The sequence below is a fragment of the Anser anser genome, assembly GCF_964211835.1.
Source record: "Anser anser genome assembly, chromosome: Z".
In the NCBI taxonomy this organism is placed as follows: domain Eukaryota; kingdom Metazoa; phylum Chordata; class Aves; order Anseriformes; family Anatidae; genus Anser; species Anser anser.
Window position 1 is genome coordinate 3,964,291 of NC_139723.1, and position 144,179 is coordinate 4,108,469.

At 41.8% G+C, this 144,179-nt stretch overlaps 1 protein-coding gene and 5 long non-coding RNA genes across 10 annotated transcripts; 4 read left to right on the plus strand and 2 right to left on the minus strand.

Moving 5' to 3' along the window:
• The first annotated feature begins 15,582 nt into the window (after positions 1-15,582).
• On the plus strand, positions 15,583-33,119 carry LOC310889808. 2 transcript variants are annotated; one of them, XR_014576807.1, is made up of 3 exons: positions 15,583-16,322; positions 18,681-23,442; positions 27,783-33,119. It is a non-coding gene; the product is annotated as an uncharacterized lncRNA (long non-coding RNA). The 2 variants fall into 2 exon arrangements; XR_014576808.1 differs by lacking the exon at positions 18,681-23,442.
• A 3,442-nt stretch (positions 33,120-36,561) lies between these two features.
• Positions 36,562-60,948, plus strand: LOC310889809. Its single transcript, XR_014576809.1, has 2 exons — positions 36,562-37,809; positions 49,039-60,948. It is a non-coding gene; the product is annotated as an uncharacterized lncRNA (long non-coding RNA).
• On the minus strand, positions 60,806-74,098 carry ARRDC3 (arrestin domain containing 3). 3 transcript variants are annotated; one of them, XM_083817868.1, is made up of 8 exons: positions 73,575-74,097; positions 71,018-71,099; positions 68,407-68,554; positions 67,078-67,180; positions 66,464-66,720; positions 65,864-66,026; positions 64,998-65,152; positions 60,806-63,572 (listed from the first exon to the last, which is right to left on the minus strand). In XM_083817868.1, the coding sequence occupies exons 1-8, from the start codon at positions 73,852-73,854 to the stop codon at positions 63,516-63,518; spliced, it is 1,245 nt and encodes a 414-aa protein (XP_083673994.1). In that variant the 5' UTR covers positions 73,855-74,097; the 3' UTR covers positions 60,806-63,515. The 3 variants fall into 3 exon arrangements, with proteins under 3 accessions (XP_083673994.1, XP_083673996.1, XP_083673995.1); XM_083817870.1 differs by lacking the exon at positions 68,407-68,554 and having other exon boundaries at positions 73,575-74,096; XM_083817869.1 differs by lacking the exon at positions 60,806-63,572 and having other exon boundaries at positions 65,009-65,189; positions 73,575-74,098.
• Positions 74,099-74,306: 208 nt separating this feature from the next.
• Positions 74,307-77,892, plus strand: LOC310889186. The gene is made up of 2 exons (XR_014576428.1): positions 74,307-74,673; positions 76,704-77,892. It is a non-coding gene; the product is annotated as an uncharacterized lncRNA (long non-coding RNA).
• Positions 77,893-83,717: 5,825 nt separating this feature from the next.
• Positions 83,718-98,237, plus strand: LOC310889184. 2 transcript variants are annotated; one of them, XR_014576425.1, is made up of 5 exons: positions 83,718-85,380; positions 88,389-88,492; positions 91,349-91,480; positions 93,215-93,328; positions 95,975-98,237. It is a non-coding gene; the product is annotated as an uncharacterized lncRNA (long non-coding RNA). The 2 variants fall into 2 exon arrangements; XR_014576426.1 differs by lacking the exon at positions 88,389-88,492.
• A 5-nt stretch (positions 98,238-98,242) lies between these two features.
• On the minus strand, positions 98,243-101,989 carry LOC310889185. Its single transcript, XR_014576427.1, has 3 exons — positions 101,522-101,989; positions 99,752-99,966; positions 98,243-98,901 (listed from the first exon to the last, which is right to left on the minus strand). It is a non-coding gene; the product is annotated as an uncharacterized lncRNA (long non-coding RNA).
• Positions 101,990-144,179: the final 42,190 nt, after the last annotated feature.

Consider the following 144,179-nt stretch of genomic DNA (forward strand, 5'->3'; position numbering starts at 1 on the left):
AGGATGTTTCCTGGTACTACTTACTTTCTGTACAGACTTTATTTCTGAGGGTAGCCCTCAGTTCGTGAATGCACGTTTTTTGCAGCTTTAAACTGTTCATCAGCAAAATGATCATTGTCACCAAAGATGCTGGGTTACTTGCTGTTTTAAAAACTGGAGTTCGCTAGCTGCTGGCTAGAGTGCCTTGCAGAGAGGGTGCAAATAGCAGCCACGCACCCACGTCATCTGTGGGCATCAGAGGCAGGGGGAGCAGCCAGGTACTAGCCACAAGTGGCCTTCTCCTTCTCTTCCTCCTCATGGCTGGAGGTTGAGGGATAGGGAGGGTCAGCCCGACCTTAAAATCCCCCTGGCAGGACTTTGATGAGTCCCTGGGCCTCCCTGGTGGGGAGTCAGCCTCGAACCCTTGAGCTGGTTTCTTGGGGAAGAAGGATGCAGGAGCCATGTGCTCTCTGTGAAGAAGTGTGGCTGTGTTAGTGCACATGGTGGCTGCTCACAGCAACTCGTTTTTGCCTCTGGAGACAGGCTTTTGTTGTCCACTGGGGCTAGTGGGCACTGGAGGGAAGGAGAAAGGGAAGGACGTGCAGAAGTGCTGTCCCTGGGGGGACTTCTGTTGCTTTCCACTGCAGGTCTCCCTCACTCTCTCATTGACTTTTTGTACTCCAGCAGCCCCCTGAAGAATCTCCAGACCCTGCCCCTCTGGTCTAAGAAAGAGCTGGTGTTCTTAAATTTTAATTTATTTATATTTTGGCCTGCAGTTATTGCATTTTGTACCTTCTGCTGGATAAGGACCTAGCGAATCAACTCCTACTCCAGTAAAGGACACTTGAGGATGTCCTTGGAGCTAAATGTGTCCCTACTTTTGGCTATTCCGCTGGCATGATAGGCAGCTCGTTGGTTCATGTGTCTCCACCCACGAGTCCTGTATCCATCTGTTCTCTGTTATACATTTAATGAAGCTGGATTACAGCTGTAGAGCAAAATCAAGGGGGAGAAACTCCTCAGAGCTTCCTTAATTTTGTCTTATTTTCTGTCACCCAGTCACTTCCCACAATTTCCACATAAGTGCTCTCTGGCTGCTTTCTGGCACAGACTTCTCCTGCCAGCACTGCGTGCCAATGCAGAGCACCTCAGGCAAGCATTTCAGCTCTCCACCAAGGACCATGTGCCTACAGCTTTTAGGTTCTTCCATCTTTAGAGCCAGATTTAGGAAAAATTGGGCTATTTTGCTGGGCTATTCAGGGTTAAGAGTGCATCAACTCCTTAAATTCAGTGCCAGCAGAAGTCCTCTTCTGCACAGGGAGTTAAAGGTTAGGGTGATGCCTGAGTTACAGCAGCAGCGTAGAGCACTGCTGCCTTACCAGCTGGGACACAGCCTGCTCCCCCGACACAGCACGCTCTGCAGCGGAGAGCAGAGGAAGAACTAGCAGAGCAAATGCCGGCTTGCAAGCCTACTGACTTGCAGATGACATGGCTCGCTGCAAACGTTGAGAGATTAATGTTAAAGATAATCCTCTGAGCATGAAAAAGAATCCTATGTAGCCTCAGGAGATGGACAGCTAAATCCTTGCAGCCAGAGTACACAGTTATGCCATCTGACCCCAGGGACGCGGACCTTGTTTTTGAAAGCAGCATGCTCTAGAGGAGAAAGTAAATGGAAAAACAATATCGTCTTGCTTTTCTAACCCAGAAAAGGAGCCTTGACTGTTCATGAAAACATTCTTTTATTGCAAAGGAAACAGAAGTTGAGATTTTTCTTCTCCTCAAAAAGCTGAGCCTGACATGATTAAAAAATATATCTTAGCTTTCTGAAACAAAAGAAACAAAGTGTGCATTTCTATTCATGACTTCTCTGGTTATAGTCAAATATTCTGAGAAATATTGTTTGAATTACTCTGTTTTTTATTTGTTTGCTTGTTTGTTTTCAGAAGTGCTAGTCAACAAGAGGGAATGCTTTACATACCATATGAAGTGAGTTAACATCTAGATCATAAAACACAAAGTTACTGCTTGTAGACCACAAATCTTCAGAATTCATTAGTTCTGACTAATTGAACCACTTGCTACTTATTTTAATCTGGTATCTAGCTCTAGAAGGAAAATTGTTGTACTGAAACTAATTAAAGCTTTTTTTCTGTTTGTTTTCTATGAGTTTTATATTAGTGGTGGCAATACATGTTTTGCTCAAAATTAGGTCCATTATTTCTAGTTTTCCTTGGGGAGAGAGGAAGAAAGCCATGCTTAATTCCTTGTAATGGAGAGAGAGGACTTCTGCATTTTGAGTAGCTCAGTACTTTATGAGTTAATCCTGCACTTCAATAAATAATCCTTTTTGATTTGGGGGGAGGGAAAAATGATTGAAAAATTATATGTTTGCACTTCTACATGTTTGTAGACAGAACGATATGGAGAGCAGGAAAGGAAGTGGGATGTTTAACCTCATTAAGTGTGAAGAAGACAAAAATTGCCTTCCTGGTAAGATTCACACGAGGCCAAAACTGAAAACAAAGCTGAGATCAACGACAGTGGTTGTCATTGTCTTAGCCTGGTTATTAGCAACTGCAGGACTTAGCCTGCAGCGATCGTTTTCATTTGTGCTGGCAGTGTGCAGCAGCCGGTGACCGCTCTGCTGTTTCTCAAGGTCAGATGCTGATCCTTGCTGCTCTCACACAATGTCTCTTACCATTGAATTGCACCAACAGGGAATTATGTGTTATATGTGCAGGCTTAAAATCTGTTTTTGACTGACTTGTGTTGTGAACATAAATGTGACTTTTGGTTTGCAGATGGAGACATCGAATCTCCAGATCTCCCACAAAAACCTGAAATTCAGCTTTAGTTAATGCAGCACAAGTCTTAGGTGGGTGCAACCTCAGCAAAAACAGCTGAATGCCGTGACTGACGGGCTGGCTTTAGGAACACTTTGCCTGATCGTGGCAGGACACTTGCACTGGGATGTGAGCTGGTGCTCACACTCCATTTCTCAGCAGTCCACATATGGCTCAGTGTGTTGACAAATGCTTGATCTTCAGTTTGACTCCTGGTAGCGCTCAGCTGTTGAGAGTAGAGGTGAGAATTGCCACCTGGACATGCATACGGGGCTGTCAGAGGACCTGGCCTGCCCGTGCTCCTCTGCAGCATCCCAGTGCACTTAATCCTTGTCTTTCCACTGCGGAAGCCAGAGTAGGAGCTTGGTGCATCTGAGGCTTGTGGCTCCATCTGAGTTACTGAGGGAACCAGGACAACGCTGAGAACAAGCACATGCTAGGCCAGAAGTGTGATGATGGGAAGTATAACCTGAGGTGATTTAAGCCCCAGGGAGAATGGGGGCCCTGTTTTTTGAGAGCTGTGCAGCTAAAGGGGAGGGATGAGAGGGCAAGCGAGGGCAAAGCCTTGCACACACAGACTGACCTTCATCGTAGCTCATTTTTCAAGTCAGGCTGATTGGTGACAGCTACAGGTGAACACTGAGGCTCAACATATGTCTGCCTGCTCTAGGCTGGGTCAAGGCCTAGGCCAGGCCGCTGCCTTGGGAGTACCTTCAATACTGAGGACACCGAGGGCACTGTCCCAGCCTACAGCGACCGATGCCTAAGCCTGAAGTAGACATTCAGGGACCCCGTTCTTTCCCCGCACAGCCTCTGTCACCTGAAGGACATACATAAAAGGTGTATGCCAGTATGGAAAGCAGAGCAGGGTACACGATTTGGCACCTGACACAGCTCTGCAAGAAACAGGACAGTCAGGTCGTTGCCTGAAGCCATCGCTCCTGTTTCTCATGAGGACTTTATCGACATGAAATGCACAATCCACTCCCCACTTGTGTTAGATATGGGGAGCCACACACACTCCCTGCATGCAGCAGGAGTGCCTCTCTGTGAGGTATGAGCAGAGACAAAACAGATTCTGCTTCTGTCACCTGCTTTGCCCAGGGCCTTGCTTTGCCCTTCTCCTGGAGCCACAGCAACAGCCTTGGGCAATGCCCAGGGGACATCTCGGGTCTCCTGCCTCTCCTAATCCCTGGGCGTTTCTCTCAGCTGTAGGATCAGACTGTAGGGATGATCTTCTCTCAGAGGAATGCTGCTGGCATCCAGACCGCAGGCCTAGATGGGACAGAGATAAAACACTGTAAACAGTGCCCAGGCTTAGGGTAGCTTGAGGGTGAAATTCTTGAAGGAGTTGCACCTGAGAAAAGCCACCGTTGTGTCTTCAGTTTGAGTGGTGTCATGGACAATGCATGTTGCAGCTATGTTTTGGAAGAAAAAAGGCTTGTTGTCTGGATGTGCAGGGCATGCATATGACTAGTACTGTTAGGAAAGAGCTTTGGAAACTGGTCTGGCACAAGGTGAGAGAGAGGTGACAGGAGGCTACAGGTCCAGGCTCCTGGGGTTCAAGAGACCTTCCTGGGACTTTCCCAGAGCTCAGCTGCAGCCAGTGCCAAGGCTGCCAGGAGCTCTGTCTGGATATTGCCCCCTGTGGACCACCAGGGCAGCCCAGCCCACAGTCCTGCATCAGCAAAGTCAAGTCTGGCTTCCCCGTAAGCAGGACCTAGTGAGTACATGGGTGTAAAATTGCTGCACATCTGCTCAGCCAGATTAAATATTCAATAAAGGTGGGTTAAAACGTTGTGATACAAGACTTATCCTTGTTTGTTTTTTGGCCCATTTGTCTCCCAGGCCATAAAAGGAGCTCTGTTTGATGCCGAGGGGTCATTTCAGGCTTGGTTTAGTTTCTGGATTGATCTTTAACTCATTTCCAGGACTACTGTGAGGGCTGAAGAGAGCCATGCTCCTACTTGTGATTGACTGTCAAGTTTGGGGCAGAAAGTCTGCCTGTGGGCACACGGTCACCTGCTTCATTTTCTCGTCTCTTCCTTCAGGACAGCATACTCTGGTTGTCCCGTGTGACAGCACTTACTTTCCAGTGCTCACCTGCTTTGTTAGGGGATCAAGAGGGTACATACACGCTGGACGACCAGGGCCTGCACAAAGCAAGTCAAAGATGTGCAGCATCTGAGTTGCGAGGGCCGGTGGTGAAGGTGGGTGGTGAACTGGACTGAGCTCCTTGCCTGCTGTCGTGGGCTGCTGTAGGAAGGGCACATACGGTTTGAGCCCAATGGCTCAGTGAACTCAGACTTCAGCTTCTTCTAAAGACATTATTTTTGCTGAATTCCAATCTCAAAATATCTTAAGCTTTTGGCTTATTCATGCAGGAGCTGCAGAGTATTGGTGTTGTCAATTTGTATTGAAATGGTGAAAATTATTCATAATACATAAGAGTTTACTGTGATATTGCTTTGGTAACCAATACAAATGTGAAGTTTTTTTCTATGTTCAAGAAGTCGGAAAGACACAGCAAAGATACACATTTTATTAATGTCCATTTAAATCACTCTTGCTCTTACACTCATGCCTAGTACACTCTGTAATACCCGACATTGATTAAAAATAAACATGCTTCTCAGTGTTAAGGGAAGAGGAAAAGAAGTGTTAGGAAATGTTGTAGATAACATGCTGAATTCCCTTTGTGTGTATGTGCGTTTGGGTCTTTTTTTCCCCTCATTCTTTCACCTATAACTCTATCTTTGTTGAAATGAACACAGGACTGATGCATTTCATTTTATGCAAATACAAGGTCTTTAACATCATGTAAAGATCAAGGTTACACTGCTTGGAGATAATGATTTGTTGGGACTTGGTGACTGAATGGGAAAGTAGAGGGTACCTATGAATAGTGCATTTGACTGAAAGTGAATGCTTTTTCCCATGGAAACCAGCCGGAATATTCAGTCATTAATTAACAAAACAAACAAGCCAAAAGAACTTGGCTCGCACCTTCCATATGTATCTAAGAGGATTTAGGCAGAATTAGCTAGGTATACAGGCCCATCACGTGGGGCTCGGTTGCAGTTTCCATTTGACTGCAGACTTTCCGCTTTCAGCCCCGCATCCAGTGTCGCCTGGGGTGCTGTGACACTGCTGGAGAGCAAGACTCTGTGTGCCACCTCATCAGCCCCCCGCGCTCACCCAGTAGGTGACAGCACCGCGCCTCCAGGCTTTCAAGGCTAGGGCGCTGCTCTGCCAAATGCTCTTCCCTGAAGATTTTATTGAGAGCAGATGCTTGCTGAACATTGAGGTGACCAGTTTGCTGTGCCCAAAGAATTCTACTGAAAGCAACCAGCAATTGTTGGAGTGGGACATAGCACTCTTTCCAGGAATACAGACTCCCTTACCATTTTTTTTTTTCAGTTTCAGTAATGCTCGACATCAATTTCTGTAGAGTGTACCATGAACATTAGCATGGCATATGTGTATCATTAAGGATTTAAAACCATCTTATTTGGAAATGGGAGAACCAGAGTGATTTGGACCTCCTTACTCCATATAAGATATCAATAACACTACTGTTGAATTTTGAAATTGTAAGAAACTACCCAACTTCTATAAAGCCCACATTGAGACAAAAGTATTGCAATTTCCTACCTGCCTCAAATAGTCTTTCCGTGACGCCCATCACTCTAGTAATTAAGTGATTCCTTGTTTCTCAAACTGTACCAGCCACTGCCAAATAAAATATAACCATTTAATCATCTTAAATTAGAGCTATAATAATATTAGTCATTGCCTAATAGCTTTTTTTCTTCTTTCTATTTTTTTTAAGCCACTAGAGAAGTAAAGTCTTGCCAAGAATACTGTTACCCTTCCACAGTATAAATCAATACATCATAATTGTGCTGCGTACCTTGACCTCTTTTCTACCACAATGTGCAAAACAAATAACAGGAAGCCAGAGACTGGTTAAGTAATTTAAAACAATTTGTAACCTATAATTAAAGTGACTAGTTAAGCATATTGATTAGTAAATCATTCACAATGTCAAAAGTATACAAATACACTCCCTTTCAGTAAAATATTCTCAGTGCAGCTCTCTGATAATGTGCCTGCTACTGTCAGGGCTGTAAAGGACTGTGTTCTTTTTCACTGTTTCTGTTCAATGTTTGAATGTAGATTGGTGAACATATGCTAGAAGGTAATTAATCAATTTTAACTATTCCATCAAAGTTAGATGCGTCATAAATTATGGCTAGCTAGAAGTGCTTTATTTCTAACCACTAATTATGGATATTTTCATCAATATTCCCAAGCTCATATTTCTGCAGGCAAAGGTCAGAGCTTCTCCTGCCTTCATGGCTCTAAATCAGCTGCTTTCTGGCAGTGCTTCTTCACTGCTTTACCCTCATTTTACTAACAGTCAGTGGGGCAAACAGGCTTTGAATATTTCATCAAGGGGAGTATATGTGACTTTTGAGCTGTGTTTGCTCTGTGGAAGAAACATTATACTCTGATAACGCCCAGAGAAATTCCAGGCAAACCCTGTTCCAGGGAAACCTTGATCCTAGAAATTACCAGAAATTGTGTGTGAAGGAAAGGGAAGAGCAACCACCTCTCTCCTACCTGCATAGGTAGGGAGGGAGGGAGAGAGAAGCCAAAAGCTGCGATATTCTTCAAAGACATGGCATCTTCTGAAAGAATGGAAGTAGCCCTGTTTTTGTGAGCTTTCCTGCTGCATTGCCAGCTCTGGAGTCCTCAAACTGCTTCTGTGCTGCAGGGATTTACAGCAGGGCTGGGCATGTTCTCCCGGCCAGGCTCAGAAGTTTTAGGTGCCTAAGCAGGGATTTGGGAGGAATTTTTATGTGACCTTTGAAACACCAGCTGAAGCCCTGCTCCCTGCGGTGGCTCAGGTGGCTCAGTGCGCTTGCACCGCACTGGAGGATGATGAGGATCTGCAGGATCAGGGCTGTGGCACCTCTGCTGAAAAAAGAAAAAAAAAAAAAGAAAAAAAAAAAAAAAGATCCAAACCCTTTTGGAAATGGGCAATACAGGGAATGGGCACCAGGGGTTCAGGTCCAGGGCGAAAGGCCTTGCAGCAAGTCCCAAAAGATAGATGCGCCCGCTCCATTTTCCCCATCTGTAATGCCACTAACCTTTGTTTGGTTTAATACTGGAGATACACGTCTGAGACACCAAACGCAACTCCTAAACCACCAAACAATTTAATCCCTTCCCCAGCACGAGAGCTGTAAATGGTAAGGAATGATACTATCTAGGACTGGCAACCAGAGGAAGCGTCTCCCGCTGCTGGCTGCCTTTGATAAGTTGTCTGCAGGGAATAAAGGTGGTGAGATGAGCTCGGGGTGCCCGTGAGAGATCTCTCCATGGGCTGCAGAAGACAGGCCGGCACGCTGACTGAGATGTGGCGGGGTTGTGCCCATGTACGCAGTGCCCCTGGCCTCGCAGGAAGGCTGGCAAGAGAGCGCTGGCGAGCTCCGAATCAAGGCTGGAGCACTTATAAGGAGGAAATGTGTAAAAGAGATATATAAATACTTTCCAGGAATTATTATATTGTTTAGACGTTTCAAGGAAAAAAAAAATCAAAACAACAAAAAATAATAAATGCAAACCACAGGAAAGAATAACAACAGAGTTTCTGGAAAAAAATGTCTCAGAGTATTGTTTATTGAATGCTTCCTTACTGTTATTATCAACATGTTGTGTAACACTTGTGTACAAAAAATAAAGATTAAGTCCTCACTGAGGGAAGAAAAAAACTCTGACCTTCTAGGAAGAAACAGTCTGAGGGAAAGTGATGGGTTGGATTGGTATTACTTAAAAACAGTTTTAATAATATTTATACATTTTAGTGAATATTTATGTTATTTGCTTTTCCTAATGGCTCACTGGGTAAAGAAAATCTTATCTATTGCACTGTTATTTATTGGTTCACTGCTCATTTCCACACTAATAGCAGCAGGGCATGTTCTGCTTTCTGGCTGTGCTTTCCTTCTCCGAGGTGTTCAGCTCCTTGTAGAACTTCATTTGGGGTGGGAAGGCGGATATAAAGCTTTCAGCTTTATGCTAGAAACCCGAACGGTTTGGTTCAGCCAATTCTCTCTAATCTTATCAAAATTCCCTGACATCTAGAAACAGCACCTGTTGTTCCACTAATCCAAAGCGAGACCTCACATGACTCCGGTACTGGAGAAGGCCGCTGCAAGCATGGTTTCCATCTGTTCTTCACCACGGGGCCCCAGGAGTCATCGGCAACGAACAAAGAAGATGAAAGGGGGCACTCTGCAATTACAGGTTCATTGTTTTAAACTTCAGGAAGCTGCAGTCAGGAACCTGAGCAAGCCCTCGCTGTGGTATGAAGCCCTCAAAGCATGCCCAGGAGAGAAGGAAGGTGCACAGCTTGCTGCGCCCTGACAGCTCTGATCCCGACTGGGACAGAAGGATGCCTCTGGAAGGGCTGAAGCAACCATGCAGCTCTGGCCCAGTGTTTTTTGTTGTTGTTGTTGTTTTATTTGTAATTTAGCTGCATTCTGCTTTTGGAATTTGTGGTAAATAGGACATGTTGGTGCATTTATGTAAAGAGGCAGCTGTTGGAGATGTATGGCCTGAAGAAGTGTTTTTGCAAGCTAAAAAGGAATAAAATTTGAGTCTGCTGCACGCTATTCAAAAAAAAAAAAAGGAGCTTAAAAAAAGCACATATGTATCCAACTTCCCTCCTGTTTAGGCAGAGCCCACAGTGAAGCAGAATTTTGTTTTTTTCTTCTAAAGGAACATATTTTCCTCATTTTTCCAGCATCAGGTTGGATAGCAAAAAGCCACAATAGGCTAGGCAAGGCAAGGCAAGGCAAGGCAAGGAAATTAGCCCAGCTTTAGGTGAAGAATCCCTTTGAATTGCATGAGAATAGACCTGCTGATAGGAAGTCACTCTCACAGAAAGTCATTATGAAACTCCTGGACCCTTGCTCTGTCTGATCTGTTTCCTGTTTCAAATGGAGAGTGGGTTCTTGGTGCAGCACCAGCAAAGCAGATAATTAGCGTTCCTAGACCTGATCGCACCTCAAATATATTTTACATTATGGTTTTGGTTTTATTGAGGTATACATTTGCTTACGGCTATACATGCTTACTTTAGGAAAAAAGTATCAACTGCTGCATATTTCTGGAGACTTCATCTGGTGGTTGGGCAGGTAAAGCTCACGCATTCATCACATGCTATATCTCTTGTGTGTGCATTTAAATGAAAATATTGTATTTCCTTTAAAAAATAACCCAGGCAATAGGAATGACACTCGTAGTTGAGCTTAGATCCCAGTGTGCAGGTGTTCTGAGTTTCTTTTTAAAGAGTAATCATTGTTAACAAATTTTCCAAGAATTGTTTTTGTTATTGCAAGAAATTAGCTCACTGCCTAGAAGGAAGTAATCATTCAGTCAAGCATAACACCATTAATAAACAAATCAAACAGGCTGCTCATGAGTCACTTTGAGTGTCTTTCTCTGTGTTTTGTTGTTGTTGCTGGTTGGTTGTTTTTGTTGTTGTTTTTGACACATCATTAGTACGACTCTTAGCTGTATTGAGCTGCTTAATTTGGAAGGTTAACTTCATATGCATGTTTAATATGTGTATATGTAGCAGCAAATCCTTCATACGGAAGGTGTGCAGCACATTGATTTTACAGCCCACTAAGTGAAGAAATATGCAAGACTTCAGGGCCTGTTCTGAGGCAGCAGAACAGTTTGGCTAATGAGTTAGATAGGAGCAAGGTCTTGAGGTGGCTTTGTCTGGACTTACAGACCTCATGCTAGAGCTGGCCAAATGATAGTAAACTTGATTCATTCATCTTTAAATGGCTGGAAGGGACCTCCATTTTACTATCATATGCACAGAGCACATTTATTTGTCCAGGTTACTAAACATTCTTGTTTTGTGAAAATGAAAGGTTTATTACTTGCAAAACCAAGCCAAACCAAACCAAGCAAACAAAAAACAAATACTGTGGTTGTATCAGGGTGCTTGTAAATTTAAATTTACTCAGTCTTTTATACAACAGTTGTACTCCCACAAGTAACAAGTCGAAGCAAAACGTTCATGAACAACCCTTAGGCTAAAATATGTTTGCATTTGGTGAACGTAACGCACATTTATATAGATAGAAAGGTCAGTTAAGGAACAAATTAGTGTCAAATACAGCTCTGCTCACACAGGCTGTTACTTCAGTGATTACTTTAACCATTTTTTCCATATATCAGGAAAACTGCTTTATTCCAGAACAAAAATTTACCACCTAGAAACTAAGCTTCTGAATTTAAAGATTTCTACTGAATACGTTGTAAATAAAGACAACCATTTAGGGACCGAGCCAACAAAGGAAACCTTGCAGTTGTTGTTAACTAGAGGCCACCTGATCATGGGGAACCTGTTGACAAAGGCTTCTTACTCCAGGTACAGGAAGCATCATGCTCGCAGTGTCTCATCTTCCTGGGGGACTTCAACAATGCAGACATTTGCTGGAAAAGCAACACTGTGTGCTGTAAGCAACCAAGGAGACTCCTGCGTTGTATCAAGGATAACTTCTTAAGGCAGGCAATAGATAGCCCAACCAGTGGGGAAGCAGTACTGTAACTGGTGCTCACCAACGCAGATGAGATATTAGAGAGGTTGGGGCTGCAGTGATCATGTGATGATGGGGTTCGTGATTTTCAGAGATAGGGGCATGACGAAGAGTAAAGTCAGGACTCTGAATTTTAGAAGGACAAACTTCCAGTTCTTCGAAGAATTAGTGGGATTCTCTAGGAAACCATCCTTAGAGGTAAAGGAACTTATCAGAGCTGGGAGCTCTTTAAGGACACTTTTCGTAGAGCACAAGTGCTCTTGATGCCATGCGTAAGAAATCGAGCAAGGAAGGCAGGAAACTGGCATGGCTGAGTGGGGATCTGCTGGTCAAACTGAGGTGTAAGAAGGAAGCACGCAGGCAGTGGAAGCAGAGACATGTGGCATGGAAGAATATAGGGATGCCATTCAGATGTGTAGGGATGGGACCTGCAAAGCTTAAGGCAGAGTTGGAGCTGAAGTTGACAAAGCATGCAAAGAATAGTGTTTCTACAGGTACTTTAGACCTTCTGATAAACCGGGTGGGACAACTAGTGACAACAGACGTGGGGAGTGCTGAACTCAACATTTTTTTGCCTCAGTCCTCCCTTGCCATCTCTCTTCCAGTATCTCCCTATTCCCTGAACCTCAAGGCAGGGACTGGGTGAATGAGGTCCTTCCATCACAAGAGGAGACTGGGTTTGAGACCACCTGAGGAACCTGAACAAACAAAAGTCCACCAGACATGAGGCATCGCAGGGGCCTGAGGGAACTGGCAGAGGTAGTTCCACCAATTTTAAAAAGGTTTATAAGGAGGACCCTTCTGACCAGTTGGCCTTGGGAAAATCATGAAAGAAGTCCTCCTGGAAGCTATGTCAAGCCATATGGAAGAGAGGGAGGTGATCTGAGACAGCCAACACAGCACATCATCTACAGAGTGACTGCATAAGGCATGTTTTGGTGCTGAACACATTACATCTGATGAACTTGCAAGCGAAGCAGTATAATCAGCTGTATCTTTTTTATTTTCTTTCAAAATTTTCTGCTCAATTTTTTTTTTTTTGACTCAAGGGCTGGTGAGGCTAGTGGTCCATGAATGCTCTCTAGCATTTCGTTTTAAACTTACTAGTTTTTAAGATTAAGTCTTTCTGTTGACTTAAACCAGTCTTGAAGACCTATGTAATGAAACAATCTTAGCTGTAATGGCCTCCAGAGCACCAAATTATTTTATCTGTGTGAAGTTTATCATGTGTCCCTGCATACTTTAGCAATGGCAATGTGTCATCTCGGAATAAATGTGTCAGTGAGACAGCATGAGAGAGCATCTCTGATAGCAACATCAGCACGGCCAAATGACTACACTTCAGTGTAATCTGGAAGGATTTCACGGGATGCTCAGTGGTCTGTAGATGCTCAGTAGCATTCAGTGCTGTGTGGATGCCTCTTGGCATCTGGAGGTGTCTGTCCTGTGGTGATGCAGCCGTAATGTCATGCAGGAGTGTCTTAAGTAGACTGACATTTTTTGCCAAGCCATAAGCTCTGTTCCAAGGTCCTGTTCAGAGTGGTGGCTGTACCATTAGATGCAGCACAAGCTGTTACACTTCTACTGTTGCTTTCTCTGTTCTTCAACAAGAAATGATGTCCCAAAAATGTTTGGCCTCTGCTACTGGTGAGAGTTTGTCATGGTTGAATATAAACTCTTCTTGCCAGGGCTTTCCTCCTCATTGGGTTCTGGGAGGTGATTTGGGGGAATTGGTGGACAAAGAACTGAACATGAGCTGTCAAGGTGTGCTTGCAGCCCAGAAAGCCACTCGTACCCTGGGCTGCACCAACAGCAGCGTGGGCAGCAGGGCGAGGGAGGGGATTGTCCCCCTCTGCTCTGCTCTCGTCAGACCCCACCTGGAGCCCTGCGCTCAGCTCTGGGGCCCCCAGCACAAGAAGGACAGGGACCTGTTAGAGCGAGTCCAGAGGAGGGCCACAAGGATATCAGAGGGCTGGAGCACCTCTGCTATGGAACCAGGCTGAGGGAGTTGGGGTTGTTCAGCCTGGAGAAGAGAAGGCCCTGGGGAAACCTTAGTGAGGCCTTCCAGTGCCTAAAGGGGGCTGCAGGAAAGCTGGGGAGGGACTCTGTGTCAGGGGTGTAGGGATAGGGCAAGGGGAAATGGCTTTAAAGTAAAAGAGGGGAGATTTAGATTAGATGTGAGGAAGAAATTCTTCCCTCAGAGGGCGGTGAGGCCCAGGCCCAGGCTGCCCAGAGGAGCTGCGGCTGCCCCATCCCTGGCAGTGCCCAAGGCCAGGCTGGACGGGGCTGGGGGCAGCCTGGGCTGGTGGGAGGTGTCCGTGCCCATGGCAGGGGGCTGGAACTAGGTGATCTTTAAGGTCCCTTACAACCTAAGCCATTCTGTGATTTTATGATTCTATGATTAGTTGATGGCACAGAGTTTGGGGTTGTTTGGGGGGGGCAGTTGTTTGTTTGTTTTTGTTTGTTGTCGGTCATGGTTGCTGTTGTTATTATTAGTATTATTATTTTGACTCTACTTTTGCCATTCTGCTGAAGGAAGAGTCTGCATTTGTCAGGGTCGGCCTTAGAAAGGCAGCCAAACTTTCTATGGAAGCATGTATCCACTCGAGGTCTGATGCAAAGATACAATCTTATTTTTCCCCAGAAATCTATATTCCAAGAATTCACAGACCTTCTGAGATGGCCTCGTGCTGCTTCCTGTGGCCAGACATCCACTGCCCGCAGAAGGGAGTTCAGCATCTATGGCCTCATCCCACTGCAGAGGGACTGCTTGTGGGGGCTTTGTTCTGCACAGCATTGCCTCAGCTGTGCTGGCTTCAGGGGCACATCAGCAGGGTAGTTCCTGAAGGGATCAGATTCCTCCCAGATCAGTCTGTGTAGGATCAGGTGGAGCAGAACAGCAACCTCCAGTAACGTGGGCTTATGCTGTATTGATGGCATGAAGTTTTGCTAAAAGATGAGTCTGAGAGCATGATGCCTTGCCTTCCTCTTGCCGGGGGAAAATCCCAGCAGTGCCTTCAAGGAGAGGCTCTGCCACATGCGTGAAAAATACGGAGCCAGGCTGGAGAGTGCAGGTATGTCTGATTGCACCTGGAGTCATACCTCTCAGGAGGTGCAGAAGCTCACAGTTTCAATGGGCAGCTTCTGGATACTGAGGGCACAATTTTGATCACAGAGTTAACACATGAGAACGGAGGTAGAGAGGTGGGTGCATGTTGCTGCTGCTGCTGCTTCTCCTAAAGCCTGGGAAAAGTGCTGGTTTCGAGTGCTTTGTGGCATTCATTGAGGAGTGTGAATTTGTTGAAATAGTCATTGCCTTCTCACTTCCCGGTGGGCTCTCGATGGCACTTGCTCTGTTGTTTCATGCATCAATTGCCTATGCTTAATTGGTTTCTGCTGCGATAGAGATAACCCATATAAAGCCTCTACACGACTTCAAGATAGGTTCTAAATTTAAATATATGCAGCAATGCTGGCTCCCACCTCGCTGGAGCCAGGAGGGCACTTGATGGGGCAGAGTGCTTTGTGCTGGGAGCAGGAGGTAGTGCTGCTCCTGGAGAGACATGCACGGCCCCGGCAGCACTGCTGTGCCTGAGCCAAGCAAGCAGCCAGTCGTTTCTCCATGTGGCTTTTATGGGGTATTGATGTCAAAACAGAGCTTGATTTCTATGAGAGGACAGCACCTTATGTCCCTCACCATCTTTCTGTATTTTCCACATTTGTTCCCAGTGAGGGAGGATTTGTTTTGTGACTTCTGCCCTCAGTGATCTGGGTGGATGCTGCTGTGATGCAGACCGGCACAGATAAAGGGTTCAGTAATGAGTATGACTTTGTAATCAGTAGGTGAGCTTTTGGACAAAGGCATCCTATTATTTTTCACCAGGACTCGCAGGAATGTGCTGCAAAATCAGAAAACTGCTTTAAGGGCTTCGTGTTAATTAATCGATGTTGGATCTTACAATGGACTAGAGCCCTAACAAACACATTTATGCCCTGATTTAGGGGTAAATTTTTCTGCTGAAACCCCATTTAAAAGAAATAGTACGTGAACATCCAACTTCCAAACTTGATCTTCTGTGGCCAGCTTTCCGAAACAAGCCTCAACCTATTTTTAACGTCTTTTCTTTTTTTTTTTTTTTTTTTCCAGAATAAGGGTAAAAGACAATGATTTTCTTTCAGAGACACAAAACAGCAGGGGCTAAATGCTATTCTCCATTATTATGGTGTGGAACTGAAATAACAGTGAAGTTGCGTTGCACTTTTCGCAGCTTGGAGAGAAGAGCCTGTCCCCGGGAGCTTGGAAAATGCCTACTTCTTCCAAACTGCTAAAACTGTCAGTGCATTTTTTTTTGTTTGTTTGTTTTTTTTTTAAGAGAGGGAGAAGATAGTTGAGGAGATTGAGGTGGAAAGGAATGGACTCATCTAGAATGGCCTGTAGAAATATGCACTGACCAAACCTGTTTAGCCTTTATTTGAATAGTTTAAACAGATGGCAACACTCTTATTAATCAACAATATGAAGCTATTATCAACAATAAAACATTCTTGTAAGTGTCTGCCAAACCCTCCATCTTGGCCAGTGTGTTTCATTTGGAGCTTACAGCAGGAATCTGTTTCTTTTTCAAAAGGCCTGATATGATATCCCTCTCTCCTCTGGCACTTGCAGAGCACGGGTTGTCCCTGTGTATCCTGTCACCAGCCTGGTGGAGCCAGGAAGGTTGTTAGCCCTTTAGCATTGACTCCTCGGTGAAGGTCACTGGCAGCCTGTTCAGAGCCTACAAAGTCAGGATGTGCTCTCCCAGAGGATTAATGGATAAAGCTCTGGAAAACTTCATCTAGAGAAGATGTCACCAATTTGATGTATAAGGCAATTTAAGCAATTTTCTTAATCTGGCTGCCCAAATTATTTTGATGGAAATGGAACAGCAAGATAGCCACATGGTGCTGCTCCATGTGAAATGCCTTTTGTTATTTTGTAGTGAGGGTTGCAATCTTTTCTGTCTGTGATTCACTTTCCATATCATGCAGATGCAATGCTTTAGAAATACCGGACATGAAGCAGAAAGTTCAAGAAGGAGATACTTTTCTTCCCAAATCTCAGATAGCTAAATTTGAATGCTATACTAATCTTAGACTTTATAGAGAAGAAGTCTAAGCATGTGGTAAATGATATGTTCACCACAAGTACATGGTGAATTTATGTTCAAACCTTACTCATCTATTGCCTAAACCCCCTTGGTTTTGAGAAGCTTTTTAAAGAAGATGACTTGGAAGAGGGTACTTTGTAATTTGACCTTCATTATGCTACCAACTTTGATGGGGATGACTGTCTCTGGATAAGTAACAAACTTTAAGATGAAATTCACAAGGACTTAAGTCACCGGGATACAAAGGCATAGCAATCTGCCCCAATGCCTTTAAGTTTTGTCCCACAAGTGCTGCTACTGAACTGGGACTGCTGCTGCTAAATGTAAGCAGTAACAGAATCCTTTTTTTCTTCTCTTTCTTGATGCACTGTGGGAATAGCAGATGAGCTGTTCAGCATAGCCTGCGACGTTTAATGGGAAAATGATGGACCTCTGACAAGGACAAATTTAACATGAAAGAGTCAGGCAGAACATGGGTCACCACTTATGTTCTCCAAAGACTTCAACAAGATGTTTATTTTACCTCTATCTCCCTCATTTTCAAAACTTCAGAGCATTTCCAAAACAATGACAAGCTGTCCAAATTCCACTACCAAGCACAAGATAGCTTGAACTGGTTGCTTTTCATCCTTGGTCAAAATCACAAAGCGACTTTTGGTACAGTACGTGTTGTAGACACGTACTGGATAGCAGAAGAAAAAAGAAAAATTTGCTATATTTCCCCTATCTTAACACAAACAGAAAAACTAGTCAAAACAGCGACATGGGAGCTACTGTTTTTTAACACAGTGACAAGGTTCAGTGCCTACATCCATTTTTATCTAGCCTTCAGCTTAATCTAATGAGAAAGGACCACTTCCCCCCACAACAATTGCAACATATTTTTTGTCAGAATAGGTGGAATATGGTAACCAGTCTGTTGTCCTGATTTTCCTTTCTTTGGAGGATTAAAACACCTTCAGCTGATGATGCATCTAATGAGGGCTGTGAGGTCCATGTACCTTGGAGATGATCAGGCCACTGCTGTTTTGTAACTAGCTTTTGCTGACTCTCAATAGCAAAGCTTAACAAGAAAAATCAATACATTAAAGACTAAATCTACAAATATTTTGCAATCATGCAGCATTGGGCAAACTTCAGGCTAACAAACATGTGTGGTATTCAAATTTCCATTAGTCATTTAGAGTGGAAAAACTGACGTGATTGTCAGTTAGTGGAATAAGGGATTCAAGTTATTTAACCGCAAAGCCGTAGTGTAGCATTATGCTCCTTAGTAAACACAAATACCTCCTTACAAAGGCACTTTGATAATTCTTCTGTTTGCATAAGACCAGTTGTCACTCAGGGACTGAAAAGCTATAAAACTAAATGCATGTGCACATTACCAAAAGTAGGCTCTACTCCTTTCCAAGGTTTCATTACCTACGGCAGGCCTATACAGCACTGAAGGTTAATGATGAGGTAATACCTTCTTAAACCGTCTATTTAAAAAATACAGAGAGCAGCACACTGATCATCTCCCTGCTGCTTCAGCACATGGGATTTCTTTCTCTACCTGGCTCAGATGAATGATTTGCTGCTTCACAAACTGTGAGTCAAAATAGCTGCTTTTGACTTTCTTCACCATAGTCATGTTGCCAGCTTTTGGGGAACTAGTGTCGGCATGTATCTTATGCAAGAAGGGCTCAAAGGCTAACTGGTGCATTTTGACCTGCAGCACTTTTTTTTTTTTTTTTCCCCCACTTATTTGTTTTTCAGGGGCGTTGTTCAGAACTTTGTCAAGTTAGGGGCATTGTTTTACACTGCAATTTTTTTTTTATTTTTTATTTTTTTTGCATTGAAGGGCATGGGAAAAAATAAGCACTGGCTAGAAAAAAAAAATAATCTGGATATGTTCTGTCCCTATACTCTGCACTGACTAATGAAATGGTGACTGAGGGTGACTGAAGGTTGAAAAACTTTCATTTTCAGGAAGCTGCTAGGTACTAATTCATCAGAACACAGGTAAGCTCCACGCCCTGTAATATCTGCCGTGGCATTTTTTAATTACTTTCTTGTTGCCTGTTAACTTTTCCTAGATGCCCAGTTCTTGCACCAGTTAGGATCATGTTAGTACCAACCTTGAGACACAAATGGGTGGAAGATGTGTAAGATGGGCGCTTTTCTAGATGCAGCTACCTCCTGCTCAATGCACTTTCCTTGTTGGCTCCATGGCTGGGCAACGAATACCTCCGATAGCAGACGGCCCGTGTTTCGCTAAGAGGCCAGAAGTGTTTGGTTTGAAGGTGAGGGATCAGGATAAAGAACAGCCTGCTCTTGTGGAATTTTATCAGGAAAGGTGACTCACTCCTTTGGAGCTTGCTGTATCTGAGCCCATGCCGCAGGCAAGCCATTCTCTGCCCTGTATTGGTGTGGGCTGGTAGCACCCATGGGTGGTAGGCCTGGGGTCGGGCATCTGGAGTGTGTTTAACACCAACTGCTCTTCACAAGGATGCCCTGACTCTGCTAGAGCGCCTAGAAGAAGATAGCGTTGGGAAGAAACGTGCCATGGCTTCCGGGGGGACGTGCTCCCTCCTGCCTGCACCGAGAGAGCCAAGAGGGGAGCCCTTATCAGTGCAACGCCAAGCGCAAGCAACAGGGTCGGACCCTGCCACACGCCGAGGCGGGCTGACATCATCTCCGAGGCTGACAGGCCTCCTACTTCCTTAGCTTGTTTACGGATCACATGAGTCCCGTTCCTGCCCTTCACAGCCAGGAATTTTTTTTGGAAGAGTTAACTTGGCAGCCGTCCCCGTGGAAGAATGTAAAGCTAACTACTTTTGGTACATGTGTGGCTCGCTTTTATAGAAAGCACTGGATGTAACGGAGGGAGATACAATGAGCTTCTATCACAAACAAAATGCAGTTCGGTGTCCAAGTTTCTGCTGGCGCGCTGTGCCTTCACTGGATTTTGGATTTGAGAAGGAGCACCTGGAAAGGATCTTGCGAGGCTGAGAGGCTGAAAGCAAGCCTGCAACGTGCCTGGCTGCAGGAGCTCGAGCAGTCCTTGCTGATATGCATATCTGAGCAGAGAGCTGTCCCTCCCTTGTAGGTGTAAGGGCAAGCGTAACTACAGAATTTCTTCTTACTCAAAGTCCTCTGATCAACAGCACATGATGACGATTTTCTGACACTGGACTGCGATCAGGGCCAAATGAAACTGCTTTACTCTGAATTCTGAAATTCCCTCCAGGAAATTGAAGCAGGGAGGATATTCTGCTATAACACATTTGGTACATCAAAGAGAGATACTTCGTATATTGTGATAAAGGTGATCTTTTTGACAAAAAAAAAAATAAATCCTGGATGATTACTACTATTCTTTAATATTCCAAATGGCTCAACAGAACTGGCATAAAAAGATACTGGGTTATGCCTTCACATTGTTTCTGAAATGTGTACTATATGAAAGGGAGTTAATTGCCTATCTCCAGCAGCTGGACATGCCAATTATCTGCCAAATCACTTGCATAGTTGAGTGACTCCATGTAATTTTGCTGACATCCTATAAGGAGGTGTTTGCAATACCCTTTCAACATAAATAAAATCAAGAAACGTAATGAAATGACATGTTGTCCCTCAAAGGTGGTGGGGTTTATGTTTTTTTTTTTTTTTTTTTTTTTTTTTTAAGCCTATATGGCAGTCATACTTTTCAAGAGTGAAATAAGCTCTGAGTGCAGTTGGTTCTTGCTCTCCTGCCAGCTTTCCCCTTTTGCCGTCTGCCAAGCCCTGCACAGTCCATCAGACAGGTTGGAGAACCACTGTAAGACTGGGCCCTGCTCTCCCACTCGAGAGAACCCCTGCTTCTTTTGTGTGTGGTGAGGCGGGTGTCTCCTTCCTCGTTTGTTTCCTCTTCCTCCTAAGGCACTTACTCCTGCTGGCAGCTGGCTTACGTTTCGTACAGTTGGATCAAGTCTGCCCATTCAGCATCATTTGAGACTGCTGAATTCCTGATTAGTTATACGCACTGTTATTATATGGAGAGCTGGTTTCATTCTCAGCCAAACCATTTCTGTCTTTGTGGAAATCGGGCTCCTCATCAACATGGAAAGTCTGGGTAGGCAGAACCAATGTGAGAGCACAGCTGGAAAATAGTCATTATCATGAAGACAGACGGAACAAGGGAAAAAATGACTTTAAGAATAAGAGATTTATTTTGGTTGTATTAGAAAGCTTCTGAGGCACAAAGTCCTCCCTCATAACAAAGATTTTATGTTCACTTCTAAGTGGTTCCAGTAAAATTAACTTTAGGTTCAATTATCTTGCCAGGTCTGCGGGTGAAGGTGGGAGCTGGCATTTTCCCACATGAGAAGAAATTCCTGTGTTCTCCTGTTCAGTCCTTGTTAACTCCTTGCACACATTGTTGAAGGATGAATTTTCAGTCCAGTGATACTGGGCAGAGGATGGAAGCAGTTGTTAGCTCTGGCCTTAAATGGCACCAAACTGCATTGTTTACCATGGAGTTCTTTCCTGTAGGAATCCTTTTTAATTACTATTATTTTTTCCTACTTCTTCCCATGAGTAACACAGCATGGACTCACAACAGCAAGAAAACTTGTACTATTACCCAATAAAAGTTGCTTTTTGGGAAAGTCTGAAGAGCTAGCTCATTATCTACACCCCCACCCACATCTTCTAAAAGGAGCTGATTGTAGAGCTTAGTGATATGGTTTAGTGGAGGACTTGTTAGTGTTAGGTCAGAGGTTGGACTGGGTGATCTTGGAGGTCTCTTCCAACCTAGATGATTCTGTGATTCTGTGAAATGGATGCAATATTCAGCCATTTACATGAACTGAATCACTACAAGTTTCCAAAAGAAAGAAGGTTAACTCTGCATAGCCGTAGCATCAGCAATATGAGAGAGATTTGCTTGGTGACTGTGGCAGTGAGCTTTGACTAGATGGTTTCTGTGGAGTCTGTAAGAAGAAAGCTAGGAGATGAGAGATGAGCAATAGCCAACATATTGGCTATTTGTCAATAACAAATCATGTCTAACCGATTTAATTTCTCTCTTTGAAAATAAAGAAGGCTTTCTTAAAAGATAGAAAAAGGAGATGTTATACATTCTGCTTTTCATAAGAAGTTGTTGTATTGTTTCACTTGACACATTTTTGTCTAGGAATCATGGTTAGCTGTATGTGCTGAGGGGTTGATGCAACAGTAGCTGCAAAATGACTGAATGCAGTGGCTTAAGATCAGTGAATACGACCTGTGCTTGGTACAATGCTTTGTATTCGTGATTGGATGATGAAATAACAGTACAGTCATTAAATTTACAGGTAGAATTAAGCTGGAAGAGAATGAGAATGTGTGGACAGGCTTGAATTAAAATTGATCTTGGCAAGCTGCTGAATACTAGTCTACAAGGACAATTGCATGTCACTGCTTCTCTGTAGGAGCCACTACCTCTTCAAACGGAATGAAGAGCAACCAAGATAGCCACATTTTTGTGAAAAGGGACCCAGGAATTTATTGTGGTCTGCACGTTTCATTCTTGTGGTCTGCAGGTTTCATAAATCAACAGCGCAGTTTGGCTGAGAAATTAAGCACTCTCCTAGTACTGAAATTAGAAGACAGCCTGTGAAACTACGGTGAAAGAGTCTTTCCTCTTTGTGGTTCAGTGATGCAAGGTTTCCATGGTAGTGCTGTCTTTTAGATACCGTATATGGAGGAAAAATCATTTGGAGAGAGTCAAACAAACAACAACCTGGTCAAAGATCTAGAATAAAAAATCTTCACAGGAAAGATAAAAATTGTTAACATGTTTACCTAACCAAGAGAAAGTAAGCCTCCCAATAGATAAAGTTGCAAATGTGAAAGACAGTCTGTTCTCCCACACAGATGGCAAACACATCCGAAAACAATGAGTTGAACTTGTAGAAAGAAATCTTTGATTACTAGTTAAGGTTTTTCCTTAGGGATAAGGAAGCACCATGCAAGAAAGCTGTGGAGTACTGGCAGCATGATGTAGCTGTGAACAGGTTAGGCAAATACTGTTCAGGAATGACCAGTGTAATTAACTGTAGCTTTACACTAGATGCCCTCGTCAGGTTTCTTCACATCTTCTAGTCTATGACATTGACTAAGGAAAATTTTAAGCAAAGGTTCAAATTGTCTTGCAAGCCTCAGTGCGGGGACATAAATCAGAAAGGGGGCATCAGGGAGACACCACTAAAATGAGCCTGGACTTTAGATAAGGCTGTGTTCTGTCAAACCTTTTCTGCTCTGCTCTCATGTACAATAGGCAGTTTATGTCTTCTAATGGTTTTCAGCCTGGGCCCAGGTAATCAAGAGGAGGTATGTACCTGGAAGCCAAATCTCATCTGGCCTTGCTGAACTAACGTAACGAAATATTGTGATGTGAATGTTAAAGTACACAAAACTGTTGAATTCAGCATTGCCAGACTGGCATGGACAGCCTTTTTGTGTAACTGTTGTCCCTTTTAAAAATAGCATGCTTTGTTTAAGCAGTAAGTGAGAAACAAATAGCTCTTCATTTGTCATGGAATTGTTTACTTTAGATCCATCGTCCATATGCAGATGACTCAATTACTAATTTCAGTATCTTGGTGGCAAGACTTTATTAAATTTGGGGATTGTATCTCTTTGTCTTTTAGAGCACAAACAATGGGAATGGAAACTTGCTTAACCTCTAATTACGAACATTGCTATTTTCTGCAGTTTATTCATCTCCCTAACAATTCTGAGTGTTTACTGTATCTGCAGATGAACAGATAAATGTGTACTAGTCTCCTTGGAAAGCAACAGGATTTTGCTTTGTCTTCATGCATTTCCCTCAAGGTAATCTTTCCATGACAGATTAATATACAGTTCATGAGATTTTTCTTCATATAGAGAGAGCATGTATGTATGAAAATAAAAACACGACTGAAAACACCCATAGAGAATCTAAACAACATGAATATAAAAGCTGAATCTTCAAGGATGCTGCTTCCCTTTACCAATACTAAGACACAGAAATCTGACATTCAAGCTTCTTATTAACTGGAAAAGTGATCTGTATTTGGTTTCCTAAGGAATTAAGGGCTGCAACTGAGAACAAATATTATCCTCTGAGATGAATAAAATACAAAAATCTTGGCAGATAAAAGAAATAACCAGTAGAGAATCCAGATAAAGTTTTGTGTGCTTGTGTGCTCAAAAGATGAAAAAATTAACCTCACACATGTAAGAAGACCTTAACTAGAATAGATCTGAAGAATTCAAGAGAACTATTAGCACTAGAAAGGTGCTAATATCTTATAACTTATTTCCAGCCTATCTCTCTTTCTTGGCCAGAGGTCAGATGCAGTTAAATAAAAACATCCCTTCCATAAGAAATTAACAGAAAAGACCCTTTTACCATCACAAATTATGTAATGTTTTGGAATATTCATTTTGCTATGTAATGTTTTCTAAGACTTTGGGCAACGGCCTCTTATCTAAAATCTTATTAAAATCTTTTATCTAAAATCTTGAGGGATTTATCAAAAATCATATCAAATCATATCAAAATCTATGAGGGAGTGAGCACTGTCTGTAATGGAGGGAGTGGAGGGTATGGAACTTGCAGTTGGCAATGGCACAGTTGAGATCCTCTGGGTAAGGATTAAAGGACAAACAGATAAAGCAGATTTTGTTGTTTGAGTCTGCTATAGGCCACCCAGACAGGATGGCAACACTGATAAATTATTCTATAAGGAATTAAGTGGTATCTCTAGGTCAGCTGTCCTTGTCCTTATGGGTGACTTCAACTTCCCAGACATTAGCTGGGAATACCATTCAGCCAATACAAACAGGTCCAGGAAATTCCTGAGGCATGTTAGCAATAACTCCCTGGTACAGGCACTGAGGGAGGTGACTAACAAAGGTGCCCTCCAAGATTTGTTGCTTATAAACAGAGAGGGTCTTGTGGGTGAAGTAGCGATTTGTCCTGGACATAGTGACCATGAGGTGGTTGAGTTTAAAATCCTTGGTGACAGGCAGAAAGCTGCTAGCAAATATTTAGTCCTGACGATACAGAGGGCAGACTTAGGCTTTTGAAGGCATTGTGGCCCAGCAGTGCTGGTTAGTTAAGTAACACCTCTTAAGAGCACAGGAGCAGGTGATTCCAAAGAAGCTGGAAAAGCTGGGCAGAAGGCCAGCTTGGCTGAGCAGGGATCTTCTAGAACTTAGGTGGAAAAGGAAAGTGTATGGATATTGGAAGCAAGGTCAGTTGAACAAGGACTACAGAGGTGCTGTTCACTTCTGTATGGAGAAAATTCATGCAGCCAAAGCTCAGTTAGAATTGAAGCTGGCCAGTACTGTGGGGGACAACAAAAAGGGCTTTTTTTAAAGTATGCTAACAGCAAAAGGAGGAGCAGAGAAAACATTGATCCATTACTTGTTGAAGTTGGTCACCTCACAAATAGGGATGCCAATAAAGCAGAGAGGTTTAATGCCTTCTTTGCCTCTGTCTTTAACACCAATGATGGGCTCAGGGACACCCAGAGCTCTGAATTTCAGGACTGTGATGATGATAAACTCCCAGCCAACTTTGAACTTGTGCGGGATTTGCTGCTCCAGCTGGATGTATATCAGTATATGGGGTCCAATGGGATTCATCCCAGGGTACACAAACAGCTGGCTGATGTCATTGCAAGACCTTTCTTAATTTTTCAATGGTCTTGGGAATCTGGAAAAGTCACAGTCAACTGGAATCTGGCAAATGTTGTCCTGGTTTCCAAGAAAGGTAAGAAGGAAAACACTGGTCATTCCAGGCCTGTCAGTCTCACTTCAATACCTGGCAAAATTATGGAGAATTAATTAATATCCTTTTATGACAAGGTTACCCACATAGATGACCACAGGAAGCCAGTAAACGTGATTTTTTTATTTTTATTTTGTTTTAATATTTGCAAAGCTTTTCATAGTGTTTCTCACAGTATAATGTCTTCCAGACAAATTATCCAGTTTACAGCTAGACAAGTACACAGTTCTATGAGTGAACTATTGGCTTATGGGTCAGGCTGAAAGGTTTAAAGCACATGGGGCTACATCAGGCTGGCAGGCAGTCACTGGTGGGGTTCCACAGGGCTCCATTTTAGGCCCAGTGCTCTTTGATGTTTTTGTAAATCTCAATGCAGGACTCAAGTGCATAGTGAGAAAGTTTACAGATGATACTAAATTAGGAGGAGCTGTTGACTCCCTCAAGGTCAGAGAGGCCTTGCAGAGAGATCTTGACAAATGAGTCACCAGACACATGAAATTCAACAAGAGCAAGTGCTGGATTCTGCACCTGGGTTAGGGCAACCCTGGCTGTACGGACAGTCTGGGGGATGAGAGGCTGAAGCGCAGCCCTGCAGAAAGGGATCTGGGGGTTTTGGTTGAGGGCAAGTTGAATGTGAGCCAGCAGTGTGCTCTGGCAGCCAGAAAAAGAAGGGCCAGCCTTGTTCTGGGGTGCATCAGGCACAGCACTGCTGGATGGTCAAGGGAAGGGATTGTTCTACTCTGCTCTGCGCTGGTCTGGCCTCCCCTCGAGCACTGTGTGCAGTTTTAGTCACCACAATATAAGGGCATAAAACTGCTAGAGAGCATCCAAAGGAGGGCAACAAACATAAGGAAGGGTCTAGAGGGCAAGAAGTGTGGAGCAGCTGAGGTCCCTGGGTTTGTTGAGCCCAGAGCAGAGCAGGCCGAGGGGAGGCCTCATGGCGGCCTGCAGCTCCCTCACGAGGGGAGCGGAGGGGCAGGCGCTGAGCTCTGCTCTCTGGGGACAGCGACAGGACCCGAGGGGACGGCATGGAGCTGGGACAGGGGAGGGTCAGGCTGGGTGTTAGGGAAAGGTTCTGCACCCAGAGGTGGTCGGGCACTGGGACAGGCTGCCCAGGGCAGTGGTCACGGCATCGAGCTGCTGCAGTTCAAGAAACATTGGGACAGCGCTCTCAGACGTAGGGTCTGGTTTTTGGGTTGTCCAAAACCTCCTGTGTGGAGCCAGGAGTTGGACTAGATGATCCTTGCGGGTCCCTTTCAATTCAGGATATTCCATAATTCTGTGATTCTATTATTGTCATGGTATCAAGACTGCTGATAAATTATTTTGGATTTATAAGCACTGTATTATGACATGTCTAATGACAATATTAATATTTTAGTGCAATTACAATACATACAATTTATTGAAATTGTCAGAAAAAACTTAAATTTGCTTCTATATTCTTCTACGGACCTGTAGCACTTACAGTGTCTCCTTGAAACTGCTGCACTTTATTTTGTGAGAAAAATGAAGTTGAGCTTGCCAAAATAAAATATTCAGTGAGATTGGGTTTACTATTCGTAATCTACCTTCCTTTCTTTTTTGTCTGTTTGTTTGGTCAGAAAAGACTGAAAATAATTGTGAAACATGTTCTGTAAGGCTACAACTACAAATCTGGAAAAATACCAGCAGATATTCTTCTCTGACTTGTGCAGATATTTCGTAACTATCAAAGTTAGAGAAGCTCTAGAAAAAGCCTGTTGACGTTACCTTCCCCAGTTCTATACATCAGTTTGATTTAGTATGGTCATTGTACTGGAAATTCACTATAAGAACTGAGATTACTGAGATTATCTTTACAAAAATCACTGTAGTTTAGAGATTTTTTTTTTTTTTTCGCTGTCTAGCATGCTCCCTCACAGGTAAGCTTTCACATCAACCTGCACCATCATTTTTTTTCCATGTTTTCTTACAGAAGCATCAATAACAATGTTTTTAGTACATTGATTATTCTGTAGTATCAGCCCTATTTCAGGAGTGGAAGATTTTTTCAACTTAAAATGCAAAGACACTGCAATTATGCCAGGGTAGTTTACCAAAATTAAATATGTTTACAGCACTGCAGCACAGGATTTTCCCTGATTTAATGGCCTCGGTTTTTCTGCTGACTTAATCTTATTAACACAAAACAGTTCATATACACAAATCTGCAGCATAAGAGCAGCTCTCTTTCTGCTCCTAATGTATCTTTAGATGTTGGCATTATAAACATAAATATGTAATCCTTCTTGCCTCTAGCTGAGCCCTTAAATCTGGTGGCATTTTGTGTTTTAAAGGTTAATTAATCACTTTGCAAGCAAATGTTCTGTTACTAATTTAGAATTTACTTTTCATTATTGAATATAATCAGACCTCGAGTTCAAGGCTTCAGTTCTCCACTTTGAAGACGCCCACAGCTGTGAACATCCCTCCCCTCTCCCATCCCACCGCAGACGCAGCGCACTCCTGAGTATGGTGTCACTGCTACAGAAGACACTTAGCTACACCAGAAAGGAAGAAAAGTACACTACCATCTGCAAGGAGAGCTGATGGTTTTGTGTGCTCTCTAGAAAAGATTAGTCCTGTGCTGTGAAATCAAAATGTGTTGAGAGACTGTTCCCAGACAAACAGCTGCTGCATTAGATTTTCATCATCGTAAGACTGATGAGATTTACTTTGGGCTGCCTTTTTTTTTTTTTTTTTTCCATTGGCACTGAGACCCAGTGATAACAACTCTTGTCTTTCTGCTGGTTATATTTTAACCTACCTGCTGGTTTTCTTGTTTGAGGAGTTAAATGGTGTAGACTTTGGGGGCAGGTCTGAAATAATTTCATAGTGCTACTTCTGCTGTTAAACACCCAATCAGCTCGTGGTTACAACATTGTAATGCATGTACTTGACTTATGCCATGTAGAGAATTTAATTGACAGATGTTCTGGATACTGGGTTGTGTTTACTTACAACATTTAAATGCATTACTGTTATTAACTTTCTGTGTGCGGTGTGTTACAATGCAGGAGTACATAGACACATGATAATTCAATGTTTAAGGGTGAGCAGTATTGTTCCAGCAAGCCAGACATCTCTGAGAAAGGGCCAGGTCCAAAGCTTGAACTGGATTCTCACCAAGACCAATATTTCCAAACGGTTTTAACCTTTTTGGCCTCTAACTTCCCAGTTTCCATGTTAGGCTTCTGTTAAAAATGCATACATCAGGTAGGGCTGAGTTGCTTGGCACCTAAAATAATCTGGATCCAGAATTCAGTGCTTCTCTCTATGTGGCTCAAGGAGTGTGGTCCAACTGGCATCTAATAGGGAAATGCTGCCCAGAAATTGAGAGATTTTTAAGTATTTTTATTATGTGAATTAACTACCATGGATTTGCTTCTATACGTGTTTGGTTCTTTCACCAGCATAGCCTTTATCTCCCATAGTGTCCCTTAGGATATCTTAATTTATAATCTTACTAAGCTCTGTTCTCTCTTTTTCACAAACACAAAATGTTTGAGCAGAACAGAATAATGACTCATAAAGGTTGCTTCAGAAATCTGGAATGGTTTAGTAATCAATGTGACAAGGTTAGTTTGTCTCTTGAAAGCTTAAATAACCCACTTGAAATAAAGTGCATTGCTTGACATGATACTTCCTTTAGCAGTCTGCATCCAAAATATTCATTTTTTTGCATGGTACTGTACAAATTGCCCTGTACAAATCTGCCTTCACTTGGAAAGGGATAAAATATATGGATTTTTTATAAAACAAACAAAGAAAAAAACACCAAAAAACTTGCCCAAAGAACTCATCACAATTGTCAACCTTGATGGAAAAGCTAGAGGGTTTTTAAGAGCTAGAAAAGCTTTTACGTCTTCAGAGAAGGCAACTAGATTCTTATCCTCCCTTTTGCTCCAAAGCAGACTTCCACTCCCTCTGAAAACTTGAATTAAAATGTTGATGTGCCATTTCAGCTCTTCAGGACAAAAATCCAAAAATGACAGTGTTAATAGTGGAAAGTGCAGTTAGTGCTGAGTTTTGGGATCCTTCCTATAGTCTGTAAGTGTGCAAAAATGATTTACCAAATGGTCTATATGTAGATAATTAGCATGAATTCAGAAGTATGAGATACTAATATTAGCAAGGAAAGCACTTCTCTAAAGTATAAATTCGCAGTCACTCTAGGGCTTGTCTAGGAAACTTATTTTTGGCAGAATAGAGAAGTGCAGTTGTAACGCTGTATTCAAAACTCACCAGTTTCAAAATGAAGGTGCAGGAGGGAATACATTAATCTATGGATAATAAGCTGTTCTTTCCTCTTCCCTGTTGATTCTTTTCCTTCAGTAAATCCTTCTGAGATGAATATCCTGCCATTTGGGGAAAAAAAAAAAAAAGTACAAACCATTTGGGGGAAAACAAAAAGTACAAAATATCATTCTTAATTCTATGATTTCCAGAAACAGGAACAGTACAGACATGGTAAGCCTAGTTCTGGATAGACAGAAATGCTGTGGCAAACCATGTACTTTTAGAAGTGGGATTTAAAGATTTTCTAATTTAGTGTTTTCCACTTCTATGCACCTTGGGATGAAAGCGGAAAGTAGCAATATTGCATCCCATGGAGAAAAAACAAGTCATGAAAGAAATGTCTTGACTTAAAGATGTCTTAAAGAAATGTCTTGCCACGAGACAACTGTCTTGTGAGATCATTAGTTACACCACTAATCCCAAAATATTACTTCCAAGGAACTTCTGGATAAAGAAATTGTTGTGGAAGATCTCATATGAAAAGCAAAAATTAATTTGCAAATTATATAGATTTGTGACACCTTGTAAAATGATATTTCTTAACAGAAACAGTTGAAAATAGTCTGTGAAACTTGCATGTTTTCATTCTGCTTTTTGAAAGATCCTTAGGTAGAATGATTTTAATTCAAAATGTGTTTTGACTGGAAATGAAAAACAAAGTTCAAACTCCAGCACAAATTTTTTACTTTAATGTCTGGATCGGTACTGGAAAGCAAGAATTCCACCAGCACAGTTTGTTTTGTTTGTGCATTTCCTCACTTATGCACCCATTTGTTTGTGCAAGGGGCTTCAGCACAGCTTGCAGCAGATGGGTGTCCTCAGCAGAAGCACCCTAGGCTCTGCAGTGCAGCCTCCCAAGGCTTGTCCCAGGGGTGGAGAGAGGGGCACGGCTGTGTGAGCTTTGCCACGGTGCCAGGGCAGGAAAGATCCTTCGTCCTGCCTCAGTTTCCCCAGCACCCTTGTGTTTGATGCAGGGTGGGCTGGTGAAGGCTAACAGAGCCATACCCCTTTCTCTGGGGGCTGTTTGAGGGGGAAAGGTGGTTCGTTTCTGCCCTACGGGATTGCCTCCTACCCTCCCGAGTGCCAAAGCACCGAACAGGCGCTGTTGCAACTGTCCTGTAACTAGAAGAAAACAAGAGGGCAGCTCTCATCAGAGTAACCTGAGGCAACACCAGGAGCCTTGTGCAACTGCTGCCTGTTGTGCTTTCTCCGTGGGATGCCAGGAGCTATCTGTAGCTTTTTTTTTTCCTTTTTTTTTCCTTTTAGCTATTTTATAATGAAGGTCACGTGAGTCCAAAGAATAACAATAAAGTATGTTAGTTTCCCAGTAGTGATGACTTCTGGCAATGAGTTTCATATGTCCTAATCTGAAACAAAGGCAGCACAGGAAGAGTGAGTGACTCAGTCTCTGATGCAGAGTCCCAGAAAGTAAACACTGTCTAACTAGTCTTATCTGGTTTTTAGGAGCTTGAACCGAGCATTTCATTAGGCAGGGATTTCTTTTGTGTGTGGATATGTGTCAGGCACTGATGCAGACTGTGAAAATGTCTTTCTAAAATAATCGGTGCTTGAGGGTTTGGAGAGGGAGCTCCATGCATGCGGCCACTCCGGGAGGTGGGCAGACGCTAGGAGACTTCAGTGCTTTGTCTTCTAAACTGATTCCCCAGCAGTTTTTAGGGATGGTGTGAGGAAGACGGGGGGAACAAGATTTTTATTTTTTTTTTTTTTTTGGAAAGGAAATTTAGGGTGCCACGCACACACCGTCCAAGTCAGTGGAAGTGCCTGGGGCAGCCACCTTAACCTCCTGTCCTTCCAGAAGTAGGTGTCATGGCGTATTCCTCATGGAAAGACCTCTTGTTCTGGGGAAGAGGATGCTTCAGGGCTCAGCTTGGCCGAGCACACCCCTCATTACGCTGTCACGTAGGTGCCTTCTCCCTTCCTCCACCCAGAGGTGTCCCTGTAGGTGAGCCTCTACCTGTCGTTCATCCACCTGGAGGTCTGTGGAGCTCAGAGGACCGAGCTCCAGCTCCACTTCATCTGCTGCCAATGGTGGGCTGTGGAAAAACAAGAGCTGGGTACAGCACTCCTTTGAATGTCCTTGGAAGCTCTCGGGAGAAATAACACATCTCCTTTGCTTGCTCAAGTCTTCTGTCCCTTCCTCCTCGTTCACAGGGGAGCCCCACAAACCACAGGTCTTCCCGGAGAAGCAGGTGGAGCAAAGTGAGTGACTCCCCTCCAGCACTGAACAATGACCCCCAAGGAATGCAGCTGCACGTATACGGACCAGCGCCATGATTACAGGTTAATAACGTGCCGGCATGACCTTTGAATTAGTTGTCCTTCCAGTCATCCCAGGGAGATGTTGGCAGGCAGCATTTCGCGCAGCGCTTCCCAAAAATGCTGCCGCATTAGCTCCGTTTCACCGATGGAGGAGCTGCCAAGTGAGAAATCAAGTAACCAGCGCTGCTCAAGTGGCAGTGCAGAGCTGGGCACCGTGGGCAGACTTTTCTGTCGCCGCAGCTCAGGCCAGCATGCTCCAGGCATCCACCTGTCCATACCACCTCAGCGTTTAGCACCTGCACTTTGGGATTTTCAGGCATTTTTTCTGCGGCATCTTGTTAAATTCTCTCAAAGTTATTTAAAAGCCCGAAAGCAGTTCGCACGACCAGCGTTCCCTTATCACGTTCGGGGAAACGCTAGTGGCACCTCAGGAATAACAGTCCCAGAGGTACTATCTACCGCGATAGCGGCCCGGAGCAAACACATGCAGCTCGGTTATCGCCCCGAAACCCCCTTTGCTGCGCTTTATTCTGCCGCTGCAGCCAGCAGCCCGCGCCAAGCGCCGTCTCGATGTGCGTCACCGCTAATGTGATTAAGCACCGGCGCTAATTTCGCGATGTGTCGCCGAGATACCCTCCGGAGCCGGGGAGGCGAGGGCGAGGAGAGGTCCCCGCGGAGAGGATGCAGGGGACGCGTGCTTGCTGCGCGCCCATCCGCAGCCTCCTGCGCGGGGATTGCAGCGCAAGAGGGGCGCAGGAAGGCGAGCAGGAGCCGCGGGGAAGCCGCCACGGGAGTCCCCTGACTCAGCGCTGAGTCACCACCACCGGCAGAGACCGACCGGCCCCTCGCGGCCCCTCACGGCCATCCCGAGCCGTCCCGGGCCGCCCCGAGCCGGGCCGGCGGGCGGGGGGCGCCGCCGCGGGGTCCCCACAGGCGGGGGATGTCGTCGAGCCCTGGTTTTGCCCTCCGGTGTAAAAGGAAGCAAAAACGCACGCGAAAGGAACCGGGAAGAGAAAAAAAGGGAAGGAGAATAAATAAACAAATAGAGAAAAAAAAAAAGAAAAGAAAAAGAAAAGAAAAAGAAAAAGGAAAAGAAAAAGAAAAAGAAAAAGGAAAAGGAAAAGAAAAAGGAAAAGGAAAAGGAAAAGGAAAAGGAAAAGGAAAAGAAAAAGAAAAAGAAAAAGAAAAAGAAAAAGAAAAAGAAAAAGAAAAAGAAAAAGAAAAAGAAAAAGAAAAAGAAAAAGAAAAAGAAAAAGAAAAAGAAAAAGAAAAAGAAAAAGAAAAAGAAAAAGAAAAAGAAAAAGAAAAAGAAGAAAAAGAAAAAGAGTAGAAAAGGAAAATAAAGAAGAAGAAAAAAGAGGAGAAAGAAGAAAAAAGAAAGAAAAAAGTAAAAAAGAAAAAAAAACAGAAGAAAGAAGAAAAATGACAGAAAAATGAAAAAAATAAAGAAGAAAAAAGAGAGAAGAAAGAAGAAAAAGAAAAAAAGAGAAGAAAAGAAAGAAGAAAAGGAAAGGGAAAAAAAGAAAGTAGAGAAAAGAGAGAAGGAAGAAAAAGAAAAAAGAAAAAAATAAAAATAAAAATAAAAAGAAGAAAAATAAGAATAATAAGAAAAGAAAAAGAAAAAGAAAGAAAAAGAAAAGAAAAAGAAAAAGAAAAAGAAAAAGAAAAAGAAAAAGAAAAAGAAAAAGAAAAAGAAAAAGAAAAAGAAAAAGAAAAAGAAAAAGAAAAAGAAAAAGAAAAAGAAAAAGAAGAAAAACAAAAACAAAAACAAAAACAAAAACAAAAACAAAAAAAGAAAAAGAAGAAAAAGAAATGAAAAAAACAAAAAAGCAACCAATCAAAAAAAAAAAAGAACAAACAAAAACCCAACCAAACAAAAACCAAACCAAACAAAAAAAGAAACCAGTAAAACAAAATGCAGAAACAAGGAACAAAACAAAGCAACACAACAAACAAAAAAGACCCACAAGAAAACCTCCAAACCTACCCCAAACCTCCACCCCCCTACCCAGTGAAACAAAAAACTCATGCTCCTGCTGGTGCTGCTGCAGCATTTTTTAATTGTTTTTAATTTTAAATGAGTTATTGGGGGAATTGAATGCAACCTGGGAGCACTTCACATGCAACACAGATCTGGGGCCTAAAACCAAAAACGTATGCTTTCACATGAGTTAAAGACCTGCTGCAGTCCCAGCTGTTCCTTTGTATGGATTCGCATGGATTGCAGACAACAACAGCCCCTCCCTCCTCCGGCCCTCCCTGCCGCACAAGATTCCAAATTATGCACAGAGGTTCCGGTCATGGTTTAATGTTAAAGGTTAAAATCCTGGAGGTTACAGTATGGTTGTTTGCAATATTATCTGAGTACCCCAAACCCTTTGATTTAATCCGGGGAAGCTCCTGGTTTTACCATCAGTTTAGTGAATAACAGTATTTTTTTTCTATTAGAATTCTCTTTCCCATTGCAAAACCAGCTGCAGCTTGTTATCACTGACTCAATTAGCACAACCAGAGATCTGGACTTGTTTGATGTTCTTGGGGGGAGCTTACTGGTACATGAGTATGTGAACACACTTGTGCAAATTCCTACAGAGTGGAACTCATAAATTTCATAGAGCTTTGCTGGGAGAAACCATCAACTCCATGCATTGCAGAAAATCTTAGGCAAAAGCTAGTTAAATGGTACATTTCAAATCTTCCATGTGCAAGGCCAGGCCCTGAGCTTTGCTTGTCAGCATATCTGTAATTCTCCTAATACCTGGCATCACTGGGGGGGATGCATTTCAATTTATCTGGTTGCCTTCAGCATGCAGAGCTTGTGCTGCATCAGGCATGCCTGTCGTTACTTTACAGTGCGAGACACTTGGAAAGATACGTGCACAATGTGCGCAGCGCTGACTTGCATTACCATTTTTATGCAAGCAGTCTTGTTTTTGTTGCTGTGGTGGTGTTTTTTATTGGGGGGTGCTGGTGCTTGTTTGTTTTGTTTTGTTCTGTTAAGGAAAAGGGTATCTAAAAGGAACAGGTAGTTCAGGTACTTTTAAACTCCTTGATTTTTTGTTTGCCCAGACTGAAACAACTGCAGATGGCAATGCCCAAGATCCTTAGAGGTGACTAAACCAAAACTGTGATTCTGTGATTCAAAAACTATGATTCTATGATTCAAGAGAAAACAGAATTTTATTTTTTTTTATTGTTTTTATTTTTTTCTGGAAGGGTTTGGGGATAGAGGGAAATGACAAGCCATGTTTTGCTTTAAATTCAGTGTCTGATTTTTTTTTTTTTTGAGCTAAAAAAATAAATCTTAGATTGATGGTGAAAGAAAAAAAAAAAAAAAAAAGGAAGTGTAAAGTCAAAGTATTCAAATTCTCCGCAGCTTTTTAAGAATTAGATTGCTTTTAAGATGTGAAAAAAAATGTGTTGGAAATGACCGCTTTATTTTTTGTCTTAAAATCTCTGTGTTTTCAAAAAACATCACGGATGCAGTTCATTACTAATTTTCCTCATTAAAACTGCATTTCTTCAATGGCTTTTCTCTGCAGATGAGTGTTAATCTGCCTCTGCAAGGAAAATAACATTCTTTGATGTTCAAAGTCAATGATTCCTGTCTCCTTCTTAATTGATTCTTTTGTTTGGAGTCTAGGTTTTCTCTTATCTCCAACCAGGAATGTAGCCTCCCTTTGAGAACCCAGACCATCCTCTGGGTCTCAGTGACCCCACTGGACTCTCCATGCCGTTGTCCCTCCAGGTGGTGACGATTCCCCAGAAGAAACGCGTGGTCCTCCCCATCCAGCTGCGCCTGCTGGCCTTACAGATACTGAAGGTGCAGCCTTGGACCCAAACACGTGAGAGATGAGGCTCCTCAGCAGGATGAGAACGCACGTGAAGAAGCCACCCCAAGCTGGAGCCAGGCAGACTTCACGGCCTGCTCTTCGCCTCGCCGGAGGCGTGCGCGCTGGGCTCGCAGAGCGGACATGCCGCCTTCCTGCTCTGCTCCGTTCCCTTTGGCTCAGCAGCTGGAAGCAGGAGAGCCCGGCACACGGTGACCTGGTTTTCGCACTGTCCTTCAGGAACTTGACAGCAGTCCAGAGCGCATTCTGCAGATGGCAGCCTGGTGACACAGAGCCTCAACGCGAGCTGTGCGCAGGCTGCCTTTGTGCTATATTTACCGCTGCTCGCAGCGGAGCGGTTCTCCAGCCGTTTCTAGCACGCTCGGAAACTCGCAAGCCCCAGAAAATGGGTGTTACACAACAGAACGGGCCCGGCGTGAGCTGGCTCATGGTACCACCGCTTAACCTGACCCGCTGAATGCCAGCTGCGGAGTCGTCCTACCACCGTGCCCCTGATGCTCCCCGTGAGCCCGCAGGGAGCCAGCGGGCGAGCTGTGCCGGCAGAAAACTATTTTTGCATGCCGTGTTTTCTGCCAGCTTCAGTCCCCAAGCTGCCTCGCTGTCAGGTCAGTGCCAGCACCAGGGGGAACGGCGGGACGGCCGCCCCAGCGCTGAGCAGGGCATTGGAAATGGGATAAACCCGCTGGGGGGGGGGGGCGCGGGGGGGTGGGGGTGGGGATAGGGAGGAAAAATTATTTCGGTGTCTTTCAGCAGCACCCACAGAACATTCCTTCTATGAAGACCGAAAGGATATAATTAGCTGGAGTGTTTTTATTCTTTAAAAGGGAAAGTGAGATTTCAGGCCTCTGAAAGGCAAAACAACTGACAATTGCTGATTTTTTTTTTTCCCTTGTTCCCTTCTTTTCATAATATCCAACAGTCTGTGGTAACATTATGCTTACCTAAGAAGCTAAAATCCCCAGAAGTAAGCATTTGAAAATGGGCTCAAATTCAAACGGTGTGTAAGCTTGCATGTGCACACAAGCCATATAGCTGTACATTCAGAGATTCAATTTTCTTATCACGTCTTAATCAGTGAGCTCTACATACAGAAGACAGAGTGTGGTTTCTCCTCTTCCCTGACTTCCCTTCGGTTAGCCCCCAAAAAATCTCTCTGACTCATGCTGACATGCATTTTGTATGGGCCGTGATGGCCTTAGCTTCCAGCCCTAGCTTCCAGCCCCAGCTACGCTAGGACAAAGGGATGCAGAGCAGTGGCCTTAGCTCAGCCCCGGGTATGTGCTGCGTCCCCATGGAAAGGAAAGGGGGATCAATCTCACTAAATTTTTCCAATGCGTATCAAGTGGGGAGGAGAGCCAAGAAAGGAAACTTTCAAACTGAGATTTCTGCAAGTTATTCAACTATTTTTTCTTATTTTCTCTGTTAAGCTAACTTCGTTATAGTTCCAACTCTGAGACCTCAAGCTGTTTCAAACTTATAATCACAATTCCTTCAGAGTCCTTGAGGGTTCACCTTCCAGCTCTTCAAAACCACTTATGAAAGACTAATATATATATATATTTTTCCCTAAGAAATTGATTAAATTCAAAGCCTGTGCAGCCACTCTTCAATTTAAAAGCAGAATTACTGCTGCTGCGTACTTGCTGGCAGGGACCGGCATGGGAGGGGAGTGCTCGGGGAGAGTAAATCATTCTCTCACTCACGGGGCTAATGAGCTAGGAGTGCTGGGGAGATGCTGGGCCGCATTGCTGTGGTTACACTGCTGCACCGTACGAGGCCCGTCGGCCCAGTCACTTTCACTGCAACACTTGAGGACTGTAAAAACACTGCATCTGAAGAAAGAGGAATGCTTTGCAGAAACAGAAACTCATGTAAATCCCCTCTGAGCAGACGTCTTGAGCGGCGTTAGAGGATCAGCAGTTTGAGGTCAGCAGTAGCTTGCATAAAGCAAAACTCATAAACAAGTCGGTGAGTCAAGCTCATTTCCTTGACTAACAGGAATAGGATTTCATAAACATAGCAATCACTTTGTGCTCTCCAAACCGACTGCGGACTGTGCTAGCCAGTTGGAGTAGCATAGGAACAGGGGGCAGGCAGCTGCTTCCAGAAGCTCTTCTGGAGACGCTCTTGGAAAAGGGGCCCTTACAGAAAACATGATATAGGCTAGGCTTTGGGCAATGGGGTCCTTTTATCAGGACTTACAGAACCTGGTTACACTGCCTTGTTTCTGGTCTGGTCCGGGATGAGATAGTGCATTCTCTTTAATGTTTACTGTGTTATCTACCAGTGGCTTTATTGTCCATTCTTAATGTGTTTGTGTAATTAAATTATGCTTTAAAAAAAGATTCAGTGGGCAAAACCAGTCTACTCAAGGGCAGAGGCTCAAAAAAATTCTCCATCTTTCTAGGGAGGCAATAAGCATCATCAAATCCTGTTTACTTCCATGCAAATTCAGATACGCCAGACTTGCAGGGGGGTTTAGGACCTCACTGAAGCCAGTCATTTACATTTTAAATTCAGAATACTGCCTCTCTCTCTCTCTCTTTTCATTTTTACCAGCCTTGTAGAAATATTACGTTTCAGCTGATCAAACAGAAAATACATTGTGAGTATTCAGTTACAACTGTACTCCAAATGATATAGTTTAAAATATTTTAATACACAGAAAGCTGGCAACCCCTCCAGTCCTATTCACAAATATTTTGCCCTTGGTCCTCACTGCAGCTGCAGACTGACTGCAATCCATGAGTACACCTCCATGAACGTTTCGTGCATGGAGTCATGTACGAGGCTTGGGTGTGGGTCAGGGAATGCAAATAACATGCTGAGGCCCAAGCCTGGCCCACAGCTGCCTGTTGTGGACTGTAAAGACAGCTTTCACACACCCTGCTTCAGATCTCAGGCTGGAGCAGGGGCTGCAGAAATGTTCCTCCGTTGTTCTGTGGCCTTGAGAGCATCCCTGTTTTTTGTTGCCCACAATCCCATCTTTTATGATTAAAAAGGTATCACAATATCATGATGTAGCACTAAGCCTTCTTGGATAAGAGGTTGTTGGTAACCAAACTATAAGCCGTGAAGGAGGGAGATGCTTTTGTCCCCTTATCTCCCTGACATTACCTGCCTCTGTTTTCCCAGGGGGATTTAGCCTTGCTGGAGGGCCAAAACCACTCTGGTAAGCACAAGGCTGGTGTCATGGTCACTGAGAACATGTAACACATGTAGAACATGTAACATGAACAGTAATATGGTTACTGGTTACATGGTTACTGGGGGTGTGAAGCACCAGTTACGACAGGGACTGCTTCAAATCGTCATCGTACAGTGAGGTATGTCTGTCACCAAATGTCAAATTCCTCCCCTGGTACTCTGCTGTCCCACTGTCCAGGCAGCATTCATGCTATCAAGATTTTGGAGCATGGACTAGCCTTTGTTAGTTAGTTGGTTGATTGACGCTAATTTTGTGCAGTATAATTAGACGCCAGCAGTCTCCAACATTGTCGGTGGGGAATAGAAAGATTTCTTCTGCTAGATTTGTGTTATAATGTGCCAAAATGCATATTACATGGATTTTTTTTATTATTTTTTTATAATCCTGTGTGATATAGCCTAATATATATAAACTAGAGAGCAACCTCATGTTATTTCTTTGGGATCAACTCATTGTGCAAAGCAAGGTCTTCATACCTTGCTACTTCCTTTGAATTTCAGGGACTTCCTGCAAATTTCACACTTCTTTACAGAAGTTTAATTCACATTTTCCACTCGTTCAATGGCAAGGCTCTCTATGCACCCCCTCTCTACTGCTTTGAGATTTTAAAATATTTCTTTATTGGTTTGTGCCTTGTTACCTGTTCTTTCTTGCCTTTATGCTTCTCTGCCCTTCTACCAGTTTCACTCCCTTTTCCTCTTTCTCCTCCCCCTGTTTCACGATGCCAGTGTTTTCAGAAGTGTATTAGAAAGTTGTCAGAGCTGAAATGGAACAACTTTCTTGGAAGAAAGTCAAAGATTTTTAGTGTTTGCAGTTTGATGATCCCATTCCAGTAGACTCACGTCTCCACCCTGCCGGGTTTCTGGTTTTCTGACAACAGTGATAGTTTTGCCTTATTTTTTCCCCTTGATACTTTAGAATTGGTGAGTATGTGTGACGTTCGTAAGAAGTTGTGTAACAACCAAATGGAGCAATATCTTCAAGTTGAGTACAAGACCTTGCAAGTTTAGTCAACAATACCCAGGAGCTGACCTGGATAAGATCACTTTGTCAGTTGGGGGTAGATCCTGAAGACCTGGCAGCATTTTCATCCTGGGGCTTCCAGTGATCTGAGTGGTATACAGTGCAGAGCCCAGGGAGAGGACAGGCTATCTACGGACAAAGCTCTGAACAAGCAAAAAAAACCAAAAACAACAACAACAACAACAAAAAAAACCAACACAACCAAACAATCAAAACGACCAAAGAAAGAAAAAAAATCCCCAGCCCCCTAACATGTAAGTGAATGCAAACTGTGGAAGTGAAAGTTAACAAAAAAAAAAAAAAAAAGGATTGGCTAGCAAACTTCTGTGAATATTCATACATACAGTACTTTACTACATTGCAATTACCTTAGCTAGAAAATATTATGGCTGCAATTATTTTGGGAAAACATTTGGCAGAGAAACTTGGATTGGAAACCCAATAAAGTTAATATTCCTTTTGACATGTGGTTGCAATGAATCTGAAGATGAAACCTTATTGTACCTGTTATGTGTAACCCCCATGATGTAAATTTGAGAAACATTTAAACTCCTCTGTGGAACCAGAGAACTGAAACAGTGTGCGCCACTGCTGAAAACAGAAACATAGCAAGACAAATTTTAACCTTATAGCCCAAGAGATTTCCTTGGCATCGTGTAGTAAATACAAGGACTGGAGCAATAACTGCTAGAGCTATGGGACGGAGAAACATTATAATCTGCTGCTGACAAGCAAGTGGCAAGTAAATCTCAGAAACAACACAAGAATCCCCAATTAAACCAGAAGAAAAAGCTTAAAAAGCTTTGTAAGTGAAGTGCTGGTTTAGCTTAACAGCATCAAGCAGAAATGAGTGACATAGACAAGCTGATATTAAAGTTAATATGTAGATGATTTCTATATATTCCTTGACCAGGAATTCATAATGGTGCTGGGGGGTAACAGGAAAACTTTGCCGCTGAAAGATATCTCTTACAGCAAATATCAAACTGTGTTTCAGTCAACCCAGTATTCACATTTACATTAGGCTTTCCACATCTGTTTCATATGGATTTTATGTCAACAGTAATTGAAAGCTGTTACCATCTGGGTTTTGGGTGGGCTGCAAGGAATGAGTTATCATGAAATAAGTAACTTCTAGTATGAATTAAATATCGTTCTAAGCCCTCTGGTGACTTGTGGGAGCTGAGGGAAGAATGCAGAGTGTGGACTTGTATGGAGTTTGAAATTAAGGAAACAAATTCCACTGAATGAAAGGAAAACTGTCACCTTCAATCTGCAGAATGATGGGTTGAGGTATAGGACCCTGCATGTCGTGATATTTGGTTATTTGACAGAAATCTTGAAGAAGCACACACTTAATATATCTTATGCTATGCAGAATCTGTAACCAATTATTATTTTTGCTTTGTATCTGGTGCAAAATCTACTTCAGCCCTAACAATTCTACATTTATAAGCAAGAAATTGCTAAAGAAATACAAGATTTGGAGCAGATGCTAACCTCTTTGCTCTGGGAGAGCCAGATGCACGTTTACTGTGGGGGAGCAAATTTGGTAATTGGACTGCTGAACAAATTAGTTACCTAGCAAACATACACGTTCTTTCTTTTTACACAATAGCTTGCTTATCATTGAAATCTCCATGTTGCAAAGCAAAGATATTTTGTCATGGCTCCTATTCAGAAAAAAAAAAATGTGAAAAACAATGTGAATCTTCAAGTAAAAATTCAGTATTGCAGCCTTTGGCTTGGATGTTACATCAGTAGATACATACAGAACAAATGTATACAGATCACGTGTTTGTTTTCACATTCTAATTCTGTTTTCAGAGAAGTTTTATGTACTTTTGCTACTGGCAGGACGAAGGACTGGTTATAGACTACAAGAACAGCTGTCAATGTCAAAAGCTTCAGTATGTATGAAGAAAACTAGCTGTGGAGCTCTAAGATCTTCTCCACCAAGAGAATGGCATTTGGTCTGGGACCTCCAGAGGGCCCTTCCAATTTGTGTTATTCAATGATTCAATGACTATTTACAACGTATTACTGGAGGACTTCTGCTTTGAAGTACCTACTATATTAGAGATTCCCTACAGACTGAGAAAGGCCAATTTACATTTGAGCCCTGGTATCTTTGTAATCTTTTGAAAAGATCATAGCTTTAAGGCTGGATAATAACGCATGGCACAAGCAGTGAGGAGAAAAGAAAATGTTCCCAAAATATTTCTCTTTGGTTTGTTGCTGGAACTTGTAGTTGCATAAATGCTTCAGGTTTCTAAGGTTCAAATCTCCCTATATTTTCATACCATACCGAAAAAAAAATTCATGGTTTTGAGATCCTGTCCCTTTTATAGAGACCAATAAAGACAACAGGCGTTCTGATGAAATAACTGGCAAAAACTCCTAACTTTTAATTCAGAAATTTCAACAAACATGCAGCTTTTAATTAATCTTCAGAAATATCCACACCCGTTTAATCCTTGAAAACCATGCTCTTCCAGAGGGCAGAGCTCTAGTGATGTTTTGTGGCACAACTTCATGACATCATTAGCCAATTTTGGCCTGAGAAGAGGCACCTATGGTTGTAGTTTTTTTTTTTTTTTAATTCCGTAGTATATTTTTATTCCACAGACCAAGGACTGTGGTCATTTGCTATTAGCAGCAACCACCAGAGCTGTGGGTATTTGTTGGTGTGGGAGAGGGGTAGCTACTGTAACCATGACCCATGTCACGTCCTTTGAGCACAACCATCTTCTCACCAGCCTCAGAGCTGGGAGCGGAGCTTTCCTTCACCTGTGAGTGTTGTACAGTTGTTCACTTCTTGGTCACAGGTTCAGCGTGTTCTCCAGCTATTTCAGCTTCAAAATGAGTTACGGAAAAATGACAAGTAGAAGAAACACGCTGAGAAAACAGGAAGAAAGTATGATTAAAGTGGTATTGCATGGTGTTTAATGTCACGCTGTTCGATGGCTAACGTCCCATCTTAGTTTGTTTGCATACGTGCACAGATTGAGAGCTGGAGAAAGACAATAGCTGCTTCCTTGACTGTAAGTGCCCCTCTCTTCACTCGAACCCCAGTGTTTGTTAGATAGGTTTATCATCCTCAGGAAAATATGGGAAGAATGAGTCAGTAGATTTGATGCTTAGTGGACTTTTACTCTTCTGTTGGTCAGAAATGATGGTGCTGGTTGTTTGGATTTGAAGTTAACATCTCTGCCAAGGGTAAACACACAGTGGATGAAAGAAAATGGAGAGCAGCTGGCAGTGACTCAACAGACTCCTCCACCCCATCCCTTCAGAGAATATTTTCTTAGGCTTTGTAACTTGGTTCTCAGTAATGTTAAGTTCCATTTAAGATGGACGTAGAAATACGTAGTATACATTTTTTGAAGTCAAAGCAAACACTGAAGAACAAATTGTGAAATTTCGTTTGGCAGCAGGAGGTTGCATCATTGGCTTTCCTCTCAGCCTCAGGAGGTTTCATAACATCTGAAGACATCATCATGAGTGTGAGAAAGTTGACATTTAAGAAAGTCTAAGAATGGGAAAATTTATTAACCATTAAGTGTCATGAACGTGAAGGGATCGCACCAGTGATCGCAGGTTGCTTAAGGAAGTCATGATTGTGCACAAATTGGAAATAAAATGTGTTAGGCAAGATGAAATATACATTCTTATGCCCTGTAAAAAGACAGCCTCTGTATGCTCCCCATATACCTATACCCCTTGGCGGGGCCCCCGTGTGCCCTCACATTGCAAAATTTTAGGAGCATAGGCAGTTTGGGCTCTTACCTGGTGTCATCAGAGGGCTATGAACAAGCACAAGAGGCAAGATAAAGATGACTTAGTCTGTGAGATTGGGTTCTTTATAATAATAATAATAATAATAATAATAATAACTATAATTATAATTATAATTATAATTATTATTATTATTATCCTGAGTATCAAATGTACCTTTATCACATACAATCTCACCTTATCACATACAATCTCACCTACCATTTTGTTTCTTGATGATGTAATATCAAGAGGTCCTCTTGCAGAACTTTAAAATTTCCTTCATTTTGATTCTTCCAAATAATTTTGTGTTGTCAGAGGTTTCTGTCGTATCACCATTGATTCTTTTCTTTACATTGCTTATGAATACATTGAACAACACCGATCTTGCTGGTAGTTTTCTCCTATAATGAAAAACGGCTTTCTTCCCTCGGTGTAACTCCCATTTGCCAATGCTTCTGATATAAAATTGAATATTACATGAAACAAATTTTTCTAGGGTTATTTTTTATTTGCTTGTTTATGTGGGTATGTACATTTGTGTTTATATATGTGTGTGTGTGCATACCTATTTTAATGAGAAGTGTCTTAATTTTCTTGATTGGTAGCTTTATATTATGGTGCTACTTGAAAGAGGGAGCTGCAATAGCTGTATTAAAGTCTGTATGTCCAGAAAACTTTCTGCTAACGCTGATAACATATAAAAATAAAGACAGTATAACATTATTTGGCTGTGAAAATTTATACTTCTGGATTACCAGTACTCCAGTATGAAGCTAGTTTATCTTGGTTCACTTACTTTGTGTGATGTTTGGCAAGAGAGTGGCATTGTTTTGCAAATGTTTTCTCTTTTATTGTCTCTAGAAAATTCACACAGTTCATGAATTAACTTCAGCGCAGTCCTGACTGAACCCAGGAACCAGCAGATCTTCCTCTCATGAGACCAAGATATGTTTTTAAAAGGCTGTCTAAATGAGGTTATATACTGCAAAAACATTATTTAATTTTATCTATAACAAGAAGTCACGAAAAACAAGAAAAGGAACAGACTATGAATTTGACTAAGTTAACTGCTGTTTTTTGCAGACATGCAAGATATCGTATGTTGTAGATTTCCTTCCTTCCTTCCTTCCTTCCTTCCTTCCTTCCTTCCTTCCTTCCTTCCTTCCTTCCTTCCTTCCTTCCTTCCTTCCTTCCTTCCTTCCTTCCTTCCTTCCTCCTTCCCTCCTTCCTCCCTCCCTCCCTCCCTCCCTTTCCCTTTCCCTTTCCCTTTCCCTTTCCCTTTCCCTTTCCCTTTCCCTTTCCCTTTCCCTTTCCCTTTCCCTTTCCCTTTCCCTTTCCCTTTCCCTTTCCCTTTCCCTTTCCCTTTCCCTTTCCCTTTCCCTTTCCCTTTCCCTTTCCCTTTCCCTTTCCCTTCCCCTTCCCCTTCCCCTTCCCCTTCCCCTTCCCCTTCCCCTCCCCCTTCCCCTCCCCCTCCCCCTCCCCCTCCCCCCCTCCCCCCCTCCCCTCCCCCCCTCCCCTCCCCCCCCCTCCCCTCCCCCCCCTCCCCTCCCCTCCCCTCCCCTCCCCTCCCCTCCCCTCCCCTTCCCTTCCCTTCCCTTCCCTTCCCTTCCCTTCCCTTCCCTTCCCTTCCCTTCCCTTCCCTTCCCTTCCCTTCCCTTCCCTTCCCTTCCCTTCCCTTCCCTTCCCTTCCCTTCCCTTCCCTTCCCTTCCCTTCCCTTCCCTTCCCTTCCCTTCCCTTCCCTTCCCTTCCCTTCCCTTCCCTTCCCTTCCCTTCCCTTCCCTTCCCTTCCCTTCCCTTCCCTTCCCTTCCCTTCCCTTCCCTTCCCTTCCCTTCCCTTCCCTTCCCTTCCCTTCCCTTCCCTTCCCTTCCCTTCCCTTCCCTTCCCTTCCCTTCCCTTCCCTTCCCTTCCCTTCCCTTCCCTTCCCTTCCCTTCCCTTCCCTTCCCTTCCCTTCCCTTCCCTTCCCTTCCCTTCCCTTCCCTTCCCTTCCCTTCCCTTCCCTTCCCTTCCCTTCCCTTCCCTTCCCTTCCCTTCCCTTCCCTTCCCTTCCCTTTTTCTTTTTTCCCAATAGATTTTTCTGGGGCGATGAGAAAAGCAAAATCAAGAAAACTGGCTTTCTATTCATGGCTTCGAGTCATAAATTTCAAACTAAAATGAGGCAGCCCTGCATGGCTCAGACTCTCCAGCACATGTATTGTAATTTGACAGACTCAGACTCATGTTATTCTTGCCTGGCTCTTAGAAATCATTTTCCATGAATGAGATGAAAGGATGTGTTCAAGATAGGCCTTGCAAAATGTCATGCTTATATTGACAACAGACTTGACCTGATTATGATGAGACAAAAGTTCCAGTATTTTTCTCAGAAATATCTGTTTCATAAAAATGCATCCAGCTATGCTTTAAGACTGTGCACGGCTAGTGAAAAGTGAATAGAAAAACAAAGACATTGGTAGAAATCTCCGACACGAACAAGTCACTTAGCCAGCCAGCAAAAAAGCAACACATTTCACTGTTTCTAAAGCGTGCTCTTTACTGAGCATCCTGTTTTCCAAAGATTTAAACAAATATGTTACTTTATCTATAATAAGTGTCTACTTAATTACAGCATGACTGCTTACATATGTCTCATGAAGGCATATGTTTATATGCAGTCAAGGCTGAGGAACATAAACGGTGTCATGTATGGCTTTGTACTTTTCATTCATTTGCTCATACACATGTGGTTGTCCCTAGCTGGATCTCTCCAGCTTCTGCAGAGGTGGGGATTGTCCTTTCTGCAATGTAAGACCACTAGAGAAAACAGAATTACTACAGGATGCAGGGTGGTGATTCACTAGAAGCTCTCTCCCTTCTGAGGAACGACTGAATCATAGCAGATGCTGAGGATGGAAAAGACAGCTCGACATAAAAATCCATGGCTATTTTTAGTGCTGTCCTTATATTCTGGTCAAAATTCCCTCTTCGTAAGACTTTCTAAGATATGTTATACCCTCAGACTGCACTAGTAGGGCGTTTTGCTGTGCTGTGGCTCGGAGTTCATGTCAGTTACCACAGAAAGGCAATGACCGACTCACGTTGAAGTTTATTTTAACTGAAGTGGACTGACTTCTAAAGATTTGAAGTTACGTACGCAATTCCCTAAACCAAGACTGTATTTTCTAGGTCAGGTGTTTTCATGAGAGGGACTCACAGATGATAAGGGAGCAGTTCTGGGCTTTTTCCTCAATGCCTTTGTTCCACAGAGAACTATACCTATTTGTGGTATTTCCTATGTCATGCTAAAGAGACAAGATTTGAAAGTGTTTTGGGAAGTTTTTTTGAATTTTGAATTGCGGGTGATTCCCTCTCATGTATGTTTTGCACATTTCCTAGTGCTGCAAGGTGTTGGTATAGTAATGATAGAGAGACATACGAAGTATTTAACGCTAGTAAAATCACCGTTCAGGCAAGAAAGCATGACTGAAGATTTGTAATTGTTCTCACTGGGTTTTCCCCACAAAATGATGTGCTAGATCTAATGAGGTGCAGTGTCAGCCTTTTTATTGGCTATAGTATAGACATCACTGAACAATAAAAATCAGTCTTCCTGGCTTACTTGAGGATTTTTCTGGTTCCATTCATATGTCTTTTGGGGATGAATTTGCATATTGTTCTCAGTTCTTAAGGCCCCCTAAAAATTCCCCAACAGTTCATTATCTTTGGGAATTAATTATGGGGCATATTCCTTAGCACATAGGGGTCCATACAACAACTACCTGCTTTTAATGTGCACATTTTACATACATTTTTTCTCACCGTTTTCTGTTGTGGGGGAATTTGCTCTTGAGTGGCCACTTTTAAACATAACCTGAAAATTAATTAATTAATTAATTAATTATTTTGTTTCTTTCTTTCTTTCTTTCCCTGAACTCCTGTAATTTGTGTTCACAGTTTTTAAAATCTATCTTTGCTAAACATGTTGCATATCCTATAAAATTTTAGACTTGTCATGCTGGTACTGACTCGAACTAATAGATAGTTCCAGTACTTCATCTAATGAGGGGAAAGAGACTTATGCTTGTTTAGGTAGAGTTCATATCTGAGGCTTTTTCACTAAGTAATAAGCTGCAGATTACTATATATATATATATATATATATTTTTTTTTTTTTTCCCACATGGTAGAAAACTCTCCTTCACTTTTCCTTTTGTTGTTTTTACTGTTTTCTTCAATGACCAAGTTTTTCCCTTTTGCCGAGTGGGACAAATGTGAACTAACTTGTGGTTAATTTACTTCCTTGTTTGTGCATTGAAGTAATTAATGACACACTTTGTAATTATGTGAGTGGTACTGACTAATGCACTGGGTGATAATGGCACATTCACATAAGATGCCAGCTTAAGAGGGAAGGCCTGATCCTGATGCCATGGCTCAGATTTATTCTGTCCTGTCTTTTTTTTCCCTCCGTATCTTCTTGAAGGCTTTTCATGAATAGAGATGATGCAAAGAGCAGGTTCTCTGGTATAAAGTTAGCACTGAGGAAGGGGGCCCGTCGAGGGAAAATGCCTGAGGATTCATCCCTGTTGCTGTCTCACCAAGTCCTTCCTTCAGCTCTGCAAGCTCTGACCTTCAGTCTTTCATACCGAGCTCCTTGAACTCCTACTCTCTTCTTCCCTTACCTTGGGAACAGATCCAGAAGAAATCAATCCTCATGCTTGCCACACGCTTTCTCTTTGTTCTGCTGCCGTGCACTGAACACTTGTTGCAAGCAGCTTTTCCCCCTTCCACATAGCTTGGGAGGAGGCGGAAATATAGAAGGAGACCAGCAAAAGCCAAGAAGTACAGCATCAGGAGCCATGTTTGAGCTGTTGACAGTGAACTTCCCGGCTTTTTCTGGCTTGCCTCATACAGGCGGGGGTTATGAAATCGAGTCCCATGGAGATCTGTACGAAAACGAATATCTGCTTTTGTGTTTAGGTTTCCTTTTAAAAGAAAAATCCTACTGTGGAGGTTATAAACTGGGCTAAGCTTTATTTACCTAATAGATAAGGAATTTTATTGCTTGCAAGGTTATTTATGACATTAGGAAAGACAAACAGAAGGATGAAAGGAAAGATATTTTTGTAAGTACCTGAGGGAATACTTTCATGAGTAGGGAGTTTAATAAGTGCCAAGCTGATTATTTTCCCCATTTCCCTCTCCAGGAGTGCAGTTACAGGATCGTTAATGTATGAAAATAGGGCCAGCACTTGCTATGCTCCATGTTTTTGTTCACCAGCTGAGAAAATGGCAGCTGACCGCACCAGTTAGATAATCTGGACAAGTAACACAGCCTTGGTGATGAACTCACGAAGGAAGAAAAGTCTGGATTCTCTTCTCCCCATTTTGCGCCCTGAATTAACATGAAAACATGATCCTGCTGGGCAGAGGATTGCTGGGGACAAGAGGACAAAACAAAGACCAGAGTGCATGTTCTGACTCTGAGTAGTACATGATCTTCTTGGAGAGCAATGAGCGAGTTTTATTTTTAGATTTTCTTTTGGTAAAATTAAAAATGTAATTCAGGGTGTTTTCCTTATTGTATTGTTATTGTTATTGTTGCTGTTATTAATTATTATATTGTATTATTGTTATTATTTAGTTTGTTTAAGCTTTTAGGTTTCATGCTTTTTTCCCTGAAAAAGGTGGTTAGAAACTTGCTACCAACAAAATCCCACGGCTGGGTTGGACCAGTTGGACCCAGGGGGCTGGACCAGATGAGCTCCAGAGGCCCCTTCCTACCTCCCCTGTTCTGTGTTTCTGTGATTCTGTGACAGGTTTTGGAAACAATCCTGACCTTGAAAACAAAATGTCTGCTACCTACAAAACTAAGGTGAATAATTTGGTCGTTGTTTGGAAGAGAGAGCTGGTGGGTGACCCGGCTCTGGGCAGCCAAGGTGGCGTTGTTCCCATGTGTTTGAGAACCATCTTTCTGGAGGATGCTGGTGACTGAAGGAGCCAGATCAGAATGAAGATTGACAGAATTTTCTATACTAATTAAAACTCATTTGGTACTGCTGAGAGCTACAGCCAAAGCTGCCAGATGCCTCCCTTCCCAGCACATGAACTCCCTGTGGCAGGGCATCTCCGTGGTGCTATGCATTTCTCAGTGCAGGGAAACAGTTTTAAAGGTAGCTGGAAGAGGAAGCTGCCTTAAGCAGCACTACATGAGGGAAGGCAAAAAGAAAGTAAATTCGAAATATTTACCAATTGCCAGCAATGAGAAAATCAACAAGGACGAGGAGTATAATTCCTTTTGTGTTTTATTGGGAAATAAGGAAGGCAATAGCAAAATATGATAAAATATAATCAAAAAGATAATTTAAGCAGGTTCAGTTTCTGTTAGTTTCTCCTTACCTGGTCTGCCTCTTTCTCTCTCCTCTTCCACTTGTGTGTCATTGATTATTTCTGGTAAGCAGCATGTTCTCATTGCTACTTGTACAAAAAAACCCTCTCCTCTATTAGTACTTGCTGATTCTTGCTTGTGACATAAAACAATTAGTATTGCCAACTCCAGACACTCAAAAGAAATTACAAGAGAGGATTTTTCTTACAAAGAAGCTTGAAGTTGATGTCTGTGCATGTGTCTAGTATTGTGAATGTCAGGTTTTTGGTGTCAGAGTTCAATCCAGTTGTTTTCAGGCCTTTCTCCATTAGCCACACATTTATTTTTTTAAGTGGAGATTCTCCTGTTATTGACTGACTTGAGGCACGGGGTTTTTAAAGCTCAGATATGATTGAAACCAAAGAGCAAAACTCAGAATGACAATCTATGTTTTGATAACATAATAATAGAAAATAAAACTTGTACATTTTGCTTTTCTGTTTTGTTTGGTTGTTTTTTTAATGGTAAAAAAAAGAAAGAAACGGGCACAAATCACCTGCTTTCCAGCTTTGACATTGAGACTTGTGCTGTATTTGTTTAAACAACTTTCTGCAGCAGAGTTCAGCCTGCAGCCTGTGCCGTTTCCTCCTTCAGCAGGCTACCCATCCGTGCTTGTTGCGCTGACATCTTTGCCTGGCAGAGTGCTAAAAGTTACAGAAACTAAACATTTCTGACTTCTGGTCCAGGCAGGGGAATGAGTTTGCGATGTGTCACTTGTTCCCCACCTGCAATCCGTGTATAATTCATCTGTATATCTGCCGGCTCTGAGGATGGATTAATGAATTCATTGGCTTTCTGCCTGGTATGGGTTTAGTAACAACAGCGTGAGTGCAGCGCAGTGTTGCAATCACAGTTACTGTGTCCAGTTTAAAAAATAAATAAATATGGCCTTTGAAAGGCTTTGGTTAATGAAAATGACGCTAGCAGGGTCTTTTAGAGGGAATTGCTTCCCCCCCCCCCCCCCCCCCCCCCCAGGTTCCTTCCCCTCCCTACAGCTTCTGAGAAGCTGCGAGAAGTTTGGTCTTGCGTGCTATTGAGATGATTGATATAAACAGCTGCTCTCCATTATCCAGGCAGTGGAGGAATATGTCAGGACTGACTGAGATGACTCAGAAAAAAAAAAAAAAAAGTGGGGAGAGAGGGAGAGAAGGGGGTGAAACCAGGCACTGGTTCACCAAAACATGACTCAGCTGCTGTTAAGCAAGCCCTCTGCTGAGGCTCCTCTTGTCGACCTGTTACACAGCACATTTAGCAGCACGCTCCTGTCCGTGCAGACCTCCTTTGGCAGCGCGCTGAGCAGCGTGGTCGGCAGCAGCAGCAGCAACTCGTGAAGGTGGGCCCCCCCTGTGGAGGAGGTTTTGCAGGATTTCACCTTAGAGGCATCCCAGCATTGCATCTACAGTGATAATCGGTGATTAACAATAATCCATCCCGCAGAACTGGCGCTTGTTTCACCCTCAAAGTTGCACGTGGCTTAGGAGCAGCTTCTGCTGCTGTGTGAGTAAAATGATGAGGAGGGAGCAACGCTGAAAAGAAGGAATGCCATAAACCCTGTAAACTTTCAATTGCCTTTAACAATAAACAAGGTGATGCCATTCTGGCTACGTTTGCATGGGCTGGCATGCACACCGTATCAACTGTATTCCAGCTTCTCCATTCAGATCACTTTCCAAGCCTGAATGCTTCATAAATCCAAAATAGCCGTCTGTCATTTAGTAGGTCTTTCATTTTTAATATTTTTTTTTCAGTGTATTTTTTTCCTTATTTCAAAATTTAATCTAGCCAAATCATTAATTTAATAGCCGTGGCGTTTAGAAGCTTCAGAAACATATGGATTGAATGCATACAAAGAAAGAAGAAGTGAGGAAATGGAAGCATTTCATGTGCAGGTGGGCTCTGAGATTTATGGCACCAAGCTTACTAAACACATGCCTTGTGAAAGCAAATTCTGAAAGGGACATCTGAATCTGTTGAGCTTACTTTCCAAATCATCTTTGATTTCCTTAATACATGCCAAAGTGCTGCCTCTTCTGCAGAATCTGAAATGCCTAATAGACTACTTTAATAGACCAGGCTGTTAATTCAGGTTTCAGCGTCAGTTCAAATGACAGGCACGTACGTGAAAACAGGAAACTAGGAATTTTTATGTGTAGTCCTGTAACCTGAGCTCCAAATCATATGTTCTACCAGATTAGCTTCAACCGAGATTGTAAAAATGTAGCACTGTATAAAATGAAGTGTAAATATCTATATTTTTTCTAAGGAAATAAGTTTTAATTTTAAGACTCCAGAAGATAGATTATTGTATTTATTAAAGAGAGAAAGAAAAGCTTTTTCGGTATGGAAAGTAAATTGTTGTCTTTTTTGTTTGTTTGCTTGCGAACCATCCTAATTTTTAGAAAATCTTACCATTAAATCTTTCTCAGATTTTTTTCCTGTCAAACTACTTTATGTCTTTTAGTCTAGAATTGCTGAAATGTGTTGCCAATTATAGCAATTGCCTAGTCTTCCTTTACTTAAAAAGAAGCACATGGAATTGAAAAACCATAATGAAGGAAATCATTTGGGTAGCTCTCTCTGGCAAAGAATCCCTTCCCTTCTCTTTACAGAAAGTGCTGGTTGTGTGTTTTATGATTCACTCGCATGAAACCTCATTCAAATCCAAAATTATCCCAGTCTTCACTTAACACTTTATGGTCATACTGTAAGATGTAGGAGATGGAAAATATGTGGAATATATTGCTATTTATAGTTTCTAAGACTGCTCAGCTTTGAAAATCTGAAGGGTCTGCTGAGATCATAGTGGAAAAAGTATATGAAGGTGGGAAACCGGTCTTCAAAATACTTAATGTATTATTATAAAGACATGAGTTCACTAAGATGGTTTTCAAATACCAAGTCTCCTGCATAATAAGGCTTTTATGGTATAAGACTTACTCTGGATTCACACACACACAAAAGTGTGCTTAGATGTTGTGAAAATGACCAAAGTTAAAATTTTGGTAGAGTTGATCTAACACATAGCTGCAGCAGTTATATTAGATAGTAATGTTTAAACTTGGCATATTTAGCTGTAAGGGTGTTTATAAGTCTACTTTTTAAAGACACAGGCCAACTGGGAGAACAAGTTCAAGTCACTGTTTTCTATCCTGTTCTTATCTGAGCATACTTACTAACTCCATTGTACACTAAATATTCTCAGTAATAAATAAAGGTTTCCTAAACAAATGATTTTGTTGAAAAGCAGGTTCACAATGGATTGGATAGGATAAACACTGAATAGATCTTAAAGCTTTGACCCCAAGAATGAATGAAAGGAACAGATGGGCACTGAAAATGGTTACATTAAATGGAAGACCACAACTTCAATTTATATTAGGTTGAAAATGTCAGGTTACATCAGGTTATAAGGGTTAACTATAGTTAAGCTTTACTTGTGCAACCTATCCTAGGGAACAAGGCTCCCACATGATTTCCTGGACTTTTGGTTCAGTTGGAGACTTGGCGAAGAAGCAGGTCCACAGAGATCCTAGAGGTGTCCTTCCCTTTCCCAGGGCTCCCACCAACCCACTTCCCATGGTTTTCTGACCATGGTTTTCTGGCTCTTGGCATTAGATTAAGGCTCTGCGATGTTGTTTGCTGTGAGCTGTGGTGTGCTGCACTGGACGGTATTACTGGAGAAAAACCCACAAGCGAGCCATGCTCCTTTGCTAGGAAATGGCCTCGCTGACAGCATGCAGCCGGCCCCATCTGGGTGTCTGCCTATTTCTGGCTCTCCACCTTCCCCTACCTCATTGTTTGGCCCAGATATGCCTTCCCCTTGTAGGGTGCCACAAAGCCCGTCCCCTGGTGGGACACCCCCGGGTTAAGCACGACCAGGAGAGCCGTGGTTTCACTGTGTGAGGACAACATGGGGCGAGCCAGGCACCCGGGCCTCCTCCACCTTGTCCTGCACACCCATGGCCTTCATGTCCACCTCAGGGGCCCGTCCTGCCGCCAGCCCCTGCGCTGCCCATCCGTGTCCTCGTGGGGTGGTGGGACAAAGAGCTGGTTGGGGTCAGCACCCGTGGCTTTCGGGGAATCGGAGAGGGAGACGGAGCAGGTATCAGAAAGCTCTGTGAGGGCTGGCCGGCAAGAAGGCTCTGTTTTCAGAGCACACACTGGATTTGAGCAAAACTCTCCAGTGTGGTATATTTTGCTAAGTGTGCCGTTCATTTTGCTATGAAAACAAAACCGAAAACCTCTTAATGTTACCTGGTAGGTTACTAATGAACTGTAGAAATTCCCCCGAGTCTGGCAGAGGTGCGCAGATCAAACGGTTGTACTTGATGATCTTATGGGTCTTTTCTCACCTAAATAACTGGTTCTAAGCAAGCGCTGCCAATGGAACCAGCGTGCCATACGAAGTACAGAGTGGTCGTGGGTGTGCTGGGTCTGTGATGCCAGTTTTGGTTGCAGAGTCCTCAGGTTTGGGGCACAACAGTCATGCAGTGACAAACAAGAAGCCATTTTGTTATTTCTCCCCGTAGGGAGCCACTGGCATGGCACAATCTGACAAGGTACTCGGGTGCAAGCTAGGCTCTCTCTCTTAACTCTGCAGCATGTTCTGCCCTGTAGGATGCAGCAGTTCCTTTGCTTCCGAAGTAATGGTTTGAATTTCATTACCTTCATTTGTGTATGTCTTAAAACCATTTTCTCCTTGTTGTTCTATGGAGATGATATTTTGAGGGCTGATGCCATGTTTCTGGTTGATTGTTCTCTGTGATTTGAGAAAGATGTCCCTTCTTAAAAGCATTTAAAAAAAAAAAAAAAAGTTTTAAAAATACCAGTTTCGTGAACCAAAAGGGAAAAAAAATCATTTTTCCTTTAAATGACATAGCTGCCCAAAATAACATCTGCGATTAAAAACCACAATATTTGTGTTTCACTCTGTCCTACTCACCAGCTTATGGACTGAAAGTCACCAGCAGAATGTCGTCACTGCCAGACTCTGCATCTGGATTGTTGATTTATTTGACAGACACACAACATCCAAAATATCTGGGCGTATTGCCAGTGACTGTTTAGATGTTGGTGTAGGGGAACACATGATGTTCTTAACACATCAGTGCCCAGTTATTTCCCCAGAACTGCCTTTTTCTGGTTGCTTTGTGTTGACTCTATGTGGTTGAAGTGTTCCTCTGTTACTTTCATTCCACAGAAATAAAGATGATTCGGGAAGCTGAAAATTTCCTTTTCTGCAGCTCTAGTAGTAGAGGAAACCAAGTTAAAGAACTACAAGAATAGAATAGATTTTATCTTTTTAGCTCAGTAAACAAAGCCAGTGAGCTACAAATCCTAGATTTGATGATCATTTTTGCCTCTTCCTTGTACTGCATATATCTAATAGCAGGCCAAATAAATAAATAAATAAAGCATTGAATAAAACTTGCTATCTGCATCTTTTTGACATTATGTGGAGGCTAAATAGGCACTCATAAAAGTCAGTTCATGGAACTGGGTTTGTTGTAAGCCATTTAAGCAGACAAGACGTGAAAAGTCTGAGCCTATTATTTCTGTTTCTTTAATAAGAGCAGTTGCTTACGTGCTATTTATTTAAATAATTGCAACCATCTTCTTCCCCCACCCTTGCTTTTTCCTTTTGGAGAGAAACAACTCCTAGAAATAACTAGTGTCAGCTGTGAATTCTGGAGGCGATGCCAAGAGTGCAACGCCAAACGCCAGAGTGGACAGAGCTGACCCTCTCAGGGAACAGGGTGACACAAGTCGCCGTCCCCCCCAGGGACAGAGCTGGTGTCAGCAGCACCTTTTAGAGAAATCACATGAATAGGAAAGTGACTGATTTCCTCGGCAGCTGCTCCCAAGGGGCAGCCAGCCCTGGCCTGGGTGAGGATGCGCTTTCCCACAGGAGGTGGTGTGCCCGTCGCACGCCTTTCTGCAGGGATGCCCACCACTGGACATTACCCCTGCAGCACCCAAAATCTGTGCTGCCCTTTGGTCACTGTCCTGCGTGGCGTTCAGCATCGCTGGGTGGTGTTGGACCCAGCTGAAAGCAGACGGATGGTACCTGGTGCAAATGGGATGGATGGCAGCGTGACGAGGCTTCTCGCTTCGTCGCACCAGCTGCCTCTGTGGCACACGTTGCTGCAGCTGGCGAATCCCACCTGCTTTCGCTTTTCCGCGTGCTATGCTGTTCTTAGTATTCTTTCCCTCTTTGCCCGTTTCTCACAATGCTCTAGGCTTCTTGGGGCCTGTGTTAAAAGTTACCGACTTGGAGCTTGCTAAAGGTCACCAAGGTGCTTGCTCCTCCCGTCAGCAACTTGAATTGCACGAGGGCTGGAGAAAAAGTCTGTGCTTCAGTTTCTGGGTACGATTCCGAGCATCCTAGCATAATCCCATAACAGCATTTTGAAACCCCTTATTAAAACTGTCACCATATTTAGAAAGATCTATGAACTGCAGAGACAGAACATCTTCTTATAAGGTTGGAAAACACAACAGCTTGTCCAAGTCCAAAGTGTCCTCAGCTGAACTTTCAAGAACTCTGTTTCATGTAACAAGTAAACAGGCTTCTGAACGGCATAAATCAAAGCTGCTCCTTGCCCGGAGCCCACTGGGTGGGTGTGCACGCCTGTCTGGGGTACGTGCAAGCACGTGTGTGACTCCCCATGGATGTGTGCAGGTGATGGAGCCGGGCACTTGCTATATAAGACGTTCCCAGAAGGCTTTCAGGGCATTCTGCGAGGGACTTTCCTGTTACAATGCACTTATAAGCCGCAGATTGCGTTATTGAGCTAAAGATATCCCTGTGTTCGTCAGTGGTGCGATGCCTGGCTTCTCTCTTGGTGGCTGCTATGGGCAGAGGGGGCAGTAACCAGTGCAAAATTTGGGTTCCTTCTTTCTCTCTTTACGTGTGGCTTCCCTCCGTCCCCTCCAGATCTGCTCGCCGATAGCCAAGGAGAAAGAGATGATTTGTTGGAGTATTTTGTATTTACCAGCTGGTTGCCAAGAGAGTAAGGCTCGGCACAGCCGAGCTTGCCTTTTGCAGCAGCAAGTAAATGGAGGCAGCGTGCTGCCTGTACTCCGTTTCAACTCCAAGCATGCCCTCAAGTGTGCTTTTTTCCTGTTTCTTCTGGTAGTGCCAGAAGTGTAGTTAGCATTAGGACACGCAAAACTGTGGAGTAGTACCAACAATATGCCAGAGAAATGAATGCACTCTAAAATGACTTTCTAACTGCATGTCGTAAACAAAAAGGATGAGCAGGGGTGTAGGGTAAAATAGCGTTCATTAGAACAGGGTTTCCATAGGTTAGCTACATGAAAATGATCTTTATGAGCCATTTAAAGCTTAATTTGATTTTTTGGTGTGTGTGTGTGAAATTGTAATGCAGTGTTAGGATGTGTTATCTCACAAGTTAAAGAAAGTATGAGTTTGCAGTGCTATATTCCAATATTAACCAGCCAAGTGTATGCTTTTAATCCGTGATGAAATCACCTTCAAGGTGAGTTACGTGTCCTCACTGTGAGATACTTCATGGTAAGGATGCTGAAACCCCTTAAATTTATTGCCATGTTGCAACTGCCTATTGACTGGGTCATATCGTGAAAACAAATGAAAGTTTTATACTGTGAATTCACAAGCCTTCTATCTAATTGTTATTCCTGGTATTTTTTCAATAAAAATATGGTTTTGAGGAGAAAATATATAGTGGCTTTTTAAGGACATTCTGGGAAAGTATTTCAAGTACAGAAGGTAGACAAAAGACGATTTTTGAGGAAATTGAGCTGTATGATTGGCTGTATTGGTTGTGTAGGATATAGGAGCAAAGACAAGCATTCAAAGAAGTAGGATGTTTTGGAACACTGGAAAATCTGAATAAAATATAGAAAAGGGAAGTCAGGGATGGGATTAAGAGAAGGTTGTTACCATCTTTAAATTACTTTGAATTATAAAGGAAAAAAAAAAAAAACAGGAAAACCTTGGGAAGAAAAGTAAACAGTCATGTGGTTTTGAAGTTAAACTGTGTTGTTCCACTGCTGCCTAGGCCAGGTATTGCTTTCTTTATTTGTTTTCTTTGGGAGGATACCTTTATGTGATACAGCAGACAAATTGCTTTATTGCTTTAGAGGTGTGGAACCCTGTCACAATTAATGGTGTCTGATGCACTAAAACATAACGGGCAGCAGTAAAACTGTCTTTCCTGTCTTAAACTGGTAAAAGATAGGTATGAAGAACACTTGCTTTAATTTATGGGAGATAATTAAATAGCTGTAAAACATCAGTGAAGCTTTTTCTTTGTTTATAACACGTTTAACACTGAAACAGCTTTGGAAATGGGAGCTGGAGTTTAAGATGTTAGGAAGATGCTTCCTCTTAGCCTGGCTAGCCAGAAAAATGGATTGGTGCTAGCAGACTTCAACGCCTTTAGAATATACTCCCAAATGGGGGTGTAAATAATAATAATAATAGTAAAACACATTTATTAATCAGAAATCATTACCCAGGGAATATTGTACATATTTTACAGAGCTAGCAGAACCATGGAAGGATTTATGAAGTGCTGCTTAGCTGATGGACAAACATGACAAATTTGCCTTCAACATTGCTGTGACCATCTCTAGTGGGAAGTTTCATTTTGAATCTAGGCAGCCTGATGACAGCAAGGCCTTGTTTAGATCGAGGCAACTTCATTAATTTTCGGACAAAAATAATAAAAAAGTATTACATTTTGCAATGATTTATCCCTCCTCCTGTGCTTCTCCCATATATTCATTCGAAAATGGGAGCATCGTTATGTCCGTGGAGAAAGATGGAATGGCATCACGATAACCAATAAATTTTAGAAATAACATTTGTTAAATCAGCAAACAGCTAGCAGGTCCTGCTAGAAACCCTGTGGGGAGCTTGTGGTGGGGCTTGCTGCTCTCCCTGACGCTGATGCTCCATCACAGGGATGTTTTTTTTGTGTTCCTTGTGTAATACTTCAGTATGAGCACTTAGTACCTGGCTTTGCACTTTATGATTAGTTCCCAGGCTTAGGGTTGGTGTCATTTTTTTAACTCTTGCGTTCCTACCTCATTAAAAACGCATCTAAACTGCTTGATTTTTTGTTATGTTTAAAGCTCTCACCTTCGCTGTTTGAGGTCCTTGTCCTTCACCCAAGTCTGGCTAACGTCAGCAGCAAGGTGCCTGGAGCACACTGAAAACACGACGTCCTTCTGACCGCGGAATCGTCTGTTAGGAGCTGGATCAGACGAGGGGTTCGCCGTCCAACTCAGATTTCGTGGCCGCATCTGGCCCTAGCTCAGAAGCTACCGCCGCGTCCTGATGTCCACGAGGTCAGGAGGCAGGGAGATCCAGCTCTAAAAATATCAGGCTGTAGCTGGGCAGGGGAGTTCCAGGAGGGAGCGACTGCTGGGAGAAGAAATAGGTTAATTATTTCCTATTTCAAGGGTATCATCTGTGTGGCAGGTGGAGCATGCCTGACCGCCTGCCTCTGCAAGATGGTTTCCCAGGGAAGAAAGTGGAAGAGCTGTCACAGAAACCAAGCCCTACAAAGCCCCAAAGAGGGGTTAAGTGCTACGTACATGTTTTAGCGAGGTAACTGCTAAAAAAAAAAGATGCTGATTGGTTTTGTGACATTGCCTAATGTCTCTCTTTGGAAGTGTAAGTGTGTTTTGTAACTTTGTGCTTTGTAACTTGCCATCCCTTGGATGGATACCACACGGGCAGCAGATGTGGAAGAGCTGTCAGTTTTACACCCTGGTGTAGGAGATTTGTATGTGCGAACAGGTATTTTAATATCCAGAAACACAAAGGATTTGTTTTTTAAAAAAATCAGACCTCTAAGAACAAAACTGGTAATTTCCAACTTTGTAATAATGCTGGCAGTAAACCTAGGCTTCAAAGAATCGTTATGAAGAGGTTCTGGTTGAAAAACGTGAGGCTTCAAGAAAATACTGCCTGAAAACTGCTAGACAGCCCTGTCCCTTAAATGACACTGATGCTAATTTAAATTCTAATGCTGCCACGTAGCAACAGAAATTAGGTAGTAAAAAAAAACGTTGTCCTGGTATAAAATAATCAGCAGGAGCCCCGTGCGCGCCGGCCTCCCGCGGCCCTGACAGCTGGCCTGGTGAACCTGCTCTTAGGTCAAGCAACACGCCGATGCCGGAGGACGACGATAATCCACGCCGCGGCGGGCTCAGCTGCGTGTGGCATGCGGAAGCAAGATGCCATGGCAGGGCCTTGCCGCTGAGCGCCCGGAGCTGCGTTAACATCCTGCACACAGGGCAGGTGGTGGTTTCTGCAGTTAGTTTTCCCCAGGGGGGGAACAGGAGGCAACTTCCGCGTGTGGCCCTCCTGCCTTCGAAAAAAAATCCCTTCCAGTTTCCTCCCACCCCAAAAAGGTCCCAGACTGGCATGACACATCCCGGAAAGGAACACCGTCGCGATTCCCCTGGGTCATTTTACACCTAGACGGTCTTTGAACGGAAAGTTTAGGTCATGTGCAAGAAATTATGCCTTATGCTGAAAACATTTAAGATCTTTTTAAAAAAAAGTTTATTTTCCACAAGTAAGAGCAATAGGAAAAATTAAATTGTTTTCCACATATTGTTTTCTTAAAACAGAGTCTACAAGGACATATTCAGCACCAAAACTAAAAAAAAAAAAAAAAAAAAATACAAACAGCCATAGAATATAATCTATAAAGCAAACATTTAATATTGCACTTTGTTTCTCTAATGTTTGGATTTTACTTACTTTTTCCTAATTCAGATCAGAATTCTATATAAAATACTGGGCTACAACTGTGAACCTCATGTTTTGTAATGTTGAGAATTGACCAATACTTGCGGAAGAGTAATGCCTCTGAACAACTAAGAGAAGAATTTAAACAGAAAAATTTTATTTGATAAAAGTTAAAGGATTTTTCACTCCGATCACAAAGGCTGTGATGCCATGTCAATTACTACGATATTGGTCAATCCTGCCTCGTATGCAATTCTCCATTGTATTGTGATAAGTACTTTAATGCTATGTATATCAGCAATTGTTCCCTATTCTGTTAACACAACAAAAAAGGAAAAAAAAAGTAAAACCACCAAATGCCCTTTTATGCCAACGATCCCCTCAGCTTTTTTTTTTTTTTCTGGTTGGAGAGGGTAGAGGGAAGGGACACTCACAAAATTGGCCTAATAACCTAAGACATCACCACCCAATTTCCTTCTTGTCCAGTATTCATGCTCAAAGCCCACGCTTTTTAACTGAATCACTTAAAACGCGACTCATTTGTATTTTATCACCCTGTCAGCATTTGTGAAACATGAATTAGCTTTCATGTTCTCATAAAGGCCACTTATGGAAAAGCCTATTTTCTTGTACGTGTGAAGCCTTAAAAAGAAGGCAGCTTTTTAAGAAGAAGCACCACACAGCAACACCAGCCTTCCTCTCCCCCTCCCTTCTGAGCTGTATTATTGCACAAGGAGATAGACACATGATGGATTAGGCCTCGATTTGTTTAAGTAGTCAATACCAGAAGCATGTCCCTTTGTCAACGGCCTGCGCTACAAGTTCTGAAAAGGGAAGTCAGCTTGTATGAATCTCTAGCATCTAAGTGCTGGTATTTGTGTTAGCAGATCTCATGGCTCCACTGCACTTTTTTCTTCCTTGGGGTGCACTCAGGGACGAGTGCTCTGCCTTTTGTCATTTCTCACGTTCTGAACGAATGCATGCTGGAAGTTGCTGTTTTTCGTTTTAAAGCTCTTGAGTCACATAGCAGATGCAATCATTGAAGCAATCCTCAGCTAACTAATACCCAAGTATGGCTGGTAACACTGATCTTCTTTCCCCACTTTAGTTATACTTCTACTCTATTTTTACAGTATCATAAACCCTGAAGATAATACAAAGTGCACAAACTGAGCTCTTAGCGTAGTCCAAACTTTTCCTGCAATTGAAATATACTTTCTACTAGAGCCTCATTATATATAGAATTTTTGGTGATTAGGTAACTATGTATAAAAATAAATTTACTTTCCCTTCCCATCCCTACTAGTTGAAGTATCTCTCTGCCTATGAATCCTGGACAGCATTTGCCTATTTCCTTTCAGAAGTCATTCGAGGCTGAGCTGGTGTCTACGGGTGCTGCTTTTACTTGTGCCTTTGTTTTTTTTTTTTAAAGCTTCACAACTTGAACATCTTCTTCGTAATGTAGAAAGAAAAGGGAATGAGGGTGGCTTTTGTAACTTTTGTGTATGTCCCTATTGCAGATCCCCCTCTCAAATAAAGAACAAAAACAAAACACAAACACAAAACAAAGAAGAAGTAATTCAACAGTGCAATGTAACAAAACAAATAGCATTCCAACAGTTTGGCAAGTGATGAGTTCACCTGAGATTAAGTGATTTTTAGGCAGTCTGTAACAAAATGCTGCTTTGCGGTAATAGTAGAAAGGCAACAAATTCTTAAAAGAAATCAAGAAGGAATATAATCTCAACAAAGTCTATTGGTTTCCTTCTGGTATCTCTCCATCCCCAAACCCTATAATATCCCCATTTATGTTGCTTATCTACTACAGTAGGCTGCAAAACATACAGCAAGAAGGATTGGCTTGAAGGCATTTGATGTTTGTAAATAAATCCACAACAGGATCCAAGCTGAAGAGGTGATACATGACCAGCCTACTAGGACAATTCTGAGCATGTGCATATGCAGGTAAAGTCCAGGCTACATTAAATTAGAAAAGAAAAAGTCAGTGCATTTGTTGAAGTCTGCTGCTGTTTTTCTTTTTTTTTTATCAAAGCTTTCTTTTGCTCCTTGTTGTGCAGACCACAAACAAGTAAGAGGGGGGTAACAACAGTGCGGCATAAATGAGAAAAAGCTGTAGTGACACCGAACCGCACAACATAAGCAATGAGCATGTGCAAATTTTCAAAATCATAAGAGAAAGCCATCCCTCTCTTACAATGTGGTTTGAGTGTTTTGACACACATGACTGTAGGTTAGTAAGGCTGCTCCTAGTATGTGCCAGTATTTAAAGGGGAGGGGGGGAAGCTCAGGTCTTCAAGCATGTGGAGCAGTCCTACAATGTTATTGTAGGCTTCAAAGCATAATCACAGGTTGTTTTCATTTATTCACCATACAGGCAAGAGCAAAACCACTTCCTTCGAAAGCGTCTCCACTATGACTCCTTGACCTTCAACATGGCAGGTACGATTCAAAACCCAAGTCACGTCAGCTTTTTATGGATTCCTTCAACGAGAGGGGCAAGATGGTCTGTCATCTGTGGGCTGATCTGGGTTTGGATCAATCTGAATGACACAAGGGGAAAAAAAAATCACAACCCGGGTTATTTTAGAATGAACTGGCAGAAATGAAAGGTCCCAAGCTTAATAAAGATCAATGTATGACATTATTTCCTTATCCAAAGTTAAGGAAATAATTTAAACAAAAAACTTTGAATGAAAAATAACCAATACTGCTAGAGCAGAAGATTCTAAACTACAGTCTGACAGCAATTTTATCTAAAAGCATGAGAAAAGCTCAGCTTTAGTAGCACAGATCTTTTGCATTATTTACTGTTGACTAAAAAGACGATATGTATGACTTGCACCACTAAAATAAAGTCATTTAAAAATACTGAATTGATTTGAGAAGATTACTTCAGACTAAACAATTATCAGTAGGTCATTCTGGTTTTAATTTAGAAGTATTTAGTCCTCAACCTATGAAATTATTTGTTTTTTACACCTTAACACTTTCCTATCTGCACAGAAAGGAAGAAGGGGTACAACCTAACTTAAGCCTCTGAAGATAGGTGGCAAGAGCTACCCAAGTGCACACTTCTAGACAGCATTCTAGTGGTTAATTTTATACTGCCAGTTTAAGGGAAAAAGCAAGCTGCATCTCAACCTTTAAGTACCTAAAATGAAAAGGATTCAAGTGCTGCATTCTGTAGTTAAGCTCCAGCACGATTGTCAGAGAAGCCTCCAGCACACAAATGAAGTGGCCCTCTCTGCCCACTCAGTAGCAGGCTGGTGTTTCAAGAGGCAAAGGAATCAGAGGGGGAAAAAAGGTGCATCACGCTACATATTGCTGTGTTCTTAAAAAGTGAGTGAATTCAGGCAAGCTTTAGCCAAAGGACAGTACTTTTTCTTTTGCCCTATACTACTGTTTTTACCTGGAAGATATGAACATGGGAAGCTTTTAAAGTTTTATCACAGTCAAGTTATTCAGTGGCTTTTCCAGAACTAAAAATGCAATTGCTGAAGAAATGCCTATGTAGGAACACCTTTGTTCCTTTTCTGCATGAAGCTTCTGAAATCGTACATAGGCAGAACCACATGTGTACACATGTAAATACAGTTGCTGTCATTCCAAACAACACCCAGGAAATTTCTGAAAAGCATTAGAATTGTACAGTAAAGAGCATGAGAGGTAAGCCAAGGCACTTGACAATGCACCTTTCAAATTTAAGGTTGTGCAAGTCATTAAAAAACTTGCGGGTAACCGATGCTGTGAAGCAAGCATGGAAGCATTTTGATACGATTCATCTGCATCTTGATTTAAAAAGGAAAAAAATGCAGTTGCCTTATTGCTGCTTCTTTGCTAAAAAGAGATTTTAGTATATTTCCCTGATTTTACGAAGGAAAAAACACTTCCTGCATGTATTCCACAACACAGTTCAGAAGAAGAGTGAATTAATCCCCACATTGTGTTTTGTCTGAGGTACCTACTTCTGAATAGAGGGGTGGAGGCAGAAAACGGAACTCCTGGATGTATGCAAATAATGGCCCTTGCAGAGCTCTCTCAAAGTCTTCACAAGCAGCTAAGGGTGCAAGGCTGGACTGTCTTTGCTCCTCTGTGACCACTTCTGCATAGCTAGGAGGTGCTGCAGGGAAAAGGTACACGCAGTTCGAACAACAGTTCTTATGCATGTCAAAATATATAACATGATAAATATTAAACTTTTGTCATTGTAAGATGCACCAGCAGGTAGATAAATCATCAGTAACTTAAAAATTGTTCAACATGAAAGGAAGAATAAGAAACAGCCATTTTATTTTATTCTAAAATCGTACTCAAGTTCAAGAACAGACTAACACCTCCTTACTGTGGCTTAATTATCCCCTTAGGATTTAAAATGCACCCTGAATGCTCTATTTCTGTACAGGACGGCATTGCAGTTCTTTGGACTCTACAAATTTAAGACTGAGATTTGTACATGGAAAAGGGATGTTTATTAGGTACGTGAGGACACAGGGAAGGAGCTTCTCCTTCAGTAAGAGATTTGCTACTGAAAACAGAAGCATCTTCTCACAAACCAGCCTCGTTAGCTAAGTCTGAGACACAATGGAATCATGCACTTTCACTTGCAGCAGGATTTCACTGCTTTTTCTTGAGAGAAAGGCTAACAGGAAAGGAACTCTGTCCTTCCACAGAGCACAAGCAGGTGTCAAGGCAACATCCACAAGGGATTTCCTGTAGGCTGTATTATGAAAGGATGTAATTTGGGTCTGCTAGCATGACAGCAACAAACAAAGCAGATGAAATTCAAAGCAACAGACTAGCAAATTGATTGGGATTTGTATTGTCAAGTTACCTTCTGGTCTTTCCGGCAGTGTCAGCCCAAGCCAATTCATGTTCATGCTACACTGGCTGCTCACACTTGATGTTCTGCTACCAAATGGGTGTAGAGGAATGGTACCAATGACCAGTGGTAAGTTAAGGAATAAATCCATGGCTCCTGGAATATCGACGTAGACCTGAAGAGAGAAAAAAAGGGAGAGGTGTATGATTAAAATGTAGATTTGTGTGATTGTTTACAATTATTCCATGAAGTTCTCTTTCCATGGGACTTTTCACGAGGAACTTGTTCCTAATGGTCAGTTTTAGAGCCCACATCCCTATGGAGACAAGCTCCGCAGGCTAAAAGCAGGTCAAGATTCTTAACACGAACACACACATGGAAATCCCGTCTACTCGTGACTCACTTGTTTAGCTAACACACCACAGTTTAAGAAATTACTAGATTTAAGTCAAATTACTAACAAAACTTCTGTTGGGATACTAATATTTTATGTACTGTGGTATGTATTGCAACTGTGTATGTATTTGCAACTGCTACAGAGTGGCTTGTTAGCGATCTGAAAGGAGTGATAGAAACCAAACACGCTCAAGGGAAGTAGACCACCCAACGTACCATCAGTGAATACTCCACACGGATTATACTACAGTCAAGGATTGAAGGGGAAACAGGTGGAATCTTCAACACTTTGCCGTTCCAGGTTTCTGTTTTGCCAGATGACAAAGATTCTCCACGCAGGTTGGCAACAAGCTGTTTGACTTCCTTCATTTTCCCCTTGGCATAAAATGCCTGTGTTTGGTAAATGGCTGCCTTTGGCACCACCATACGGGAAGAGCAGTTCTCAATCTCAGCAAAAATCTGAATTGATTCACCTGAAACAAAACAAAATTTCACCTCCTTTTTATTCACAAGCTTTAGCAAACTGCCACTTTCTGCACATTATTTTAATGCAGTGGTGGGGATCTGCTACCACTGCATTACATCTTTAAAAGCATCTCTTGATGTTAACAGTAGTAGGCTTATAAACTAGCATTAGCTGATTTGTAAAGAAGTAAATAAAAGTATATGTCCTTCAGCAATCTGGGGACACAACTAGCAACTTAGTTAACAATATACTGGGAAGATTGCTGAACGCAGACTGATCAGTAAGATCAGTTTTAATATTCTGTTTACATGGAAGTTTAAGAAGGAAAGGAAAAACATTTCCTATAATTACTTCTGTTACGTACCTGGGGTGTAGCCCTTCCTTTCAATTTTGGCACTTAAGGATATTGGGCCTGAGGTACAAAACCAACAACAGAGAGTCTTTTCTTTTGTGCCTGCTTGGGGTGACTGCAAGAAAAGAACAACATTGCCCATTTAATTAATAGTTTCACAAGTCTCCATGTATTTTAATCTACAAGAAAAGTAATTTTTGTAACATACTTAGTATTACGCGTGTTGTTAAACAAAGACAATTTCATTTATAGGAAAAAAGCTCAAGCAATCTAAATGGCACTAGGCAGGCAAACAGTATGTCCTAATCCCATTTCTCATTAACACTGTTTCTTCTGCCAGCCTCCATACTACTGTCACACTTGAAAACAATTTATATACATGAAATAAATACTGTGTAACTTAAAAGGCTTCATAGCCTACATATACCAACATACTGTCGGCAAAGCTTTTCATTGGAACATCGTCCGACTTTCCATTACGCTGTTATTTCAGAAACAATAACTAAAGTACTGTAACCTTGACTACTGCTATTTCCTCTGTTTCTGAACGATCCCGTATCATCTGTAATGATGAGACTTTGTTATTTTACACAGCATCAGGATTTCGGACTTGATCCAAAGCCCATTAAAGTCAAACGGGAGTCTTTTGATTTTAATGGAGTTTGTGCAAGGCCAGCGTTCCTCTGCAAGTCTGATTTTTCACCCATACACACAAGAAACCTATTTCAATGGACTTTTTTTTTCTCCCTCCCATAGATTAGTTTGAGAAAAGGGGGGAAAAAAGGAATTTTAAGCCAGATTGATTTAATTGCCTCACTGAAAGCAGTTTTGATATCGAAATGATTTTAATGAAATGACATTTCAGGAAAAGATCATACAGAATTGTGATAATTTCTCCCCATTGGTAGAAAACCATCCATATGGAAATTATCAATTATGCACGCCAGTACATTTTTCACTTTGCATTTTTAAGTTAGCAGTCTCTAAAACGTTCTTTGAAGTTACACTGTTCCTTCCATGTATTATTCTTTATTCAAAATTTCAGAGGAACAGTTCACAAAAATTTCCTTCTTAATGCCAAGTTACAATTTAGTGGTATCAATTTTAAATTGACAAATGCATTTTACACATCTTAAAAAGAAAGCAACTCCAAGTACAGGGTAAGTTAGCTTTCAAAATACCGGTAATTAAAGAGTTGCCAAACTGATATAATGCTCAAAAGATCAGCCGTTGCTAAACTAGTAAATAAGTATTAGATAAAATTCAATGTCGATATTGTTTCAGTTATTTTCCTTCGTTATTTTTATGCCAGAAACAAAGAATAATTCTGTCAATTCTTACCAGTAATGAAGGAGTGTTGATATCTATATGTTCAAAGACTGTAAATTCCTTCTTTAATTTTACTGGTAGAAGCCAAGGCCTATGCAATTCGGCTTTCACCCAATAGCGCACACTGCCATGTCTGCCTTCGAATGAGGTAGCAAGTGGTCTGTGCAGGACACAAAGGTCAAAATTGAGTAAAATCTTTCTCACTCTTTATAATAATGATATCATCGATCAGATTAGGGATTAGTATATATAACTGTATTTTTAATGCATTCTAATATTTAAGGAAGTGTAACTTATTTGCAAAGTTTCCGTATCTGAGAAAAATTCAAGATTAAAGATGGGAGAAAAAATCATCTCCAATTCATCCTAATACGGTTTTGCACAGATTTTAAGAATCAATTAAAGAATTGCACTAGAGAATGCCAGGAGAGTTCACATGTCCTTTGAACTTAAGAGGCCACTTTCATGTTCAGCATGCCCTTTTAAGGCCACATTAAGACTACCAACTTAAAATTAGCATCAGTATCAACGAATTACTGTTTTGGACTTTGTATTTTTTAACTGCAAGTGTATTGTCTGCCCAGCTGGTATCTCAGTGTCTTGTTTACTTCAGCGGTTACAGAACACACAGTAGTGTGTAATTTGTTTCATCTTAAGCAGGGTAAGTATTTTAATTTCAAGTTCTGAACAGAGAGAGGCTACTGGAAGTGCCTTCTGATTCTCCTGCACCCTGATGAGACGAGCTTAGAACATCATGTAAAATATATGATGTGTATGTGTATATATGCATAGGTATACACACACAAAACAGCCAGGGCTATTCTGCTCTGAACTCTTACAGAAGTTGTTTACGGGATTTGGAGGAAAAACGATGTGGAAAGCTCTCCAAACCTTTCAGCATTACCCTTTTTCTTCCTGTAACATCATAAAAATGAAAAAACAAAAGAAGTTGATATTCTACATATCTCCAATTAACAGTACTTTTGATTAAAGCTAAGTATTAAGCTATTGAAGCATTTAAGTTTTGATGCATTGCAGTATGTAACTTAAAATATTCACAAAGCTTCTCTATCTTCTGCTGGGAATGCTGTTAGCCATCCTAGTGCTTAACTAGAATGATTCTTTACCAGTTACAGGCTTGACATTTTTGCCTATGGAATCTTCACTTTTCTAATGATCCAGGAGGAGGATATTTTCTAATTGACATTCAGTATTTCATCCTGCCGCATATCCTTAAGGACAAATATCAAGAAAGCCCCTGAATGTCTTTCTCCTTTCCACTACCACTCTGTAATTTGTTTAAAATAAACTTAGGGAATATTCCACAGATAGTCAGTACCAAGAAATAGAACATAGGCAGTGTCAAAATTCAAGCCTTTACTCTTTTAATACCAGCCTTTTTTTTTTTTACAGTATTATTAGAAGCTGGTTGCAGAGTCATTCCTTCAGGTTGCTTAAGCCTCTATTTTGACCAATGCTTGTGGTACTTCACTGCCTCTTTAATTTCACACTAAATATTTCACGTTGATGTGTCCTGCTTTTTCATCCCTTCCAACTCAAGGTAAGGCTAGCGTTAGCACCATTGCTTTTTGTAGTTGAGATTCCGATGGAACAGTAAATTTCCTCTAAAAATCTCCGTAAACACAGGTCTTACCCGATGTTCCAGGAATATCTACTGTGAAGTTCTATGCTGCTCACTTTGAAACTGACCCGCTGAAGTGTTTATCATCTGCAGGTTCTGCTAAAGCCAGCACCCCTAACAAACAGATGGTTTACCAGCTTTAATGAGATACTGTGCTATTTCATGTAACATTCTGCCAATTTTTTTCCAACTTTAATGACTTCACTGCTAGCCTTTTGAAGGAGGAAACTCCTTTTTCTCCTCTTCTCCATCCATGCTCAGACCCTCTCTGATCCTGTATATTTGGTTTCACTTCAACTTACATCTTAGCTAGTTTCTGTGTTGGGAGCTCCTTTATGTATGAACCTTCTGCTGACAGTATCTACCTTTCACTCTTCAGCCTTTGGAATGGGGGGCAATCTCTACCTTAACACTTCTGCTCTCACTCTCGCTTCACTCATCTGTTCTGAGTGAAATGGGATGCTGCACAGGAGTATTTCGGGGCTCATCTAGTTATCCATTTGCTCATTTCCATCCAGGCTCTTTGCACAGAGACCAGCCCTTGCACATAGACCTTATTTGAACCAGAACAATCTCCTCTTTTGTTCAGAGGTAGTTTAACTGGCCACATCTGTTCCGGCCTGAGCCCAGACAATCAAGCTGGAGTCTTATCTCAAGTTCTGCTGGCCTGGGTGGCTGCCACCACCAGGCTGGGTTAGAAGGCATCTGAGCCGCTCTGCAGGACTCAAACCAGTTCAACTCACCCCTCACCTTGGGAAGAGGGTAAAATACTGGAAGACACTGAGTCAGTTACAAATTGGTTGAGTGGGCAGGAACTGGGCAGCAACGTGCTCCCATTTTGTGAAGTGGGAAAGCAACCTCTTCAGTTGAAGGAGATGTCCTCTGCGGCAGCACAACTCCTGCCACCATTGAAAAGGTTTCCCCTCCACCCAAAGCAGGCGCGCCTCCGGGCATCACAGCGTGTTACAAGCAGGCACTTACGTCTGTGGAAGCTCGAAGCTGAATGCATATTCGTGCCTTCCCGACTGGATTGTGTGAAGGCCTTCCTCAGAGTTGTCATCATCTAGGAGGCAAAAACCCAACATGATATTCCATCGGCAAACGTTTTAGGCAGCAGAGTACATTACACAGGCCTCTTCTGTGGCACGAAGGGGATCTGCACGCTCACTGCAAGGCCTGAAATAGGGTGTCCCAGGAACCCGGCCTTCTGGATTGGGCTGCAGCACTTGAGGTGCATAAAATGGACAGGTTTGTGTGAAAGTGGAGGCTCGTTTGCTCTAATTCATAATCCTGCCTCTCAACAGGGGCACAGCTGTCACTGCTGCCCTTTCAAGGTCTGCCTGAAGGATTGGTAGTGGAAACCATGCTTTGACAATGATTTTCCGTTAAAATTTAAAATGGAAGACCTCTTTAGTGGTATTAACTGGTCTTATACGTGGCTTGAAGTTTGCTGTGTAAGACTACACTTTGTGATTCAGGTCCCTTTTATCTACTGCCTGGCAATAGCACCCAAAAATGAAATAACCAGAAAAAGGCTGTGGAAAAGGGAGGGGGGCAGTGGAAAAGGCATCCGAGCACCACCTGGAAAGCACCAAATTCATGGGCACAGAGAAAGAGCAATCTGCCTGGTGAGCACTGTGTGGAGGTAACCCAAGAAATCTCGGGAGTTTAACTCAGTCTTGGTCGGAGAGCAAATATTTGCTGGTTCCAAGAACGCCGACCTTTGCTTGTGGTTATGATTTCTCCTATTGCTTAAAACGCTGCCACAAACTTGTGGTTTATTCCGATATAATTACCGCAAAACCAGAAAAAACACTGACTCCGTCGAAGCAGAAAAGTTGAGAGGGAAAAAAAAATAACCGAGCACCTCCTACATAAAAAGGCTGGAATACCCTCACAGGTACAGCAATTGGATGTGGGGGAGGCAACTGCTTTAGTAGTGGGGAGCTGTAACAGAAGCACATCAAATTTTAGGCTTCCATTGTCCTATAAAGACACGGGTGCTCACGTTTGTATACTGCACCACGACGAGCCTACAGTGAAAAATGATGATAAAAAAAAGATGAATAAATTAAGTGGCGAAGGAGGAGAGGGAATGCGTGGCACGAACGTCCCTCCAGGCAGCAGAAGGTCCCCGGGGGGGGGCCCGCCGTGCTGCTCGCCCCCCTTCTCATTGTCTCGGCGGCTCGGCCCGGCCCCGCGGCCGCCCTGCCAGCTCAGCAGCCCCGCCGCGCTGTCAGTCAGCGGCCCGGCTGGAGCAGGAGAGGACCGGCCTAAACCGGCGCGAGCGGATCCCAGCCAGCCGCGCGTATACGTACGGTATACATTACACCGGGGGGGCGGGCGGAGGACGGGCAGGAGGAGGAGGAGGAGGAAGGCTCCGCCGCGCCCCCCCTCACGCCGCCCGCTCCGGGCCGGGCCCCCTCAGGGCCGCGCGCGGCGACCGTTACCGGGCGGCCGTTGGTGGGGGTGGGGGGGGGGGAGGGGGGAGAAGGGGGGAAGCGCGAGCCCTCTCAGCACCCCCCCCCCCCGCCAGCCAATCAGCGGCTGGCATCGCCCTAGCAACAAGGCAACAAACTGCGGGCGGCCAATCGGCAGGCGCGCGGGGGGCGGGGCTTCGGCCGCCAGCTCTGAGGGGCGGCAGTCGGTGCGAGGCGGCGGTGCGGCGCAGCACGGTGCGGCCCGGCTCATCGCGGCCCCGCCGGCCGTTGTGCCCCCCCCCCCCCCGCCCTCCACACGCACCCCGAGGTGCGGAGCCACACCTGTGGGTGGCCGGGAAGGGGCCGCCGCCCCCCCAGCAGGGCGTGCGGGGGCCAGCCGCAAAGCAGGGGTTGGGGATCGCTGTGAGGGCTGCCTCGCGTCGGTGGCAGGAATTAAAAAACACAACAAAAAGAAGGGGAGAGAAGGAGGTTGCGGTCTGCTTCTGCACAGATCGTAGGAAAGCTCCACGCACGGTGCGGAGAAGCTTCTCCAAAAAAAAGCCCAAAGGGGTAAAAAAAAAACACGTTTCTCCTCAGAAGGAAGGGGAGAAAGAACCCGGTTTGTCCCCAAAGCGGAGACACCCCAGCCGCGCACGGCTCTCCGCAGCGAACGTGCTGCGTGCTGGGGGGGGGAGGGGGGGGTGTGTGTGCAGGCATGGAAAAAAAATAATAAAATAATTAAAAATGGGGGTGCGGAGCGTTGCCCATTACATAACCGGCTCGGGGACTATTTTCCTGTGCTAGGAATTAAGTCATCGCCACCACCTGACGCGCGCAGCCAATCTCCGCCGCCGAGCGGCAGCACCCCCCTCCCTCTCGCCAGGACCGGTCCCAAACAGGATTGAACCGCTTCTAACAAAGGGTGGAAACTTCGCAAAAACAACCCCGGAGTCCCTCAGAGTTTTTTTTTTTTTTCCTCCTTTTTTCTCTTCGCCCTCCTCATCACCATCCCCCCCCCCCCCCCCTCCACGCGCGGAGCAGGGATGCTGCGGGGCCGGGCAGGGCGCGGCGGTGCCGGCTGCGGGGCGAGGGGCCGGGGGAGGGCAGAGCCCCCTCACCTCTCTCCTGGCCGATGAGGACGTCCTTGTGGTTGAAGTACTCGACCTCCTCGGTGTAGTTCTGCGTGTAGGCGGTGTTGGAGCCGGCGTTCCGCGACTCCGTCCAGCGCACCTTGGCGTGCCCCCGCGCGTGGATCTTGAGCGACTTGACCCGGATCTCCCCCGTCACTTCTAGGTTGACCCTTCCTGAGACCGTGTCCCCGCTGGAGTACACGGGGACATTGCTGTCGTTCAGACAGTCGAAGCTTATCGTCAAGCTCTTCACCTTCCCCAGCACCATGGCGTACAGCGAAGCGTAGAAAAATAAAAAGGACCGTACGAAAAATAAAGCTCGAGGCGAGGAGGCGCCGAGGGCCTCCGGCCGCTCGCTCCGCCACCCACCGCCGCCGCCAGGCAGCCTCGGCGCCGACCTACAGCCCCGGCATGGGGCGGGCTGGGCGGGCGGGCTGCGGCGGCCCGGCTGCCGGCGCTCGGGAGCGCTCGGAGCCGCCCGGCTGCGCTGCGCTCTGCCCACAAAGACGGGGCCGTGCCGCGGGCACCCCGCTATAAGCGCGGCGAGCGGCGGCCGGCCACGCCCCCTTCCGCCGTCGCCACGCCCCCTCCGCCAATCACCACGCCCCCTCCCGCCGTCGCCACGCCCCCTCCGCCAATCACCACGCCCCCTTCGCTCGTAGCCCCGCCCCTTCCCCCTATCACCCCGCCCCCCTCCCCACCCCCGCGCATGCGCGCCGCGCTCCCACCGCCCATCCCCTTAGAGCGCGGCCGCCCCCAGAGGGCCGCGGGGGCCCCGCCGGGCCGGGCCCGGCCCCGCCGCCGGCCGTGGTTGCGCTGTGTGCGTGCGCCCCCGTGTGCCGCGGGGCGGCCGCGCAGCGCCGGGCTCCGCTCCCGGCAGCGCGATGTGCGAAGGAGCGGCCGTGCGTGGCTGAGGAGCTGCGGCTGCCCCATCCCTGGCAGTGCCCAAGGCCAGGCTGGATGGGGCTGGGGGCAGCCTGGGCTGCTGGGAGGGGTCCGTGCCCATGGCAGGGGGTGGCACTGGGTGGGCTTTAAGGGCCCTCCCAGCCCAAAACCGTTCTGTGGTTCCATGTGGGATGTGGTCCAGGTGAGCTCAGACCGTGCGTGAGCTTGTGGGTCGGCGTCTGGCATGTCAGATTTTACTGATCTGTGGACACTTAGGGGTTCCGCACACATGCCTCACCTCACGGCAGGCATCCTCTGCCAGATCCCGGACTGTGTTTCTGGAAGAAAATGCAGTGGGTGGTAAGCCTGCTTCTCAGAACGGCACCAGTAAATCCATCTTTCATTCTGACAGTGAGACAGTGAACAATTTGAGGGGCTGCAGGCATAGCCGAGCATTCTTGGATGTTTTTCTAAATATGTAGAACCAAGTCCGCTGAATTTAGTAGGGCATTTGGATACCCATGCTATGCTAAACTGTACAATCTTTGAAGCTGTCTAATTCCCGTATATTGCTATGCTGTTGTTCTGAGTTAATTAAAACATGTCCTGAGTGATCAGATGTGCTGATTTACATGAAAGTCAACCCAGTTTTCAAGACTAATTCTATTTTCCTCTTAAAGCTTGGTTAAAAAACCAACAGGCAGTATACATCAATTTCATATTCACTCTGTGCTATGCGCCCACAGCATCTGAGCTGAGCTCTGGTATGAAATAATGACCCAGTGCCCCAATAAAGACAATTCTGCTTTTGTTCTTGTTACTGTTTTTTCTTTCTTTTTCGTTTTTCTTTCTCTTGTTCTTTCTTCTTTTTTTCCCTTCTTTCTCCTTTTTCTTTCTTTGATTTTTCTCCTTTTTCTTTCTTTTTCCTTTCTCTTTAGTCTTTTTCTTTTCTTTTTTCCCTTTCCTTTCCTTTCCTTTCCTTTCCTTTCCTTTCCTTTCCTTTCCTTTCCTTTCCTTTCCTTTCCTTTCCTTTCCTTTCCTTTCCTTTCCTTTCCTTTCCTTTCCTTTCCTTTCCTTTCCTTTCCTTTCCTTTCCTTTCCTTTCCTTTCCTTTCCTTTCCTTTCCTTTCCTTTCCTTTCCTTTCCTTTCCTTTCCTTTCCTTTCCTTTCCTTTCCTTTCTTTCTCTTTTTTCCTTTTTTGTCTTTCTCTTATTTTCTTTCTCATTTTCCTTTTTTGTCTCTTATTTTCTTTCTCATTTTCCTTTTTCTTTCATTTCATATTATCTCTTCCCTAAAAACATGAGTCTCCTTCCTGCAGCCTCTCACCTCTGTGCCCTTTGAGGAAGGAGAACGGATTGGGATCAGCATTTGCAGTATCTCGTTTTGTTGGTTATAGTAGGCACAGCTCTACACTCCTGAACTGACAGGATTTTATGAATCTAGTAGTTGTTGGTATGTGAAGTTAAAGCCTCAGATTCAGGAACTGCCTTGGCGAGGTACGAATCTCATCTCTAGCAGAGACCTTCAGAGCAGACAAGTCCAGAAATGAGCCAGTGAGGAGTTCACCAGCGTAGCTCAGCAATCGGAGCTCAAATGGATCGCTCGGTGGCATTGGCCTCGCACGCGTGTTCATTGTAAGACCTGACCTTAAACGTGCCTCACAAGTTCTGGGAGCTCAGGGTTCAGCACGGCAAGTCCAGCAGCACCTCTGCCCCCTACCCCTGCCCACCACCCCTTCCTTTCACCCCCAGGCTCCCCTCCCCGAGCCTGCCTCCAGCCGCCAGCCGTTCCTCCTGGCCGCCAGCCCGCTGCTGAGCCCTGCTCTCGGCTCACCTCCCACGCTTCCTCCTGCCCAGGTTGTCCCGACTCGCCTGGGCCCGTTTCTCACCAGAAATGCCACCCACCTTCTTGCTGCTCTCCTCGCCGGACCGAGGCGGGCTTGTTGCCAGCCACCTCGCACATCACCTTGCCGTGACGTGCGGTGGTGTGTAGCTTAAAGGTGGGGGGGGACGCACGCGTTAACGCTCGGTTTGGTCAAGTGAGCACCGTGAGCAACAAAATTTAGATCACCGCTTTTGCGGGATGATTGTGCAACTCGCGTGTGTTCATGCATTTCCCACTTCCCGTCAGAAGTCGTGCATACGTTCGGTCTGTGTAACTTTTTTTTTTCTTTTTTTCTTCTTTCCTTTTAAAGTCTTTGTGATATGACACTGTTCATTTCATCTCCCTCCAGGTAATGTGCATGTTTCCTGCCATCTGGTGGCAAATGTGCTGAACTGCCCGTGCTGCCAGCCCTGTGCCTCTGCGCTCCTGCAAGCCTGACATGCAGCAGGGAAGTGTTGGTGCCCTCCGCAAGCCATTTCCCCCAACTCAGCGCTCTGACACCCACTGAAATTCACTCCTGTGCTTCGACTTGCACAGCACCACCTCCTGCTTCCTGTCTTCCTGATGCAGATTGTCCCCTTTTCTCACTTTCAGCACCCACTTATTACACACAATCTAATTCCTGCCCACGCAGAATACTATCCACCCACATACCATGGTGAAAATACAACAGACCCCTGAATTTAAGCCCTCTGACTGTGGGCAACATATTCTAAAGCAGTTAAGAGACTTGGAATCCAAATCTTCTAGTGTTGCAAGACCTAAGTTAGACTTTCAAGACATATAGTTGCTTTTGAAAATGTTATATTAAACTCCTTGCTGTACGTATAGCATTTGAAATGTACCATCACTGAGAAAGAGTAGTATTTAAATTGGAATTAAAGTAACACTTCCTAAAAGCTGAATTAACACCAGCGTGAAATCAGGGCGATGACATCAAATCTTTATTTAAACCTGCTTTTATTTAAATGGAGAAGATGCCATGAAGTGTAACTAAAGTACATATTTAGCAGTTGCTCTCAGATGTTCAGTTAAGTGCATGTATTAGTGATTTTTCAGGATTTTTTTTCCCCAAATGAACTGTTCTTAGGCTAAATATCAAGTTTCACAGAACCTGAAAAAGGATTTTAAAAACTGAATGCAAAGATGATTGAGTCTCACTTCCTTAGATTAAGAATAGGCAGTGAAGACTTAAGTCTGTGCATTCTTAGATTGGTTATTATTTGTCAGGATCCCCCAAAACCTTTTATCAGGGCCTGTACATGACAGACTCAAATTGGCAAAGCTCAGGAGATCATCGCTTGTGGAGGTCGGCACTTCTCTCATGTTCTGAGTCTCTCGTGTCCAGCCAGAGGTCTGCTTTATCTTCAGCAAGTTTGAATGTCAGCTTCAAGTAAAAAATTTGCTTCTTCTGTCCCCATAATGTATGACTGATGAGGTGAATGTTCAAATTATAAGGCGTGTTTAAAACATGCACGGTATAAATCACAATAAAAAATGTCAGCAGTACAAAAAAAAAATAAATCGAACAACCTTTCTGCAGACAAATAACTTTATTTCCGACCTATCATCCTGAATTTCCTGAAGCCTAACACATGGGGTAATTATTATGAGTTATTAGTTGACTGTTCTCTGCTTTATTATTATTATTATTATTTGCTTGCTAAGTTATCTAGATGCTAAAGGAGCATAAAGTTTGAAAAAACAGGTTAAAATATATATTTTTTTTCTTTTCTGACAAAAAACAGGAAGGTGATACTTTATTATCGGAGCCAGTAGCTCCAGGGAAGATGGCAATATTCCAGCCTCCATAAGGAGATAAAGATCAGACCTCACTTAACAAACCATTTCCTGAAACTAGCACGCTCTCCCTTGCCTGCCTTTTATTCTCTCTTTTTTTTTTTTTTTTTTCTTTCTCTGTGTGTTTGCATGTGTAGTGGAAAGAGGAAAGAAAAGTTTGTTAGAAAATTATAGAATGAAAGAAAAAAAAGTCCTGGCCTGCTGGGTAGGACAGACTGGATTCCTTGGGAATCTTCACTGGAAACTTGAAAATTCAGAATGATTTTAACATTGATATGAGAATATATTTTTACCAAAAATATGAGAACCATACATAATGTGATCTGTCTGAAATTAACTATTGTCATCCATGACTGCATGGTGTCTGTGTCTTCCTCTCTGTTTCTGAGCAGTTCACCTGTCAGACCTTACCTGGAGGGTTTTGCCATCCTGGGGGATTTTTGGCAGCACAAACCCGTGTTTATTTGCAGACTGCTGTGCAGGCCGAGATCCAGCAGAAGGATGTGGATGTACAAAGGGGCAGAATTTAGGACACCGTGTCCAAAATCAGTACCAGAAAAATTCTTGATGGGATTTTGCATATGCTCAACACTGTCCCAGCCGTTGCATTGCCAGTGCTGAATGATTCACGCTGACGACCACTGGAAATGTGAAAACAGGAACCATTCTGCCTTGGTGCCTTTCGTGCCTCTACCTGGTGTGAGTTCTGGCTCTGCCGCAGGTAAATCTGCATGGCTGGGTGTGGTGCTCAGTGATCCTGAGAATGGTCATTACTTTTTCTGAAAGCACGGCCAGGAAAGCTTGCAGTGCTCCTCTGAGTCATAGATCGACACACTAGTGTTAATAGGAGGATCCGTAGTCATTTCCCATTTCCTCAGAGACCGCCCTGACTTTTTAGCTCCAGAACGGTTTCTTTATTTCATGCAGAGACTCAAAAAGAATTCAAAAACTGAGAAATTGCTCTTAGTGGCCTCGTTCCTGATCATCCTCAGTCCATACAAAAAAAAAAAAAAGAGGATGGTTCCTGAAGTTGAAGGAGTCAGAATTGAGAAGCAGCTTCCCTGGGCTGCATTCGTGTCCTTGCCGAAGAGGTTTTGTTGGTGGGATAGAGCACACGCAATTTGGAGCTGTAATGCCGAAAATCCCAATCTTTCTGTTTTCAGAAGGTGCCTATAGAAGTACTGAAAGTACTCACACTGAAACTGCACTTCTTCATTAGATTTTCTTTTGTCCTTGTTGTCTTAAAGACTTGTTAAATAATGATCTAGAGTAACTTAAGTTCTGAGGTGTATTTGCTGTCAAAGATGGAGCTGGAGTTACACGTTAGGCACATTTAAACTGAACGCTTGCGTGCTTTGCTTTGAGAATATAACTGCTGAAGCTGTTAAACTGAGAAAACAAACACCTGAACACTGCCTGAAATTAATCCCTCCCGGAAAGCACATCCAAAGCCGAAGCCTGCAGCTGTAGTCAGTGAAACATCAGGATGTGCTTGAAATGCCTGCTTCAGAGATTGTGATGGACGGTCCAGCAGGGGCGAGAGCTGGGGCATGAGGCACGGGTTAGAAGGAGCACGGTCGTGCCCTGCACCTGGTTCTGTTTTCTTTTCCCCCTTGCGTAGGGATGTCTGTGTGCACCTGAAGTTTTGAGGCAACAGTGAAACCTCAGCAGAGCCGTGCCATAGCTGCGGAGCCTCCGTCGCTGGCTCAGACTTGTGGTTAAGTGTGAAAAAACATAAAGACAACGCTCATTAAAAAACAGGGGCGTAGCTCCTCAGCACCCTATTACTTTTTGTTGGTTTGTTTGTTGTTCTTAGCAAAAATTTCCTGGAAAGTCACTTGCACAGATGTGAGAAAAGGCAGAATTATGAAATCCTAGGAACGACTTAGCTGCAAAAATAAACAGGCCCATGAGCCGTACGGGGCACCCAGGAGGCAAAACGTGTTGTGCAGCTTTTCTGGTGAGGCTTGCCCACACGCTGCTGGGAACGCAGGGCTGGGCTTCGCGGCTGGCTCACGGTGACTCCGGGCTCCGCCATGCTTCCGTTGGTACTGCTTCTGCATCCTCTCTGTTCATGCCCATTTTTATTTATTTATTTATTTAATTAATTTGCAAGCAACTTCCAGAGAAGTATTGAAATAGATCTGACTCGTCAAGGTCCCTGTTCTATTTATTTATTTTATTTATTTATTTATTTATTTATTTATTTATTTATTTTTCTCAGAGATTGGAGTGCCTTCCCCAACATCCAGTAGAAGTAATATATTTGGACATGAGCTCTAAAAATAAAAATAAAAATCAATCATCAAAAAACGACTGCATGGCTACAGTTATTTTTACTCTCACCTTTCGCTTGATTCATCAAAGGACACCACTGTGCTTGTCAGCTGCGTCTTTCAAAGCTGAAAGACACATACTGCAGTCTTATCTGTGGAAATAATCAGCAAGGACTGTAGGAGAGGCAGTAGCTTTTATTAGACTAATTTATCGTCTGAAAAAGAAAAATAAAAAAAAAAACAAACCCAAATCCGACAAATACAGACTAGACCAGCCTTCAGCGCGCAGCTTTCAGCTCGGCTTCAGATCTTCACTTTCAGGAAGCCGGCTGCCCCAAGGCAAGCCGAGTTGTGTTTCAGACTGTTATAAATTCAGCTTTCCGAGCTGCACTGGTGAGCGCACCCAGCCTGCCTCTGTTAGCCCGGCAGGCCTTTTCAGCGACAGCAGGAGAAGCCGCAGCGCTCCGTTAATTCCTGGCACCTTTTGTCCGGCGGAGGAGATGCACCTCACGGCTCCGCAGGTCAGCACGGTTAAACAGTGAGGGCTGACAGCTTGGCTGAGGGACGTAACCTGAAAACACATTACGTACGCCTGCAGAGTTATGCCAGCACGAGCTCTGGGTCGCATAACAGGGATGTCTGTGGGCGCGTGTGTCAGGTTTGTTAGGGACAGCTCGCAAAGCGAGGCTGTCCTGGCACATAGCGCAGCACCCAGCAACGTGCTGTGTGCTCCTGTGCTTCAGGCATTGCCCCATGGGGCGGAATGGATGGGGGGGGGGTCCCAAAAATTGGCTCGTGTGTGAGATTTGGTACGTCTGCAGGCTGTTGTTGAGGGTGTTACTTTGCAGTTCCTTCTGGGCACCGTTTCAAAAAAACAGGGGAGTGGCCTTTATTGTTCTTTACTTTTGCTATTTTTATTAAACTTTCATTTTTATTTATTTACCTAAAGCCCCTATAAAAGCAGGAGGGGGTCATTTCCCTGGCACCCCAGCTCAAGCAGCTGTGCAGCAGCTGATTTGTGTCCTCAGCAGGCCCTGTGGGCTACCACAGGTCGCATTCAGGCACACTCAGCCTAGCCCTGCCTGCAGGTTTAGTTCTCAGATGCTAAAATTCTCCACATGTACTGTATTTGGGCCTGGCAGAATCCTGTCTGGATTCAATGCAGGAGCTAGGCATTTAAGTGAAACATCACAATATGTATTTAAATTTTCTCCCTGATTTTCCAGGAACTGCCGGGTTTTGCATTCTTCACTTTATTGGATTGCGTGTTTCGTGCTTGCTTGTGGTGACTCGTGCTTGCTCACAGCCATGCTGGGAGAAGTATGAAAGTGAGAATATATATTATTTTAACCTGAAGAACACCCTCATTAAATGAACACCACTTTGATCAACACCCAAGACGATCTGAGCAATAGTGATCTAGATGAAGTCATACGCTGCAGCTAATCATGTCACTTTTTTGTTTTTCCCTCTTTCATTCCCTTTTCTGTCTGTGATGAAGATATGATTATTAAGTAATGGGGGAAACACTTCAGGCTTTCCTCTGATATTGTACTCCAGTAAAATAAGCCTTTCTCCCAGGTGTAGCCCCATACATTTCACTGAAATCACCAACACAGTGAGATGAAGAACATCCAAAATCCAAACGAGTGAGTGTAGCTGAACGACATTTCTGCTGCCTGCTGCCTTTCCATCTACCATAGGTGATTGTTAAAAATAGGCATTGAAGAAGGAAAATGAATGTTAAGTTTTAATGACCCATACACCTGGCTGGGAAATTGACCAAGAAAAATTCTTCGTGCTGTGGCAAAGGGACACGCAGACGTACTTCTTGGATTGATAGCGACTGGCACACAGAAGGAGTCCCAAAAGAAGCAATGCTTCACCTATAGAGGTGTTGATTTATCCTTCAACAACAGCTTAGAAGTTTTTGCAACTTCTCTGCTTAGGGAAGAAGCTTGCTACAGCATAACATAAAGAGTTGTCAGTAGTTTTTATCTCTGAAACCGCTACTAATATCTTCGGAAAAGATTCACACAAAAAGCAGCAGAGCACGAACTTTAGGCAGAGATTGATTAAGAGGACGTTAAGGGCCTTCTGAGGTGCTGCAGTGCAGGGAATGCAATGCTGAGCAGCAGGATTATAGGAAACATGGCAAGCAGTGCTCTCATATTTTCATTCATTAGGGCCGATACCTCTCAGACTTTCATGCCCAAATTTCATCCCAGGGTTTGTTGGTGAGACTTATGTGGTTTAAGTAAAGTGGTTTAACATGCTAATGCTGATGCAGCAACTTCACCAGTGACTCTTAGAAAGGACTACGAAGGGAGTAAGTTCCGTTCTCCTGCTGAGGAACTGGAGGAACACAAAGCATCCTAAATCATCCCACAGTTTTGAGGTGAGTTACGGATCCCCCTCTTCCAAAATCCTGCTCAGGGCCCCCATGATTATACAACAGCATCTCAAAGTCTCTGTGGGTGAGGAATAAAGAAAGCTAGCAAACTAATAATACAGCTGTTGTGCTAGTGAGTCCATCTCTAGCAGTCATGTACCATTAGCGATGACAAGTTGATAATCATTTATCTTTTTATCCCTTTTTATTCTTTTTACTTTTTCTTTTTAAAAAGCAAAAACTCCCTCAGCTTTTTACTGCCACACAAAGAGAGGAAGTGTTAGCTGAGCAGAGGATCCAAGTGGCCCAGATTAATGTAGCATTAGAAAACTAAACGAACTTAATTAATGTAAAATACAATTTAGTAGTTCAGCATGATGTCCTCCCTAGCAGATGTTGTATTTATTACAAAACTAATCCCCAGTGATAAAATGCTTAGTAAATATTATTTGCAACACTTGCAGAGGAACAAGGAGTCCTAGTGCCAGGACTCGGGCTGGCCAAGTTCATACATGTCATCGAGCAGTTGCAGAGCTGTTCCCTGACAGTTGCTGCAACTGCTTTACTTCTATGCACGACTCCATGTAGTTCTGCCTCAAAATAAAGCCTAGTTATCAAATTTTGCTTAAGTGAGCGAAAACTGAGAAAGTTCTGCAGATTTTCTTATCTATTAATGCAGGATTTTTGTGCTGATGGATTTTTTTTCTTCTTATTAAACTTAAGTAGATTCCTTTTTAAGTGGTAATATACTTACCAAGTATTTCATTGGTTCTTGCCTATTAATGTGAGTAAAGCCATTATATAACCAAAATTATATATGTTTGATGGTACCGCAAGCAATGTGAGGAAATAAAACAACAAAAATAGCCACACAACAAAAAAATGAAGTGTGAAAGTGAGAATATATGTATATATTTTAACCTGAAGAATACCCTCATTAAATGAATACAATTTTGATCAATACCCAAGATGATGTGAGCAACACTGAAAAAAAGAAAAAAACCCAAAACCAAAAAAACACCACAAAACACATACACAGCAAACCAACAAAAAATTATCTGTAAGGAGAAAACAACAACAACAAAACGCAACCACTCATGGGTAATCTGATGATATATAGTAAAGTTCTGGTAAATAAAGGAGAGCAGCTAAAACAGGCAATATTGTGTATTGTAGATCCTAACGTTAGTCCTTACATCTAAAATCACTACAGTTCTTTGCACTACAGAGGAAAAAGCCGTAAAATCATCGTGATCTGAGCCACAGTGGTTAGTGTCATTGGTTTAAGCAAATTTGGGCAAACACTGAGCAGATAACTAAATAAAGAGAAAAAGAGTGAGGGTATAGTGGAAACTGGGGAGATTGGGAAATTGTTTTTTGTCGGTTCAGGTGAGCTATGCTGAGTACTTAGTATTTCTGGATGTACTCCTCTCTCACGGGCTGTTACCCTGCTGTTTCACTAATCTCCGTGCTGCAGTGTGTACTACTGCCACTTTCACTTCAGCCTTCTGCGATCTGCAAATAACACTTGAATTATGGAAGTGGATGTTTTCCAGCATGTTTCTGCAGTAGAAAGGAAGGCAATAGTTAAACCGAACTTGAGCAAAGCATAAAAGCAAGCGCACAGCTCATTTTCTGGGCTTTATTGCCATCTGGTGGCTGATTGCTTGTATTTCAGAAGGAGAAATTCAGATTTTTCACATACTGTGCTGGTATTCACATAATCTCAAAAAAAAAAGCATAAAATCAGCAGCTCCATAAACAATGTTGTGTGTACGATGAGAGTAAGAGCAAAGCCCAGCTGACCACGATGCTGTGCAGTGTTGGGTATTTAGCCTTTGTGTGGTTTTTATCTGGGGACCTGGAGGCATAAGTGAATTAATTCCCTAGCATTGCAACACAGAGGCCACAAAAAAGAATTTCAGAGATCATACAATGAAAGGAGATACTTGAGATCCTCGAGATGGTCTTTTGCATATCTAATGCATGGAACTACTTTTAATTAGTTCCTTTTCTATGAAGGTAGTATATAGGACAGGGTTGCACAAGCCCAGCTTGCATTTCTGCTTCCCTGTGTTTGGTTGCTATCCTCCACGCTACACTCCAGTGCTAATAATAGACACTATTCATTAAGCTCATTGATGTGTTTGTGTGTGTTACCTTGCTGCTTAGGTTCGTATTTAATTGTGCTGTTACCAGAAATGTAAGTTTCAGTGTAAGTAAAGGGTTCCCCTTGAGATTTCCATTTCATCCTACATAGGCAGAAAGGATGCCACTCTTGTACAATGACTTTTTTTTTTTTTTTTTTTTTGTGCCTTGTTAAAAGGTGCAGTCCACCTTTGTTATTGCATGTCTTGGTAAAATAAGATTCTTCAGGAAAATGTTCACCCTCATCAGGTTTTATGGAAGTATATTTTCGACAAGAAAAGGAAAAGGTCATTTCAACGCAAACCCAGAGAAAGTTGGGTGAGTTCCTGTGTTTGAACCCATGGACAGAGTCTTCTGGATGAAGATTTAACCCAACCTCCGGTCTAACAACAGCCCACCTCCTGGCAGTGGTAAGACAAACAAGGCAAAAACCCTTTTGAAGATGATCACAAATATAAACGTAGATTCAGAGTACTATTTGTATGGCTTTGATTTTCCTAAGGCAGCCCCTAGACACTTACACATCTTTTAGTGGATTATTTGCAATAAATCTTGGTGATGTGGGTGACTTCGGTCGGGAGGCAGAGCACCGGTGGTGCATCCTCAATGTGGGAGGGGGATTTGTGGGCCTCTGGTACCCGAAATGAGCAGCAGCCGTGGAGGAGAGCCCTGATCACCCTGGAGCTTCCTCGGTGGTGACACTGTGGCTGTTGTCTGCCAGGCTTTCCTTCAGATGATCTCTGGGAAGACTCTCACCTTTACTTCTGCTGTTGTCTGCACTCTTTGGGACTTCAAGCCTCAGTTGCTGTGATCTTATTTTGTTTTCCAGATTGTCATCCACATTTCTCCAGTCTATACTGGGAAAAAAGTAATCTACGTCTGCCACTGTTATGAAGTCAAATCCCTTGAAAACACACATCTTGGTGTGCTCTAATTATCCATCACCAGAACAACAAAACATTTCAAACAGGCTTCTCCCTGCTAATTAAAGCAAAACAAAACATAAAATAAAATAACAAAACAAAACAAAACAAAACAAAACACACGGTCCTCCAAAAACACATTACTACCAGAAAATGTGCTATCTTCTCCCTTGCCACAAATTTCCTCTTATGTCATCTCATTTTAGACATAAGTAAAGAGAGCATCTGTGTATCTCTGAATGCTGTGAGCATCACTGCTTTGAAGCCTGGACTTCTGCCCCTGTGAGCAATCTGAGTAGGGCTCTGTGGACCTTGTTCATCCTTACGCAAAGCCTGAAATGCTCCCTTTCCACTGAAAATACATACATGTGCAAAGTGGTCTTTTGCCCTTACACTTACCTGGAATGCGTCTTGCCCAAACCCAGGAGTCCATAGGCTGCCTGCCATACACTGCAATGTCAGGTCTGAGAATTAGGATCTATGTTTCTGTTTCCAGGTCCTGCTGCTAATTGCAACAAGACGTTAGGCGAGGAAATTAAAGGGAACATTATGAAATAAAAAGCTTTGATAGCAGATAGGATAAAGTGAATTGTGTTCAGGGTTACGCATGGTAAAGCTGGGGGCTGATGCCTGAAGCGACACATTTGGTAACAGACAATTAGTCCGTCACCAAGTATTGCAGTATATGCAATGCATAAAGTACTAAGATGTGAATTTACATATTGGCCCTTAACAAGAGGGTTGGCACATACCTCATGGCTTGATAACTGTAGATCTTTCCCTCGTGCTTTCTTCCTGCCCATCCTCTTCGTAATGCTCAGCATCAGGCTGGCGAGGGCAGGCGAGCTTCTAATAAATCTCGGTCAGGGAAAGCAATACTGATATTTCAGTCATATTGTCAATGCAGTCATGTTGTTGCGTCCATTTGTATTCCTGGTGACTGTCAGGGTGTTGCCCGAGCAAGGACTGCAGAAGCTTTGAGCTTTAAAGAGACTGCAAAGCAGCAGCGTGGCAAGGTTCAGTGCCCCGGTCTGACCCTAGCACCTGGGGGTAACTTCCTGATTCCAACATTTCTTCAGGGTTTAGAAAATACAGGTGTGGACTGAGAGCTTAGTCAGGAGCTGTGTGAGAACCAGCTGCCTGAGGAAGCCGTGTGAGCCTCACAGGAACAGCTTGCAGCCTGAAGCTGGGCAGCGAGGGGAAGTTTGAGTATTAGTTTACATAGAACCCAAAATTTATGGTAGTTAGGGCCTAAGACTGAAGGGAAAAAAAATCCTTGGATAATGGGATGTGTGAAGAAACGCTTTTCTAACGGCAGTCCTGTTTGAGGAATAGTTTTACTCCCTTGACAAACTGTTTTCGCAATGGGTGACAACGCTATCTACTGCAGAATGAGTACAACTATAGTAGAGAGATAAAAAGGATTTTATGACCATTCAAGTAATAAAAACTGAGTTCTGTTTTTAAGATAAGAAATTATCAAAATATCTGTAGGCTAAAATTCTGCTGGACACAGAGAAGCTTCTAGTGCTTAGATTTCCAAAACTGCCAAGTGTCCAGTACGCTGTGGCTTTGTGGAAATCTTCTGGCTTAGCTTGAAGCATGAACTAGAAACCTTAATTGCAGGTGCTCTTGTCCTCTGGAATCACAGAATCACAGAATGGCTCGGGTTGGAAGGGACCTTAAAGCCCATCCAGCTCCAACCCCCCTGCCATGGGCAGGGATGCCACACACTAGATCAGGTTGACCAGGGCTTCAACCAACTTGGTCTTGAACAAAGGAAATGATCTTCTAAACTAGGTAGAAGTAACTTTCTATGTAGTCATCATATTCCATGAAATTATTTTTCCCCCTCACTTCTCTCCCAAAGCACTGAGTTTTGACAAATCTGGGGTACCAAAGTACTCAGGACATCTGACAAATACTTTGTCAATGCTTGCTGTGGAAGCAGCACGTCTGTTTGCACGCAGACTGCTTCATCGTGATCAGTTTTTAAGATGCATGTAGCTTTGGAGATGCACTGTGGTGGAAAAAAAAATAAAGGTATCTTTGTTCCTTACTGCTGATTCCAGCCAGGCTTATCAGAGCTGCACTGTAGCATCCCTTTGCTGACTGGGCGATTTGCTTTGCTTTTTTAATTCTGCTTAGGAGTAAGAGGTCTGAAACCCTTCTGCTGCAGGTGTGCCCTCCGGTTCCTCCAACCTCTAGGCTGAGAGTGTTGCAGCTCCCTGCAGGTGTGGTATGGGTGGCCCACGAGCAGAACACCAGGCACCCTGTGTTTGACAACAACTCCTCCTGCGCTTCTCGGAGCAGGTAGCACAGAGTCCTTGTGGAAAGGTGTTAACCTCCCAGAGGTGTGGAGGGAGCTTGGCCCCACCATCTTCTAGTGTGACCTGAGATTCTGCTTACTACCCTAAGGTCATAAGCAGATCCTCCACTACCAGTTGTAAAAATGGTAGTTGGTAACGTTAACTCTTGTTCCCAAACATCCACAGGAATCTGAAGTTGTGTGCATCCCTCACCAGTAATGGAAATCTTGGCTCCTACGCAGTTATGCTGGATCTAGGACTTTGTCCCTCTCTCCAGAAGTGATGGTGAGGTGAGATGCGTTTTGTACAGTTTACCTACAGAAATACATACAAATGCAAAAGGCAGTCTCAGCCTCTGAATGTTAATCTGATTTATTCTGTTCGCTAAATTAGACACACGGTACCTTCATCACGCTGATATTCACTTGATTCTTTATGTGGATTTGATATAGATACTATTTAGATAGCTAAGTTAAGTTTCTAGGTTCTGTTCATAAAAACAGATTGTCTTTTGGCAAACATAATAAAAACATAATTGCCTTTGGGGACATTTTGGAGCACCTGAGTTAGATTTCTAAATAAGACAATGAAGTGAAAAATGCATAAGTAGAAAACTGGAGCCTACAAAGTATACTATGAAGATACAAAAATCTTTTTTTTTTTTTTTTTTTCCTGCTCTTTAAATATATGGAATGTGCAAGAAATTAGCTTTCAAACTTTGGATATTTCCAGGCTGTCACTCTGCTGGTCAGCAATAGCCTTGCCACAGTAGGCAAAGCAAAAGCCTTGGGCAAAATGCCAAGTTTTCTTTTCACTGCTTTGTGTCCCTTTTATTTTTGCTCCCTGTGCAATCTAAACGAGGACTTTTGGTTGTGGGACATACGACTGTAATGAAGCCTCTCTGCAAAGCACACTGTCCTGTGTATGGAAGTCACAACAGAGTTGCAAAACCAAATACCTATGGCAGGAGCTATGATTTCAGTGAAATGTGTTTGCAATGTACATTGTGTCCTTTGAATGGAAATCGCAATATAAGGGCAAAAGCAAACACCTTGTTTTTGGAGCAAATAGTTTTAGATATCATCAGAGTCCCATAATACACGTCAGATTTTAGTTGTGCCTTTAGCCCAGTGTTGACAAGGTTCTGCCTAGTTTGTGCCTTTATTCTGTACAGCTAACAGTTAGCAACTACAAAAGCCAAAAATATTTTTCTTGCCCTCCCCTGGGACTTAATTTTCTGCATGGTCTTTCTGTCACCATTTCAGGAACCGATTCCTGTGCAAATGGCTTCTGCTTTGTCATTCTTCTGTCTGTCTTTCCTTCTGCTGTATCTTCAGCTGAGCACTTCAGTGTATGTTACCACCATTCGTTCCTGTTGTGAGGGCCTGGGATAACGACAGTTTTTGTAAAATGGCCTTGTAAGTATTGCAACAGGAAAGAAGCTGTACAAAAACAAACGGATTCTGCCCTGGTCAATCAGGTTTGTCCCTCACTGGATTTATAAGGATGATTTTTGAGGTTGTAGTATAAATGGACACAATTAAGTTTCAATTTTTGAAAGCTTAATGCATTGGAGTAGGTCTTTACCTCCATTGTATTTTCAATATGATTAAGGAAGTGGATACCTTGCTTATTTAAAACTAGTCCCATGACATACTCTTTGAAATTAATAGCACCGTCTGCTGATTTTAAAACGCCTTGCCCCCCAAAAAACTAATGCTACAGTAGGAGTGGACTTTGTACTAGTGTGAAGGAAACAGTGAGGTGTTTGCGATAGGTACCTGCAGCTGTAGGCACACACGTGTGATGTTTGCAAGGCCTATGTGCCCTATATTCTGCACTGGTATTCGGAGGCATTGGGTGGCCAGCACCACATAGGTATGGGTCAATCCTGGACACGTGGCCTGGGGACAGTGCGTAATGTGGTGCTGCTGTCGATGTAGCAGCATGTATGTGTGATATATTGATTACAACAGCAAGCTCAGAGCGTGAATCATTTTGTTAGGGCTGAGGTATCTCATATTCCTCCCCACACACACTGTCTTTGTTTGCTGTGTCAGCTGCCTCTGTCGTGCCAACGGGGTTATCGGGTGCTTCTTTACCTTTTCTGTTTCATGACGCCCATGCATTTATTTGATTATGGCTCCAGACCCTGTGGCTGCTGTAGGTGCTTTGGTTTACACGTGCTCTCCAGCTGTGCTGCTCCGAAGGCAAGGCCTGAAGGCCTGCTCCTGCGAGGGGGGCGCAGGGGGATTGCTTTCTGAGCAAGTTCCCCTGTCAATTTTGATTTGCAACAACTGTTTACGGCTTGCTTGTGTTGCAGAGATATCTATTCTTTTGAAGTTCAAGTACTGGTACTGGAGTCTTTCCATAACTTATTAACTAGATATTGACTTAATTATCAAGGTACCTTGAGTGTAGACATTTTTTTAATCACGGCTTGGGTTCAATGAAACACAGTGTTTACAACAGAATTTCCCACAAGTGAGCCAGATGAAAGACACAGATAAAGAGTGTATTTCAAGAAGGTCTTTGGCTAGGATTTGAACTCATATCCTCTACAGAATAAATGCTTTTTTATTTATTTTAAATTTTAAACAACAACAACAACAAAAGAAGGCTTTACAAAGGCAGCTAAAAGGCATGGTTTATCGAACCATAGAGATAATGCTCAGTAAAAGACAATAGCAGAAGAGGAAGCAAGTGTAAAAGGAATTACAGCATCAGGTTGCTGTTCGGCCTAATTAAAGTTTTGAGTGTCACTTGTGTAGGCAGGCCACTCTTAACATTTCAGAAAATTTAAGAATGCAGCTCTTGAATCGCTGAAACAGAACTGGAAGTGGTGTGGGGAAGTTTTCAGCTGAAAGCTGTAGGTGGAAAGCACTAAAATGTTCATCTCCAGCAGCAAAGCCTTGCTCAACGGGCTCCTGTACAAGCACTGTAGCTGGCTGCCGATATTTGTTCAGAAGGCAAGGAGGAAAGAGGCAAGAAAAGCCTCACCAAGGGGCCAAACCTTCAGTGTCATATGTAGCACTAACATTACATATGCAGGCTGGGAGTGATAGGAGTTTGTGTGTGTGTATGCGACGGAATATGGCAGGAAAACAGATCCTGCTTTATTGCCAACCAGTTTTATTTTTTTTCAGGCAATGCTTCTTTCATGTTAATTAAACCAAAAGCTCATCAAGGGAAGAGACCATGATTCATCTGGTGTGTATACGGCTTGAGGCTGTGAGTCTCAGTCTAGACTTGGGTATGGAGGAAGGATATATGTCTTGGTGCGTATGTTATTTTTATTTTACAGCTAGCAAAGTTCAATAATTCATTTACCTGTCAGCCTGATTTTTCCTTCAATGAACACTGATGTGCCTTTTCTTCCCTATTTTTGTTCTTTTGGGTGTAGTGTTTTCTGTCTAGATTGTCCCCTGGGACACATTTCTGTCTCTGCTTATCTTTTCATTTACAGTATTGTCTTCTGTTTTTCCCATTCACTTTTCTCCTCTGTTTATTTCTGATGTGGAACTTCCTCTGTGGCTTTTCTCCACCATTGTCACCTCTGTTCTCATTGTTTTTCTCTTTTTGTTTACCCTTTTGCTTTGTCTTTATCTTTTTCCATTCCTCCTCTCTCAACACTATCGTCTCTCTGTCTGTCTGCCTGCTATACATCTGCTGTCACTTATTATCTTCCCATATGTTCTTCCTGGACTAAATCCAAGACAGTTGCTCTGGTGCCACAGCAGTGAGAGCTGCAAGGCTTGACTTCTGTGTGCCTGCTGCAGGACAGCGAGCTGGTCCTTCATGAAGCCCAGGTGGGACATCGGCTGCACAGGAAAGGCCCAGGACGTCCCATGCTCTGAGCTGCCAACACAAGCTGGCAGGGACAGACTGAAACAGTAGGGTCTGGGATCTCAGACACAGCAGTGGGTTAGCTGCTTAACCCAGAGCTTACCCCAAATGATTATTTTTTTTTTTTTCCTATTGGTGATATCTTTTGTAAGCAAGGCAGAGCACACTGCTTTTAATTGGCAAGGGTAGTCCCTCCGCGTATACCATGGCCATTTTACAGCACATGCCTCTTGACTTGGCCACAGTCCCCTCTGAAGATAGCCAGACTTGCAGCTTTCCCCTTCAGATGAGAGTGTCTCTTGCTCCCTTTTGTCACCTGTGTATACAACAATTCAGGATTCGTTGGGCCAGGAGAGCTAGTACCAATCAGTAATGTAGAGGAGGGGTCTGATTGCTCCTCCAGACACTGCTTAGTTCACATAGTTCTTAGTACATGGATAAAAGGATAGTTGGTTTAGATTAGGGAAGAGAGTTGTTTCTGACACGTGGAGGCAGAAGAGACCATGTGGCATGCTGCATTTAAATACGGGGCTTTTTCCTTTCCCCCTGCCACCACTCCTTGCATGAGAATTGCAGCAGTTTCAAAATATAATGCTTAATTTAAACATTATGCTTGTGTACAGGCTGTGATTCTGATACCATCACTCTTGTACTGAAATTTGTATCCAAATGCAATGAATTGAATAGAATTGCATAGAAGAGCTCTGTTCTTTTCGTTTTTTCTTTTTTTTCTTCCTTTTTTTTTTCTTTTTTTTTTTTTTTTTTTTCCTTTCTCCAAGGCAAGAAGCAACTGCAGTCAGCTGTTCACAGTTCCTTTATCCATTTGATTACAGTCAGGTATGTCATTCTTCACCAACAACAAAGCGTGCAATGGGCATTGGTATTCAGGAACCATCTGTGCCACCAGTGAAGGTTCAGCAGAGGGCATCCAAATTACTATGAGCTGGAGTCTTGGTTTCTTTTATGTAGAACAGGGTAGGTCATACTGATACCAGACACACATGTACCATTCCCCACAGGACCAGACAGAGAGCCAAAGATTTAAATTATTTACAAAATCAGCAATTCTTTATTCTTGCCTTAAAGATTTGAGGGGATGTGGGAGTGCACTAGCCAACTGTGCGACAGTTAATTCTTCTTCTATTCCTTCTGTGTCTCTGAGGTAGGTCCTGTTCAGACCCTCCAAGCCAACTCCCAATCTGTATGCTGAAGGTCAGGGATGACAAACGTGCTGATGTAGTCATACATGAAGTGGCCTTTTACAAGACAGCTAATTTCAAGTAAGCTTTAGAAAAAAATGGTACTTAGTATGATGGAGTGTATCATCAGTCTGTTTTTTAAGAGTTGAAAGTAACATTTAGATATATGGTCTTAACACCTAGTTATCATGTAAGCAGAATTTCAGTTATACTAGTATATCCTCCTAAGAAATACTCCTATTAAAAACATTTTTAATTTTACAATAGAGCTCTATAAATGATTTTAAAATACTTATGCTTGTAAAATGAGCATTTTCCTGTCTGTTGGCTGCAGAATTACACTGCAGTGTTTTTAACTGAACTTTAAAAACCTAACAGTGAGTGTCCACTTTCTACCACCAAACTCTTTAATGTGTTAGTTTGTAGGCTTTTTGTTTGTTTGTTTTTTATTTTAAGTTAAAATGCAGCCTTTGTGACAGAAATCATAAATACATTTAGCATGTTATGAAATGCACTTTCAGTGTAATATTATTCCATGGTCAAAATTCCTAAGCCTAATATGTAATGTAAGTTATATGTAAAATTAGTCATCCTATTAAGTGGATTGTGCTGCAGTGTGGTATCCCCTGGAGAGTCTGGATCAATCAGTTTTAATTATCAGTTGTCAGTTAGCCATTCAGCCTTCAGAAAAACTCAAGTCTCCACCCTCATCAACTTTTTCCTTTAGCATTAGCTCTAGTGTCTAACAGTCCTTACAGTTCTCATGGATTGGTATTTCAGTTGTAACCTCTTTAACTGCTAGTCTGTGATACTGGAAATGAATGTAGAACTAGTAGGTAAAAGCCACAGAGGAAATAAAGACTCCAAAGAAGCCCAAATTCCGTAAATATGTAGCAGATAATTTAATTGACTCTAAAGAAGAAAATTGTTTCTTTATGAAAGCAAGTGGTAATGAAGAAAAAGATCAGGACTAAAAGGTAAATTATTTTTTGTAAACTCCTAGGCAGGTGATCTGTGTTTTACACAGTACACATTTCAGTAAGGAAAAGTAGGCCAGTTAATAGACATAGCTAAAGCAGTTTGAACATTTTTGAAATAGTAGAACTGAAATCAACAAACTTCGTTTGAGTTCTTTTATCCACCTCTCACATAAGCAAAAACTGCTAAAGCATTTATAGCATATGTGAAGCTGCTAAGTGAACCCAAGGCTTGTGTATCCTTATTTTGAACAAGGCTGTAATTGTGGTCAGAGGTCCAAGAAAAAGGGAAGAAAGAATGTTAGGAAATATTAATATTAAGAAAAAGTACAGAAGTACAGTAAGAAAAAGAATATTAAGAAAAAGTACACCAAAAGATATTAAATGAAATTTGTAGGAGGAGACGAAAGGGTAGAAGAAAGTGTGAACAAATTGTGTGATTTCTGTTTCATAAGAATAAAAATAGACCATCTCTGAAAGGAAAATAAGTCCACGCTGACCTGCAAATGTCAGGCCCGTAAGAATATGCTAGACAAAGCACAGGCTGAGACTTAAGAAAAGTCTAGAAAATGTAGATGAAATGTGTTTTTTGAAGAGCAACATGAAGAGCTGTGTCCAGAGCAAAAAGTCTTGTGTTCATGCAGGGCTGCTAGGTTCACAGAAAACAAGAGCAAAAGTGTGCAGGCAGGTATTTTATATGCCTAAAAAGGAACTGTTTATACTTAAAGAAACACATATTAAGCAGTAACTACAATACAGATGAAGGAAAATTCTTTGTGGGAATTGTCCAAGGATCAGTACAGGAGTAATAACCTGAATACGAACATCATCCTTATTACTTATAGGTTGGGTATTGATACAGAACTTGGTGTGGAAACTGAAGATTTGATTGTTCAACAAAGTTGTTAAAGAAAAGACGTGCTGAATGCAAATGCTTGAAGTTAAGATCACACAATAGGAAAATCATTTACACTGTAAATGCATCAAAGTTATATGTAAAAAAAAAAGTATTGAAAAGATAATTTTTCAGTGTTTCATGAAATGGAGTACTTGAATACGAGGAAGCAGAATACTAGATTTTACTGTGAGTTAGTAAGCTCTTACTTCTGAGAAAATACAAACAAAGAAAAGCACAAGCTAATTTTGCATCAGGAAGAGGAATCTACTTTACTATTACCGAGAGTTTTTATTTTATTTTCTTGGTTGCATGACAAAATGATAAAACACTGACTAGAGATTGATTTATATGCAGTGTATGTAGATATTGTAACATTAAGCCTGAATCTCTTGTAGCATTATATATGCTGGGATCACTGTCTGAAACATCATTAATGAAATTAGAAAATATGAAAATTAGAAAATTAGAAAATATGTTATTAGAGAATTAAGGTGTTAAATATGTTTTCATAGGTATTAAACTGCTATAAACTACTCTTGCATATTAGCGGTAGTATCAATAGATAGTAAGCTCCAATTTTGGGTTTATATATCCACTGTGTAATTGTGTTGTGGGAACTGGTGACACAGTTACTTATAAAAATCAGAGAATTTTGGATTCCTGTTTAATCTTGGTGAACAATTGGGCAGCACCATTTACTGTACATTCTCATCAACTGAAAAGGTGAAAAAGTGAAAGGTTTTGAACATAAGTACTTGACTAAATGGCTACTGATTTTTAAAAGTAGGAGTATTTTTTTTCTTTGCTACAAAAATAAAAGTTAAATCTCTTTTTTTTTTTTTTTTCTCACAGGACATGTCCTAGAGCCTGTAGAACTGCAAATCCTACAGAACTGTAAAGTGTACAAAGGAGAAAAAAATTAAGGTGTCTCATAAATTGCTGCTTCTTCCTCTGAAGGGATAGTAAACCAAAACCTGACCTATAAAAACTTCTTCTAAAACAAGGAGGAAAAAACTTGGGTCTTGGGCCTCTTGAGTTCTTGAGATACAAGTGCCCAAGGAAGAGTCAATGATACAACATTAATTATAAGGACTGAGGGGCTGCAAATTTAGAAGAAAAAAGCAATAGGGAGAAGAAATATGTAAAAAAAAAAGTATAAACAGCGCAGAAAATTATTTCCACAGGCACTATTGCAAAGTCATTTGCCAAGTAAATGTAAAAAATACTGAAAAGGAAATAACAGAAAGCAACAAAAGAAAAAATGCAGAGATTGTTTTCAAGACCTGAAAGAATAGTGCAAATTATAGGACAGATAAGAAATCTTTTGCCTATGACAGGAGGTGTAGCATAAAAAGTTTTTACAAAAACAGCAGTAAGAAAGTAAGCAATAAGAAATGCAAGAGAATTACGTACTGCTTAAAGGGTTATCTCATATTGTTTCCATCAGATAGAAACAGTCCAAAGTTTGTTTTTTTTTTTTTTTAATTTTTATTTTTTTAAATCAACAGGATTTGAAACAATTGAGGATGTATTTGAGGTCTATGAAAGTGGGTGCTTTGTGATCATATGTTTTGTACTCAGAAGAAAGACTAAGCAGCAAAATGTACCTTTTAAAAATTATTATTATTATTATTTAAAGGGAAATTGAAGACATGCCACTATTCCAAACATGTAGAATGTGGAGTGATTTTATGTGTATGATTTTTTACACCAGTCTGTAGTGGAAAAACTGTAACATAAAGACGAGAGACAATCAGATTCAAATGAAATACAAAGGATAATTTTCTCTTTTATTCAAACAATTATATCACAGCTAGATTTCTTTCTTTTTAATGACAATGCCTTTTTAAATATAGAGAAAAAGATCTGGACTTGTTAAAATCCTTAAAATTTATCTTTTGAAAAAAACTTATGATTTTTTTTTTTTCAGAAATAAACAAGCTTTTCAGATATTGATAACCTTTTTTTTTTTTTTTTTTTTAAATAGATATCCATGTGTATGTTAGCTTCCATTTATACACAGAAGGATGTATTTGCTGATATCTAGAATATAAAATTGTAAAGAAGGTTGTGGGATAAGAGAAATTCTGGCATACCTATTACATACAAAGAGACTGAAAAGACTGTTGATATTTTCAGTTTAGGGCCAAAAAGAGGGAAATTTATGAATTTTTAACGTGTTTTTGGCATCTCATAATTAATCTGGTGGCAAAGAGGATTAACTTCTTGTCTCATATGTTGTTGCAGTGAAAGTTAAAAATGCTCAACCGAACTTCCTTTCCTCTTCTACTTCTGTTAAAATTACTCAAAATTACACGCACACACACAAATATTCTAGAATCTGATCTCATGCTAATCAATATTAGGAAACCTTGATAAGAGTATTTTGTCTTCAGCAGTTGTGGAACTGAAGGAGCACTCTGTTTCCCCAGAGGAGGCTTCTGTCGAGTTGAGACGGTCGAGGCTGCTCTGCTACTGGCAGAATTGCACATTATGGAAGGAGATTTTTCCTCTCATGACTTGAATTCTGTGTCCTTCATGCCAAAATATGAGGAAATACTCATGATATCATGAGACGAGCACAGCTTCTGTTGAAATCACCTGGGAATCAAAGTTTGTGAAACACGGAAAAATATCTTGCAATTTAGCAAAAACTACTTATCAATGGAAAAAACGTACATAAGTAGAACTGACTGGAGTTATGGCAAAGCTCCAGCTTGGTGAAATAAAGACAGCAGAAGTAATAATAAAAGAGATTTGGCTTGGAAGGGACCTCTGGCAGCCACTCAGTCCATGCCCCTTTCAGGGCAGTTCCACTTCAGCAGTGATTTAGGTGGCTCAGGGCTTTGTTTGTGCATACATCCATGGATGAGGGTGCCGCAACCAGCCCATGCAACCTGTTCTAGTCCCTCACCACTCAGACGGGGAAGTTTCTTTTATGTACACTTTAAATTCCTCCTCCTGTAACTTGTGACTTGTCCTTTTGTCCTCCTGTCCTTTCTGTGTGCACCTCTGAGAAGGATCTGGCTCCATCTTCTCCCTAACTCCACTGTAGGCTGTGGAAGAGGGCAGTTGGTTCCCCCTCAAACCTCTGTTCAAGGGTAAGCCATTCCAGTTCCTTTAGCCTCTAGTCCTGGGTGTTGTTGTCCAACCCCTGATTTTTGTGGCCATCCTCTTTCTTCAGTATGTGTGTCTCTGTCTTGGAGGCAAGGAAGGTGACACAATATTTCAGATGCAGCCTCATCATATTCTAGTAGAGAGAAATAACCATGTCCCTCAACGTTTCTAATACAGCCCAGCACATGGTCTTCATTGCCATGAGGACAGACTGGTGGCTTGTGTTTAGCTTCTCCACCAGGATCCTCATCTTCTTTTCTAACACTTTGCTTTGTGCCATAGCAGTTTGAGTTTTCCTTTCCTTTACAAATGTAGAATGGAGCACTCTGACCCTGTTAAAATGAAGCTCTACAATTAAAATCACTGTAGTTTCCAGCACTGGCTATTTAAAATCAGTTCGCAGGACATTTATTCTTAAGTGACTTGTCATAAAAGCGATGCTGTAAAGTCAAGGAGCACTCACACTTAGTGACAAGGGATAGACACATGGTTTTGTGAGACACTCAAATCTTCTTTACAAATATTGCAGGTATTATAGATAGCTTTATTGGTGCTTTGTACTTCTGGCAGTGTGGGTGACGTAAGAGGTGCTTTCATAGCACACAATCCGTGTTAGGTAAATTCTGCAAATATCTACTTTTTTAATGCAGACAAAAAAACATCTGAAAGAAAAAACACAACAAACTGATTATTTGAGAGAGTATTTTATTCAAAGAGAATGAATGTGTAGAGAGCTGTGCAAGAGCTCTTACTGGATTTAAGAACCGTTCTGGGGCCACGTCCAGAAGGAGAGCTTAAAAGGTGGGAGTTGGTGGCCTCACAGGCTTTGATGTCAGCCCCAGGTGTGGAACAAAGTGGGTCCATTCCCTGATCTTGGTCTGTGTGCCGAGATCAATACCCACGGGATGAATTTCTGGTGCCTGGCGCCAGGAGGGTTTACAGATCTGCTTTGCACCTGCAGACGACGCGACCTGGACCCCTCTGCAGATGACCCTGTGTAAGACTCGGTGACACTGCTGGAGGGACAGGTGGTGGCAGCTGACTAAAGCTCCAAGAATCTTTCCCTGGGTATTTCCAACAATACTCTTCATTTCTGTGACTGATAAAGGGCTTGTTTTCGGGCAGCATGGGGACAGAACAAATTTGGACTTGGCAAGGGTAGAAGCTTCCATTTCAAACACAGTGTAGATTTATCCTTAAACTACATGTGTCTCCAAGCAGAAAACTGGCAAATATAGACTGTTCTATAATGGGTACTTTTATTCCAAATAAATAATATTCTTCCTGAAAGCTGGATTGTCTCCCTACCCCAGTGGAGAGGGATATGCATGTGATTTCACTTTGTATTCATCTAATCTAACTACATATCATTTAAGCAGTGACAAATCAGGTGATTAAGAGCTAAGCAAACATGACCAGGTGAGACCCCCCTCCTCTTCCACCTGTATTTTGGCTTTTGCAGGAGTAAACTTGCTCAAAAATAGTTTATGCAGTCGTATTAGTTTACCATACCTCGTGTTCCTGGCCGTGTAACAGTCTACATACATGTCACTCTCAGCACTTCACTTTTCCCATATCTTCTGTATATATATATTTTTCCATATGGTAGTTGAAAGTAATGAGAACATTGTCTGAGGGCGTCTCTCTGTTGCTGTTCCTGGATATTTCACATCCCGAGTCCTTGATGCATCATTTAAAATATACGCCAACTGCTTTTGGGTAAGCTCCTGGGTTTAAAAGTAAATTACAGTAAATCACAAATAATTGGTATTCAGCGCTCAAATAGCAATTTCACACTATGGCTTATCCCTGTGACACTTCTCCCTAAGGGTCTTGAGTACCTCAGAATATTTATCCCATCAAGTTTGTGCAAACTATTTAAAATTACTCCATTTGTAGCTATTATTAAGTGTTGTGACATGCTCTGATTTTTCTCTGCATTTTTTTTTCTTTTAATATTTCCCATGGGAACTGAACAGTCAGAAGTCCCTTCGAGCTTAAGAAAGGGTGGATTTTAATGAACTGCCCAGAGAATGGCTGTTTGTGCTCAAGTGGAGTTAATAGGTTTCAACAGCAACCCCACAACGGCTTGAAACAATGAGGTATTTGAGTCTAAATGGATTTTACAGTATTGTACAGGAATGTGATTTTAAAATTCATACAAAAAATTTCCCATATTATGCTCCTGCATATTTCATGCATATTTTAGTATTGCATCTTTTGCTTCATTATGCTATTTCTGACAGTGCCACAGTACTTGCTGTAGCCATAGGTACTACTGGCACGGTAATAAAAAAGCCACACAGGGTAATGAAGATACACAGCTCCTGACTTCAGTGCACAGCCTTTGTAAATACTATAATGGTAAATGAGAGCAAGCGTTGGCAGGCTTTGCATTTCCCATTTTTATTTTAAGAGCTTTCTTCATCTAGATATCTCAACACCCATTTGTTTTCTGGGAAGATAAATGTAAGGAGTGCCTCCCCACATCCACCAGCACACCTGTCTGCTGCCAACACCACGCCATCCCCAAAACTGAGCCTTATCTTCTCTTTAAAGGAGTTTTTAATACGAAAACACCATTCTTTTAGACTGAGTTGAAAAACAAAGTCTGAGTACTATCAAAACACTGATATTTCCAGACAGTGTTATTTATTTTATTTATTTCATTTATTTATTTATTTATTTCCCTTGGGTATTGCTTCACACAAAGGTACATGTACTGAACATCTTCTAAACAGCTAGCAAACAGTTACTAGTACAGCTTCGTTGTCACTTGCTTCCATTTTCTGGTCAACTTATACTATTGAGCTTGTATTATCTGAAGCCTTATTTTACGTACTACTGAGCTTTTTTTCCTTTTTTTTCTTTTCTCCTTTTTTTTTTTTCTTTTTCTTTTTTTCCTCTCTGACCCAGACAATGATAAATAGCTCCTTCCTCCAGCCTGGCTTTCTAACTGTGCTGTGTTTCACACCTCTTCATTTTTCTATAAATTATGGAAGAACAGATCTTTACAAAGTTAACAGCGGCACAGTTTGTCAGCTTTGGCTGCAGGATTATTTTGCATGGGCTCAACGTCACCATTAAAGTGGAGGATTTAAAAAAAGAAAAAAAAAAAAAAAAGCATCCATTGTCCTGCTATTTCTCTTCCCCGTACTTTGTCCCCCTTCTAAGTTGTCATTACTCTTGGTAAACAAAGGGCGGTTCGGGCGGCGAATGCTATCTGTGAACCATCCTGCCTTCTGACAGCTCCAAAGATGAAAGGTCCCCACTGGCACTTACTGTAGCTGCGCTTGATTGAATCCTGCGACTGTTTCCCTTTGCTGTGCGGTGGGACGGTGGCTGTGTAACTTATGTCTCCAGTCTGCATCACCAGGGAGCTCTGGCATCTTTCCAGCATCTTCAACATTTGTATAATGTTCCGCGGCAGGAGCTCGTCTTTTATCTACAGCTCAGGCACTTTCTTCTTGCTACCCTACAAGATTATCTCCTACCACTGGCGACAGACCTCGAATCTCTTTTCCTCAGATTAAAGTCTGTAAAAGGATTTGTTTTGAAATGTTGCTGCCTGTTTCATTGCAATAACTCTCGTGCTCCTTAGAAGCCGGAGAAATTGGTTGAAACTGGATTGCAAAATGTCTCTTGGCAAAGATGGTGGCAATGCCTGCTGGATGGCGATGCATATTTTCTTATTTAAATCATATTTTGATTCGTGAAACCCTTGCTAGTGCTGTAGACAAAACATCTTTATAAAAAATAAAATAAAAAAATAAATAAATATAAACTGCATCCAGCGACCTGGCAATATCTTCAATTATTATTATTATTTTTTTTCTTCACACTTACATGTGCCACTAAACAGAGCTGGACAAGTATACCCAGGTCTTCCTCTTCAGACGTGATACTCTTCCAGATATCACCATGCTGTGTCTTTTAGCCTGGTCAGCATATAGTGTAGTCAACGTGTGCTTGATTCCATAGAAAATCAGCAATTAAAAATAACAAGATCAAGAACTAGATTAATTTGTTAAATCTGTTAATTCTTGTTTAGAAGAGAAGTGATGGTTCCCATACTGTGTGACCTAGGAGAGGAGGTTTCCTTCTCCAAGTGGACACTAAATAGGGGTAGAATTTGGCTGTCCAATTTGTGTTTTTTAGATTTTATTTCTAAAGTTAGATCTATTTTTTTTTAGATACCTACATTTGTGTTCTCAGTTATCTTAATTCTTCAAGCACTGAAAACGAAAGCAGTTTTATATTTTAAGGAGAGTTTTACTTTTAGATCACTAGTTCAACTTTGATTTATTACTTTAATATTGAGAATAGTATAGAAGAACAAAACTGTGGCTGTGTGCAGAAAACTAGAAAAAGTCCAAAGAACTGTCAGCCTCATATAAGGGAGGAGCCAGAACGTAAAAATTAAAATCTGTTGTTAAAATGTATTATCTGTTCTGTGTTTGGTTTTGGTTTTGCTTCTGTTTTTGTTTTCCCCTGAAGAGAGCTATTCTTTAAGCTTTGAAAAAAGGTATTGATAGTATTTTTAGTAAGGGAATTTTGTGCTGATGCTATGTAGGTGAGTATGTACAAAGAAAACTGCTTTCTTTACATTTGTCTGTACTTTTTTTTTTTTCTATTTTGATTCCAGTGGGGTTATGTTTAGGGACGTAACCAAATCAGAACTCCACTTTATTTGTTAATGTTTCCAAATAAAACAAAAATATTTCTACATATAACCTGCTATTTCTGTATAAAATAGCGTTTTGACCCTCACGTTTATATCTCATGTGTTTATTAAAGTAAATGTGAGCACGTGAGCTTCCATTAGACAAGCCAGCTGATAGCCATGTCCTTTGAAATACCAGTGGCACCATGACGAGCTGCTTCATATTCAACCAGACCTTCTCTTCGGTGAAGTGGCTAAAAGCCTGAAGAACAGGCTTAATTTTCACATGCGTATCTGGAAGTGAAGTGGGTCTTTTTTTTACTACGCCACAAAATGCAGCTTCCACCTGAGACGAGCTTTGTACAACTACTGTCTCGGTCTGGTGGAAGCCTTTTTACAAGGACACATAAAAACTCGCAGGTTGAGCACCACGAAGCTCCTGGGCTGCATCTACATTGTGCACCGAGAGCTTTATACCTGCAGTCAGCTGGTGGCCAGGAGAGGGTGCAACACAGAGCTCGCTGATCAGAGCTGCGCAGGTTTGTTTTGCAATAATATCATTTATTTTTTTCTTTTTTTCCCCCAAATCCCCTAGAGGCCTAAAAGAGTTTGTTATCACTTCTTGACTCATACTTCATAAAAGGCTTTCACGAGATCAGACCTACAAGGAAGCTTTTAGTTCCTTCTTGAGTCTGATTGCATTATAGTTTGAGATCAATGGTGAGATCTTGCTTTGAACTCTTGCAGTAAATAGACCTGAGAAAAATCTCGCTATAATTAGTTTTTCCCTTACCCATAACATTGACTGCAGGATTAGGGATCAATCTAGCAATTTATTGAGTACTTATGCAAGTTGCTGAGCACTCTGAGCTCCCACAGATGTCAGCTGGATTTGAATAATGATGGCTGAATTAAGTGCCACAAGAATATTAAAAGTAGGGTTTATAAATCAGTCTTTTCCCTTATTACTGATAGTGGTTATTGCCACTTATCACACTGAGCTTTCCTTTCTTTTACCTGAAATTGGCACTGAATGGACAGATAGATTTAGATCTGGCATTATGTTAATAAAGAACACCTATTTTATGAAAAGCACCGTACACCATCCATGGAACTCTTTTTAGATAGAAGAATGAAGGAATTAGATAATGTATTCTTTAATTTTGGAATAAAAATCCTCTCAGAATTGATGGAGAAGACACATAGGTAGCTTGTGTCTATTGGGCCTGACAAGGCAAGTTTATTTTTTGTGTTTTTATTTAGTGTCGGTTAGAAAGAAAACAAGTATTACTGGTGAAAATTGGTAAGTATACTTGAAAACAGATTATACACATTTTATTTCATTCTAAGGAGAGAGAAAAAAACATAAGTCCTGCAGTATCACAGTAATTTAGTATGTTATTTTTTGAAAAAAACAGTTTTCATTTAAAATTTTCAATCTGTCAAGTTAAGGTGTGTTAATTATACTCATAAGAAAATACAAGTTTTGAACCAAAAGTCCAAAGCAACTATACGTAAACAGCTGGTGTGGTGCTTGACATGCTTACCTTTAGGTGGTGACTGCAGCTAGGATATTCTGGGGGATTGTTTGATTGTTCAGCCCAGAAAAGAGGGACAGGAAAGAAGCAAGAGGGAGAAATATTTGACAGTCCACTCACTGTAGTTCGTTTTATTAAAGTCTGAAATGCGATACTTGTAGAGTACTCTATTAGCTGCAGTGATCTCTGGCAGAGGTGAATTAGCAGAAGCCAGAGGGGATAAACAACAAGGGAAAAAAGAAATTGTCTCAGACTTTGATTTGCTTGCAGGATTTCAGCAGGGCACTCCCAGGAGCCCAGGAGTTCTCCTCTCCTACCTGCCAGTGGCTGACAGTGCTGTCATACGTCTTGTTCATGAATTATCAGGTGAAGTATATTGGGCTGTGACTCTTTAGTAGGTGTAAATCGGCAGGGTGTCACTGAGCTACATAGCTCAGGATCTGGCCTCTGCCTGCTTGCATGCTTTATAGCTAGGTTTTGGTGAATAATGCAAAAACAAAACCAAAAATCCATAAACAAGCCCCAAAACAAATACTTATGTGCATTTAAAGCACATTCTTCTCCGCATTTGTATTTTCCTCCAGTACATGCTATGAGATTTCCTGACAAAAGAATGAGAAAAGCAGCCATCAGTCACATGTGTGAATAGTTAAAGAAACTGCATCTTGAACTTTCCCTGGCACGTACGTGTGCAGAAAGTGATTCCTTTTGCAGTGAAGAGCAGGGGACACCCCACTGTTAGTTAGAGCTCAAGAGCAAAGTTTGGTCAGTCTTAATATCTGATGAATTCACCGGACAAGTAGTTAAAAAAGTAAACGTGAATAATGAGGACATTTTGTTGAGTCTGTTACTTTTTTTTTTTTCTGATTATAAAGACTTATATAAATTGATTAAATTCCTTCCTGTAATTTTTTACGACAATTAGTATTTCTCACTGGAACTAATGCATAAATGATAGAGCCTGTGGAAAGGCATGCAAAGATATGGATTGATTTCAGTGGGCATGGGGTTTTTACTATCATCAGCTTCCAAGGGACAAAATGAGTATTACATGAAATGCAATGAAAAATGAAAATGTTCAAGTATGTTGGAAACCACTACTATTTTATAAATGTTTGTCTTACTAACACATGGGCTGGAATAAACTATTTCGTGCAGTAAGTTTTCAAATGAAACAAAAAAAAAAGTGATCTTCCAAAATCTCAATAGCAGAAGAAGACACGTGTATTTATGAATAATCTGATTTATGCAGCAGATATAAAAATTAAGTATACAGATTGGTAATTTCTCAGCTAACCACGCAGTTTGCAAATAATCATCCATTATAACCCTTTTAACTTGCAGCTTGGAATTAAACCTTTAATTTTCTCTGTAACTGAACATGCTAAGTGACTAATTAAAATAAAAAGGCTTGTTCTGTGAGTTTAAAGAAAACTTCACCAAATCCATCTAACTCATTGTCAGATGACTTTTGAGCATACTGGGTTTTCTAGCAGCTAACTGAAAAACATCTGTGGCTGCAGACTTGGGAAAAAGACTGTTGTTTCCTTCTGTGCAATGGTGCAATGACTTGAAGGTTGGCAGAGCACTTGCTATGCTCGAAGGTTACCCCTACATTAATTGTTTCTTCAACAGGTTCCTCTGATGTACGGTAAGTTAATATTCACATTGACAGTGCATATATTGATTTATAAATACACTTTTCAGCAGAGCTAATAATCTTATTAGCTTTTGCACGAGATAATCAGCATTGCAGTAAGTAATTCATGAATTTTATGAGATTGTTGGATTTTTAACTGTCATGGGAGCTGCAGACTGCATGCAATTGGTAATGCATGCATCACCACATGATGGCTAATGAGGCAAGGTAAAGAAATTGAAAATTTTTTCATTCCCTCAACATGTAGCTGGTGTGTGATGCCAGATGTAAAATCATTGATGTACTTGCCAAGTTCCCAGGATCATGTCGTGATTTATCCAAACTTAGACAATCAGGATTAGGTCAATCTTTAGAAAATGGTCGAATTCAAGGAGACTGGTTAATAGATAAGTAGGAGCATTGCTTGTAAATAAAACATTGAATATATATTGAAAATGAAATTATTATTTACAACTTGACTTTTTTAGGTCACTGTTGTTCTCCTCTGAAGGAAGAGCTAATGACTGCAGTTCTTAATCCCCAAACTCCATCAGAATGTCTTTATAATGAGACACATAAATACGTAAGAGCTATAATTGAAAGAACTGTGGCATTCTGAGAAAATAATGTAAACACCTCTCCCAACATGCAGCATATTTTATAAGAAACAACTGTTTGAATACTTTTGACTCTGTCCTTGTGTTCTGCATACAATGCAATGAAACTGACTGATGTATAATAAATATCTGAGGGGGAGAATGAGATTAGCATATCAAAATATAAAAGTATACCTAGATAGCTAAAGTGAATCTGGTGGTGATATTACTTTCCAGTTTGTTGAAACATAGCAAGAAACATATAGAACGATTTAATCTATTATTATAAGGTACAAGATAAGCTCAGGTTTGTTAGTGCATTAAACTCAGAAGGTGCACATGGTTTACATCAGGTATATTTTTAAATATATCTTTCTCACAAAAATGCTTTTTCATGACTATTGTCTTTAGAGACTCAGCACTTGATAACGTACCCCACATACAGGAGTTTTGCTTCCTGGAATAAGAGCAGACAAATTTACTGTAATTTATTTTCTTATCTTTTTAGGTGAGATTACGCTTTGACAAATTGCCTGATGGATCAGTAACTGAAGAGACATCTAAGTTGCTGCTAGCAATTAAAGCAAAATTAGGATTTTGTTGTTGTTGGTTTTCTTTTTGCTCCTCTGGACCGACCAACCAACAAACCAACAATAAAAGCACCATAGAATTCACTCCAAGGTGTTTTTTGAATCACAGAATGGTTGAGGCTGGCAGGGCCCTCAGGAGCTCATCTGGTCCCACCCCTGCTCCAGCAGGGCCACCCAGAGCAGGGTGCCCAGGCCTGTGTCCAGGTGGGTTTTGAAGATCCCCCAGGAGGAGACCCCACAGCCTCTGGGCAGCCTGTGCCAGTGCTCAGCCACCCGCACAGCACAGAAGTGCTGCCTGGTGCTCAGAGGGAGCTTCCCGTGCTCCAGTTTGTTCTCACTGCCTCTTGCCTTGTCCTTAGGCACCACTGGCAAGAGCCTGGCTCCGTCCTCTTTGCACCCTCCCTTCAGGTATTGAAGGACACCGATGAGATCCCCCTGAGCCTCCCCTTCTCCATGCTGAGCAGTCCCAGCTCTCTCAGCCTCTCCTCACAGGAGAGGGGCTCCCATCCTTTGATCAACTTGTTGTCCCTCTATTGGAGTTTTTCCAGTACATTTAGGACTGCCTTGTACTGGGCAGCCCAGAGCTGGACCCAGTGCTCCAGGTGCAGCCTTACCAGTGCTGAGTGTAGGGACAGGATCCACTCCATTGTCCTGCTGGCAGTACTTTGCCTAACGCAGCCCATGAAACCATCGGGCTCTGCCACAAGGACACATCGCTGGCTCATGTATGTTACACCACCGGAGTGAATCCAAATATCCAAACATTCAAAATGCTGACCCAAAATATCAGAGAGCTGGATTCAATGCAACGCATGGCAGACACGTGATAGTAGGTAATATTTCTTTGTAATATCCAAATAAGAATAATTTAGTTTGGGGGTCTCTGTTCTGGGTGGAGTGCATCTCCTTTCCCACGTTCAGGCTGCCTGCTGTGCTCGGGGACACTCAGTTTTTTGCATTTGATATATACTTAAAGGGCCCTGATGACTGCTATTAATTCTTCCTTCTGAGATAAGGCACTGTCAAATAAGATTTATTCATTAGCTTTCTCACATACTGAACTATTTTTCTTTCACTTTACTAGTTTTATACATCTGAATCCACTTATAGTGTTACAGCTGAATCCCCAAATGCAGGAGACTGGCTCTATTTCCTCACCATATTTAGGCCTGTGTAATTAAATTATACATATTGAAAGAAACCCACCATATAGTGGCTGTATTATATCTAATCTAATCTATATCTAATTGTTAAGAGAACAAAACTGATATTGGGACCCTTCATGAAAGCTACAGAGTGAGTCTGCAAGGAGTTAGTTATCATGTTGAAGTGTTTATAAAATAAATCTATCAATAAAGATGAGAATCAGGAAACATCACTAATATTGTTCATAAGGGAACAAAGTTTGTGCTGCAGTATTTTGTGTGTGAGTTTCTCTCTCTCTCTCTCTTTCTTTTCTTTTTTTTTTTTTTTTTTCCCCCTCCATAATAACTTTTAAATATGTTGGCCATTTTTGAATAAATCTGGTAGAGGGGCAGTGGCTGTGAAGGTAACTAAGCCTCTACAGATTCAGTAGGCATCTGTAAAGAGGGAAATAGGTTTTGTTAACCTTCCAGTGAAGGATAAACTTCACAGTAACTAGATCCTAGAGAAACCCAGTCTCTAGATACAAATTTACCAAAGCCAGTTTTTGGTAGCAGTCCTGCTTGTGAAGTTGTTTCTTTCAATGAGGGGGTGAGATGCAAGGGCGGCTCAAGGTTCCTGACTTCAATGCAGCCTTTGCTCAGAAACCCGTGTCTGTGCTGCTTAAATAGGTGTGCGTTTTGTTTCACCTCAGTATCACCACTCTCAAAGTCCTGCTAAAAGCTCATTCTTTAGGAGATGAATAGTCAAAAGCATTTCAAATCTCATAAGAGCTTTTGTATGCACAGGGTTTTAGAAATACGAATTGTCTTCTCAATTGTTCTGTCCTATACTGCAAGTAAGACTAATGTCTTGGAGCACTATGGGCAAGAGGAGGATTGCTTTCCTATCCCCGATACGAGAGGTAACTTTTTAATTTAAAGACATATTTTGTTATACAAGCAGCAAAAAAAGAAACAGATATGTTACTGTAGAAGAAATCTGTGCAGACGGAGCAAGATAGAAGTGCAACATTTGTTTATATTAAGGGGTAACTGTCCTTTTCATCTGTGTCTGAATCTTCCCATTACATTATTTCACAAAGTTTTCCCGTATTTTACAGGCTTTGGTCAATTCTTGCCATTCATAAATGGGACAGTGTCTATAGAAGAACTAGGCTATCCACCTACTATATTAAGATCTCCACCCCCCCCCCCCCACCACCACCACTTTCTTTTTCTTTCATTTCTTTTAATTTCTGTAAACTGAATAGAAGAATCATCTGGCTTAGCTGACTAGATATGAACCAGAAGCAACCAAGAGCAAAATAAAGTAAAATGATGTTTGTGAATACCATACAGGTGTATGATTATGCCCTCATTATTAATTAATGAGGAATAAATTATCAAGAATGGCTGGCTTATGAGCAGAGTACACCCAGACAAATACCTGTTAAGTATCTGTAGTAATAACTTGACCGTTTCTCTTTGTGAACTTGGATCCTTTTCAAGATCTCACAGTATAGTCTGTGCATCTTGCAAAACTTAAGGGTCATGCTCATTCCCCTGTAATGAAAAAAGCTGCTACATTAATGTGGAATTTTTCTTGACTAGGTGTGACTCTGTGGACCATTTTATAGTATTAAATATACTTGTGTATAGCTGGTGAAATCTTGAGAAGCACTTTATTTGAACTCTTGTTACTGTTACAAAAATGTTTAATTAACCTTCTCAGTTAATGTCAATGTTTTATTGCATTCTTCAACTCCCCCTGGTGCCTAGTGAAAATTCTTGATTCCCCTTGATAAAGAGACCTCTATGAGAAGAATGATGAATAAGGTAGCTAACGTAGGGTTGCTTCCAGCCCAGTGGTAGACAAGCAGGCCCCAGTTTCTAACCTTTTCTGTAAATAGTAAAAGTCTGCAATGGACAGGGGTCATTCTCTGTTACTTTTAACTGTCTGATCTGTCCCTCATCTAAAAGTTGTTTCCTTGCACTCTTTGATCTGTTGCTCTGTCTGCTGAAGACTGTTCTTGGCCACAAAATGCAGATTAGTGGAGTGCTAATTCAGTAAGAATTACAACAGCCATAATTTCAAAGGCCTGAGCCAAAGCAGATGAAAAGAGTGCCACTAACTTCAGCTTGATGCTGTAGACTCCTGGCATGGTGTTGTATACTTTAAGCTGCTAGTTCAAGACCTACTTGGTGGTGTCCATATGTTGTTAGTATTTCATGGTTTTATGAGTTGCTTATTGATTTAGGGTTCTGTTTGTGTTAAGAGTTAAAACTATATCACAAACACAGTTGACAGTCTTCACTGGAGTCTCTTCAAAGCTATTGGTAACTGTAGAAGGGGTCCTTATTTATTCTTTAATGAACCTTGGATGGTCACATTTGTTCCCCTATGTTCATAGCCTGTGCTTTGACTTGCCTACCACCTTTGTACCATTCAGATAAAGATGTGTTGTCAGTCTGGCATGTTTCATAAAGTACAAATAACACTAAAATAAGGGAAAATATAGAACTCACTTTATATTCAACTGCAAAGCAAAAAGTTTTAAAGCAACACCTGCAATCTTAAGTCATATTCAGTTTAGTATATACCTATATTCATAAAAAACAGTGTTTGTTTATAGCTTGAAAATTGGCTTTGGAAGAGGTGATGTGACAGCTGTCCTACTAACCTCATGTAAAGAAAGCATGCCCACAAGCACACACAGCTTTTAAATTTATGACAGATTTCGAAACTTAGGAATTTACACATACATTTATTTTTAATGTAAAGACATTTTTAAAATCTATGCACTGTGCATTTTGAGAAGAATTTCAGAAGAACATAAAACTGAGTAGTATATATATGCTTTTCTATTAAATATACACTTTCACTGCAAAGTCTCTTTTTTCTACATACTTCTTAGAGAAGTAAGAGACTGATGTTTTTACATGTCTCCTGCTAAAAAGTACATCTTACTAGTTTTCCTTTGGGGTAGAATTCATATCTACAGAGTGTACAAAACATAATTATTTTAATGTTGTTAATTATATGTGTAGGTAAAAACAAAGTCTGCAAGCATTCGGAAGGAGAAGAAAGTTCAATACTTATTCATAATAACTAAAATTTTATCTTAAAACACCAGAACATTTTTGCATACACATTGAAGCTTGTAAGAACTTCAAACAATTACAGTATTTATATGTCAACTTCATACATTTCTGAACGTTTATTCCTTATGGTACCATGCCTAGTATAAGCTTTTGGCACTATTCCATATAGAAGGAGCATGCTCTGGAAATTTCTCATCCGAGGAACCTCCTCTGAGGACATTCTTTTCATATCTTCAGATACTATCAACAAGGGAGTCAAGGTAGGTAAAATTCAGGAGATCAACTTTTCTTAACTGGTTGCTGAGAAGCATGTGTGTGTATAAGCCAAATGTATTCCACATTCTTTCAAATGGAAAAGAAAAAGTGAGCAATAGTCTTTCTGTGTTTTATCAATTAAAATAGTAAGAAGTAGATCCAAATGTCAGAAATCGTTTAGAGAAAGGGTAGGTAGGTGATTTGCATAGGTCAAAGGTCATATGCTATGACCTGGTCATTGCTGGTCAAATGCTATGATGTTGCACAGAAAAAAAAAAAGATGATCTGATAAAAAAAAAGAAAAAAAAAACCACAAATTTTGTAGAATATTTAATATTAAGATATTGATATTTTCCTCTCTGTAATAAAAATAAACAAATCTCCAATTCCCCTCTCTTTCTTTTCTCTTTTCTTTTTTTCTTTCTTCCTTCCTTCCTTCCTTCCTTCCTTCCTTCCTTCCTTCCTTCCTTCCTTCCTTCCTTCCTTCCTTCCTTCCTTCCTTCCTTCCTTCCTTCCTTCCTTTCTTTTCTCTTTTGTAGCTATCCACTCTTTGAGGTCATCATGCAGAAATAATAACTACAAAGCTGTTCTTATATCTAGCTGAGTTTGCTCAGAAGGTTTGTTTGCCAAGTGTCCGTGCAGAGTTTTCAGCCCAAGTTTTACAAAAAAGAGGCCTAGGACAGATTCAGAGAAAAATTCCACCCTAAAGGTTCTTACTTGCTTGAAACATCTATTCACTTTCCATTTTTCACCAGCTTGACTTTGTGATCTTAGCTTTCTGATCACTTACAACACAACATAATGAAGTGCAGGAGTGCTGTACATAGCAGGATGCCAGTAAATTAAAATAAGATATTCAACCACCTCTCAACTAAATGTCTCTTCATAATTTCTGAAAGATTGTCATTGAAGAACAAAATGCCTTGACACATGAGAAAAACAAGCAGAAAAGTAGAACAGAGAACACAAAATAGCATCTGTTATTTATCAAAGACTTACATGAGCTTAAGAATAACTTGTTTTGTTTCATCAAGGCATAGGTGACTTGATGTTCTAGATCAAGACCAAGTTGCGTAGTAGGGCTTTCTCCCTCTTGCAATGTACCCCTGGAACAGAAATCACAATTCATAATGTCTAATCCAGTGAAGAACTAATTGCATTTTGTGACAGAAATCTGCATAGTTTCACAAACGTATCTTTAGCTGCTGAGTATTTTAATTACTTGTTAATTAAATTCTACTTTGAAATGGGTAAATAAAATTTATTTATATTTTAATGAGTGCAATGTTTGGCATTTAGACCACTGCCTTTAATCAATATCTTTAATACTTACAAGCATGAGTAAGAAGAACAGTGTGATAAACATATTGTTGGTGCTGTAGGGTACATTTTAAATGTCTAAATAGTAATCAATACTAAGAAATTAGGTATTGACTAAAATACTTTCATAATAAGTAATTATTGGTTTGCTCTTTTGGAAATTAGACATTTTCACTGTGGGAATAAAGAGTAAATATACAGTCATGAAATTAGACTGTGACCTTTTGATACAACTTTCTTCTTTCTATGAAATTAGTAGGTTTAAATATGGCTGCACAGCTGTATTACGCTGTAAGCATCAATTTTTAATTATTGTAAGGTCAAGATAGGAACAAATGTGATTAGCACAATCCTTTGGCATATGTCTGTATTTGATACAGGACCATCAGCTTTTTCAGGTTATGGTCTCAATACTGCTGACCTTCTCAATACAGTGTTCACTTTTGGTTAGCATTTCCCAAAGCATTCGGTAGTTGTCCAAACACACTTTCATTAATCTCTTTAGCAAAACTTCCATTGATCTCAGAAGCAACAGAGCCTGGTCAGCAATGGATGGTGCTGAAAACTGCCACTGGAAATTGCCATTGTCATTTTGGGTGTTCTGGCCACTGTTTTTGTTCACAGTGCATCAACGACAGCTGAAAGCATTATAAACTCCCTGTAGATATGTCAGTCTGCAGACTTGTTGTATGTACTTTACACTTTCTTCTGGTTTTATGCTACATTTTTTTTTTGTTTTGTTCTGTTTTTTTGTTTTCATAGTTAGGGTGAACACTTTTTGGTCAAGCTCCCACAATTTTTATGCTAAAGCACAGAACTTTTACACACACCAAAAAAGAGTCTGAGGAATATGAGGAATTCCTTTGGAAATTATCCGTGTCTCTTTTTATTAGAGAGATTAATTTTCATTATTTCTCAGTGGTTAGGGTTTATCATTCAGTGACAAGACATTCCATGCACACTGCAGGAAAGCAACACAATTGCTTCTTATAGCTAGCATGTGCCAACACTTGGGAAACTGTCCTCATCTGCACTCTTTGATGGTGTATTTCTTTCAGGTGGTGCCTCACCAGCTCTTTTGGCAAGGTGATCCTTAATGTGTGGCAAAAGGTAGACTGATCCTTTTAAGTTTGCTAGAAACTTGGGAGAATGGCAAATACAGTGGCAGTGTCTTCAGGGAAAGGTTTAGATGTGTTTTTCATAGAATCATACTTTTCTCAGCTCTCCAAAACAACTGAAATAAATAGGACATAATGTTGAGAAGTTTTAAACTTTTTTTTTTCTTTAATTACCACCTTGGCACTGTGCTTAACTTTGGAAGCTGTATTGAGTTCTTGTATGACCTCCTGCTATCCTGAGTACAACCTCTGTAGCACATTTGGTGGTTTGATCTGTGCTGCTTGCTGGAGATACAGGACTTGTCATTTGCATTGGTCAACTGGGAAAGGCAGGAGTGAGTGGTCAAGGAAAAAGATGTGTCAGTAGTGGAGCCGATTCTGTATTTAGCAGCAGATTTTTACTTTTTTTTTTTTTTTTTTTAAAGTATCAAGGGAATATGATAACTTCACTAAACTCTTAAAACAAGTGCTAGGCTAAATAATGTATTCCTTTTAGGGGTTTCAAATATGAAGAAGTATTATAATGGTGCAATTATGTAGATTGAGACTGCCTTCCTTAAAATCCATATTTTTCCAGTAGGTTTTGCAGTCCCTGATCAGAATGTCCTGGTGCAGGATGTATCCAAGTGGGAACGTATGCATTCTCTGTTGTGCAATTCTAAAATTAATGTAATCTGTGCAGTTAAAGTGCCTATGACTTTGTTTTGGATAAAATCCAATACCAAAGACTCACAATTTCTCATTTTTCTGTGTGGGGTGCCTCCTGCCAAACACAAACAACTGATAGGAAGTAACATGTACTGAGTATGTTGTGTGTGTATGTAATGTAAAAATACTTGAATTCATAATTCCTACTTGAAAGTCACAGCTTGCTGTCTGAGGACAACCACACTAAAGCTAAATAAATATCTTCTAACTCTCCAATGGCTTGAACAAGCATTAATTCTTTATCACTTAAAATGAACACTTTCATGCCCATTTTTAACAAATTCAAGTGAATATGTCAGGTTGTTTTTTTGTAAATCACAGACAAAGGTTAATGGACAACATGGATGTACTCCTCTGAAACACTGCAGGCAGTCAAGTCAGTGGAGTTATGCTTTTTTAACAAGGACCAAGTTCCATTATTTATGAGGTAAAATTTACTGGAGGTAGTCTTAGTTTTTTGATGACTATACAGCAAACAAATTCAGTGCACCTATAGCACATACTGAAATTAACCCAAACCTTTCATCTTCCTTCCCACCCTCTACTGTCACCTAAATAAATCCAAATCACTGTCCATTAGGTGGTTGACTATTTTTTTAGGCTTTTTGTAAGATGGTGAGTTTAATTCTGCATTTCTGACCAGGTCTTTCCTGGGGTGCTCTGTATCTCTGGAAATAAAACAGTTCACGTGTCCTTGCTTTGCCTACTATCCTACAAAGTATGTTGCATCTACTTTGGCACTTGCTGTTGTATTACTACTTGCACAGCCAGTCGTGGCTCACTTCCATACGTAAGGAAGGGATTTATGCTGGAGAGCTGACTGCCAACAAGTTCGGTGTTTCCTTTGCGTCTCTACGCTGTTTGGAGCTGAACACATGCAAAGCAGCAGGTGCAGTACTGTTCATTACAAATACTGGTTCACTGATGTGCGCAACATCCCACAAGATGTCCTACCATCATGGTCCGTGGTCCATGTACACAGCAGCTGCTGTCCACAGTTTCATTTTGTTCAGTGTAAGGAGAGGAATTTTAAAATGCCTGAACTATAAAGGTAGGATGAAAATGTATCTATCAGCTTCTACATGTCTGCTTCCATGTGTGCCATTTGCACATTTGCATAATTTAACTGGTCTGTTATTTTGGATATTTGCAGAGTTTATGTTCTGCTTTATTAGCTACCAATTCAGAACTTCTTTTCACTTCTTAGAGTGGGAGGCAAATAAGTTTTTTTTTCTTTTTTCTTTTTTCTGCACTGAAAATATTGTTTTCTGTTGGGATGCACATCCTTTTACAGCTGTGCTTGGCTAAGTCATGTGGCATGTGAGATGGTGGCCTTATCCCATGTTTGGGGATGTATTCTGCCCGTGCAGTTCTAAAGAAATACTATCCTATATAGTATCCTATTTGGCTGGAACTATATTGCAACGCTAAGAAGTGCAAGTTGTAGGTGTTGGGGTACAGCAAGAGGATGTGGGGTGGGTTCAGCTGTGACCTTGGCCCTTTCTGTGCTCCTCAACTCACTGCTCTTCCTCATGTTGTATATTCAATATTGCACTGTCTCGTTGCCAATAAAGAGTGTGGGTGGCTGACAGCTTTGTCACGTGCTGTTTTTCTCCAGCTTCCAGAAATGGGGCTCACAAATGTTTTGTGGAGGTCACTCCCTCTTGACCCAAATGCTAAAGGTGAGTTGCTTGCATAAACTGCATACGTTCACGCAAGGAAGGTTGCTGTTGTGCCACCAGCTGAGGCCGTGGCTTCGCGACATTTGAGCCCAGGACTGATTTCCAGTTGACTTGTGGCGTCCGTCAGAATGAAATGATAGCTTAGAAAAATAATAGCACTATTTACTAATGACACAGTTCTGTTAATAAATAAATAAATAAATCTGTGTGACTTACCAATGTAAAAAATGAAAACAAATAAATCAATCAAGTTATAATAAAAATTACTCTACATGCAAACTGAAATGATGCTTCTGATAACTGCAGTATCCTGGTTTTGCAAACTCAGTTACGGTCTTGAACTTGTGAACTTGTGAACTTGAACTTGTGTATCATTTACGCTTTAAAGCTGAGTTTCAAAATATAAACATTTTTTTTTCTCTTTTTTTTCTGAAAGGATATTATTCTAAGAAGCAGAGAACAGGATCACCACCTTCCATGCTTTTCATGGGTATGAATAGGGATATTTTTATTTCTAACAAAATTCAGCTCATTCAAACTGCTTCTGAATTAAAATAATCTGATTAAAATATTTCAGCTGTTGCTTTAACTGTCTGTTTGTCATAAACAAGTCCCAGATCTGTACTGAAGAAGAAGCTGAGTAATGTGTGTGTGGGAGATGTGATTCCTGAATGGTTAATGTCCAGAGGATCCTAGCCAGATACTGATTGAGACACTGTTAGTGTTTTGCTGCTGTCTGGGCATGGTTTAGCTGACAAAGTCCAGTCTGATGGCACAGAACCAAACTTGTGCTTTCCATTCAGGTCTGAAATCCTCTCCCTGAAAGGGAGGAAAGAGATTAAACTTTATTCTTTCATGAAAGGTGACTTTCTTGTGCCTATAAAGGGATCTGGTAGAAAGAAATATGACCTTAGCAACTAGCCTGGATGTCTGCAATTCAGTATAAGGCAAACTGTTTTCTATATGTTTCCAGCAGTCCAATTTTATCAGGGAAGGATGCATTGAAAACCAATATCAACCTGTCATGGTTATCAACCTGATCTTGGCTAAGGAGATGAAACCTTCTTTGTGTCACTTCATTTGTGTGAGCTCAAGTGCTTTGCATGGAGAATTACTTTCTGCTAGCGGTGATTCTGACTTGCAGAACTGCTGAGCCCTAGACATTTGCTGACTGATCTGCCCTATGCACTGCTATTGAAGAAAGTAGTGCTGCATACTCATCTAAATTTTCCAGGTTAATCTTGAGGCTATGTATCAATCACCTGATATGCAGATGTTGTATGACAGCTGGAGCAATAGGTTTAGAATAAGGGATTTTGCTTTTCTGTCTTCCTTCTCCTCCACCTGTCATTGGACAATTAAATGACCTCCAACCAACCGCCGCGCTGCATTAGGCAATGCCCTAAAAATGGGGCGATTCCCAGCCTGACAGGGCCACTGCTGTAGCTTGCAAGGTGTTCTGATGCTCCTTCTTGCAAAGGCAGTGCTTGGCTTGCTTTTTCTCCCATATTTGTCTCCATCTAGGACTCTGGAAGTACTTTTCCAATGCAAGAGTTAAGGCAAACAAGGGAAGAAAATCTTTGCAAGTTTCAGTAGTTCCTAATGGTCACTTCAGGTTGTCTAGTTAATAGGAACCTAAACATTACCTTGGCTTTGGGGATTTGGAGAAAAACAGAGTTTCAAAACAGTATTTTAGCATAATCGTAAAAAGAATGGGTTACAACAGCAATCTTCTGTGGCATGGCGCTCCTCTTCTTCCAAACAGATGCTCTGGGAAGAAAGTCATGCCAGTCTTCTGGTCTATCTTTCTGAAACACAAACACAACTTCTGGGCTTCATCTCCCAGTACCTGAGGTGGTTTTGCTCAGTTCAGACCGTGCTTCAGCAAGAAGTTTCCATGCCAGCCAGAGGTAATGCAGAGCACAACCTGTTCTTCTGTGCGCATCAGGATTAGACCTATCAGATGGTTTAAAAATCCTGGTTTTAAACTGTCCTATCCCACTGACAGGAGTGGGAACCTGTGTGTGGGTTGTCAGGTAGATCTAGGCCTAACACTTTATATTACATTAGCTGTTTTTAAGTACTTTTATTATGCGCCATGCAAGAAAAACCTCTGGATCAAAGAATTTTAGAAAGAAGGTAATGAGACTAAGCTTATTTGAACTCTTCATAAGGGCAAAGAGCCAAAGTTTTATTAAAAATGGAATTCAAATCTATTGCTTTTTTTTTTCCTTATTTTTTTTTCAGTGCAGTAAAAATATTACTTTTTATTTATTAAACTATTACCTATTTTATTTATTTATTAAAAATATTATTTCATCACTTGCTGATGAAATCATCTACTATTTTTCTCCTGACGTATATTTCTTGTTCCAGGGTTTTATAGCTGAACAAGGTTCTGCCTGGTGTCTGTGTATTAGGCCAAGCACCTTTTCCAAAGAAAATATTTTTTAAAGTAAAGTATACTAATAGTCATAACCAAAAAAATGTAGAGTATAACAATGAGGTAATAACAAGGAAGTAGTGTTTTAAGTTATCACAACACATTTCAGTCTCGAAACCATGCCTTACATAAAATTAATGAAAACTTGGATATGACATATGGTATCTTCTCCCCTTTAAACAGCAGAAGGCATTTTGAAAGTTGAAATGTGGGCGTGTGTCCTGTATAGACTGATAGTATTGTGCTGAAATGCATCGTAGGTGTATTTAGTTCTGAGTGTTACAGACTAATTGCGATGTATTGAGCTGCAGGGTAGGTGTTTTTTGGAAGCTGCATTAGTTCTGACATCTTGGAACCCAAAATTTGCAGTTTGCTCCTTTTTTACACAAATGATCAGTGCACAGATTCATCCCTAGGGTCAAATTAAAAAGGACTGGCATTCCCCAGTCAACTCACAGTTATGCGGAGATATGGGAAAGTGAGGAACTGTAGTACCAGACGAGACTGCTGTCATGACTGGGACTCCAAGTGCACCTATGTACTTCAGAGAAGGGTGGGAGGAAGTTGACACAGAAAATTAGAGAGTATTACCTGGTCACAAGAAAACGTTATTCTTAGCTTGCTAGAGTTTATTTTTTTTTTTCCCTCTCCTGTATGATTGATAGCTAAGAGTACACTAACTAGGCTGTGTACAGAGAAATAGGAATAAAATAGTTCTGTGACTGTGAAATGCTCTGAGGACAAGAGAAACAAAGAACAGATGAAGGAAAAACTCTTCCCCCCTCCACCCGCTCCCCCCAGCCCCCAAGCCCTATATTACATTTTGTCTTTTTTTCCGGACCTGTTTTTCCAGAGGTGGCTGTCAGGCTGTTCGAGCATCAGATAGCAACATCGTACGTTCTGGTGTGTGTGAGGGCTGTGATGTGCTGCAGGCTGGGGGGTCCTGCACAGGAGTGCCCCATGATCAAAAAGGTTCAGCCACAGACTATACTCACCATCAGCAGCTGTGAATTGTCAGTTGAACGAATCTGCCCCCAATGTTTAATCCTCCCAGTGGAATCTGGTCTGTTTGTCCACAAGAAGTGCTGAGATATCTCAGCTTTTGAAGTGTATTTTTAATTTCCTGTTATTTTCATGGTATGCCCTCCTACTGTCCCCATGTATCACCCTATCACTTCATTTACTGAAGGCTCCCACATCTAAGCCTTTTTGAAACCAAACACGGCTTTCTCACCCATACACCTCTTTGCCACAAGAGGTGTAAATATGCATGTGGAGGGTGAATTTGTATTTAGATGGGTATAGTCAAGGTGCTTGCTCTTCCTGTTCAATGATGCTTACTTCAAACATGTAAGAATGAAGCCCATGGCATTTGAAGGCTGTTGTGATGCAGCAGATGAGTTTCTACCACCTGAGCTGGAATGAACTGGGAAACAGCATGAGGAATCTATTTGGTTACTGGGGTCCAGACAAAGCAGTCTGATAGCTTTAGAGCATGCCACTAAGGAATATTTTAAGGACAGTTAAAAAAAAAAAGTCAAGGCATAATGCAATTTAGTCTAATGTTCCTCTGTAACATAAGACTAATGCTTTTTATTTATTTGTTTTCCACAATAGAGGCTGACTAAGACCTAAAATGTTCTGAGTGGACTTTCCCTGCAACAGGGACAATGTCATTTTGGTAATTTGCAATTAGGTTTTGTCACTTTGGTTGTGAACTTTTATAAGGAAAATACAAAAAGTAGGAATTAAGAAGCATTTTGTTGATGTCCAAAACCAGTCAAAGTAAATCAAAGTTCTGCATTGCACAATACGACACAGCTGTGACTTTCCTCTTTCCTGGCAGCTCCCACTGCACTTTCTTTACTTTTTATTTTTGTTATTGTTCTAAAAAGTTTCAATGTCCTAAGTTGAATAACTTACATCATATGTTTAAAAGAAAGGAAAATTAATGAAACAAGGAAAAGTGCACTGACAAGGGAAAACATTTTACATGTTTTCTTATTGTGAAAATGAGCTTTGTGGGAAAAAATGTTCCTAATTATTTTTGCTCTTTCACAGAAAAACAATGCTTTAATTTCTTTGGTTCTGAGTAAGATATTGAGCATGTGCCCATTCCTGAATGGATGGAAGGACCTCCATGTCTTTGAAACACTCCCTCCATTAACTACACAATCTGTAGTACACAAGTGAGCTCAGTTTGTCACATTACTTGTCTTATCTCTGTTTCTTTGTCTGTCACCAGGGAGCTGGCTAATTGCTCCTGAAATCACGGACATCACAGAATGGTTTGGGCTGGAGTAGACCTTAAAGCCCACCCAGTGCCACCCCCTGCCATGGGCAGGGACACCTCCCAGCAGCCCAGGCTGCCCCCAGCCCCATCCAGCCTGGCCTTGGGCACTGCCAGGGATGGGGCAGCCACAGCTCCTCTGGGCAGCCTGGGCCTGGGCCTCACCACCCTCTGAGGGAAGGATTTCCTCCTTATATCTAATTTAAACCTACCCTCTTTTAGTTGAAAGCCATTCCCCCTTGTCCTATCCCTACACCCCCTGACACAGAGTCCCGCCCCAGCTTTCCTGCAGCCCCCTTTAGGCACTGGCAGGCCGCTGTGAGGTCCCCAGGGCCTTCTCTTCTCCAGGCTGAACAACCCCAACTGCCTCAGCCTGGCTGCACAGGAGCAGTGCTCCAGCCCTCTGATCAGCCTTGTGGCCTCCTCTGGGCCCTTTCTAGCAGGCTCCTGTCCTTGTGTTGGGGCCCCAGAGCTGAGCACAGGGCTCCAGGTGGGGTCTCACGAGAGCAGAGCAGAGGGGGACAATCCCCTCCCTCGCCCTGCTGCCCACGCTGCTGTTGGTGCAGCCCAGGGTACGGGTGGCTTTCTGGGCTGCAAGCACACACTGCTGGCCCTTGTCGAGCTTCTCATGAACCACCACCCCAGGTCCTTCTCCTCAGGGCTGCTCTCAATCCATTCTCCCTCCAGCCTGTGTTTGGGCTTGGAATTGCCCTAACCCAGGTTCAGGACCTTGCCCCTGGCCTTGTTGAACTCCCTGAGGTTCGCACAGACCCACCTCTCAGGCCTGTCCAGGTCCGTCTGGATGGCATCCCTTTGCTCCATGTCAGCTGCACCACTCAACTTGGTGTCATCTACAAACTTGCTGAGGGTGCACCTGATCTCACTATCCATGTCACGAACAAAGGTGTTAAATAATACCAAAGAATGAAATTACACTGAAGAATCAAAACAACTTGTCTCAGCTGTTTTTTGCGAGATTTAAAGCTCTGTTGAAAAAGCACCCTTGTAGCTCATGCAGATTGCCCCTCAACCCTTGCTTGTTGGGCAGGGCATCAGTAATGTATTTTGTGCCTTTGAACCACTGCCAGCAAGTCTATGAGACTGAGGCGCAACCACCCCTTGAACGTGATGGGTGTGGAGCTCCGTGGTCATCTCTCCTTGGGCAAGCATGGTGGGGACGCCATCCTGGTGCTGCCCAGTTCGTGTGTGCATCTGCAGCCCCCAAAACCTGAGTCAACTCTCTTCGGTCTGTCAAGTGGTATGTGCTTGATCTTGCCAAAATGCTTCCTGCAGCGGAGTTTTCCGTGTAGGTGCTAGGTAACAGCCATGTGGACTGAAGGCACTCTGCAATGCCTGGTCAAAGACGGGAGGATTTTGTCATCTCTCCAGTTTTATCTATGGTATGCTTTTATCTGTGGTACATTTATTCAGTTTGGAGTAATTTTGCCCCTTAAAACCTGACATCTTACGCATTGGCAAACATTAGCTTACTGAGGTTACTAATAAAGAACCTGTTGCCTCAAAATCTAGTAATTTCCACCCATTACTTCATGATTTGAGCTTGTGCATGCATGTAGCCTTTCTGGTGTTCTCCAAGAGAATGTAAAAGCAAATTTTCATCTTAAACTTGTTGCTTTAGCATTCCCCAATAGCTCTAAGCATTTGTGCTTTGCTACAGCCTAACACAAGACATGTAGGCTGTTTATTCCAATCGTATTGGATAGTGTTTGAAAGAGCTTTACAGGCACAAATTGTTTTTCTTGCAATTGTCTAAGAAATAAATGCAGTAGTTCCCTGTGAGTAATAAATAAAAAGACTATATAATATGCAGAGAGAAGTAATAAAAAGAGCTGCTTTGCTTACGAAAAACCTGCGGCTCTGTTCGCATTGTCTTAAAAGCAAACTGAGGAGCTCAGCAATTGCATTGCCTGGTTGGGGGTGACTGAGTCCATACCAGAATACCAAAGGCAGAACGAGTGTTCCTGCTTGTGCTGTGTGACCCTAGTGAGGCATTTTCCTCCTGTCCCTTTATTTCACAATATTTACTTATCTTTCTCACCCTCCAGGTCCCTTCAATTTGTGGTAAAAATGATTTTGTGCCTTTCAGCTGCTTTCCACTACAATTAGTTCTCCTGTAGTACCTGAAATGATGCTTGTTTGCTAATTCCAGTGGTGTCTGAAGGAGGCAAGAATGGCCTTCTGAGCTGTTAGACTTTGAAATGAAATAGTAAATCAACTGCTGATAAGACATATATATCATATTAAACACAGGGAATCCACCAGAAAATCATTACACTAAAAAGCGACAATTTTGATTGATTAAAATGGTATGGGCTGGATAGTGTTAAATCATAGTGAGTGATGTGACATTACAATTTTACATATCATATTTCTGTCAAGACAATGAAGGTAAAAGGCATTGTCATCAGACGATAACGGACAATAAGAGGAATCCTGATGTTAGATTTATGACTTGGTTTAGATTTAGAAAGAAGTAATTCTTGTCTTGTGCCACTTATCAAATGACTGTAAATTTAGTGATGATGTAAAATTCGAAGGCAGAGCCACTTATAGTTTTGACAAAGTGCCAGCTATAAAGTATTTACTGTTCTCAGTGGTTCTGCCTTGCACACTTAAATATTTATCAGAAACATGAACTCTTATGATAAATGTTTCTGATCTTTGCTGTGTTTTTTTTTTTAACATTTAGATTTTTCATCAGAAGCAGATCTCCCATATTTCATAATAGTAACAATCTTTTGCTCCCTTTTAAATTAAAAGGACAAAAACACATTATTTCCCATCAAGCACATTCTCAGCATATTTATCTTCAAATACGAAGCACATCATATTTACAGGACTGTACTCCTTTCATTTTTTGATGACCATTTATAGAGATAATTGGTGTCACGAATGCTGAGGATGGTCATAACTCACGCAGGCTTTGTGCAGCAGCAGTCACAGAGCTTCGTCACCATTCATGTTCTCCTGTTTCCTCCCTCGGGTGGGTTTAACTTTTCCTTATCATTGTGTTGAGTGTATCTGAGGCTCAAAGGCCAGCTCAGCACCCATCTTTGCCACCTGGGGTGCGTCTGTGGGTGGCTCTTATGGGGATGCCCTATGCCTAGCCAAGGAGTGTGCAAAGACAGAAGAGACTTGAGGAAATGGCCTCAAGCTGTGCCAGGGGAGGTTCAGGTTGGAAATGAGGAGACATTTCTTCTCAGAAAGAGCAGTCAGGCATTGGAACGGGCTGCCCAGGGAGGTGGTGGAGTCACCGTCCCTGGGGGTGTTCAAGGAAAGGTTGGACGTAGTGCTCAGGGATGTGGTTTAGTGGGTGACATTGATAGTAGGGGGATGGTTGGACCAGATGGTCCTGGAGGTCTTCTCCAACCTTACAGATTCTGTGATTCTCTGAGACCAGGGGTGTCTGCATGCCCCAGTGGAGCCCCACGAGCCCTTGCGTTCCTTTCATGTCACAGCAGCAGACCCAGGTGAGGTCTGGGAGAAAGCAACGTGGACACCATCAGACACACGGAAAAGAGGAAGGGCAACATCTCCGCGGACATCACCGCTGCTCTGGGTGCTGAAGCACGATTTTTGGCTCCGTTTTGGCAGTGATCCCCCCGCCTCCCCACCCCCCCCGTCAAGGCTTCATCACTGGTTTAGTGATGGGTATAAGTGACAGACCATTGCCTTTTATATCAAATGACTACAAAAAGTATTTAGCTGCAGAAGATTTTTTTTTTTTTTTTAATCACTTTCATGTTCAGGGCATGTGAGAGCGACTTACAGTAAATTTCCCATGCCATTTGGCTTTCTGAGGCCTGTGCAGTGAAAATAAAAAAGTTTCCATGGCCTGGATGAATTTCTGATGAATAGATGAAGCTGGGTGTGGAGCAGAGAGCTGTGACCCTCTGCAGCTTGCAGCCAGCCGCTCCACAGCTCCTTTGACATCAAAGGCTGCAGATTGTTGTGAGTGAATAGAGCCCTTGCAAATCGCGTCTGCCAGGCACAGAGGAGCCGGGTAGCCGTCATCTTAAAAAACTGAGGGTTTGTGAATTGGGGCAGATTATGAAGGCTGCCTAAAGGTACCTCAGCAGCCAAAGGGTGACAGATCTATGGAAACTCTGCCTGAAATTTAGCTAGTCTCTTACAGGCTTCTTTTCTTCCTGCACGCACCTGAATGGGTGCAGACAGACAGACATACGTGTTGTCAGAAAGGAAAACAGCAAGAGCACCTCGTAACGAAAACCGCAGAGTTTTACAACGTGCGGGGTGCTGGAGAAATGCGAAACTTTCCTGTCAGAACCGTAAAGTTTTAAAACGACAGCCGCACCTCCAGATACTGTTATTCTTGCAAACACAGAGGGCTAATGTTTTTGGTAGGTGGAGGAAGGAGAGAGGCTTCAAAGCTGTCTCGTTCGGTAGCACTTCTCCGGTCCTCCCATGCAATCTGATTACTCTAAGGGGCTGCTTGTCACAAACTTTCTTCTAGGTTGTTGCAGGCCTACCTTTGGAGGAATGGGTCTTTGTGACCCTGTAGTGAGAATTTAAGTTTATTTATTTATTTATTTATTTATTGAGCATTCTGCCTGTCTGACCATGCTTTGCTTGCCTATTGCAGATGTGATCTCTGACCTCTGGCAGCACATCCTGCCTTTGTGCAGCATAACCATTGCAAATGAAGAAATTCTTTAAAGTCAGAAAAATAAAGCATTATCTATAATGGCTTGTCACAAAGCTATTGCTCCTAACCCCTGCCCATTTTAAGCAGGATCCTGCTTATAGACACATCCAAACGCACCGCTCCTGCCACAATCAGTGCCGGCTCTTCCAAACCTTCCCGTGGGGAGGCGGCGGGGCCCCGGGCTCGTGAATTTGCTGCTACAAACCGAGCCGAGGGGACGAGCATCGCTGCGGGCCGGCCGCTGTCGGCTGCCGACACTGGATGTCACTGCAGGACCGGGAGAGGGCTCCCCGCCGCCGCCGGCCCTGCGGGAGGCTGCCTGCGGCCAGGGGGGATTTGGGAAGATGGATCCGAGCCCGCAGAGCCTTCCTCTGCCTTCATAACCACCCCTATGTAATGATATTTAATATTATGTATATCCACCTTCGCAATCGGTGAGGTCCGAGATGGGGCAAATGCAGCAGAAGGGATTTCCTTGAAAAGCATCTTTTCCAGTCACGCTGTGAGATGTTGTTTTGGGTCCCAGCGCCTTTTACAGAACTTCCTCAACTGCAATTGGAATTACAGATTGTGAGGTGCTATTGGGATTTGGCTGCACAAACACAGGACTTGGGGCTCTGCTTGTTTTTAAACTTCACCTGAAGTTTGTTACCTCAAGTAAACCAAGCTGATCTCAGCTTGTACCATTTTATTTTTTCATTTATTCACTTTTCACACCTTCTTTTAACTTTCCTATCTAAACTTAAATGTAGATTTTCCCATCAGCAAAACTCACTGTCACTTTTTATGCACATTTCCATTTTTCCCCCCTCTTCACTCTTTTCTACTTTTCCCACTAACTTTTTTTTTTTTTTTTCTTTTTTTTTCCCCATGGTTTGTTTCTGGATGCACATGACCCTTATACACTTTTTTTTTTTTTTTTTTTTCCAGGTGGATTCTCTTTTCTGTCATGTTCCTCCTCACTTGGTTGTGTTAAACATTTTACTCTGCTCACCTTTTTCCATGGTTCATCCAACTACAATCTCCCTCCTTCTTCCTCCTCCATCACATTTTTTCCTGTCTTAGTCCTGTTTTGTGTTTCCTCTCTTGTAATTTTTCTTTCTTTCTTTTTTTTTTTTACATTTTCTCTTGCCAGTTTTGTCCCTCTGTTCTTCTTTCTGTCAGCTGAACTCTCCCCATCCTTACTTCATATGTCTCTGAAAAAGTTCATGTATAGTTTCAGACTCATAGTTTTCTCATCACTTTCAGGGAGAAGGGGAAAAGGACTACAGTGACAGACCACTGCCTGGCCAACAATTTTTGCCATTGCCGTCCGATCTGACTGGTCTTTGGCTGCAGTTAGGTTCTGCAAAGTTACTGTCTGGTGGTTTCCAGTGAGGCTGGTAGAAAAATGTCTTACAGCTTTGACTGTGAATTCATTCCTCTTTCTTACTGGCTTGCTTTGCAAGTTGATTCTGTTTTCTTCTCAAAGACTTTATTATTCATCATCGTTAACCATGGCATCAATAAGTGTACACACATCATGTATGCACCAAGTGTCTTCATTCAATTTCAGGGCTTGAAACTGAATAATCAGTAGGCACCAGAGTGAACATATCGCACACAGACAGTTGACAGGGGCTCTGTACCGAATTATGAGTGAGGAAACACTTCTTCAAAACACTTCTTACCACTCTCCCAGAACTGATTGCTCAGTTCTGAGCCCCAGTTAAGACATGTAAAGTATCTTCCAAGACCTATGCCTGCAAGCTCAAGTTCAAAACTCTAATGGGTGCTAACAGCGTGAGTAAATAAGAACCTTGGCTTTGCAGCCTGTTACATATGTTGCAGTGATCTCTCCCCTTCCTAACATCTTTCTATGCAACAAGCACCAACTAACTTTCTTTCAAGATGATTAATCAATCTTATAATCAACAGTCTAAACTAATAAAAACTATTTCTAATGTCTGCCTGCAGGAGATTTTACTGTTTCTTATGAGGTCTGATAGAAAAAGTTGAGGCCTGAAAGCCTGTATGTTATTTCCAAATGCATCAGGAGGCCAAATCCCACTGCAGCCTTGCTTATCTTCTCTTCAGACCATGATGGCAACTAATATTTGCTTATTTATAACCTCACTTGGAAGCGTGGGCATTTTATGAATTTTTATCATATAAGGAATACAGGCTGTTTGCTAAACTTTAGCTATTTGATTTTTATTAATTGGGATTGCTGGTTAGCCTCTGGCATAAGGAATTGTCTTTGCTCATCCACCAAGCAGATGATGGGGTGATGACAGATAACGTGTGCCAGTTGTTCATCTGTGTTCATACTACAAGTGAGTGACCCGTAGCACGTAGTGGTACAGCTCCGTTCCTGTCCCACATGAAGATTTAGTGAGTGAACAGCTCCTCATCCTCCTTTGTCCTGCCCCTCAATGGGGCGCATGGCAGATCTTGGGCTTCTTGTTATTCATGTAAATGCCTCTCGCATTTGTCTGTTTGTTTGTTTATTTATTTATTGATTGATTGATTGATTGGTTGATCTTCTGGCATTGCCAAGCTATACCATAAGAGCCTGTGTAAGGACTGGGACACTGGGCTAGACAGAACCTGGGCTCAGATCTATCACAGTAAGAACAGCAAAATGTAGTAAATTGCTCTCTAAGCATAAGTGGTGTTAAGCTGTCCTGAAACCTGAGGCTTCTTCTCCTTGCAGCAGTCATTTCCTTAGTATGTATCATCTTAGCTCAGGATACTTTTGTAAACCACAAAAATAGTAATTTTCTGACTGCTGGTGACTCCTTGTCTGCCACCACCCGAACAGCTCTGCCATCCCTCTGGGTTCTCCATGACATTGGGTGGTACAGCTGTGGCATGATACAGAGACACATTTTGGGGCACAGTGGTGAGAAAACCTGCACTGAGCACCACTGTGTCATGGGTGGTCTACATGCTCACCTGAATGAGAAACAAAATTTAGTTTCCCTTTTTTAAAATGTTTCTGCATAGTGTGCTGTTGCAGCCCAAAGTGTCCCAAAGGCAGAATCACCAGTGAAATAAGACTATTGTAATTAATATATTGCAGGGACAGCAGCTGCAAATTTGGGCTATGCTGGACAGAGACTTATCCACCTACCAGCCTCAGGATGTGGCAGCATGTCCTCCTGCCCGCCGCTCCCTCTCTGCACAGCGGGCTGCTTCCGCCTGCAATTGAGTCAAATGAAACCTACTTCTCTGGCACTGTTTCCAGCATGTTTGTTGTCACTGGAGCTGCATGGTGCGGTAAGACCGGGCAGAGCAATAAGATCAGGCATTGCAGTGGCTTCCACTTGATGCAGGACACACAGTTGCGTGGATAAACGAGATAAATTCTGAATATGGGGCCAAGCAACTTGTCAAGTCTCCTCCAGCTATGATCTGGCCAATTTTCCTCCTTCTCCCTTTCTTTCCCTCTTTTTCTGTTGTCTCCTCGTTCCCCCAGCCAGGAGGTGGCAGTGGTTTTGGGGTGGGCAGCCGTGCACATCCTCATGGGCTGCTTGGGCTCCCTGGCAGCTTGTGTCAGGGCTACTTTGCTGCCAGCCCCAGGTGTGCAGGGAGCTGTGCTGTGCCCACAGCAGGACGTAGCCTTATGTTCCCAGTCAAAAGTCTTCAGGCCAGCTTAAGGAAGTGCTGGTATTACTGGACCAGACATAACATCACCGACATCACTCGGCGTTTCTGGGTTTGACGTGGCGAGGCTGCAGGTGTTAAAGAGGTGGCGGGGTGCTGCAGTCTGTGTAGCTCTGGCAGGCAGCAGAAGCTGTTCTGCAGCTTGCAAAGTGAAATAAAATCAGCAGCACCTGATTAAAAACCTGAAATGTTAATATCGTGGTGCTTCTGGCATTGCATCACTGGTGCCCGAGTCTGCCAGGTTTACAGCACAAGCAGATAGTCCCAGGGATAAGCACTGGGCTGGAATTGAAAAGGTGGGATTAGGATGTCATTCCTCATTTTATGAAAATATTCACCTTTTTCTAGTAGTTGTTTTTAAAATATATATATATTACTTAGTGAGAAAGAAAAAGCTATCTTAGAGGCCAAACGTGAATAAAATCTACTTTGCCTTCCAAGTATTTCTATCAGAGAGGGATAAAAAATAGGTGACTCAAAACACAACATTTTTTCTTCTTTCTTTTTCTGTCTGGCTCTAACATGCAGGTTGAACAGTCAATTTTTGCACTCAGTTGCTTGTGAGGTTAATCACAGGACAGGTGTATTTACGTGTTTGTAATACCAGCTTTATTCACTGGCTGTATCTGCATTTTTAAAGATCTGTTTATTTTAAAATACATAATTAGGGTAAATTAATTCCCGTTAATTATTCATTAATGAGGAATACAGGAGAGCCAGTGTAACATTTATATCATCTTCAGTGTACGCATGTGTATCCTGAAAAGCAGGAATGCAACCATTGTTCAAAATTAGAGAGCAGACTCTCTGAAAGGCTTCTACCAGACATGTTTTTAATTGTCAAAGGAATATTTCACTGTAAGAAAACTGGCTACAAATGATAAAACATGATTGAAGTATTTCCCTGATTATGTCATACCATTTTTACAGTGTTTATTAAAGTTGACCTCTTTTTTACTTAATTGGTGTTCCAGGATTCAAAACAGTAAATATTAATAGTCTTCATTTGTTTACTGCCTTTTTACTCATGGCCCTTGACACGTTACGAGCAGTAATGTGTAAAATGCCTTATTATCCAGGTGGTATGTATTATTTGTTTTACATACGAGGAAACAGGCTCACAGAGGTTAAGCAAGCTCTTTCTGATTAGTGTCAGGGATGGGACTGGGAATACCACGGGGCTATATTCACACAGTTTACACATCTTTATTTCCCTTTCATTTTCCTGCCTCCATGCTCGTTTATTGATGCTGCTTCGTTTCATTGCGTTAACGTCCCAGCCATGTGTATCATCTGTTCATAAGAAAAGAAAGGTGTAATTATTGCCTTTAACACAAACGTAATGCAATCCTTTGTTTTCTCTTAGGTACATACAAGATAAAAGCTAAATTCGTCACCAACAATGCAACAACCCTGGCTGGGACTGTAGGAGGAAAAGTAAATTCTGAAAGATGAGCAGGACAACGTCCCCTGAACCCCTGCAGACATCAGCTCAGGTGCTGTGTAATCAAAATGTTCTCTGCTTCTGGGGGGACAAGCAAAAAGAAAATAAATTTTCTGAACAGCGTGAACATTGGCATCTCTGGGTGACCACCATTAGAAAGCATTTAGTAGCCAGATATCTGAAAGTGTGAGTGCCAAAACAAGGAGGTTTTTCAGTCCTACAAACCTCATCAGGAGTTAACACAAAAAGGTTACTATTTTTGCACTATCAAGAAGCTGGAGACTGCAGTAAATTCCGGTTCCTCCCATGATAGCCCATTCAGAGAGAGAAGAGGAGTATAGACAGGGAAAGCCTGCTTGATTTTCTCCTTGTTGATTGAGTTGCTAGCACAGGAAGGAAGGAAGAGAAACACATATGCCTCAGTGGTACATATCTGACAGGTTGCAGCAAAAACTGCTGTTTTCATTCGTCTTTGAAAGTCCATTCAAGCTGTGGTGTTGCAGCCGAATCTAGTTGTCTGTAATTTTAGACATTTGGTGTGTCTTTTCTTGCAAGGGTTTTCAGAAGCAGGAAGCAAAACTGTAAATAAGACTTGCATTGCATTTGCAGTGGATCAAGTGCCTCCTGTAGCTCAAGTAGGCATGCATGCAGATGATTTGCATTTAGAAGCCTTTTTGGTTATTTGCTTGTGCCTGTGTGTGATTGATGTGTGCAAAGTAGGTGCATAACCATACAATTACATTTTTGCAAAACTGTCTTCTGTCTCTCCCTCTTATGTGGGTTTGAAGTTAGGGCTGCATGCTATTGTTAGTTACTGTTCAAAAAGACAGTTTTTCTCTTGTTCTGCATTAGGAAATGTACACCAGAGTAAGTAGCAAAACACTTCCTCTCATTCTGGTGGTCTTGTGTCTCTCCCCAGCAACCTTCCACCTGCCTCCCCTGCCAATTCCTCATCCACTTTTTCCTCTGTGGCATGGATGTGACTTCATCTGGAGCTGCTTTGTCTATTAGCTCTGTACCAGTCATGATACTGGATACGATGGATGGAAATTATTTAAAACTGAAGCAGTTAAAACAAATAAAGTGCCATAGTGCTTTTTGAAATTTAATCTGAAAAATAAAAAATTAAAAGAAAGAAAGAACAACAACAACAAAAAAAGTAAGGGGCAAAGTGATGTTCATAGTCTCCTTCTTACTTGTTATTTTGGAAGGATAATATAAAACAGCAGCAGCTAGAAAAGTAATGTGGACAGATTTCGATGAGAAAGAAAAATGACTCAGGCCTTAATAGACAAAAACGGGTGTCACCGTTGCCAAAAGTGCTTGTCATTCCAAACATTTCCATTCAATCAGCAGCAGAGACAGAACTATAGATAACCCTGGTAATAACATCTGTTCAGGATGGATATCAAAGAATATTAACTGAAGGAGCTGCGAATGCTAAAATGGCTGAGTTCTGCTGGAGGTATGCCAACAAATGATAATGTGGCAGCCTTTTCAAGAATTAATATTCTTAAGGCACCAAGCTGTCCTTGTCTTGTGCATCAGCTCTAGTGGCTGAGATGCTGCATCTCCCAGTACAAGACTGCATCGAGTAGATAGCACGTATGTGGCCAGAGAGGTCAAATAATCACTTTCTGTGCCTTCTCATCAATGTGTTTTCTCTCCTGAATCTGTCAATGAAAAAATTTCACGACCTACAAATGAGCATTTTTTTTTGGTGGTAATTCTCTCAGCTAAAACGTGATTTTTTATGTGGCCTGAACATTGTAATTACAAATCAGAGTGATGCAAATGGTGTGACATTATCTAACTATGAGCAGAGGAAATTGTTGCTGCTTCAACTCCTGTGCCATTAGGAAAATCTTACTAGAAACATTTTGAGATGTTACCAGGATTCGCTTCCTCTGAAAGTAACATGAAGGCACTGAAAAAGTTATGATGGTCTTAGAAGATGTTAGGAAAATTATCCCAAGCATGAGGAGAACATGAGGAGTGGACTGCTTACAGCATAAAACTGGGCATTGCGTACTCAGCTTCTGGCTCTTTTGATGTTTTAGAACAGACATTAAAAACATTAGACAACAAGTTAAGTGAACGTGGATTTCACCAGGGAAGAGAATGTGTACTGATTACAGCTAAACAAACACTGGAATTCCTATTCTCTGGAAATTAAAAATAGCATCATTCTGAAATGCAACAAAAATGACATTTTGAAATTTTCCACATAATGAAAATTCTGACATTTTGCTTAGAGAAGGTCAGAGTGACATTTCATTGTTAAATACTTAGGGCGTTTCTGAGGCTTCTTGGGTCATCTCCAATAGCCTGCCAGGTAGAAACTGGAGGACAGGGGTGACCGTGTCGTGCAGCCCTCCTGGGATGCCGAGGGGCTTGGGAACCTGGTGTCTGCAGCAGCCTGCCTGAGGGTCTGCCCTGAGGACAGGTTCTTCCGATGTTTGTCAGAATTTAGCAACAGGCAACACATCCTTAACAAACTTTTTGATTTTGATAGCTTAGTGTCTTGGGAAATCATGAAGAAACTCTCAATTGCTTGTGTTAGTAAAGTTCTTTGTTGTCTTTGAGTAAAGTCTTATAGAACAGCTAAATATCCTTTTCTTCTTCTCATTTCTTAATCATGTTAAACATTATAGATTGCAGCAACGCTGTTTTAAGGCCAATAGAGAAGTACCTGCCTTTTTTTGGTCTTTTTATTTTATTTTGTTTAAATTTGGGGTGATTTTATCTTAGCTCTGTCATTCTGTGGTGGAATTCACTGCTCTTGGACCCTTCATTATCTTCTGGATGTTTCCTTACCCTTTCATTTCTTTCTTTTTATTTTTATTTTTTTTCTTTTTGCCAGTTGTGGCATACAGTATCTTTGGGATAATTCCAGAGGTTTAAGAGCCTCTCTTTCCATCTGCTTTCTTGAAACTGTGCAGTCTGAATCGGTACTGCCATCTGGGTAGGAATATGATCTTCTGATGGAATGGAATAATTTCATGTAAACTACGATGAATATATTATATGAATGGGAGACAGAGATGTTAATGAATACCTAGCACCACCCTTTGATCAGAGAAACCTTTCTCTGGCTAGAGCAACTAAATCATTTCCTGTTCATGTTGCTGGATGTTAAGTCAAGCTTTCTGGAAAGGCGTACATCACTTAAAGTTCTGGAAATCATAAAATGGAACTTATAACAGCATGGCAGCTGCAAAAACTATTTATGGTGTACCTATACATGCAGCCTCTCTCCAGAAGCAAGTGGGGAATTGTTATGTGCCATGTCCCCTCCAGGACACTAATGTTAAAGCCAGGTGGTATAACACAATTCAGTTCTGATAGGAAGCAGAGGTCTTCTGCCTTTTTGTAGTTCTAGTAAATGGAGGTGGAGAAGACTAGGAGACCCCACCTGGAGTGCTGCATTCGGCACTGGGGCCCCCAGCACAAGAAGGACAGTGACCTGTTGAAGTGGGTCCAGAGGAGGCCATGAGGATGATCAGAGGCCTGGAGAACCTCTGCTATGGAGAGAGGCTGAGGGAGTTGGGGTTGTTGGGGCTGTTCAGCTTGGAGAAGAGAAGACCCCGAGGAGACCTCACAGCAGCCTGTCAGTGCCTAAAGGGGGCTGCAGGAAAGCTGGGGAGGGACTCTGTGTCAGGGGGTGTAGGGATAGGGCAAGGGGGAATGGCTTTAAACTGAAAGAGGGGAGATTTGGATTAGGTATTCGGAAGAAATTCTTCACTCGGAGGGTAGTGAGGCACTGGACCAGGTTGCCCAGAGAAGTTGTGGATGCCCTAAATGTTGCAAATAAATACGGAAAAGTAAGGTGGAGATAAGAAAAAGAGTAAGATGGGAAAATGAGGAATGATAGGGAGCCCCCTATCTCTCCTCCCCTCTCTCCCCCCAAAGTTGTGTCAAATTAGTGCTTTGTACTGGCCTTTTATATTTTCACAATGAAAGTAATAACACCCAATCCAGAGAACTGAGGGAGAACTGGTCTCATTACCAACAACCAAAGTGGTATTCGCATGAGTGTCTGATTGAGAGAAATACACAAATGCTTCTGGAGTCATACAGCCACTGTTTTCTGCCTCCCCACCTAAAAACGCACCAAGCTATTCTTCAGCATAAATAAAATTAGCAAAGTTTTTCAAAAAAACAAAGCCAACCATCCAACCAAAAAAGTGAGTGCCTTTTCAAAGGAGCCTCATTGATTTGTTTTAGGTATCTCTGAAGCAAGGAGATCTGGCACAAATGTTGTCTCATCATGACCATCGGCTGGCTATTGAAGTACAATAAGGCCGAAGAAGAAAACAAAACAATTTACAGCATGGGAATCAATTTCTGAACTGCACGCTTGCATTCCCCTTGTGCTTCCTGGGGAAATATTGAGGAGTTTCCTTTGGTAACTCACAGACCTGTGCACTGGCTGCTTTGATAGCACTGCTGAGTTCAGTGAATCAGGATCCACGGAAACCTCCGCTCTCTTTTTAACTCCCTTGAGCTGCAGAAGCCTTTTGGGTTGCTCTGCTGGAGCACATTTGCTCTATGATATCTGCTGAAGCTATTTACAGCTACCAGGGAGATTACAGCTGGTGACTAGAAAGGATTTCCAGGAGAGTATGTTCTGTTATCCAGATATATAAACTCTTCTTCCATTCTTGCTCTGACAGCTAAGAGAAGGTGACTTTCTGACCAGGAACTGAAGCAGCTGTTCCTAGCCCATTGGCAGAGCGGCAAGCTGAGCCTTGTGAGGCTATGCTGGCTTCAGAGCTGGCTGCCTTCGAGGGGAGCATCTGCCCAAAGAGTCCCGAAGGCTGCAAGTTGTAGTCTGCTTCACACTTAGAAACCCAGTTAATTCTTCATGAACGTTCCTTCAATCAAGAAATGCTGTTATGCTCCATAACATTTAGATAAAAATTTTAAAGCCCGGACTGCTTAGTAATTTCATTAAACCTGTTCACCCTCCTGCAAGGGTATGACAGGGTGGGTAGAAGAAGGGGGAGGATGGTGCTGCTATTGCTCCTTGTGGTTGTCATAATTTAAGGTACTACAGAATGATTTCATTGTTTCAATGCTTAAATAATAATAATAATAATAATAATAAAGGGTAAATTCTGCAGGTTTCAGGTTAATGGCTTTGAAAATGTGATGCAACAGCTGGTAAACTATGAAGATGAATGCTTTGTGGTGGGATGGTTACTCAAAAACATGCGTGCTTGGAATACATTATAGAACTTCAATAAAAGAATATGAATTTAAAAAAATAAATAAAACAAAGGAATGGGCAGGTGTACAACAGAAATGGGCAGGTGTACAACAGAACCCCTCCTGTGTCTGTCTCTCTTCTGCTTGTAATCACTTCTTAGAGGGACTAGGGGATAAAGATATGGCAGAATAGCCACCTCAGGATTTTTTTGCTCTTTCTGAATGGTTTCTGAAAATGGTTGTTCTGTTTTACTATCTCTGAAGCAATCACAACATAGGGAAGATCTTACTGAAGATATCTGAAGAAATTTTGTACTTAAAGGCTGGCTGCCACAGTGCCTGGAGTAACTGGGAAGTGCAGCCTGGAACAGTTTCTCCGTGTTGTGACTTCCAGTGTTTAGCAGCAATTCAACACTTTTTTCCTCTTGGCGGAGAACTCCACAACAATTGTTCACTTGGCATGGCATGCACGAAATGCCCAGCAAGCTCCTATCAATATGGATTAAGCAAAGAATATTAGAGGTGCTGTTTTAGGAACGGCTGCTGTTCTGATGGCAAAAGTAAAAGTATCTTTGGTGCTGAGAGGCTGCTAGTCATCCAAAGACTACAGGACTTTGATCTCCATGCCAGCGTGGAAAGGGTCAGACTCAACAGAAGTAGGAGCCAAAAAGTGTGGAGGGGGGGAAAGGAAGGTGCGCATACTCCAAATGCCTGACATTCAAATGGTTTTGACAGTAATCCAAAGTGGGCAGAATATAGCAAAAAGAAAACAGATTACATGATTCCTGGAAGGTTTGAGTTGTGATAATTCAGCATGAGACAAAATATCTAAATTCTTTTTAATGTTAGAAAGGATTCTGCAGAAAAACATAAAACTTAATATGGAAGAAATTTGCCTTCTGTTTCCAAGATAAGAATGTTCCTGAAAAACTTATATTATATATTTATTAGCAGAGAGTTCACAGATGGCTTCCCTAGCAGTTCACTTTGCAGACACACATTGCTGACTTCATGAGCTAACAGAAAGAAAACCCTTTTTCTGCATACCTAGCCTATAATAGTTAGATTTATTAGAGACTGATGCACATAATCCCCATATATAAACCAGTCAAATGATATTTTCTTTAAGCTTAAGCGCCTCACATGATTTTCTTATTTTCTTTTTTTTCATTCTTTTTTCTTTTTTTTCCTTTTATTTCTTTTTCTTTTGTTTTTGTTTTCTTCTCTTTTTCTTTTTCTTCTTTTCTTTTTCTTTTTCTTTTTCTTTTTCTTTTTCTTTTTCTTTTTCTTTTTCTTTTTCTTTTTCTTTTTCTTTTTCTTTTTCTTTTTCTTTTTCTTTTTCTTTTTCTTTTTCTTTTTCTTTTTCTTTTTCTTTTTCTTTTTCTTTCTTTTTCTTTTTCTTTTTCTTTTTCTTTTTCTTTTTCTTTTTCTTTTTCTTTTTCTTTTTCTTTTTCTTTTTCTTTTTCTTTTTCTTTTTCTTTTTCTTTTTCTTTTTCTTTTTCTTTTTCTTTTTCTTTTTCTTTTTCTTTTTCTTTTTCTTTTTCTTTTTCTTTTTCTTTTTCTTTTTCTTTTTCTTTTTCTTTTTCTTTTTCTTTTTCTTTTTCTTTTTCTTTTTCTTTTTCTTTTTCTTTTTCTTTTTCTTTTTTTCTTTTTCTTTTTCTTTTTCTTTTTCTTTTTCTTTTTCTTTTTCTTTTTCTTTTTCTTTTTCTTTTTCTTTTTCTTTTTCTTTTTCTTTTTCTTTTTCTTTTTCTTCTTTTTCTTTTTCTTTTTCTTTTTCTTTTTCTTTTTCTTTTTCTTTTTCTTTTTCTTTTTCTTTTTCTTTTTCTTTTTTTCTTTTTCTTTTTCTTTTTCTTTTTCTTTTTTTCTTTTTCTTTTTCTTTTTCTTTTCTTTTTATTTTCTTTTTTCTTTTCTTTCTTTTTTTCATTTCTTTTTCTTTTTCTTTTTTTTCCTTTTTTTTCTTTTTTTTTTCCTTTTTTCTTTCTTTTTCTTTTTCAAAAAGGCTAATAACTTTGGCATATAAATTTACTGAGGTTTTTTCTAGTTCTTGCCACCAATTCATTCCAGAATTGGTGAAATACAGGGTTGTGCTGTGTGTTTTTCAGTTTTATTCTTCAGCAAATGAATGTCTTCTTCCACTTGTGCCTTGCTTCAGAAGCTAAGATCTCAGCAAAGATGTGCCTCATCACACTGGGAAAAGTAAATACTGTACTACAAGATTTCCTTCTATGTATTTACCTGTTTGTCTGAACCGAGAAGAGGCATCCACAATGTATTTTAGGGCCAGATCTTCAACAAGAGTAAATCAGCATAGCTCTGGTGACTTCAAATGATTTCAAATGATAAGAGTGGCATTTCACCAAACAAACTGAAACTAGATTTGTTGCACATGAATTCCTACAATACTGAGAGAAAATAATAGCTATGGAAGGTAATGTGCTGATGAGGAGACAGGAGGGGATAAGGAGACAAAGGAAGGCCTGTGAGATTGCATGGTTACCTTAGAAGCTATCAGACACATCTGCAAAACCATTTTTTTGAGTAGTATGAGCTTTTCACTTTAATTGGAGCTATTGTTTGTAGACAAAAGTTTTGTTAATAGAGGAAGGAAAAAAAGTGTGATGGGTAGTACCATAAAGAGATAAGAATCTTTTTAAAAGAAGGCATGGAAGGACAGAAGCATAATTAAGCTGGACTGGTTGTGGAGGTCATGATAGAATAACAGGTATCAAAGGATGTAAAAGCAGAGAAGCGTTGGCATGGTGACTGGGAGGCACTTTAGTATTAAACATAGTACACTTCGGATGAAAACAGAGAATATAGCAGTCTGAATCACAAATACTGCTGGATTTTCAGTGATTCACATAACCAAAATGTAAGTGGAAATCTTGGTCTTCTGTATTACTAAATCAAAATTTTGTTTTCAGCTAGATATAACTTTTTATCATTTTATAGATTTGGAGGCTGTAGGGACTATTACTACCTCCTATGTGTCATAGGGAATTACTTTTTGTCAGGTTACTCCTACTGGTTTCACTTACATTCCTTAAAAAAAAAAATCTGTTTTCTTTTAATCCAGCTAAGTCTCCTGGTCCCTATTGTTATATTATCATGCCTAATTGAGAAGATGCTGTGCTCCATCCTCCGGTTAGGACTGCATTTCAGTGATGTCTGAAGCCCAGGAGAAAACAAACAAACAAACAAACATACAAACCACAACATGCAATTACACATAGTTTGTATTGTGGGTTATTTTTTTGTTGTTGTTGTTTGTTTGTTTTTCCTTGTTTCTAAACAGTATTTTGAAAATAGTGGTGTATACATCTAGAGACTTTGAAAGCTTTGTTTTCTTAAAGGACATAAACAGAGACCTGCTCATCCATCCATGAAACATGAAAAAGGCAGTTGGTAAAGTGCTTGGACTGAAAATCTCTGTCTGACATGATACTAGGTCTCAAAACTCTTTCTAAATTTTCCAAACTTCTGGTTGGAGTACCAAGCTCTTAATGTGCTCTCTGGACCAAATTATTTTATGTCAAACCAGGAAAGTCTAGTTATTCGGGCTCCATTTTAAGAGTGGGCACTCTAGCTCCCAGGTGTCTGCTGAGTATTGTTTCAGTAATGTTCAACTACAAAAACAGAGTGTTAACTACACAGGCTGAAAGCTACTGAGATCTGTGCATTTGTTGTTTATACTCACTCTGTATTTGCATGCTGGTCAGTTAGGCTGCAGCTGCCTCACATTCTTCATATATGAGGCAAAACTTATAGGCTCTGCAGAATAAGCAGCAGGCTACACTCGCAGTCAGAGGAATCCCTTAAGTTCAGTTCATTCCTTAAACCCTGGTGCTTTTGTTGGAAACAGGCAATCAAGCTTTCAGCTCTGGAGGTCCTGCACAAGTGGTATTTCACTGTAAATTGCTGCTGTCATTTTCATTTTCAGTAGGAGATATTTCTATGTTGCATTTACAAAAGCTTCAATCCTTCATAATTTTATTTGGAGGATTTGTGTGTGTGTGTGTGTGTATCTGTTTACGTGCTGAAGAAAAGCCTGTTCAGATAGCTGTTTGGTGCCTTTTTTCACATTAATGTTCTTTAGTGGGATTCTCTTTTGAGGATTTGAAGCAGTACTCATTCAGCCAGAGCTGTGACAGGAATAGTATAACTAGCATCAGGTCAGCACTGTCTGTTCAGATTTGAAAGACAGCCAGTGAGAGTTCATTGCACACTCACAAAGTATTAACAAAGCCTTGTGCTTAGCTTCCAAACTCAGTTGGGATGTATCCAAGTCCTCTCCTATTGCCTGGTTTCTCCATTCTAGCTTTTGTTTTGCCCAACTGGGTTTGGTTAAACCTGTAATTTCTGCAGTATAAATATTAAAATACATTTAACTTCAAATATTCCCCATTGTGGTGTTTCCTCAGAAAAAAACACAAACCTCTGATACAATCTCCTCTCTTTTTATTTTTCCTTTTAAAGTAGTATTTTTCCCTCCTTCAGTGTGCAGATGTTGTTTTTCTTCTCATATCTTGTGATAATGACATTTTTAGCTCTATTGTACATAAGTGTGGGACTTATGCAGTGTGTTTACATTTGATAGGGAAGAGAATTACACAAACTGAAGCATTGTAGAATTGATTTCTCCTCTGTCTCCAGGTATTCTTTCTCTTTTTAAAGCTCGGTTACGCTGTGATGCTAAGCCAAATTGTAAGCACAAAATCTAATAGCAGAAGGCTTTAATATAGTAATATGTATATGTATTCTATATCTGAATAGAGAAACAGATTAGGAGGCGGTCTTCCTTCCTTCCTTCCTTCCTTCCTTCCTTCCTTCCTTCCTTCCTTCCTTCCTTCCTTCCTTCCTTCCTTCCTTCCTTCCTTCCTTCCTTCCTTCCTTCCTTCCTTCCTTCCTTCCTTCCTTCCTTCCTTCCTTCCTTCCTTCCTTCCCTCCTTCCGTCCTTCCTTCTGTCCTTCCGTCCTTCCGTCCTTCCGTCCTACCGTCCTACCGTCCTACCGTCCTTCCTTCTGTCCATCCTTCCGTCCTTCTGTCCTTCCTTCCATCCTTCCTTCTGTCCGTCCTTCCTTCCGTCCTTCCGTCCGTCCTTCCTTCCGTCCTTCCTTCCATCCTTCCTTCTGTCCTTCCTTCTTGTCCGCTTAGATATATTGTGAAAGTGTTTTAGTCCTATTCTTTATTTATAACTATGAGGTGGTAGAATTACAGCATCATCAACAGTTGTTTATTTTCTTAGAGGATTGTAGGATAATTTATGGATTGGAAGGGACCAAGTCATCTAGTCCAACCTCCCACTCAGAAAATCGGCTTTAAGGTCAAAGTTATTAGGGGCTTTATCGAGCCAGGTCTTGAAAATTTCCAAGAAAGGAAACTGCACAACACCTTTGGGATAACTATTTTGCTGCTTGAATATCCTCCTGGTAAAAAGTATTTCGTTATATCCAGTTGGAACCTGTCTTGCTTCAGTTTTTGTACCTGTGGTCGGCCATCTTCCCACCCTGGGCTGTTCCATCCCCTTGAAGGTGCTGGAATGCTGCTATTAGGCCCCTCTAAGCCCACACCCTCCTCCCGAATAAAGAAGCCCGGTTCACTCAGTCTGTCCTCATATAGCCCATTAATGACTACTCTCTGAGTGTGATCATACAACCATTTGAGAATATTGTAGGAGACAGTGTTGAAAGCCTTTCTAAAGCTGATGTGAGTGATATCTACTGTTCTCCTGGTCCACAGATTCAGTTGTTTTATCATAAAAGGCAATCAGGTTGGTCTATCATAACTTATTTTTGGTAAATGCATGCTGATTGTTCCCAGTCACCTTCTCACAAGCAAGTCCACAAATGTGTCTCAGGGCGATATGTTCAGTAATCTTCCTGACTGGTTGAGGCTGAGTGACCTGAAATTTCATTGTTAGCCTTTTTTTGAAGATAAGTGCAACAGTAACCTGACTCCACTAGTCACCAATCTCTCCTGACCTGTGTCACATTTCAAAGATAATGGCCTTGCCAGGACATTAAGCATTTGTCTCAACTCTGTCTTGGAGGCATTCCTTCTAGTCCTATGGGCTTCTATGGATCATGTTCTTTTCAATCTTCATCCACTGCTCTTCATTTTTCTCCTTGATTCCTTCCTCTAAGAATACCTCAGGCTCAGGAGACCCTGGTGGTCTACAGCCTTGCTGGTGATAAATTGGAAAAAGAAGGCATTAAGTACCTCAGCCTTGTATGTATCTGCTCTTAGAAACCAACCGCTCTCTTCAGCAATGGTCTGGCATTTTCCTTGTTCATCACTTTACTATCAATGTACCATCAGAAGTTCTTGGTGCATTTAACATGCCAAGGTCATCTCTTATATAACTACTTGTTGTCTGGAGTATTGGGTCGGACCATTCTTGCACTTGGAGGATGTTGTCCTTGAATAACTGCCCTGAGCTCTTCTTTCTTCTGGCCAGGAACAATACATCCAATAACATGGCTGATGTATCTTGTTGCAGGACTGCATCTGAATTTTTGGTGTATGTTTTTCCTCTTTCACAAATGATTTGTTGTATAACTTGTGTGAATTGAAGGTTTTAAAATGTAATAATTGCCTAAAATCATTTGAACCTTAATTTTCCCCAGTTGAGAAGGCTCTAATGCTATGTGCAAATAAAATGTGTTTATGCTGCCTAATTCCTATCAGAGTTACGGCACTATTCCATAGTATCTCTGCTGGATGAACCAGAACTGGCACATCCATTGATTTCTACCAGCTGTTTTCTGCCAATTCCAGTTCCTGACAGGTAGCAAGCTGTGTAGCTGGCAGCAAAGAATCTCAAACAGATCAAATATGCCCCAGGGAGGGTAATTGCTTACCCTAAACCCATCAAGGAATTGCTATTATACTTTGCGAGATACATATACATGCACCACATCTGTCTCATATTATTTGTACTCAGAACTGACAAAGGATTGAGATAAACACGTGCATGTTTAATACTGAGCAAGAACAAGGTGCTTTTAAAAGACCAGTCTTGTAAACATCAGTGAATAATTTCATAATGAAAATTCTTTTGTATATTTTGTGAAATACTTCTGTAGCTGATCTGTACTTTAACTATAAAAGACCAAATCATTGATTTAAATACCAAGACAGCCTATTTAAGTATTTTAAATCTAAATTTGTTCATTTTCATCTGGTGCTTTGACAGTCTCAAAACACAGTACAAGCAGCCTTAATGCAGGGACCTGCTGCCTTCTTCATTTCCTTTTTGATTTCTCTGAGAGCTATCCTTACAAAGATTGAGCTAACCAGAGAATGCTGTAAAATGCGTCTGCTTTCTGAAATGGATCCGGAGCAAGCCACCACAGCTTGACAAGCTACCTCTCCTCATCTGAACGATGTAGCTGATCACGTTCATGCTTCTGGCTTGTTTCGTACAGAAGAGCTTTTTCATTGCTCTTGCTTTTATAATGAGGCATTACAAAAAGTGTCCATGTTATTAGCTAATCCAGGTCAGATGATAAATGGTAAATTTTTAAGCCTTGACGACTCAGCTGCTTGTGATTCCCTGTCCTCCTCCCTGCTGCTTCAGTTAAAAGCGAGGTGTTGAACTTCGAAGGTGTTTTGTGCCCATAGCTTCTTTGGACGTAAATAGCAGATGAAGAAAGAATAGCACTTCACATGGGGAGCCTTTTAGGCAGAATGGAGGCATATTCTGGTGAAAATATCAATATGTACCTGTGGGAGGGCTTATTCTTGGTAGTAGTCTTGCAGATCTCAAAACCTGTCTAGTGAGTGCACTTTAAAGCTCCTGAATCAGTTGGTAGTCATTAGTATAAATTCCCATTTCTTCTTTAACCAAAAATTACAGCACAGGGTCAGGCATTTGAAGCA

Bases quoted from the DNA above. Each gene is read 5' to 3' on its own strand.
- ARRDC3 (XM_083817868.1), bottom strand. From the start codon at position 73,854: ATGGTGCTGGGGAAGGTGAAGAGCTTGACGATAAGCTTCGACTGTCTG. The intron at 66,027-66,463 runs GTACGTTGGGTG...TTCTCTCTTCAG, and splicing joins GTGTGGAGTATTCACTGATG to GTCTACGTCGATATTCCAGG. The intron at 65,153-65,863 runs GTAACTTGACAA...TTTTCCCTGCAG, and splicing joins ACTGCCGGAAAGACCAGAAG to CACCTCCTAGCTATGCAGAA.